We start from the raw sequence: 116,207 nt of genomic DNA on the forward strand, positions 1-116,207 counted from the left end.
TCGCCGGGGGGCAGCCGCAGGCCCCTCCCGGCCGCGCTGCCCGAGGGAGCGGGGAAGCCCCGCTCGCGGCGCGGGAAGGCAGACACCACGCCGCAGCGCGAGGCCATCACGACAGAGCCGTCGCTACGCAACCGAGGGACAGCTCGCAGCCCCCGCTGTCACGTGACCCCCCCATCACGCGGTCGTGCCCGCAGAGACACGCCCGGAGCGGGCACGGAGGCGCGCATGCGCGCTCTCTCCCCCCCGACAACGTCAGTTTCCTATCATAGAGTTGCGGGCCGGCTTGCAGAGTGCCGGCAGGGAGTCCCGGAAGTGCCCGCGTTCGCCGGTTCCCGGTGCGAGCGCGGTGGAGGGTTTCCGCAGGCGGCCGGCAAGATGGCGGGGTGAGTGTGGCGGCGGCGGCCGGGCCCGGGGAGGGGAACGCCGGCCCCTTCCTCCCCGGCAGGGGTTGCGCCCTCAGCCTCGATGCCGCGTGCCGGGGCGGCTGCCCGCTGCCCCGGGGCGGCCCGCTGGGGGCGGCGGGGCGGGCTGCGGCCGGTGAAGTCGCTGGTGGGGCGGGGGGATCTGCCGAGGGCTGGTCCGTCCTCTCGGGGTGTCCCGAGCTGCGGCGCCGGGCGTTTGGCGTTTGCAGTGGGCGAAGGGGCGCAGCAAGGACCGGCTCCGCGGGTCTGAGCTTCCAGCACTTGCCTCCGGTTAGAGCCCGCTTCTTAACAGCGGCCTGAACGTGCCTGCCGTTAGCACCGGTTCAGTCTGGTCTGCTGGGTACTGCTTTGCACGCTTAATGGCCTTCTGCAGGCTGATGCTGTGTTCTCTTGCTCCTATCCAATATAATGACATGTTGTGTTGTTCTGACAGGCCTGCAAATGTCACCCATGAAGCCATCAATGCCACCCTCCACACGACGCTTGCTGCTACTACCAAGCTGGTGGTTCCTACGCCTGCTAAGCCCATCCTTCCAGTTCAGACTGGAGTGCAAGCACAGCAAGAGGAGCAGTCTAGTGGCATGACTATTTTTTTTAGTCTTCTTGTATTAGGTGAATGATGAACTGAAAATGTCTTTTAACCACTGTTAAGTATACTCTGTAACTGAATATATAGGTTATTTTTTAAAAACACAGTATTTTATTTCTCATCTGTTTCTCTCTTTGTGGAACAGAGTGTTGTTATACAGGTACAGGGAAAAGAGTTGGGTATATAACTACCTGAATGCTCCAAAACATATGGAAAGTTGAGGACCATTGCAGACCTTTTTACCTCAGTCTTAAAGTGCAAACCACACATTTAATTGGCTTTACATTCCTTAACAAGTACATGATGTGTTCACTTATGAAAAAGACACTATCAGAAAACTTCATGGTACTTGCATCTGTCTTTGAGGATAATGTACCAGAGAGATTTAACTACTTCTAGCACTTCTGCACAGCATTCAGATGTTTTGTTAAGAGAAATAGGAGAAGACAGTCTGATTTACATGCACAGTACTAAAGTTCAGTATTTGTTCTCTCGCTTCTTAACTTTCCTATGCACATGAGTGCAATAATAACATATGCAGATTGCTGTAATTATTCTTAACGTACGTCTCGTACATAAATAGATGTTTTGAATGGCAGTTGCACACCCAACTTTTCTGTGAGTTAAGGCTGTCATCTTTTTTTTCTTTAATATAGTTATCTCTTACCATTTGCTTTGAACAATTCTGTAGTCAAAACTGTAACAATAACAAAAATTTCATGGAGGATTAAGGGTTTGTCTTTTTTTCTTTTGTGTGTGTGTGTGTGCGCATGTGCTTGGTTCCTCCAAAGCAAGCTGCACTGAGGGAGCATCTCCTTTGAGAAAGACAAATCACCTAATCTTCTAAATGGTTGCTTTTTCCAGTATCATCTAGAGAAGACAATAGGTGTGGAGTTGACAGCAGTGCAGAAACTTCTGTAAATCTGTTTGGGTAAAAAAAATTTGATTTGTCTCCTATAAGTAACTGATGTTAAATGCAACAAAGAGTGGAAAGCTTCCGCATAGTTCTGAAATATTCATTTGTCTTCGAAGAGCATTGATGTTTTCCCAGGGGCCAATGACTTATTAGAATTTGGACCAATACAAAAGAAAGATCAAAGCAAAATGCAGTAGATCAGAAGACTAAGATTAAAATAAAATTTCTGAATATGTGCGACTCATGGTTTTAAAAGGGCTATTCATGGTAAAGTTGTATTTCCAGGACTTAAGAACAGGGCTATGATTTCAGGCTGTGTTCCAGACTCTGGTTTTGACTGGAATATATGCCAGTCTGATAGCTTAATGCATCTTGAAAGGATCACTCTCAGAAAAGTGGAGGGTTTTTTTGAACAAAATAAAACCACTGTAAAAGCTTATTGTTAGAATTATTCCCATTCATAATCTATTTTAAGGGTGTAGGAGGGGTGAAAAGCAATCTGTCTATAATGCTTTTTAATTTGAATGTCGTGAGCTATAAAATGGCCTTTAAAAATGTTCTGCACCTGAATGAGCCCAGAAGCTGATCTGTCCTGAGCTGGGTGTGTCAAAGTCAAGCCTCTATTTTAAAATGCCTAAAATAGCATGTGTTCTGTGGCCTTTAATCTATTCAAGCACTGCTTGAGTTTCAACAGCCCATTGGGCCAAAAGGGCATGCCTTTATTCTGTTAAGTTCATGTGATCAGTGATTTCCCTACTGTTACGTTATATGTTTTTAATCTGCTCTTCCTTGAGGGCAGCCACATAAATGATATTTTAGTCTGTTTAAAGCATGTTTTTTTCCAGCCTTTTGACTGATTGGTGTGCTCCTGACCCATGCAAGTGTCTGAAATGGATGATATGTTGCCAGATACAAACTGACCACTCTTACACAGGGAATAAGTGACAAATTAGCTAGAGAGCATAGTGGGCTGTCATAATGTTTCCGGTGGTGGGAGTTACTTCTTAGGCTATGGTTGTCATCAAAAGCTAGTAGAAAGGAGCTGGTGTTCAGAACCGCTGGACGGAAAGCGTGTTGGTGCTTGCCTTTGGAGTTCGTTGGGTATCTGTAGAGTCCAGATGCCTTTATGGATCTATCCCAGAGCACACTAGCGAATGCTGTTAGCACAGTAATCTCGGATATCCTTATTGTATGAGTGTTATTTGGGCTTCACAGGCAGGAAATTGATACAAAACTTAATGGTACTGATTGACAAGTGAATAAAAACTTTGCTTGGGGTAACATGAGGAGGCTGTTGCTCCAATAGTCTGTCTGGGGCTGGCAGCCCAAAGTCTGAGTTGCTTGTTAGACAGCTTCTGAACTGCTGCAGTCTCTAATACAGCATTTTAAAGTAATCACCAGTTTAAGTGTGCATTAAAGTTTTGTGCTGCTAACTTTGGTGTTTTGAGAACTGATCGATCAACATCATAGAGACCAGTGGGGTGGAAATGGGATGAATGTGGGGGAAGGGAGCCCTGCCAGTCTTCAGTGAGCAGGGACAGCTCAGTTTAGGCTCAGAACGCACAGTTTTGACCCTGAACAAATGACATACACAGTAGTATCTGCTCAATTACTGGTATTTTATGAGTCCTTGCCCTGTTGATAAGTCTCTCATGCCATTCGTGTGCATATAAATGCTAAGCGTGCTGTGTGTGAGCTGGGTGTATGAGATAATAAGTGGGCAAATGTAGGCATCAGCGCAATACCCATTCCTTAGCACTGTATGGGAGAGCAGGGCAAAAAAGTGATATTTGTATTATGAGTATTTGTACTTTGTTTCTGAATTGTTAATGCAGATCATGTTGTAGAACCCTGTGGTTCACAGGTGTAGTGAACCAAAAAAACTTGTTAATGCTCAGAATTACTTGTGGACCATTTTGCACCCTTTAAACTGTAAACTGAAAGTGCTGCTCTAAACCAACTGCAAAGTACTTTGCTTTTTAGTAATTAGAAGGAACTGCTAGACCAAATCACTTAAGAGGAGTTCAGAGAAGCTTGTTCATTCCTGAGTTCAAAATGTGTGCTGTTGGAGTTTAGGTCTGGCAGTGTAATGCTCACAGTGTAAATTGGATGGAAGCTGCAGGCACTTACAAACATGGTGTAAAGAGAATGAAGATTCCTATTGCAATTATGACAAGGTTTGTCAAATACACAGTTTAAAACAGTCTCCTGAGATGAACAGGCCACAATTTGATTCCATTCTATAAAATGCTGTTGGTTCTGCTTGGACTTCAGTTGCTTTCTGACAAAATGTGAGCAGTAATACTGTTAATATTCCAGGCCACTGTCAGATGATTTCCTAGCACGTTGAGTCAAATCCATGTTTTACAGACATGCAGGCCAGTGTTGTGCCATCCTTCACTTTCCTTGTTCAACCCTTTGTTGAGCTAGATTAAAATGGGATGGTGGTGGTAGTTTCAACATTCAGATCCTATATCAGATTTGTTTGGAACATAGTAATCCAGGATTATTTGATTCTTCTAGCAAAGTTTCCAGTCTGCAGTAGTTCTAAAAGAATCAAATTATGTCTTCCAACCATATCTACAGGTGATATCCCGATCTATAAATCCTTTGTAATTTGCCCTTACCATTGGCAGAAGGGCTGCGAAGGGATTTTGAGATTATTCCAACCTTCCATTTTTATTGTGAAGCATAGACATTTTCTTACTGTTTAGGTGAAATACATTACCACAGTGTGTAAAAAAAAATTAAAAAAAAAAAAAAAAGAAAAGTAAATGTCTCATTAGATTTAAATTCTCATTATCTTAATTTCAGCTAAATCTGTTTTGCATTTTTCTAGAGCAGCACTGGTCCTTTGCCATTACTGGTTTAATTTTCAGTGATGCTCAGCAGTAAAGTTTCTGCTGATTTGGATAGCAATTTGGTTGATCTTTGTTCTGAAAATCAGAATATTTAAACCTTTACCCATCCTGCAACCTCCTAGCCCACTGAATAGGAGTTATAGAGAATATGGAGCAAAACTTTTCTCAGAGGTGCACAAAAGGAGCAAGAAGCAGCAGTGAAGTTGCAATAAAGGAAATGCAGATTGCACAGAAAGAGAAAATCTTCACCATGAGGGTGTTTAAGCACTGGAACTGGGGCCTAGATAGGTTATGATATCTTAATCTTTGGAGATTTTCAAAATTTGACTGGACACGGCTCTGAGCCACTTCTCTAACTTTGAAGTTAGCCCTGCTTTGAGTGGGAAGTTGGACTAGATTACCTCCACAGGTCCCTTCCAATGTAAACTTTTTCTATGATTCTGTGAGTGTCCAGTTGGATTAAGCCCATCTCCTCAGAGGAGATCAGATGTTAAAGTGTGTAGCTTTGAAATTTTAATTGCAGCAATGTGTATATGTGTGTGTATGTTTTCTATCAAAAATATGAAAATGCTTATGGAAAAAGATATTAAAACAGAATATTCTATATGACTGTCATTTTTCATAGGTACTGTTCAGAGAAAGTTTTATTTTAAGCAGAATCAAGCTCTAAAGGTAATAATACTGGTATTTTCACAACACAAATTTAAGTTCCAAAATTGATCTTAGTTGTTTTATGTCATCTGGAGATTCATTTAAGTACTTCAGTGAGGAACATAAAATTTGGTTTATTTTCTTTGTGGGTTCCTGGTAAATCATTAGGAAAAGCTTTACTATGTATATTTTAGAAATACTGCTTAGAAGCTTATTTTATACTCTTCTAACAGTTATCTTCTGCTGTTATTTTCCCTCACAGCTATCTGCATCATATTGGTGCATTTACTGATAAAGTACAGACTTCATTTTTTACCAGAGAGTGTGGCTGTTGTTTCTTTAGGTGAGTAACCATGACATTTTTAATACTGAATTTGTGTTAATTGAGAGGCTCTCGGTAGTCTATTTTTTGCTTGAAATAATGCTCTGTTGTGTGTTACACATCACTAGAAAGATGCTGCAAACTGAATACAGTTTGAAGAGAGGAAAATAACTAACTTACAGAATTAAATTAATTGAAAAAAATCAAGATATAAGTGTATGCGCAGGGAGCAGTCCAGTAAAATATCAAATACAGGCAATATAGCGATGTCACTGCCTTGGTACTTTGGCAACTACCTTCACTCATGCATCTGCACTGTAGGACAAGATACTGCAGTACTACCTGGCAGCCAGACTCTGGCCTTCACTTTCAAGTGACACCTGTGTTTGTTTCAGTTTCAGTAGAATATTATGTCTTGTATATGTGGTTTAATCTTGTTGGAGAATTGTTGGAGAATAATTGTATTCTGAGAACTTGCCTAGATACTTAACTATCCCTGTAGTACCGCAACAAGAGCTCTTTCTGTGACTTCAGATACAAGAATGCTACCTGTAACAAAGATCAAGTGCTTAACTAATTTGAAATGTGTGGAGTATTCTTAAGCCTGCAGTTTTATGTTAGGGTAACTTCACTTACCTGTATGCTGTTGCTCCTGTTTTATGTTAGGGTAACTTCACCTATCTGTATGCTGTTGCTCCTGATTTATAAATGTGTAAAGGAGGAGGAGGAAATCAGACCAAATACATTTTCTGGATGTATTGTCTACCATAATGTTTAAACAACCTGGTTTAACTAACACCAGGCAACAGCTTTTCAGCTGTCTCAGTAACTTGCTTACCAGAATCTATGTGATATCTTTGCTTCTGTCACTAGTGACAGTTTCACAGATGTTCAAAAAGTATAGCACAAAGAGAAAGATGCTTAACTATAATGCTAACCTAGAGTGGAGGAGTGTAAAGCTTGCTGAGGAGGTATTTTTTCACCTTTCTCCTGGGCTGTGCCTGCTGTACTTTCTGGCACCTTCTCTCATGTCTCCTAACTGTATTTTCACACAATTTCTCAATGATCTCCTACCGGATTTCTCAATGGAAGGAAGGAAACTTTCCAGTGCTTGCCAGTACCTTATGCTTTCTGAGAAATAGAAATCTTCATGCATCTTGGGTGCCAGGTTGAAAAGAGCTCAGAGCTGTTACTTAGCAGAAAGAAAATCAGCTTTTCACCCAGGCATAACCTCCTGAATTTTTAGATAACTCTATTTAACCCAGGCCACGTCATATTAATAGCACAGTAGAAGGTCTTGAAACTTAAAGAGGGATTCATTTGGAAGGTTGTATTTGAATTTTGATATTCATGTGCAGCTGAAACAAATAGACTTCTAAGAAATCCATCCTAGTGCTGCTATGGGTTCCCTTGGTGTTGCACACACACCTCATCTTTATAGTAGCAGCATCCATCAGGTTTCTTGTACACTTACACTTCTATCTGCTGTAGTATGACATAGGTAAGAGCTGCTGCAAGTCATCCTCAGTGACTTTTTCATTCTCATAGAAGCCATACGATGTTTGATTCACTATTGACACACTTCTCTTTCCTTCCTTTCTTACATATTGCTTTCTATGAGAAGTTTTATATGGTATCTCTTCCAGTGTCTTGAAAGGATACAAAAGGACTTCACTATCCCTCTCATGTCCTTTGTATGTGAAAGTCCAGGTGAGAGTGGTTAATTTGGTTTCTAATTAGGCTAGTTACTATTGTGATTAAATAGCTAATCTAAATTTAAGCGTAATCCCCAATTTAAAATGCAGCAGTATATTCCTTTAGTCCTGTTGGCATAATTTTGGATTTTTTTGTGCTATTATTCCCTTGATTCTGCCCTAAGCCACCTACTAGGTACTTCTGACCTGAGGGGTTAGGCCAGCTTGCGTCACTGCTCCTACTGAGGGTTGCAGAGAGCAGCACAGGCATAGATGTTCTTCTCTTTCTGTTTCTTGTTCTTGGCATCTCAGCAGCAAGGCAAGGATTTTAGCTGTGCCACTGAGTTCTGTGCTGCTGTCCCAACAAAAGCCTATTCATGGAATTGCTAAGTTTTCTTACTGGGGCTGTCACTCCTTCAAAAATTTGCAATAAGTAGCAGCAATGCATCTCTGGCATTTTTGCACAGAGGGCATGTAATAAACTGACACAGTTCAGTTTTCAGTGTGAACCGCAGCATAGCTGAAGTCTGTCTTCCAAACTGGACTGGATGATATCAGCAAGTGCAATTCTGATAAAGTCAAGAGAGTGTTATACCCACTAACAACAGGACTAACAGATGTCCTGTGTCACTTAAGCCTTATTTAGTTTATTGACTCAGTCGTATTTAAACTACTGTCAGCTCTGTTGACAGGATGTGGCATCTGTATAATCACTGGAATCGCCAGCTAATTGCTGGTCAGTGAACCTCTGTTACTGGTAATGATATACACAGCTGCAAGAGCACAGCTTGAGTTTCAAATGTCCAGTTTTGCCAGCAGTGCCAGAAGTGAGGTGTGTTCTATTTTGACTTGTAAATTAGGTGAATGTTCTCAGGAAGTTACTGAGGGCTAATAAATGTGACAGCAGTGCAGATAAGTATGGTTTTATGACTGTTTCTCCTTCCATTTTCTAAGCTACACATAAGCCTGCATTTTCCAATTTCTAGGGTTTGTTACTTTTCTGGTGGAAAGGGAGGGAGTGCATTCTGTAAGGCTGTGTTTTGATCTTAGTCCTTAAAAGTTACTGGAATTTGGCTGGTGTAAAATAGTTGCCGGAAAAATTTTCTCAGGAAAAATAAAGGTTGTTTATATTAAGAAACTTGCTATAAAGTTTTCAAAGGAATGATGCTTAGATTAACTGTTACTGACTTAACTTTCCAATTAGCCCCTTGATAAAAATGCTGAACAGATCTTCCTGATTTAACAGATGGAACCAGCTGAAAGGAAACTGCCTTCATGAATCTAGTAATAAAAGAAGAGTAGTTTGCAAAGGTGCACAGGAGAGGTTGTACAAATCAGCATCCAAGTTTCATCCTGCTCCTCTTAAACCCTCACAGTGATGCATTCTTCTGTGCAGCTCTCTTTCATGACTGCCCTTAGAGTAGTCACGGTTTAGTAATGCTGTTGTGTGTAGTATGCAGCTAGAAGGAACTTGTACTGTAGAAAGGTGCGAGTTGTATGATTCAGGCTCATCCCTTTCTTTTACCCTCTGCTGTTGCCTTACAAACATTTATACTGTTGTTCATTTGACTTTTAATATGGAAAGTAAATTCCATCTATCATGCAGAGCTAGGATCATGCAAAGATACAGTCCATCACATTATTCTTTCTTCCTTCACTGCACTGTTAGTGAGTCCCTATTCTGTCCCTGTGCAGGGGCTGAATTTCATATATGTTCTGGGAACCTAACAGTAGTGCAGGGATAAATTGGTTGTTCTAACTCACTCAATAACTCATGTTCTTCATTCCAGTGAATGATATCAAAAACCGTATGCTTGTTGCCATTCAGCTCTGTGTTGCAGACTTTAGTATCAGATTCAGAACAGCTTAGCAAGATTTTTATTAACTGAGAAAGTAAAATCAAAGTTGCATGTAGCTTCTGAAGCAGATCAGCCAGTTTAAGTTGTTTCCCCAACAGTTTTCTACTACCCTTTTAACTGAGATATAGTTGATTGTGTTACCACAATTTATTTCAGTGTGATATGAAACAGATTAGCCTAAACTGCAGTTGAAGGCAGAGTAGGTGATTCTGTTGCAGTTTGCTCTGAAATTAATGTATATCAAACAATGAGCTTCTTTTTTAAAGTGCTACAGTTGTTTGAATATGTAACCACATCTTACTTTACTATGATAAATTCCTAATGCTTTATTTCACTTGACAGAAATAAAGATTTTTTTTTCTCAGATCTGTAAATTTTCATAGCATTTTAACAAAACTGTCTTAGAGGTGCCAGGTTTTCATCAAAATAAAGATTTTGTTATCTCAGTGTACTATATGCTTATGTTGGTTTTATCATATTGTTGTAATTGTTGTACAATTAATTTGTAAAAGCAGTTTGTGTCATGGAATAAATAGTAAGCCTCCACAACATGAAAGATCATCATCTGCATATGTCAAAAAAAGTAATTTTAAATGCATGTGAAATTACAGATTTCTTACTGTGGAGGATAAGCCACCAAGGAGTCAACACAATCACCTTATTAGTATCTTACTCCCAAGTGTAGCTATTAGTATTTAAAAATAGTTGGGCTTTTGGATTAGAATATGCGAGATTGCACTCTTTGACAAATAATATGCAAAGGCATCAGCTTAAGAAGTGAGAAAGGAATGAAAACAGTAGTTAAAAATAGATGCAGGAGTTGTGTTGACTACCATGCTTCCAGGTAGTAAGCTTCATCATTTGAGTTTCCCAGTCAGACAAAACTAATAAACAGAATTCTCTGAACAAATTATAGGTACTGAGACAACTGATAACACTGTTTTTCTGGCCTAGATGAGATCAAAATGCTTGATCAGAACAAATAAGTATGTCGGTTGCAACCCTGGTTCTGCTGAAAGGACCTCCCATTTCCATGACACTGGTGCTTGAATCAGCTTGTGATTAGCTCTTTCTCCAAAAAAAAATGAGGTTCTTTGAGACAAGCCACTTACTTAAGTATCTTGAACTCATAGGATAGGGATGCCCAGCCTGTAGCCCCAGGCCATAGTTTGCCTACTCCAGGGTCCAATTTCAAAAAGTCCCTCTGAAGCAAGCCACAGAAAAGACAGTATTAGTTTGGTTGTGCCAGAAACCTGAGCAGGGAAGGAGCCAGAATTCCTGGGGCAGGCTGCCACATAGAAGCAATTCTTTCAGAATTCAGTTTTTTCCTTATCTTGGTATGAAAAGTCCTAAAGAAACAGCCTTTAAAAGGAGCGTGGCAGGAAGGGAGATCCTCAGACCCTGACACTATAAGCAACTGTATGGCCCAAACAACCAGAAATATTGCACACTGCTGACTTAGAGGTTTGTAGGGTTTTCAGAGATCCTCATTTTCCTAGTAAGCAATGCATACCAACTGTTAGATTTCCATAGGACTGTAAACTCTCACTGCTATCATCAGTGAAAATGCAAGCATCTTAAAGGATTAGGCACATTTGCTCTCTCTGTAGTTCTCCTACACTCCATTATTTGTTTTTACTCATTGCGCCCTGCAGAGAAGATTGATTTGACATAGATTGTCACCCACATCTGTCTCTGACAGATTCATGTTATCTCTGTGTATGGTCTAGCCCTCTTGCCTGCAGCTGCCTATATGTGCTGTTTGTTTGTATGTATGCCCAATTATTTAGCATCTTTCCTACCCAGGTTACAAGCCTTCCTGTGTTAATAATGTTAACAAAAAAATAATACAGTGTTTATGCAGAATTTACAGTATTTGTAGTTACAGAACAGCTGGGGAAAAAAGCGTCTGAGGCAGAATCCTTAGTGTGAAAATGTGTGGGTTTCTGTGCTCTTCCCACTTCGAATTCTCTCCCAATAATTGATCATAAACAACAAGATCCACAAGGTGACTCAGCTACCCAATTCCTAAAGTGCGTAATTCATGTATTTTAGTGTAATTTAGGTGCTTAAGCACTTCTGTGGAAGAGAGTTTAGGGATACTCTTTTCTTTCACATTCTCCCTAAACGCAGTTTTATGTGAGGGCCCTCAATGCTAATATGTCAACTACTGAAAGTTTGTTTGGAAAGGACACTATTTGAAATTTGTGCCTTCAAATGTGTAGGCTGTACTTTTTTTCACGTAAACTTCTTGTTAGTGATACAAGTAGTGTCTATACCAGTCAAAGGTGGTGTTGCTGCTCTGCAAAAATTAGGAATGTTCTAGTCCTTGGCTTCTGACACTGCTTCCATCCCAGAATGGAAAGCCTCTGTGTTAGTACTGAGATCTGTATTTATATGGCATGTGAGTGGCTGTGTCTGGATTCCATCCTACATCAAAGAACAGCAGACCTTTGATGTTCCTTCTTTAACGTTTTGTTCTTCTTTTCCATATAAACCATTTCACAGGGCAATTATTTCTATCCTCTGATACCAATGCCTTCACATAGTTCTGTATGAAAGAAGGCTTAAGCCTCGTGCAACGTTGTGTGTATGACACATCCATCAGGAGTAATCCATGTGATGCTTATTCGTAAGACTCTTTTGGTAGCTACAGTATGGCAGAATAAAAAACACATGAGTTGCAGGAAAGCATGCTTTAAGCTTCTCAGCCACTTTCTACCTTTCATTCAGTGTATTTTCACTTCTGCCTACCAGCATTTGACTAGTAAACCTTCATTCTGTGAATAATAAAGAACAGCCATACAGAAACACACATTTGGAATCTGACTAATGATTAATTCTTCATTACTCCTTGAAAACAGTTAATGACCAGCTATGAATTATATTTTTGACTTACAGAGGAAATCTTGTTAGTTTGGAGTTTTCTGTCTTATCTCTTTGAAGATGGATGGAAGGAAAGAGCACTATGACTTCTAGCCATTGAGTTTGCAACACCTTTGATAAAATTATACTCCAATTAGTATTTCTAAATGACTTAAAATATGTGTAATCCATTTGGGAAATAGTTCTGTCTTTGTCTCCGCCAGCTGGAATTTGTCCCCTAGTTCATTGCTGGTGTTATGATTTCATTGAGACAAAATTCACTGCTGTGCAAGAAGTCTTTAATTTCATTTAAGCTGTGTTAATGTCACAGATAGCATTGAAGTGATGCAACACTTTTGTGCTATCACAAGTGTGTCTAACTCACGATCCTTTAGAAGGAAAGGCAGAACTCCATCTGAATGCAGCGCCGGTGAAAAGCCTTTCTGAGCAGTGAGCACTGCACTCCCGATACATGTGTTCAGTATTCAGATAGGCCAAATGATAATTTTTTTTGTGTAGGGAAGCTTTTCAGTTTTGAAACATACTGGAAACTGTCTTAAACATAAAACCACTTCTGTATTATTGTGATTTAGGAAAAGAAGATTTACTGCTTCATGCTTTGCCTTGTTTTCACTTTTAAAACCCTGTTGACTGAGAGTCTGTAACAGTTAATGGAAATGGTGATGTGTTTTGTGGGTAATACTTTAAGAATATTATCTCATTCTCTCCTAGGTATCCTCATGGGAGCTTTTATAAAAATCATAGAGGCTCAAAAGCTGGCCAACTGGAAGGTATAACTGAAGCAATTCATTTTTAGTTGTAGAGCAATCCTTAGTTGTTTAAAATAAAACTGTTTGTAATATTTTTTTTTTGATGTAATTTCAAAAAACATAGGTACTATATGCCAAAGTTTGGAGTTTTTTAATAATAATACAACCAAGTATTTGGGATTCTGATCCTGCTGAATCTTTTCTACATAGTGTTTTCCCCCAGTTATCCAGTATGGTACCAGTATGGTACCAAATCTGTTCTGATTAGATTTATGGTAGAAGAAACTAATGGGCATTTTGCATTGTTATACTAAACCAGTTATACTAAAAAATATGGCATTTCAGTTCTTTGTCTTGTGTACTTCTTGACTATATTAATGTATTTTGTCCTGCTCCTCCTTTTAGAGTTAATTCTGTAGGTGTTTTCATAGAAAAGATGTGTTTTGATGCAGCTGTAAATTCACGTTTTACCTGGGGATGTTAACAGAGGTTTCCCAGAGGAAAAGAGGAACACTTCTTCAGAATGGCTGTGCTAAATATCAAAAGATATTTTTTTATTTTACTTACTGTTTTCAGCACGACTTTAAAACTGTAACAGATTATAGTGCTAAGAACGGATGGTGCACAAACCAATCCGTTCAGCCTGGCATGCTGCTTGGGTACTCCAGAGTTTTTTCCTCAAAGACTGCAGAAATGAGTGCGCTTGAAGCAGCCACTTTCTTCTACTCTGACTGAGACACTGACAACATGACACGAGCTTTATATCAGCAGAATATAGAGGCAAAGTAGCTGTGCAGAAGATTGTCCTTGTCCTGGTGCCCTGTAGACTTAGATATTTGGAAGAAAATGTTCACAGTGAGGGTAATCAAACACAGGAACAGGTGCCCAAAGAGGTTGTGGAATCTCCATCCATGAAGATACTCAAAAATTGGCTGGACAATGCCTTGGGCAACTTAAGTTGCTCGGAGTTGTCCCCACTTTGAACAGGGAATTGGATCAGGGACCTCCAGAGGTCCTTTCCAACCAGAATTACTCTGTGAAGCTGTGAGGTCTTATCTGTGCTTGTGTGGAGTTACAGAGGCTTCCCCGGGCAGGGAGAATCCTAGCAAAAATATCTCCAAGAGGTGAACCCTTTTATCCATATCACCAAGGCAATGAACTCTTTGTTACTTCTGCTTTAATTTAAAATCATGCAATATTTAAATTGTTCTTTTATTTCATAGGATCAAACAGTTTATTAGGATTAGATGAATGAACTGACCAAAATCACAGTGATTTGAATCACCCTTTTTAAGCCAGATTTATATTAGCAAGCTGAAAATCTTGATCCAAATAGTGAATTTTAATCCTAGCTTGCAGTTTACTTTTTCTTGGCAGTTATTTCCATAGAGGAAGGGTTTTTTTTTTTTTTCCATTAATTGCAATACATTGAAGTGCATAGATTTTCAACAAAATGTACCTTGTTTATTAAATTTCTTACTTCTTTTTTGTCAACTAATTTGGTGCGTATTCATTTAAGCAATTGCATAGTTCAGGAGAAAAAATGTGATATGTGATTTTTACTTACATACTATTACGGAAGAGAGGGTGGTGCCTGAGAAACTTTTAGATGATGTTTGTTCATTCCCGATTTTTGTGAGCTGGATTTGGCTTAAAATTGAAAGTCAGTTAAAAATCCGCAGAGTTAGCATTTTGAAATAGCTTCGTATTGGTTAAATAAAATAATCTGAAGTGCATCAGGTTTATAGGAAGGAAAATTTTATAATACGCTTTGTATTGAGCTGTGATTCTGTAAACACAGGAAATACTGATGTAGTGAATTGCCTAATTATTTCTGGTCGGCATTACTCAAACCTTGAAAGGCACTGGATATGCTGCCTAGAGTTGCTCATATTATCAGCTTAGATAAAGATTCCTAGATAAGATATTCTTATTTGATCACTTAAGTTCCTTTTACTGTATTAAAGCTTAGACTGTTACAATTTCAGGTGTGAAATGTTCTAATTAACAATGCCTATTATGTGCTTTTAAAAATGAATTTTAAATCCTTTTAAAATTTTTTAAATTTACCAGAGAGTTTGTATTTATCTGATATAGAAAAAAATAGAGTATTTAACTGCAGACTATATCTATGTGAAAAGCAAATCTTAGATCAGATCCCTGCACGAAGAACTTTGTAATGTAACTTCTTGTAGTTGTGCTTTATAAGTAATCACTGGACCTTGTACTTGCTGGTATTCTTGGTGGCTAACATGGCTGATAATTACAGTCTTCAGATTTTGCTTTCCTGCTCTTTGCCTCAATGTAGCATAAATTCACTCCTTCCTTTTCATTATTTCTCTTCTGCTTGTCCAAATCCCTGCTTTTTAGGGGCTTTTAAAACAGTGTAATCAGTGAGGAATGTGTTGTTTGTAGTCTAATGGAGTTACTGAATTGACAGAAACTGGGCAGCGCTAGCCATCCCCGCACCGAACTGTGCGTGCGGAATGATGGCCGGGAGTGTACGGCTGGGGAAAGCATCTCGGTGTAAAGGATGAGTTTTATTTTCTAAGTCCCCTAAATCCTTTAAGATGATTATCACTGTTGCAGATATGAACGAGACTTTAGAGAGATGAGCGTTCCTTTTTTTGAAAGCAGTGTTTTAACAGAACAGTCCATCAGCTGTTTAACCTCAGTTTCAACAAATTAATTGTTGCTTGTTAAGGTGACAAGTGCTGCTGTATTCAGCACTGTGTGGCCAGGAGGGAGCATGGTTGGTAAAGGGAGGCACACTGGGCCATGAAGAATTTGCCTTCTATGCTTAGTCTGCCAGCAGAAAAAAGAAGGGCGCCAGTTTGGTGGTATGGCTTTATAAAGCAGTGTTAGCCAAGGGATGAGATAAACAATGGAGAGTAAGATTACCAAGATTACCCCCCCCCCAAAAAAAATACAATCTTACTTTGCATTAGGCTTCATTTATCTCTCTCTGATGGTAAAAAGGAACCATCAGAAGAATTACATTAAATTACAGGCATAAATTACATTTGCCAGGAAGAATCAAATTCCTTGACCAGCCTTATAGGCTTTGGAAGTGTGCAATAAAATGGGAATACTTTTTGTAAGGAAAGAAACACTTTTCCTTTGCCAGAAAAAATCTGTTTTCTGTGCAGCTTATTTGGGAACAGTAATTTTAAATAAGTAACACTTGGTTTTCTATCACTAAATAAAAAAAGAATTTAAAAAATAGCCTTAAAGTGGTTTTACTATTCTGCAATCTTTTTTTTTTTGTGGTAAAAAGTGAGAAATATTAATGTAATTTTTATTTTACAACATGTTTTGTTTTTTAAAAAATAATTTCCCCTTGGGAAGGTTTGATGTTATTTCAGTTATCATGATAGCCTTGAAATTATACTTTATTTTTGTTTTGCAGGAAGAAGAAATGTTTCGTCCAAATATGTTTTTTCTGCTTTTGCTTCCACCTATTATATTTGAATCTGGATATTCATTGCACAAGGTCAGCCCTTGCAATACACTCATTTTGCGTGCTGAGGTTTTGTTTGAAACAGATTCTGCTTTCAGTTATTCTAATGAAATTTAGAATAATTGCACTGAATTCCACTGTATTTATAGTCATGGAATTGAAAATGAAATGTAGCCTCTTTAACCCAGAATACAAATACTGTAGCTTGTTACTGTTGACTAAGCGCTGGCAAGGTTGTAAGTACTGCAACAGAGGTTATTTTCCTTGGTCCGAGAGGTCTGTCACCTCAGCAGAGCTGCACGAGGGGTGATGATGTGAAGGAGGCAAAATGGGAAGGAGCAGGCATGCACGTGGGAAAGGCGGGTCACTGTGTCTAAAGAAGGGGCAAGGTGATAATGTTCACAAAGATTTTCACCTTTTGCCTGGGAGGCTGTGGTTCCGTGGACATTTCTTGCAGTGATAGTCCTGGCTGAAGCAGTTTTGGTCCTCTCTGTATGAGGCCTTTTCATTTGAGCTGTGCTGCAGGAGAGGGAATGAGCAATGGGAGGGAATCATACTGTAAATTGGTGTTGTCACTGAAGACTTTTTCCTTATGAAATCACAATCTAAGAAATGTTCTAGCTTCCAGGATGCTTACAAGCCTTTTTCACATACCCTGGTTGCAATAAATGGACTAATTTGCAGTTCTCTCAGGTGGGAGGTGTGTCCGAGTGCTTGTGAATATCCACCCAGTTTGAGGATTGGCTTGTTGTTAGGGTACCAAACTGTCATCCTGTCCTGGGTGCCAGAGGGCTTTGCTGCCACTTTTTGCTTCATAGCCACAATACCAGAAAGAATGGCCTGAGGTAAAAACTAAAATATTTTTTATTTTTCTTTATAAGCTGCTGCAGTGGCCATACTTCCACTTCATACTTTTACTTTACGCTTAGTTTAGCTTAGCTAAGGAAAATCAGTTGCATTTTATGGGCATACTAGGATAGACTCTAAACATTGCATTCAAACACACGTTTTTGGAATGAAAATAGAGTTGGATTTTCCAGTTGCAACATATAGGAGAGTACTTTGAAGTTCTCAGGCTTAGAATAGTACCTGAAATCTGAGTGAACTTTTGATTCCAAGATTGTCATCAGCCAGGGCTGGCACTGTAAGAGTATAGGAAATCTTAATAATCATACTAGGCTAAATGAGAATTAGACACTACATAAGCAGGTCAGGAAAGAGATTAGTTTAGTCTGTTTTTAATTACTAGTAAAAAAATAAGCTATTTATAATGAAGTAAAATCACAGATAGAAATTCTTGTAAAGTGCAGACTTAAAAGTGTGTTAGTTTAGAATGTATTGCACATAAAGCATTCCTAGATTTTTAAGCTTAAGAGGGCAGAATAAAATAGCAAAAGGATGAAGATTTTGACCTAAAGCTCATTTTTAGAGGATCAAACTGGTGAGAAGAACAAACTAGGCCTTCCAGCTTTGCTTTTATTCATGTACATGCATACTGTTGTCCTCAAAAGAGCAATCTCTTTAGACAGATGGTATGGATATACATACTAGGATACCTGGAACCAAACTAAGGTTTAATTTTCTCTGAAGCCCAGTTGTGGATCAGAATCTAATTTAGATAGAACTGTACAGATGCAGAACCAAAACGCGACTCCTCCCCTGGTTTGTTTTTACTAATTTACTTTATTATTGTATTCCAGGGTAATTTTTTTCAGAACATAGGTTCCATCACTCTATTTTCTGTATTTGGCACAGCAATATCGGCTTTCATTGTAGGTGGAGGAATTTATTTTCTGGGCCAGGTAAGAAAAACTGCTTTGAAGCACATATGTGTATCCAGCTTGTCCTTTGAAGTCCACTGTCCTTTGAAAGTCCAAGCAGACAGACATAGTCTAAATGAGCTCCTGGGTCACCAAGTCCAATTCTCTGCTATCACAGAGGCAATGTTCTGTAACCCCTCCACGGATATATCATGTTCCATGTTAAAAGCAATTAAGGCTTGAATTGAATTTGACGTTTGTAATTCCCTGATCTTTCAATCGGAAGGCTGCTCCAGAAATTGACTTATCTAGGGGTTAAAAGCCATATTCACATTCCCAGTATTAAACTTACTTGTTCTTATGCCAATAGTTTTCTGTAGCATGGAGGTTCTTCTTTGGTGTTTCCCCTTTGATTAGTTATAGACACAGATAATCGTATCTTCTCATAGACATCGCTTTGTTAGGCCGAACAATCCATGCTTTCCTATTTGCCTCTTCCAGATTTCCATTCCTTTGAATGCCTTAGTTACTCTGCTTATCTGAATCTGTTCCAGTTTCACCTGGTCCCTCCTTAATCTGGTGACCAGAATTGTAACAGATCACTGTTAGAGGGCAATGTTATATAGGGTATACTAAAGCTGTTGTTATGATTTTTTTCATCACAATGGACTTAGATTTGGTGAATATTTTTAAAAAATAGAAGAAACACATAGCTGATTGTAATTTCTGTTTTGCCTATTCTTTCAGGCCGATGTAATATATAAACTCAACATGACAGACAGGTAAGCTCTTGGTGAAACGGTGCGGTATTCATCAAATGAAGCACTCATCAAGATAGCACTGTAGATGGGATATGCACTGTAGTTGGCCAGCTGTTCTGGTTATTGTTTGAATTACTTAGATTCAATATAGTATATGAAACTATTAAATGGATCTGACACTTCTGAGCCCTATTTTGACAGCCTTACTACTAAATAGTATTCTGTACTAAATGATTTTTCCAGAACGTAAACATGCTTATTTTTTTAACTAGCCTTAAAGTTAAAATATATTAACTTTAATTAGTTGGAATTACTAAAATATATCATAAAGGGATGATTTGTGTATCCAGATCTTCTCTTAAAAGACAGAATTATTTTTTCAGTATCAATAGTGTAAATTTTTCAAGAACTTTGCAAAGTGTCTAATCAGCTTTCTAGAAGTACACCAAACTACAGTGAAATACACATTTGTTCCTGATTACAATAAAAATTTATTTGGGATTTTTGTTTGTTTGTTTACTGTATAGCCAAGTACAGTGTTTTTCTGTTAAAATTCATAAATAATTTGGGTGACAAGCAAGAAACATAATAATTAAAACATGCATGAACAACAAAAGTTTTCATTGCTTGGTTCCAGCATTTGACTTTATGCAGCAGAGAAGTCCCATTGCTTCTGTATTGTCTATCTTTGGATTCCAGAGTAATGAAATTTTAACAGTTTCATTTAGATGATACACTTTTGTACTCCTGAACAGGTGACACTATACATGTATGATACATGGTTTAGACTGTGTCCCTGAAGTTGTTTGTTTTTTCATATTTAGTTGTAGCAAGACATTGGTACTACTGTTGAGAGTTGGGAGATAAGTATTTCTCAAACTACTTTCATACTTGGACAACAACTTTTCTCTTTGATATATCAGTAAATTAAAAAAAAAACCCATTTGTCACCTGAAGTTCTTATGAGTGGGAAGAGAACAGAACTTTCCACTAATATGTATGAACTCTGTAACATATAACCTCTGTGTTACTAGTTGTTAATGTGTTAATGTATACAGTATTTGTGAATTTATTAGGTGCCTATTTTTCTGTCCTCTAGTTTTCGGTTTTGTTTTGTGTTCTCCCAGTTTTGCATTCGGCTCTTTAATATCTGCAGTTGACCCGGTGGCTACTATTGCCATTTTCAATGCCCTCAATGTGGATCCAGTACTTAACATGTTGGTTTTTGGAGAAAGCATTCTCAATGATGCAGTTTCTATCGTCTTGACTAAGTAAGTGCATTTGAACTACACGTGTTTATGAAGCATTGCAGCAACACTCTTTTTTGTTAATTACAGTTATTCAAATATACAATATTTCTTCCATCTCCAGTTGCAACAAATCATGTGCTTCTGGCTTAAAGCTGGATTTTGGTACTGATCCTTCTTTGTTAAAAGCAGTCCACTCTTTTCTAACATAAACTGCACAGGCAGAAGACAGTAAACAACTGTCTTTTTACAACTTTCTCAGTGCCTCATCCTACTGACCCCAGACTGGAACTGGTTGCTTTGTAAGTCCATAAGTTTATCAGCTCTCTTTCCATCTGAGTGTCCTGAAAACTGAAAACCAAGATGGTCCTTTCAAGCTTGCACAAAAATATTTTCCTAGCCAAATAAGCAGGTGGCAGGTGTTGTTTCGGCATCACTGGCTTTATACCTAGAATCACACTTCAGTTTTGGGGGATACATTGACATCTATGCAACAGGAACTTAGTTTAATATTTATATTGAGGCTACTACAAGGAAGAAAAGCATCCAGTATCCTCATCCTCTACCCATGATAATTCTTTGGGGCTGAGAGAGCAGAAAAAATGCAGCCATATCTTAATGTTCTTACTGCAATCAACAGATGTCACTATGAATGTTTACAAGGAGCAGAGCTACTGAGTAAGAAAATAGTGAAGTTACAGAGTCATTTTCCAAGGAACTGTTTGTTTCTTAAGTATTACAATTGTAGGTCCTTTTGTGGAAGACCATGAACAATTTCCCCTTTCCTCTTCAGATCATCTTTGGTTTTCTCCAGTGACCTTCTTCTCTCTTGTCCACACCTAAATATTTGAAGAGAGGTCTTCCTGTTTGTTCTGTAAAGATCACACGACCTGTGTCTTTACTTTTACTTGGGCTGACTTTTCACCACTGCAAAATGTGCTTACTTTTCCTTTTTGAAAGTTTGAAAATTGTTTTGTAATACTGGGCATTATCATAGCCTGTTTTCACCATTGTGAGGTTTCTTCAGAAGAGCAATGCTGGATTTCCAGATTTTGAGCAGAATTAGGTTTCCCTTTGGGGATTACATCAACACTTGATTAACATCATCTGACATTCCTCTTGTTATATACATATCACAGTAAAAGCCTTTTAGCAGTGGCAGCAACAAAGAAATAGAAGTCCTTCTTTTTCTCTCTCAGAAAGTATTTGGCTTGTATCCAGACTTAGAATTTATAACTGTTTCTTTTTATTTATTTTTTAATCATTTCCAGCACAGCAGAAGGTTTGACAAGAGAAAATATGTCAGATGTAAGTGGATGGCAAACCTTTCTACAGGCACTGGGATACTTTCTTAAGATGTTCTTTGGCTCTGCAGCACTTGGCACACTTACTGGCCTTATTTCTGCATTAATATCCTTTTTTAATTTTGGTAATGTGATAAACATATAAATTGGTGAACTCCAATGTTCTAATAGTATTTTTTGTTCCCACATTCTCCCATGTTTCTTAGGAGTTATTTCTTATCAGAGATGATTTTGTTGGCTGGGCATTTTCTCATGCTCATTTTGTTTTTATGTTAGTGCACATGGGTGTATGAACATAGTTATAAGTCTGAAATGCTGTACAGTAGCTCATATTCCATGTTACAGAATAGGGCAATTGTTTTCTAAATTCACAATATGTTAATTTCATGTCAATACTGATCCATTAGTACCAAGTGTATGGCTCTTCTTTCACATATATAAAACACACACACACACACACACACACACACACACACACACACAAAAGCTGTTTTTCCCATGGTCTTTTGAGTCAAGCCCACTCATTTGTTCCTATGTATCGTATTTGGCCAGCTAAATACAGATACCACTGATTTGGATTTACAGTGAGTTATGTCTTTTTGCCTTTCTGCTTGCATGAATTGGTTGCTAAACAACCCAAAAGCTTCTCTACTGAGATAAGGAAGGATGTTTGTTTAAGTCAGATACCTTTGTTACTTTTGAAAGCTTGCTTTAATGTTAACACAGAATTCGCTGCAGGTAATTTTCTATGCTAGGCTTATGCAACAGATATTCAAGTGATCTGGAACATACTGTTAAGCACTTCGTTTGTAAATAAGAACAACAGGGTATTCAGTTAAATGCAGAATGATTCCTGGAACTTTTAAATTGTTCCATATATCTCAGCAAGAGAGTGAGATAGTTTTTCAGCATTCTTTCACTGATATCTAAGTGATATAAAGCCAAACAGAAAAGCAGTTTATTTGCCCTGATATGTGATTGTTATTTGTGCCTCATAGTGTTAGATTTACCACAAGCATGCAAAATTTCAGTGAAGCAAAGGAAATCTGTACTAGTTGCCAGCAGACAGATATGATTGAAGCTTGCTGGTTCATGACCCAGGAGGCATGTGAACTTTCGTGCCACTGGCATCTAATCCCCTGAATTCTAACAGAGATGGTAGGTGGACTGTTTTAAGAGTTGAGACAAGGATGTGATTCAAGGAATATATGAATGTGTTTCTTCACTGTTAATATTACTGCAGATACGTCCTATCCATTTGAAAGTACCTAAAAGTGTAGTGACTGGAGAGAGGAGAATATTTGCATGTTTAGTGTGGCGAATATTTATGTCTGAGGCAAAATCGTCTTCTCGTATTTGGCAGCTGCGCTGCAGTGCCCTGCATGAGATGCAAAGCAGTAGAATTTGCAAACATTGTCAAGTGTCCCCACCTGTGAGTACAAACATAAACACAGTGAGTTTAGCTCAGCTCATTGTAACTATCAAAAGGAAGTTACTTCTGTTGAAACGGAGGTGAGAGTTATTTCACTTCTAAGTTGCTGTTTCATAGCTCTCTCCTATTTTTAAAAAATACTTTACTATTTAATGACTCTCTGTGGTTTCTCTGAAGTAGTTTTGGTGCAATCAGTACAGACAACAATCCTTATCTGGCCATCAGAGCAGAGATTTCAAAGACTGAAAGTGTAGGGAAATGGCCCTTCTGCATGCAGACAAAGTCTGGCAGGCTGTCATCAGTGTTGTATAGGTATGTCGGCTGCAGAACTCTTCTGTGTCTAGGTCTGTCCATTCTGGTGGACTTCTACCAGCAGTAGCTTTTACAAAAAGAAACACTCCTCACAAGAATTTATTAATCTTTCCATACTTAATTCATGGGTCAATTTGTAGACTTTTTCAACTACTCACTAGATAAGTACCTTAAACATAATGACTGTTTCGTAATAGAATTGTATAGATTTAAATTTTTCTTTGGATGTTTTTCACTTAAACTTTCCATAACGTTTTCATATGTACGTGCTAAAACACATTGATTTAAGGAAGACACCCTCCCTGGAGTTTGGGATGATGATTATCTTTGCTTACCTTCCTTATGGACTTGCAGAAGGTATCTCACTGTCAGGTGAGTAGCAAAATGAATAGAAGGCTCCTGGGTTTTTAAATGTTTTCTCATTTAACTTGTGCTTTTACTTCTGACTTTGCCTGACTTTAGGGAAACAGTTATTCTCTACTCAATGTTTGTGAAGATAAAAATATGCAAAAGTTAATTGCAGTTTTCATAAGCATTAGATAGCCAATGTAAATAGTATTCTCCCCAGTTACCTATGCCTCACATAGAAGAAAAATTGCAGTTGCACACTGTAGGGCTTGGCTACATGCTGGCTAGCTTAGATAAAATCCAGTTTACTCCACAGTAGCCATTTTTCTGGCCATCCTTCAGTGCCACTGGACAAGTTTCACTGACACCATGAGGTTTTGTAATTATCTCTGTATACTAGGTAGAAGGTTTGCTGCAAGGCCAGAAGAAGAGGCTTAGAGGTGAATTTTTTCTTTCATTTTGTAGAATCAGGTCCAAAGACAGGATCCAGTTCTGCTGGATGCTCATCTCTGACCTCTACTGATTTCATTGTTTTTTGAAGACAATCAGCTTCCTGTCTCATTTCACAGTTGTTCATAAAGGGAAATAGGAAAGGATGCAACCATTAGCATAATTTGTATAGCTCAGGCATCTGTTTGGATGGGGGGTGTTAGTGCATCAAAAGGTATATTTGCTCTACAAGTTTGTATAATAAGAATGTTACTGGTTTCTGAGAAATAGTAGCAGGTCTAGATTTCTTGTAAATGATCTGCAGGTATGAAATCAGACTTTCTAAAATGTACATGTGCAACTAACATGGATATTTTGGAATGGAATCTGTAGTAGTATATATCAGCATACCTCCAATGAAGTCAGTAGAGTTGTGGTTTTTTATATGTATAAAAGTGTGGCCTGTAGTCATGGTAGTTACACACGCAAGATGTATAATGCGAATGGAAACGTTCCATTCTGCCCACCTGCATCCAAAACTATTCTATTTGTGTGTATAGGCCAACACATATATAGGATAATGGAAGTTACCTGAAATCTGAGCAAGCAGCTTGATGTTTTAATATTTGTGTTATAAAAATGAGTTTTGCCTTTAAGGAGAATATACTAGAATTGTCAGCATATTACATGAATGCCTCAGAACATGGCCTTTTTCATTTCTAGTTTATATTGCTTATGAATCTAAAAATTATAATAAAATATTACAGAATTACAGTGTCATTACACTATACAACCAGCATGCTTGTGTTTTGATATATAACCAACAAGAATTTATGGTAAGATTCCTAATTAGTTACTCTTAGGATGTTAGGGGTCCTTTGTCTTTTTATTTGTAAAGACAAACTCTCTAATTTGCTCAAATGCCTTCAAGAATGAGCTCTCAAGAAAACTAAACTTTAAATGACCTTAGTCAAATCACCTCTCTGTTTCAGGCAAAGGATTCTTTTGGCTGTACCTCAGTTATTTATTCTAATCCTTCCAGGCGAGTTCGCCTTATTTATTCTAATCCTTCCAGGCGAGTTCATCTGGGCCACTCCTGGGCATGTAGTTCTAGCCAAACACTTTTAGTCTTTCAAACTTCCTTTGTTTTGGGCTAAGCAGGCATACTCCCAAATGTCCTCTTGTCCTCTCCATGATCTGCATTGCAATTGATTTCTTCTGGGTTATATTGTTGCTTTTGTTCGGTTATTTCCTAAATGCCTCACAAGGAGTAGTGTAGTGTTTCTCCAAGTGAACTGTTGAAGTCTTCCGCAATCCTAACCATCGTCTCACTTGTCAGCCTTCTCAGCTGTATGTCTATGCAGCAGCCCTGGAAATGTTTGAAATTTCCGTTAAGATATCTAGATCCTTTTGAACACTGAACAACTGACAGTGAGCTGCTGTGATATGTCTTGAAGGGTTAGAGAAAGAGGTTAAAATTCAGATTTGTCCCATAAATATACAAGAAGTGAGAAGCAAGGTAGTTGGAAAAATTCCTAACTCAAATCAAAGAGGCAAGAGTATAGTGAAATGTGAGACAGCTGTTCTGCTGTACCTCTCTCCAGGCTGAGCATGTCATTAGGGCACCAAACTCTATAATAGTAAATTTGGTGGTTTTTTCCATGGTTGACAGCTGAGACTAATCTCTGTAATAACCTATCCTAGCCGGTTTACTGACCCCCTTCTGCTGGATGTAAGGGGCACATCCTGCACAGCAGCTTTGCTTACAAGCCCTACGTATTGGGCTGTCCCTCCCTACCGAGGTAATTTTTACCTTGAAATCTCAAGTCTTGGTAGCTTTTTGGATTCTCTGATTGATAGCAAATTGGGGTACACCTGCATATGCTATTCTTTCTTTATTTTTTACAATGTTAGAGCTGGTGCACCATACTTGAGTGGATTTCCACCGATGCGCTGCTGGTTTCATTCCACTGCTGGTGGAGTGATTGGGCCCGGTTGATGAGCAGGTCCCACTGACGCTTTACTGGGAGAACTAAACGATATAGTTTTCTAGCCCCATTATTCTCAGGTTGGTTTTACTTCTCTTTTGATCTCACCTCTCTATCCTGTTAGGAGAATGAAAGGCAGAAAAAAACTCTCAAGATTTCAGATTATTTCCCTCACTTCTGTGGGAAAACCTGAGGTAACAGGGATTTATTCTAGCATGCACGTGATCCATATTGGATCTGAGAGTATTTACATGACCAGTGGAATGAGACCAGTATGAATAATAGTGGTAATAGAAACCTCACTCATCTCTTCATAAACTTTTGTGTTGGCAGGGATTATAAAAACAAATAATGTTAGCAGAGTACAAGGTATTCTTCTTCTGTTGATTGCCACGTTGTATCTACAGGTATCATGGCAATCCTCTTCTCTGGCATCGTGATGTCTCACTATACACATCATAACCTGTCCCCAGTTACACAGATTTTGATGCAGCAGACACTGAGAACTGTTGCTTTTATGTGTGGTAAGTGCTACGTTTAGTATATGTCTAATATTCATAGTTTAAAAATCAGTTTGCATGAAATGGTGATTCTGGTGGGAGCAGGAAAGGTGAATTTTCCTCTAGCAATTTGTTTATCAGTGGTACATGTCCTTACCAGAAGACTACCTAATCATGGAGGCTGGAAGGCAGTCAAAGGTCACCTTTCCTGCCATACTGGATAAAACATACAGTAAATCTTCTCCCTCTCCCATCCTGTAGGCTCCTGCTAAGATTTGCCACAAGATTGATAACCAAATAGATCTTTCTGACTCCGTTCTCCCTCTGGCCTATTTTTAGTTGTAGGAGATGGAATATAGCCATATTTTAAACTGATTTTGGATATTAAAAAGCTACTTGCAGAAACAATAGCTTCACAAGTTGAGAAGAAATTTTTGGAAGTAGTGATACAAACAGCCCAGAGCCACATAGCTTTTCCATTTCCTTTTATGAGCCAAACTGTTAAAGAAATGGCCTTGAGTCTGTACTACGAAATTATCCTCATTTTTTTAGGGGGTGGCATAGAAGTGTTCTATACTTTTTGCAAAAAGTTGCTTGCATTTGGAGTGTGGACAAGAAGTGGCACTGCTGCAAACTAAATTTAACCACTCGTCTGAGCACCAGCAGCTCATCAGGTTTTTACTCTTATGTGTTACAAATGCTAAAAAAGACATGTTCATTCAAGTCACTGTAAAGGAGTTATTGTGCAATTTTTTATATATTTGCAGCAGGCTTTGAGCCTGCAAATATAAGTAACCAGGACCCAAAGCATGAGCAACAAAGTGTTAAACTGGGGTAACTCAGTTACTCGGTTATTTGCTACTGTCTATCCAAAACCTTCCTGTCTGTAACTGTCTTTATAATAAGGAATCTAGCTTGCTAGGACAGCTACCAGTGCAATGGTCTTAGGAAACATCATCACTGTGAGATTCTCTAATGGTAATAGGTTGGTACTTAGGAAATGAAATGTTTGGATTACTGGAGCAATTGCTCATTGGAGGCACTATTACAGATTTGCAGATATTTCAGTTTTATATAGAATCTGATTCAAAACTACTGAAGTGATTAGTAGTCAGTCATTTAGCTCAAGTGTGTTCTGCAGCTTGTCCTATATTCTTCAAGCAAAAAAATTCCTCTGTCTCTAGAACAAGGTTTTGCTGGCTTTGCTCATACTCATTAGTAATTTAAAACTGAAAAAAAGCCTACATACAGACTAAGGTGCTGTCCGCTGACAGTGAGAGTGGGAGAATCTGGCCTTTTGCAAAATGTCACTTGTGCTTATTTTGTGCATCCCAAAATGAGGAAATACGTATTTTATGTAGCATAGGTCGTAATTTATTATAGGAGTAGAAATGGTTTTGTAGAATTGGTTATTTAAAATGTTTTCTCTTTTTCAGAAACGTGTGTTTTTGCTTTTCTTGGCCTGTCAATTTTTAGTTTTCCTCACAAGTTTGAAATGTCATTTGTCATCTGGTGCATAGTAAGTATTTACTTCCTTCCAAACTTGTTTAGATACCTTTTTGGTATTCATGGGGTAAAAAATCCTCATACTTAAAATATTTCAGAATATTTGTTGTGTTTTGTAGAGTTTTACGAAAATACTTTTATATTGCTATGAAAAATACTGAATCTTTTTTGTATATTACACATAGTTAATTCCCACTAATAGCATGAAATTTTTCTTTTCTTCTTATTCTCAGCACTTTGGTGTACATACACAGCAGCATTCTTTAAGGAATTCCAGTGTGCTATTATTTTGAAGCCTGTGTGTATAAGATTATTAAAAATGAGGAAAAGACTCTTGTTTATTTTGACCTTATTAGAGCTATTAGAATATGAGAAATCTCAAAGGATGTTAAGATTATTGTAAATATCACTTAATTCCAGAAGTTATTTTCTTGGAAAACAATTCTGAGTTTTTATGTATCTTTAGCTTCATATGAAGGATTTGCGTAAATGGGTGGTTTGTAGAAGCTACAGTGCAAACTCACGTCAAACTCTGCTTCACTTCTTCACTTCCAGCACTACAGCTTTGAGTCTTTCTCTCTCATGTATGTTTGCAGTTTGTTCATATAAATAATATAAATAAATTTAGTCCATACATGATTTCTTTGCTTTCAGCTCACCTTTTTCAGAGATAGGCCTCACTCTTGCCTCTTTTGTTCTGTATGGCATATATTTCAATGTACCTTTTTGTAATGACTTTGCATTGTTTCACATGGGAGTTATCTATTTCTATTGCAATTATATTAATTTAAAGAGAAAAGTATGTTCCTTTTTGTAGAGCGAAAAGAGTAAAATGTGAATCCACTTCCAGTCATGTACAAGAACATATACTTAGCATATTGTAGTCCATGGTTCAAGAGAAGAATTGTTCTCTACCATTCACAGATTAGTGGTATCAACATGGAGAACTGCTCTCATTGCATTACACATATGTACCCAACTTCCTTATCTAATATATAGCTAAGGTGCGACACTTCCTCCTATGTAGCATTGCTCTCATAGCCATAATGCAAATAGAATAATTTTGGGGTGATTCATAAAGGAAAATGACACAGCCCTACAAGGATCTTGCTGACTAGTTCTAGTGTATTTACCTTTTCAAGGTCTGTTTGTGGTGGAGTTTACAAAGCAATGTCGTTGTGAAGAATTTTGCCTTCCTGAGTTTTCACTGTGCTTGTTAACTGGCTTGAAATCAATAACACTCCCCCCACAGCCAGTGCTACTTGGATGTTTTGGTATGTTTTATAACCATACCCAGGGACATCTGAGGGACTGAATTACATGTTCTTTGTTTGGCTTCTTGCCTTCTCTGAGGGAGTGGTCCATAGGGAGACAGTACAGATACCTTCTTGCCTTCTGGCTGTTGTGTCGAGGGAATGACTAAAGGAGCTGAACTGACTGAACTGTGTAAATCTTGTACCCAAAGTAATTCTTTGTCTCCCTAGAATGCCTCTTGGGTGTTTTTTACTGGTTATAAGTAAAACAGTGTCTGGTCTTTGTCAGTGACAAGTCTGGTTTAATTTCAGTTAAGCAGATTAAACGTTTAAAACATTAAATTCTACATTGACCTATGCTCAGAGATATATTTCTGTTGATTTAGCAGCATGCCTGTGTATGAGGCTTGTGTGTGATAAGGGTGTGTTCACCTTAGCCTGCACAAGCCAGATGCAACTGGGGCCTGCATGAATGTAATGCATCAAATAGCCTTTTTCTTTGATTTTTGTTTTTCAGGTACTTGTTCTATTTGGTAGAGCAGTGAATATTTTCCCACTTTCCTACCTACTCAACTTCTTCCGTGATCATAAAATCACCCCCAAGATGATGTTTATTATGTGGTTTAGTGGTAAGTTAAAGGTCAAAGTATAGAGGGCTTGTTAAAATGTTTCATCTTTTTCATTGAGAGAGCTATGCTGAGAAGAAATCGTTTTCCATCTGTGGAGCAAAACTCAGCTGAACATTTGCACCATTCTCAAACCCAAATACAATAGATGGAATCTATGTGACATGGTCCTCTGGCACACGGAGGAAGGAGCATCTAACTACAGCTTTTCTGCAAAGAAGCTAATTTCTTTGTAGATGTAACAACATTACAATTTGAAAAGCATAATATCCAAAGAGCTCTGGTTCATTTTAGGGTGGTGACCAAACGATAGAGAAATGGGTGTGGTGTAGGACCGTAAATATCTGTAAAGTTAGAGGACTCCTGGTGAGTTAACAGGGTGCTGAGGACCAATGTTGGCGTTGATTGGCTCTTCATTGATTTATTATTCTCTCTGATAAGGTTTACGTGGCGCAATTCCCTATGCCCTCAGCCTCCATTTGGGCTTGGAACCAATAGAGAAGAGGCAGCTCATTGGGACTACAACAATCATCATTGTGTTGTTCACAATTTTGCTGCTGGGAGGAGGAACCATGCCCCTCATCAGACTGATTGACATTGAGGACTCCAAAGCACGCAAGAGGAACAAGAAGGACATTAATCTTAGCAAGACAGAGAAGATGGTTTGTTTCTCTTTTATTCAGTGGATTATTGATGTTACTTCTTTACCTTTTCAAAGAAAAGACCAGTACATAGTAAAAACTTAGGGTTGTTTTCTACTAAAAAGTAAAGAGAAAGTAGGAGAAGACCAAGTGATGTCATTTTAAAAAACTGTGAAGACAGAGCTCAGTTAGTATTTATACAAGTAACTCTGGGACAAAGAGAATGACGCTACATCAATTTATTTATAAATTGATCAGCAGAAATTAAAGCAACTCCTGCAAAAGCATGGAGCAGATGATACAGGATAGGTTGAGTCATATATAGAAGGAAAGTAGCTAGTACATTGTGAGTCATGCATTAATCGTAAAAGGCAGAGAGGAATTATTTTGAAAAAGTCACAGCAAAAGCCATGACAAGGTTGTAACAGCATCCCTCTGACTGGGATTTATTTTTAAGCAGTTCCTGGCTAAGCAGAAGTACTGCAGAAAACTAACAGCCAGTCTGAAACCTCATGTGCTAAAGGCAGGAGTATATAAAGAATCCTAGAGCCTTTGTCTCTTTTTCTCCAAACCATCAAACAACACATGCAGGGTATTGTTCTACAGGGTGTGAAGAACAGCTCCTTTTGGCATGAAGTTTGAGGAACTTTGCGCTCTTTGGAATTAATTTATGCCTGCTGTCCATGTAGGGAAGCGTGCATAGGAAGGACACAGTGATATGGCATGTTCTGATACAGGGCTTGTTTTCAGTGTGAGAGTCAGCAGTCACCTGGACAATGGCACTGAAGTGTTGTTGCTTGCTGCGTAAACTCATTGTTCAGCTCACAAGAGAAAACCTACGCACTAGAAATTTCTGCTCTCTGCGATGGTAACAATACAAAATAAGGAACATTTTTGAAGCCTTTTTACCTTTCAGAGTGAAAAGGGAAGTGGCTCTGGGAATCAACAACTGGAAAGATTCATACAGCCATAAGCCTTGGTTGGCTGAGGTGATAATTTCCATTTAGTTGCAGCATGGGAATTGTTTGTGAGAAGGGAGAGAGCAGAGTGGGCTGAAGCAAACTGAAGGGAACAGTTGCTGTATTTCTAATGGTTATTCCAGTATTTTTGTGTGTTTTCTAGGGGAATACCATAGAATCTGAACATTTATCAGAACTCACAGAGGAGGAGTATGAAGCCCAGTACATAAAACGCCAGGACCTCAAAGGGTTTATGTGGTTTGATGCCAAGTATTTGAATCCTTTCTTCACCAGACGACTCACACAAGAAGTAAGTATTGCGGCTTTTCTTGAAGAGAAGAAATGGTATAGTAGAGTTGGTTATCATTTCACTCCGTACCATTCAAGGTTTGTAATGCACCCATGCAACTTCTACATTAGGAACAGTGAGACATCTAAGGTATTACTTGTGCATACATAGAGCTTCTGTAATGAAAAGCTGCACTGTAGAATTGCAGATTGAACTAATTGAGCACCTTTCAGGGCTACCACAACTGAACTTTAAAGTGTGTATGGGTTTACTGAACTCAGCTTTAATCTTACAGGCTACTGTGACCACATCGAGAGTTTGGCAACTAAATCTAAAATTGTGCCTAATAGAGCTTCCAAAGCTAATCTTACTAGAAAAAGCTGCTGCCATGCAGTTCTTAAAGTGCTGCCATACAAACTGTTGCTGCCTTTTGCTGTACAAGATCCTGTGAATTCTTGAGCTGTGATTTTTCCTGCAGCGTGCACCTTTTATCTTGGAATTTTGTACTAGGATTGCAACCTTCACTTTCTAGACTTCCTCACTGGGAGAGAGACTTCAAAACTGTGAATACAAAGTGACACCTGGCTGAATATGGAGATAATTTAACGCTGAGGGATTCTGAGAGGTGTAAATGCTGTTCCGTTCTCAATCCAAGCCTTTAGAAATCTGAGATTCCTTGGCTGCAGAATTCAATGTTTTCCCAATTCAGCAAAAATTCAGCATTTCTGCTGTAGAATTGATCATTTTGTGTAAAGTGTGCTCATTCCATCTTCCTAGCCTGCTCAGACATACTTCTTTCCAAAATAATTACAGGACATGCTTTCAGCACTTTCACACAAAAGCCAAAAGGATTTTTTGCAAAACCAAAAAGAACCAAGAAACCAGAGCAAGCATCGGATTCATACTTGGTAGTCATAACACAAGCTGCCATATAGATTGCAGCCAAAGGCTAAAAAAATAAGTATGTGACTCACCAGAGCAGGCCACAGGCTTCCCACTGTCTCCAGGGACACGTAGAGGGAGTAAGATTCAAAGATAGGCCGTTCAGACAATATTGTGATTGTTGAAACTCACAGAGCATGGCTGTTGAGAAAAACACAAGTGAAAATCTGTCATCAAAAATATCACCTCAGGAAATAAGTACTAATGGATTGAGCATTTGATGCTTCCTGGTAAGAACCAGAATGCTTTGCACGCTCAGGACCAGAACCAGATTATTTCGTGAGATACATGCTAAACTAGTCTCTCTCTCTTGGCCTCTCTGACGCACAAATAGCTAAATAACAAGTGTTCTGGTTTTATTTTGCCTTAGGACTTGCATCACGGGCGCATACAGATGAAAACCCTCACAAACAAATGGTATGAGGAGGTACGACAAGGACCCTCAGGATCTGAAGATGATGAGCAAGAGCTGCTATAGCAAACTGGGGAAGGAATACAAGGAGTTTATCATTAGAGCATCGACGACGATTTAAGTAACAACAAGAGTTTGACTGCACAAAAGCTGGAGAACTCAGAATGAACCTTCTGATTTCAGACTTGTGCTGTGTTTAGATATCAGAAAAGATCTACTGTTCTTGATATTACTAGTGAGTGACTGAGAACCTCTTAACACTGTCAGAAGCTGGAGTGAAGCCAGACATTTTCAGATTTTACAGCATAGTAAATTTCTTGCAGCCTATTAAAAAGCAGAAACAACCACCTTGAACTAAAGACACTGTTTAATGTGGGGGTCTTCCTATTATGAAATATGCTGTAAATGTATGCTGAAGTACAGAGTCCATTGTATTGCTCTGCAAAACAGGATGAATTGCACTTTACCTTTTTTTTTTTTTAATACTCATTCACAGCATAGAGAGTCTTGATGGTTTATACTGTGAATTTGTTTCAGCACTAGTAAGAGAGTCTGTCAGGAATAAATCTGTAATTTATGGGTTTTGCACATTTTGAATCCAGAATAGATAATAAGTACCTTGACAAAAAACAGATGCTGCACATATAAGTAAGCACCTCTTAAAACTAGTGGTTTTGGATTTTAAAAACTTCTGGATTTCTGTTCTGTGGTTTTGGTGTTTTATACTGAAGTAGTGTAATCCACAGTACTGACTGTGGCATGATTTGGGCGGAGGGTATTATATGACAAAGTACAGAACTGCTTTTGAAATATTTTTTTTTTAAACACGATTTTTTCTTTGTTTAAAACAGTTGCATTTAGGTTTCTATAATTGGTGGTTGCTCCCTGTTAGCACTTTGGCTTCAAGTCTTAGGAAGCAGCTACTTTTGATATGGATAAATTCACAAAGTGTCCCTAACTCTCTCAAGAAATCATGAGCAGAATTTTGGCATTCTAGTGGAAGCAAAAGCAATGTTTTTCCACATCACTGTTTTGAGGAACAACATGTGTGCGTGCAGAAGGGGAGTCTACAAAATACAATCTAGGTATGGAGCAGTTTAACACTGCACATTGCTGAAGCATTCTCGGTTGGGAAGTGCCAAAGAATTTTCATTAAGTTGTCCTGCTAGTTTGATTTTTCTCTCCTGCTGTTTCAAAATCAGCAGCAACATTTCACTTTTTCTATGTGGCATGGTCAATTTGCTCAAAACTGCTTACACCTGAACAGACACATTTACTTGTTACACATTTGCCATGGTTACATGTGCAGGTGTTTTCTCACACTGCCAATCCTAATTGTCTCATTAGCATATTCATTATTGGAATTTGAAATTGCAGTTTTGGGTGTAAATCAAGCATGCAAGTGTACATGTTTGTTTCTGAAAGTAATATTTTTGGTTTGGTTTTGTTACTAGAGTTTTTAATTAACTGCTTACCTTTTGGGAGAAATAAAAGTTCAAGAATGTATTTGAAATCTGAAGTCTGTGTTGTCTAAGTAGTTTTTCAAAACAGTGCATCTCTTTGCAGGACTCTGCTCTCCCTCTTTTTCTTCCTGGTAGTTCAAAGAACTTCTCTCCGCTAATGAACCATGAAACATTTCCTTCCTTGTGTATGCAAATAGCACGGCATCTCAGAGCTGAAAAGGCGCTGGTGGGAGGCTGGGTGAGGCATGAACTCAGGTGGTTTCTGGTGTTGACCAGAAAAGAATCAGTGCTTGTTTTCTCCTTAGGAAAGAGAATACGTATAAAAAAAATCACATAGACTTTCTTCACCCTTCCTGGCAACTGTAGATTTTATTATATTTTTGTTACCGATCAGTCCTACTAGGCTTCTAGATTTGAACATTTAAGATACACAAATCCAAATCATGGTACTATAAGGGATGTGGATGTGTCTAAATTCTGCGCTAAAGTAACACTTCTTCAGTGCAAGCAAGGGTGTTTCTTTAATCGAATGATAAATTTCACCCAGTGAGAATCAGTCTATGCTGTCAAGGCCGACAGACTCTAAGGCTGCTAACGCTGGAGTTTTGCTTTCTCTAATGTTTATGCTATTTATCTGCAAAGACAAGCAGGCATTGTCCAGCTTTTTCCTTCTTTGTCTTATACCAAACAAAACTCACGTGTGCAGGCCAGAGTGGGGACACTGGTAGGCTGTGCTGCCCGCAGTGTCAGAGACTGACCTGTTTCGACTGATTTTCCTGTCCGGTTTGGGAGCTGGTTGTAGTGGGGAAGGTTTCCAGGAGCTTCTTTGTCACCGGAAGGTCTGCATACGGTGGTTGAGTGGTCTAGATGCTGTTACGGTGGCTCTAGTGTTGCACAATACACATGCTGAAAAACAAAATAGCTACTAATTTATGTCGTTATTCTGGTGGAACAGGTCATTTGTGAACTGGATGAGAAGTCTGCACTGATGATCGGCCCTAGGGTAACTTCCTTCAAGATAAACTGAGCGTTTCCTGCCCTCTGCTGGCAATTTGGCAAAATACATTGACAGCTAATTGAGACTCATTTGCCGAGGGATGTTTTGGTTTTTCTTGTTTTGTTTTTTTAAGTGAAGCAATTAACATTCAGCTAGAATTAATGAAATTGCTTCGAAGCAATTAAGTTGAAGAAGTCTGGATTGTTTTATTTAAAAAGCAACTATACTAAAACTCAAGAAAATGTGTAATGTATTATCAAAACTTGGAATTAAGACTTATTTGTTGTCTCTCAATAAAATATGCAGTTATTTGGATATTTTGGAATCCATAAAAGAAATTTATACCATAATGTAGGTGAGTGATTTTTGCATTCATTTATAAATACCTTGACTTTTTTTTGACAGTCACTTCCCATTTTGGGTTTGTTAATTTTTCTTTTCTAAGCATATTACTTCATCCTTCCCCTTCCTGAATTGCCTTCAAGTTACTTTAGATCATTTTCTACTTCATCAAAATAATTTTAAATTCTGATCGTTCCTGCACAAGCACTAGCAGCTCTGTTCTAGCTTGGTGTCATGTGCAAATTTGATTTTTCTGCTTTCTTAAATACAGACCCACCAGGAAGCAAAATGCAGATGTTATTAATTACGGAGGTCCTGAAGTTCTGCCAGACTGCAAATCCAGTGGCTTCCTCTCGACAACTAAGGAGCTGCACAAAGGGGAGGCAGGGGGAACCTGGAATATGGCTTCTAGCAACACGAAGCCTCCCAGAAGTTTTTTCCACCTCCTCCGGCCCGTCCCGCAGTCCTGTGTTAGCCCGTGACAAGGTGCCGTGGCTGCTGATGGAAAAGGCTGTCACCCCCAGGAGGGAGCAGCAGCTGCTCCGGGAAGCTCCCGCTCTGCCTGGCAGGGTGGACGCCAGCCCCATCTCGGTGCCGCTGATGTGGCCCCGGGTATGCTGTTAGCGCGGGGCTCCGAAGGTCACCAAAGCCCCGCAGTCGCTCCTGGGGAGCTGGCGCAGGGCAGGCAACCAGCCGCCGTCGCCCTGGCTCAGCAGCCCTGCCTCCGAAAGGTGCAGCGCTGCTCAAGGAAAGGGGAAGAAAGCGTTCTCAGCATTGGCACTCTTCCCATCACACGGGCAGCGCGTGGCTGGGGCAAAGTCCCCCAGGAACAGCTCCAAGACAGCCCCAGGCTCCGAGACCGGACACATTTTCCATCCACCCGGGCTGTGCTTGGAGGTGATCCCTGCGAGGGGAAGGAGGAGACCCAGCCAGCCAAGGCCCCCAGCTGCTCCCTGGCCCGTTTCACCTGGCGAGTGTCTGCTGACGCTGTTGCCTCGGTCAGGGAGGATGCGCCAAACCCTGCAGAGGGTTGTGCGGGCAGTGCAGCCCTTCAGCAGGTTCAGCTGTGGCTTCACTGCACTGCTAGGAAGGACAAGAAGCCAGGTCCACAGGGAAGCCACCCCACCAGCTCACAAGCCTACTCTGTGCCTCAGTTTCCCCACCTGCCAAAATCCACCTCACAAAGCTGGCAAGAGGCCCTCTGGGCTAATTGGGGCTGCTTAAATGATGATCAGTCTGGCTAGCCTGGCAGCAACCTCTATGCCAGGCAGGGAGGAAGGTAGGCAGAAAGAGAGTGCCCTTGTCTACCCTCTATCCCTACATCTCTTCCATCTGGATGGCAGCAACAAGCTGAGCTAGCTGGGCGCAGAGGAGCACCTTTGCCTGAGACCCAGCACTGTCTGAGGCACCTCGAGGCTCTCTGGCCTCTGCAAAAGAAGCTGGACCTGCTGCAAGGACGGCCCCTGCATCCAGGCCCCAACACACAGCATCGCAAGCGGCCGACTGCCTCCGAGGACTGCCGGTGCGGCTGAGCCCTGCTGCTCCCAGCCTGCCTGGTGCCGAGCTCTCCAGCAGGGCTCCAAGGCCCTCCACTGCCTGCTGCTCAGCCGGACAACCAGCTCCGCCACGCCGGGGCTGGCTGATCTGCACCTCCCATTTGCACAGTGTCCCTCTGTGCACACACAGCGTCCACAGACACCCTCCAGCACCAAGTGCCACCGGGGCTTGGGCAACACCCATACCACCACCTCCACGCAGAGCTGCGTTTCATGGATGCCTCAGATGCTATACGGCAACCAGCCAACGTTTAAGCCAGGGAAATCTCCCAGGTATCACCCATATGCTCGGTAGAGCATGTGGTGGGGCTCCATATGCTTCGCTGCCAGGTTGAAAACGCTGTCACGGGATAAGGCTTGGCATTGCTGCGGAAGGTGGGGAACACAATTTCTCTCCACCCTGAAGGAAGCAAAGATGGATGAAGATTGGACACAGACCATACTAATCACAGGCTGGAACAAGCATCGTCATTCTTGGTTTCCTGTGGAGCAATGTGTTAATGTGGATGTGGGCAGCTTACATCCTGAGATGCTGCATGACAGCGACGAAACTACTATTCCTGTAGCGTCTGGTTTACACATGAGAAACTGACAAAACTCTTCAGAAGTTGATCTGGATAAAACCCTCTACTTTTGAGTCAAATCACTGCTCCCACCTGCCCCAGACAGACTGTGGCCCCAAGTGCTGTCCTCAGCCCTGCTAGCGACTCACCAGCTGAAAGTGAACACCTCCAGTTTTCTGTGCTTTGGTTTAACCATAACGAAAATGTTTTTTTAAACTCACAACCATACCAAGAGACACTCATTCATTTTAAACTTTAAAGCACTTATATGTTGTTTCTACAGCCTGATCTAAATGGTGCCATAAAAGGGAAGAGAACAATGGTAATTATCTGCAGTTCAGGAGCTTAACCTTTAGAAGGAAAGAATACAGCTTCAAGCTATACTTGCTAAGTGCCCTTAACCTTTTCTTTTCTAACAATTTGTGAAATTACCCACCTGAGAGAGGAGCTTTCCACAAGTGGGCCAGGGTTTAAAAGTCACTGCCACTAAGGTCGCCAATTGCCCCAACCTTCCAGAAGAGCAGAACCACAGAGGACGACATGGCAGCGTGTTGCTGGAGATGAGTGCAGATGAACACCAGAGGAGAAGCGTGGACTCCCCTTCCCAGTTACTTTACCCAATGGTGAGGACTGTCCCTGAAGCCTGGCTGAAGGACAGCAACAGGCATCACATGGTGGGGCCTTTGCAGGCATCTACATGATTCCTTACATAAACTTATAAATACTGCAGTGCTTTTGTAGGAAAGAGCATAGCAACATTATTCCCACGTTAAGTGGTGGAGAACGCCAGGGAGGCAAGTACAAGAGTTAACTGTCGCCCAGTGCAAGAGGGGGAAGCGTGCAGCAGGCTCTGTGTGACGGCTGCCTCAAGAGGCAGAAAGCAACTGGATCCTAGGGATCACTAGCCATTTTTTGGAATAGCACTGTGGGCCGAGGGTGGCTTTGATTTGAATGGATACGCTCTTCATCAATTCCCGCTTGAAGTTTGACCAGTGGTTGGAAATGTTTACATGGGAACTGCTGAAATCTGGAGTTGTTAGGGATTAGTCAAGCCCAGCAGGCTGGTCCTGGGCACCTGAGGGCTGCGTTTGGAAATGTGCCGATGGGACTGCAGGTCAGCAGTTGCTGAGATGTTCAAAAGAAAAGTAACCCAAGATGGGAGAGCTAGTCCCTGCGCTGAGAGGGCTTTCTTTGTAGGCCAGCTGCAATCACCAGAAGTTGAAAAGAAAAAGGGAACTGGGAAAGAGCAGGAGTGTCAGTACTGTATGAATAAGGAAAAAAAATTTGGGGTCCTACCTGCTTGCTGTCCTCAGGGGTCCCCAGGCACCGTGTCCCGGCTCAGTGCCAGCAGGCCGAGGGCTGCGCTCCTGGTCCCCCTCTGCCGTCCCTTGGGTGCAGGTGTCCCCAGCATTGCTCCTCGCTTCGTGCCCCAAGTTACAGGGAGAATCATGTCAGCTCATTTCACCGAGAGGCAAAGTGCTTCTCACCTGCCATTCCTAAGGCACAGCAAAGTCCTTCTGGATGGAAATCTCAACAGCTACAGGAGACTGTCATCACTTGTCCTCACACATCCGAGGACACTTGGACCCTGTCTTGGTATTGATCCAAGTTCTTGTTTGCCCCCGCACAGAACTGTTATGACCCCACTTTGTATCACAACCCCTTGAACTGATGAATACTGGAAAAAGGTATCCTCTGATGGCTGCACCAGTTCTAGCTGCAACCCGTTTTGTGCCGGCTTTGGAAGTTACTGCAGCAGGTCAGGTAGTTGGCAGGAGCATTTGCAAGGGCAGCATGTTTTGAGTGCATGTTGCAAACCAGTCGTGCAATATAAATTTCAGATTCTTCTTTGCACACAAGCTCTAAGTTAGGTCCCCCCAGGGAGGGAACAGAAAAGCACTGCAGGGTCACGTATGTCCCTTTCACTGCTCTGCAAATCACATGTCAGGGAAAGAAACTTGGTTCACGACTCCGAAAGATTATTTCATAAAAGCTATAATTTGTCAAAAAAGAGGGAGAGGCAAACAATCTTAAACACCTGGAGATGCTGGACTAGCAGAATGCCCACACCACGGAAACGCTGCTGAAGTTCCTCCCCTTCATCCCACACATCAATCCACCAGCAGCAAGAATTAAACTTACAGAAAGTTTCAGCCAAACCCGAATTATCCCACTCACCAGCTAGGCCAGCTCGACGTTCACGAGTGACTATGCACCCGACACCAGCACCCAGTGCTGGGCTCCCCCACGCCCTGCGTGACCCACACCAGGGACCTTGCAGCAGGCGCATCCCCTCCTTGGGGGGAAAAAAAGCTTTTCACACAAATAAAGGCTTTTCAGAAGAAGGCTCCCGGCTGGGCACCCGTGCAACCCCATCACTGGCCGGCCACTGCCTGCCCGCTGCGAGAAGCACCTCGGGGTGGTACGAGGCTGCTGAGGGTGCAAAGGGGGGGAGAGGAGGCACCAGGGTGGGAAAGGGGCAACGCAGGCTCTGCGTGAGGGGTCTGCGCCGAGGCAGCAGCACCGCGGTGCCCCAGCAGCGCAGCCTGGGCCTCCCCAGCCCTCGGCCGGCAGCCCACGACGGTTGGGTCCAGTTGGAGGGTCACTTGCTGACAGTCGTTTTATACATTAAATCAGTGCAATTAATTGGTGCAGCTAGAATTAATGAAGTCACTTTGAGGCAGTTAAGCTGAAGGAAAGCTGGGGTTGTTTTATTGAAAAAGCAGCTATACTGAAGCTTAAGCAAATGTGTAATACATTTGTCAAAACTTGGAAATAAGACTTATTTAGTTATCTCTCAACAAGATACGCAGGAACTTGCATATTTTGTAATCCATAGAAATTGTTACCATTATGTCAGTGACCAATTGTTACATTCATTTATAAATGCATTGACTCTTCTGTGCTAGTCATCTTATTTCCTATTTTGGATTTCTTCACTTGATTTTTCTATTCTAAGAAAATAAGTATTTCTTTTCTATTTCATCCTTCTCACTGAATTGCCTTACAGTTACTTTAGACCATTTTCTGTTTTATTGGAATAATTTTTAACTCTGGTCCTTCCTCTGCAAGTACTTGCTCTCCCAGCCCACTTTGGCATCCTCTGCAGGTCTGTGCAAGAGGAAACTTGGCTCCACTTTTCCAAAAGTTAACAGGAACATGGTTGCACACTGACCCCGGTTGCCTGGAACTAGGGCCTGCCTGATACAGCCCCCGCTTACAGGAACTTTATCCTTTCGAAAAGAGCAGATTTAACCCCGGTCCGTGTCAGGGTGCCGGGAGCAGCCGCATGGGCCTGGGGGAGCCGCCAGGCGCTGGCACTGCTTTGGGGGAGATTGGCCCCTCCGCGGGGGCACCGGCAGCTCTGGACATGGCTTTGGTCTGAAGAGCGCACGAACGGGCTCGGGATCGGCTGCGGCTCTCCTGGAGAGCCGGGGGACAGGGCAGGAGCCCACCCTTCTCCCGCTTGCATTTCAAGGCAAGTCACCCTTGAGATGTTGCTGCATTAGACAGAGCTTTCATTTTTCATGGCAGTTTTGTAATACATGAGCCAGCTTGGTGTGAAATATGTAGAGTCAGATCATCCACCTGCTTGCTCAGCAAAACCCTGTGTATACTCATCTGTTTACCCACCGAAAATCTTTGGGACTGTTGGTTTGATGCAAGAGCCTCATACTTCCAAAGGTTTACACTTCACGTAGCATAGTATGTGTATTTAAGCACATTTAAATCTGCAGCGAGCTGCTTGCATCTCTTTGTGGGTTGTTAACTGAGTCACAGCAAACAAACCATAGAGCCATGAGCACGTTGGAGGGGCTCCTGCCAGCACGGCCTCCCCACGGGGACACCAGCGCCCAGAGGGGACCACCAGGTCCTGGCTGGCCACCAACTGGGGGCACCAGCAGGCTCCTTCCAAAGCACTTCATGGCATTGCTGCGCGTGGCATCATCAGAAACTGGGGCAATCCCAGAACTCCGGGACCACCTACCTTCACGAAGCACCTTGCCCTTGCCCGGCAGGGGCTCCCACCCGGCAGCAGAGCCAGACGTCGCTGCACCGAGAGCAAGGAGGGGGGTCAAACCCCAGCGCCAGCAGCACCCACCTTATGAATCTCATGAGCATAGACCACAGCCGAGCTCGGGCTGGGAGCACTGCAGGGCCGGGGACACCCCAAGCAACCCCACCCCAGGGACCCCACCCCCATGCACACAGCCACCAGCCCACACCCCACCAGGGCTCCTCCCAGGCACTGCCTAATCAAGGGAAGGGGCCTCACTTGGCTTTATAAGCTCTGTCGCACCCCTCCCAGCTGGGAACACTGATTCACTCAGCTCCAGCTTGTTCCCCTGAGCCTGGCTCTAGTGCATGGCTGCGGTGCTGCTGCCTGCGCGTTGGCAGCAGCCATGGTGTCTTGTAGCGATGCTGCTCAAAATGCACGCAGTATCTTGTGCTCTCACACCAAATTAAAAGTGAAAATGGTGATTTAGGGTTTTCCTGGTGTAACGATGAACCTAGGGGATTTACAGACTTTTTTTTCTCCTGCCTCCTTTAAGTTAGCTCTGGGCCACGGTATTTCTTTAGCTGCCTTCTTCAGGGGACAGCGCGGCAGCAGCTGGGGGCTGTTAAATCATGCAGGGATGTGGCGCGGCTGAGCCAGGGCGCCCCGAGCCCGCAGGCCGTCGCGAGGCCGCTGGCAGTGCTGGGGCCCAGGGCACGCAGTGGCCCCCGGCCTGTCACAGCTTGGTGGCTGGGCCCCGGAGGCACAGGGCCCCCAGGAGATGGCAGCAGCCCTTCGTCGTTATGTCCCTTCCGGGGGAAACCAGCCCATTCGTGGAGGTGGGGGCCGGCGGGGATGCTGCCCCCGGGAGCCCCATCCCGGGCGTTCCTGCCCGGACAGCATCGTCCAGTGCTGATTTCGGGGGAAAGAAATGGTCTTTGGGTTACGGGTGGGGCGATCTGGCAGAGGAGCTCCCCGCTCCGGGCCGAGCTGGGGCCTTCCTAATTTGTTCAAACTTTGTTTATTCAAAGCCCTGGAGCTAAAAGCAGCGTAGGGAGCAACGCCCAGCCTGCGTGGGGCCAATTCCTCCCCCGGGCCGGGGCAGAGGTGCTGCGCAGCGCCTTGCACTGGGTCTCCCGGGAAGGAGCTTCCCGTCCACCGCTGGCTGCTCCCCACCAGCTCCGGGAGATTTCCAGCCCGGCGCCTGGAAGCGGCTCGGAGGGCTCGGCACGCGTCGCCCGCGTGGGGCGGCCTCTGCCTGGCACCCGGCGGACAGCCCGCTCGGGGCAGGCGGTGACGGGGACGTCCCCACACCGTGTGCTTGTGGGGCAGAGCAAACGGGTGGTTCATCCCTGCCAGCGGCCCCGGCACTGGGCTCTGGCTGCCGGCCGGGCTCCCCGCGGGCTGCAGCAGGAGGCCCGGGCAGCGCATTCGGGGACAGCAAGGGTCTTTGTGGTGCTTCTGCACCGCTTGACACCAGACAGTGAAGACAAGGATAGCTCTGCCCAGGGACGGCGTCACTCTGCGAGGAGCCGCCTCTCCCGCCCGGTATCCGCCGGGATAGCCGCTGGCTACAGTGCCGGCCTGCCCCGGCCCCGCGCGGCGGGACACGCCTGACGCAGGGCTGAGCCCCGCTCAGGGGGCAGCTCACCCCCGGCCCCAGCGCCGCCCCTGCTCCCGGATCCTCCGGCTCTCGGGGTGCCACGAGAAGGGACACGGACACGGGGCCCCAGGGCACCGGCCCTCCCCGCACAGCCCCCGCCAGCAGCTTTGGTCCCTGTCGCGGGAGAGCAGAGCTGTTGCTATTTGCTGCATCTTTGCATCCTGCCTTAGCTGTCTCCGGCTGAAGTTAGAGCTAGGAGCAAATAGGCAGCAGCAAAGGAGACGGGTTAATCGTGCCCGTCCAGGCCGCGGGCTGCCTGCTGCCCCCAGCGGCTGCGGCGACCCGGGAGCGACGGCCCCGGCAGCTGGAGGGGAGCTTACGGAGCTGGGCTGATCCGCTGAGCAAGCTGCTCAATGGGAGACGGCCTAAAAAGGCAGCTCAGCCCACAGCAAGAAAGCAGCACGGGGAGACGGAAGGGCGCCCGGCACCCCCCCACACCCCCGCCCAGCACCCTGCCAGCAGCGCGGGGCAGGGTCTGGCCCTCCGGCGGGTCAGCGGCCAGGCCCGATGCCACGGGGAGCGTCTCAGCGTCAGCCACCGCGGAGGCATGCGAGCCCGCCCGTGCCCACAGGGAGCCTGGCACTGGCGTTCCCGAGGAAGGGAAATGGGTTGTGAAAGCTGAACGGGGAAGGATTTACAGCCAGGGCTTGGACTAGAGGCGCCCAGACGCATCAGGGCCCTGCCTGGAGCTCACGCTGTCCCGGCGTGGAGCGGTGCGTTGCTGCCGTGAGCCCCCGGCCCCACTCCACTGGCCGCGCGGGGGCTGCTCCGTGCCCGGGAGCGGCCGGCGGGAGAAGGGCTTAGTCTGTCGGGAGGAGAGCTTTGCTTGTCCCCGGTCCCCGTGCCCCAGCGGTGCTTCCCACCCTTGTGCTCCAACACTATCACCCCCCAGGACCAAAACCCTCCCACGTCCTCCCGCCCCGAGCCCCCCCAGCACCAGACACGTTAGCCATGTTCTCCTTCATCCCGGAGCGCAGCTGCCAGGCTAACACGTAACTGAATCAAGCTTAATGCAAGTTTTGCATGAGTGAATTTATTTTAAAAATGTACGATTTCTGAAAGACGATGAATATTCAACAGAGCTACAGAGCGCCGGCGATTTCCCCGTGCATCGGCACCAAGTGCAGCTGCCCTCGGGCATAGGGGCGCGGAGCAGCTCTGCCCGGGGCTGGGCGCAGGTTCGACTGGCCGTGGCGACTGGCCCTGATTTTCCTGTGTTGATTTGCAGCTTTTGGCAGCTCTTGCACCTCTTTCGGCTTGGGGCTATCCCGCGTAGCACGAGCAGGAAATGAAGCCCAGCTTCTCGGAGCGCTGCTCCCACCCTGGGCTGGCAGCTCTCGCTCGGCCCTCGTGCACCAGCCCTGCCCTGCCACGGCCATCCGCACCGCAGCTGCCGCCCGCGGGCCCAAATATCACAGTGCTGGGGAGGCGGCGAGCGCGCCCAGAGGTGTTGGAGACCGCCCTGGTCGCCCGCCCACCCCGAGCAGGGGAAATGGCTGGGTAGAAGTGGCTGAGCGGGAACAACCGGGGGACAGAAGCACCTGCCACCCGCACACGACTCGCTGCCGCCGCTGGGCTCCGAGCGGCCGGCGTGCTCCGAGCCCCAGTGATGTTGTGGGGGAGCACGGGGAGGGGACGACATCCAGGGAAACGGCCTGCGGATGGGGCTAGCTAAGAAAAGCACTAATCGGGATTTGGCCAAAGCGTCGGGACCAAGAAGCCTAACTCTTATTTCTAATGCCTGGATCCAGCGGTAGCAAACTGGAAGCACAAACGAGCAGCAGGAGTAAAGAGAAAGTAGGAGAAGACCAAGTGATGTCATTTTAAAAAACTGTGAAGACAGAGCTCAGTTAGTATTTATACAAGTAACTCTGGGACAAAGAGAATGACGCTACATCAATTTATTTATAAATTGATCAGCAGAAATTAAAGCAACTCCTGCAAAAGCATGGAGCAGATGATACAGGATAGGTTGAGTCATATATAGAAGGAAAGTAGCTAGTACATTGTGAGTCATGCATTAATCGTAAAAGGCAGAGAGGAATTATTTTGAAAAAGTCACAGCAAAAGCCATGACAAGGTTGTAACAGCATCCCTCTGACTGGGATTTATTTTTAAGCAGTTCCTGGCTAAGCAGAAGTACTGCAGAAAACTAACAGCCAGTCTGAAACCTCATGTGCTAAAGGCAGGAGTATATAAAGAATCCTAGAGCCTTTGTCTCTTTTTCTCCAAACCATCAAACAACACATGCAGGGTATTGTTCTACAGGGTGTGAAGAACAGCTCCTTTTGGCATGAAGTTTGAGGAACTTTGCGCTCTTTGGAATTAATTTATGCCTGCTGTCCATGTAGGGAAGCGTGCATAGGAAGGACACAGTGATATGGCATGTTCTGATACAGGGCTTGTTTTCAGTGTGAGAGTCAGCAGTCACCTGGACAATGGCACTGAAGTGTTGTTGCTTGCTGCGTAAACTCATTGTTCAGCTCACAAGAGAAAACCTACGCACTAGAAATTTCTGCTCTCTGCGATGGTAACAATACAAAATAAGGAACATTTTTGAAGCCTTTTTACCTTTCAGAGTGAAAAGGGAAGTGGCTCTGGGAATCAACAACTGGAAAGATTCATACAGCCATAAGCCTTGGTTGGCTGAGGTGATAATTTCCATTTAGTTGCAGCATGGGAATTGTTTGTGAGAAGGGAGAGAGCAGAGTGGGCTGAAGCAAACTGAAGGGAACAGTTGCTGTATTTCTAATGGTTATTCCAGTATTTTTGTGTGTTTTCTAGGGGAATACCATAGAATCTGAACATTTATCAGAACTCACAGAGGAGGAGTATGAAGCCCAGTACATAAAACGCCAGGACCTCAAAGGGTTTATGTGGTTTGATGCCAAGTATTTGAATCCTTTCTTCACCAGACGACTCACACAAGAAGTAAGTATTGCGGCTTTTCTTGAAGAGAAGAAATGGTATAGTAGAGTTGGTTATCATTTCACTCCGTACCATTCAAGGTTTGTAATGCACCCATGCAACTTCTACATTAGGAACAGTGAGACATCTAAGGTATTACTTGTGCATACATAGAGCTTCTGTAATGAAAAGCTGCACTGTAGAATTGCAGATTGAACTAATTGAGCACCTTTCAGGGCTACCACAACTGAACTTTAAAGTGTGTATGGGTTTACTGAACTCAGCTTTAATCTTACAGGCTACTGTGACCACATCGAGAGTTTGGCAACTAAATCTAAAATTGTGCCTAATAGAGCTTCCAAAGCTAATCTTACTAGAAAAAGCTGCTGCCATGCAGTTCTTAAAGTGCTGCCATACAAACTGTTGCTGCCTTTTGCTGTACAAGATCCTGTGAATTCTTGAGCTGTGATTTTTCCTGCAGCGTGCACCTTTTATCTTGGAATTTTGTACTAGGATTGCAACCTTCACTTTCTAGACTTCCTCACTGGGAGAGAGACTTCAAAACTGTGAATACAAAGTGACACCTGGCTGAATATGGAGATAATTTAACGCTGAGGGATTCTGAGAGGTGTAAATGCTGTTCCGTTCTCAATCCAAGCCTTTAGAAATCTGAGATTCCTTGGCTGCAGAATTCAATGTTTTCCCAATTCAGCAAAAATTCAGCATTTCTGCTGTAGAATTGATCATTTTGTGTAAAGTGTGCTCATTCCATCTTCCTAGCCTGCTCAGACATACTTCTTTCCAAAATAATTACAGGACATGCTTTCAGCACTTTCACACAAAAGCCAAAAGGATTTTTTGCAAAACCAAAAAGAACCAAGAAACCAGAGCAAGCATCGGATTCATACTTGGTAGTCATAACACAAGCTGCCATATAGATTGCAGCCAAAGGCTAAAAAAATAAGTATGTGACTCACCAGAGCAGGCCACAGGCTTCCCACTGTCTCCAGGGACACGTAGAGGGAGTAAGATTCAAAGATAGGCCGTTCAGACAATATTGTGATTGTTGAAACTCACAGAGCATGGCTGTTGAGAAAAACACAAGTGAAAATCTGTCATCAAAAATATCACCTCAGGAAATAAGTACTAATGGATTGAGCATTTGATGCTTCCTGGTAAGAACCAGAATGCTTTGCACGCTCAGGACCAGAACCAGATTATTTCGTGAGATACATGCTAAACTAGTCTCTCTCTCTTGGCCTCTCTGACGCACAAATAGCTAAATAACAAGTGTTCTGGTTTTATTTTGCCTTAGGACTTGCATCACGGGCGCATACAGATGAAAACCCTCACAAACAAATGGTATGAGGAGGTACGACAAGGACCCTCAGGATCTGAAGATGATGAGCAAGAGCTGCTATAGCAAACTGGGGAAGGAATACAAGGAGTTTATCATTAGAGCATCGACGACGATTTAAGTAACAACAAGAGTTTGACTGCACAAAAGCTGGAGAACTCAGAATGAACCTTCTGATTTCAGACTTGTGCTGTGTTTAGATATCAGAAAAGATCTACTGTTCTTGATATTACTAGTGAGTGACTGAGAACCTCTTAACACTGTCAGAAGCTGGAGTGAAGCCAGACATTTTCAGATTTTACAGCATAGTAAATTTCTTGCAGCCTATTAAAAAGCAGAAACAACCACCTTGAACTAAAGACACTGTTTAATGTGGGGGTCTTCCTATTATGAAATATGCTGTAAATGTATGCTGAAGTACAGAGTCCATTGTATTGCTCTGCAAAACAGGATGAATTGCACTTTACCTTTTTTTTTTTTTAATACTCATTCACAGCATAGAGAGTCTTGATGGTTTATACTGTGAATTTGTTTCAGCACTAGTAAGAGAGTCTGTCAGGAATAAATCTGTAATTTATGGGTTTTGCACATTTTGAATCCAGAATAGATAATAAGTACCTTGACAAAAAACAGATGCTGCACATATAAGTAAGCACCTCTTAAAACTAGTGGTTTTGGATTTTAAAAACTTCTGGATTTCTGTTCTGTGGTTTTGGTGTTTTATACTGAAGTAGTGTAATCCACAGTACTGACTGTGGCATGATTTGGGCGGAGGGTATTATATGACAAAGTACAGAACTGCTTTTGAAATACTTTTTTTTTTTAAACACGATTTTTTCTTTGTTTAAAACAGTTGCATTTAGGTTTCTATAATTGGTGGTTGCTCCCTGTTAGCACTTTGGCTTCAAGTCTTAGGAAGCAGCTACTTTTGATATGGATAAATTCACAAAGTGTCCCTAACTCTCTCAAGAAATCATGAGCAGAATTTTGGCATTCTAGTGGAAGCAAAAGCAATGTTTTTCCACATCACTGTTTTGAGGAACAACATGTGTGCGTGCAGAAGGGGAGTCTACAAAATACAATCTAGGTATGGAGCAGTTTAACACTGCACATTGCTGAAGCATTCTCGGTTGGGAAGTGCCAAAGAATTTTCATTAAGTTGTCCTGCTAGTTTGATTTTTCTCTCCTGCTGTTTCAAAATCAGCAGCAACATTTCACTTTTTCTATGTGGCATGGTCAATTTGCTCAAAACTGCTTACACCTGAACAGACACATTTACTTGTTACACATTTGCCATGGTTACATGTGCAGGTGTTTTCTCACACTGCCAATCCTAATTGTCTCATTAGCATATTCATTATTGGAATTTGAAATTGCAGTTTTGGGTGTAAATCAAGCATGCAAGTGTACATGTTTGTTTCTGAAAGTAATATTTTTGGTTTGGTTTTGTTACTAGAGTTTTTAATTAACTGCTTACCTTTTGGGAGAAATAAAAGTTCAAGAATGTATTTGAAATCTGAAGTCTGTGTTGTCTAAGTAGTTTTTCAAAACAGTGCATCTCTTTGCAGGACTCTGCTCTCCCTCTTTTTCTTCCTGGTAGTTCAAAGAACTTCTCTCCGCTAATGAACCATGAAACATTTCCTTCCTTGTGTATGCAAATAGCACGGCATCTCAGAGCTGAAAAGGCGCTGGTGGGAGGCTGGGTGAGGCATGAACTCAGGTGGTTTCTGGTGTTGACCAGAAAAGAATCAGTGCTTGTTTTCTCCTTAGGAAAGAGAATACGTATAAAAAAAATCACATAGACTTTCTTCACCCTTCCTGGCAACTGTAGATTTTATTATATTTTTGTTACCGATCAGTCCTACTAGGCTTCTAGATTTGAACATTTAAGATACACAAATCCAAATCATGGTACTATAAGGGATGTGGATGTGTCTAAATTCTGCGCTAAAGTAACACTTCTTCAGTGCAAGCAAGGGTGTTTCTTTAATCGAATGATAAATTTCACCCAGTGAGAATCAGTCTATGCTGTCAAGGCCGACAGACTCTAAGGCTGCTAACGCTGGAGTTTTGCTTTCTCTAATGTTTATGCTATTTATCTGCAAAGACAAGCAGGCATTGTCCAGCTTTTTCCTTCTTTGTCTTATACCAAACAAAACTCACGTGTGCAGGCCAGAGTGGGGACACTGGTAGGCTGTGCTGCCCGCAGTGTCAGAGACTGACCTGTTTCGACTGATTTTCCTGTCCGGTTTGGGAGCTGGTTGTAGTGGGGAAGGTTTCCAGGAGCTTCTTTGTCACCGGAAGGTCTGCATACGGTGGTTGAGTGGTCTAGATGCTGTTACGGTGGCTCTAGTGTTGCACAATACACATGCTGAAAAACAAAATAGCTACTAATTTATGTCGTTATTCTGGTGGAACAGGTCATTTGTGAACTGGATGAGAAGTCTGCACTGATGATCGGCCCTAGGGTAACTTCCTTCAAGATAAACTGAGCGTTTCCTGCCCTCTGCTGGCAATTTGGCAAAATACATTGACAGCTAATTGAGACTCATTTGCCGAGGGATGTTTTGGTTTTTCTTGTTTTGTTTTTTTAAGTGAAGCAATTAACATTCAGCTAGAATTAATGAAATTGCTTCGAAGCAATTAAGTTGAAGAAGTCTGGATTGTTTTATTTAAAAAGCAACTATACTAAAACTCAAGAAAATGTGTAATGTATTATCAAAACTTGGAATTAAGACTTATTTGTTGTCTCTCAATAAAATATGCAGTTATTTGGATATTTTGGAATCCATAAAAGAAATTTATACCATAATGTAGGTGAGTGATTTTTGCATTCATTTATAAATACCTTGACTTTTTTTTGACAGTCACTTCCCATTTTGGGTTTGTTAATTTTTCTTTTCTAAGCATATTACTTCATCCTTCCCCTTCCTGAATTGCCTTCAAGTTACTTTAGATCATTTTCTACTTCATCAAAATAATTTTAAATTCTGATCGTTCCTGCACAAGCACTAGCAGCTCTGTTCTAGCTTGGTGTCATGTGCAAATTTGATTTTTCTGCTTTCTTAAATACAGACCCACCAGGAAGCAAAATGCAGATGTTATTAATTACGGAGGTCCTGAAGTTCTGCCAGACTGCAAATCCAGTGGCTTCCTCTCGACAACTAAGGAGCTGCACAAAGGGGAGGCAGGGGGAACCTGGAATATGGCTTCTAGCAACACGAAGCCTCCCAGAAGTTTTTTCCACCTCCTCCGGCCCGTCCCGCAGTCCTGTGTTAGCCCGTGACAAGGTGCCGTGGCTGCTGATGGAAAAGGCTGTCACCCCCAGGAGGGAGCAGCAGCTGCTCCGGGAAGCTCCCGCTCTGCCTGGCAGGGTGGACGCCAGCCCCATCTCGGTGCCGCTGATGTGGCCCCGGGTATGCTGTTAGCGCGGGGCTCCGAAGGTCACCAAAGCCCCGCAGTCGCTCCTGGGGAGCTGGCGCAGGGCAGGCAACCAGCCGCCGTCGCCCTGGCTCAGCAGCCCTGCCTCCGAAAGGTGCAGCGCTGCTCAAGGAAAGGGGAAGAAAGCGTTCTCAGCATTGGCGCTCTTCCCATCAGACGGGCAGCGCGTGGCTGGGGCAAAGTCCCCCAGGAACAGCTCCAAGACAGCCCCAGGCTCCGAGACCGGACACATTTTCCATCCCCCCGGGCTGTGCTTGGAGGTGATCCCTGCGAGGGGAAGGAGGAGACCCAGCCAGCCAAGGCCCCCAGCTGCTCCCTGGCCCGTTTCACCTGGCGAGTGTCTGCTGACGCTGTTGCCTCGGTCAGGGAGGATGCGCCAAACCCTGCAGAGGGTTGTGCGGGCAGTGCAGCCCTTCAGCAGGTTCAGCTGTGGCTTCACTGCACTGCTAGGAAGGACAAGAAGCCAGGTCCACAGGGAAGCCACCCCACCAGCTCACAAGCCTACTCTGTGCCTCAGTTTCCCCACCTGCCAAAATCCACCTCACAAAGCTGGCAAGAGGCCCTCTGGGCTAATTGGGGCTGCTTAAATGATGATCAGTCTGGCTAGCCTGGCAGCAACCTCTATGCCAGGCAGGGAGGAAGGTAGGCAGAAAGAGAGTGCCCTTGTCTACCCTCTATCCCTACATCTCTTCCATCTGGATGGCAGCAACAAGCTGAGCTAGCTGGGCGCAGAGGAGCACCTTTGCCTGAGACCCAGCACTGTCTGAGGCACCTCGAGGCTCTCTGGCCTCTGCAAAAGAAGCTGGACCTGCTGCAAGGACGGCCCCTGCATCCAGGCCCCAACACACAGCATCGCAAGCGGCCGACTGCCTCCGAGGACTGCCGGTGCGGCTGAGCCCTGCTGCTCCCAGCCTGCCTGGTGCCGAGCTCTCCAGCAGGGCTCCAAGGCCCTCCACTGCCTGCTGCTCAGCCGGACAACCAGCTCCGCCACGCCGGGGCTGGCTGATCTGCACCTCCCATTTGCACAGTGTCCCTCTGCGCATGCACAGCGTCCACAGACACCCTCCAGCACCAAGTGCCACCGGGGCTTGGGCAACACCCATACCACCACCTCCACGCAGAGCTGCGTTTCATGGATGCCTCAGATGCTATACGGCAACCAGCCAACGTTTAAGCCAGGGAAATCTCCCAGGTATCACCCATATGCTCGGTAGAGCATGTGGTGGGGCTCCATATGCTTCGCTGCCAGGTTGAAAACGCTGTCACGGGATAAGGCTTGGCATTGCTGCGGAAGGTGGGGAACACAATTTCTCTCCACCCTGAAGGAAGCAAAGATGGATGAAGATTGGACACAGACCATACTAATCACAGGCTGGAACAAGCATCGTCATTCTTGGTTTCCTGTGGAGCAATGTGTTAATGTGGATGTGGGCAGCTTACATCCTGAGATGCTGCATGACAGCGACGAAACTACTATTCCTGTAGCGTCTGGTTTACACATGAGAAACTGACAAAACTCTTCAGAAGTTGATCTGGATAAAACCCTCTACTTTTGAGTCAAATCACTGCTCCCACCTGCCCCAGACAGACTGTGGCCCCAAGTGCTGTCCTCAGCCCTGCTAGCGACTCACCAGCTGAAAGTGAACACCTCCAGTTTTCTGTGCTTTGGTTTAACCATAACGAAAATGTTTTTTTAAACTCACAACCATACCAAGAGACACTCATTCATTTTAAACTTTAAAGCACTTATATGTTGTTTCTACAGCCTGATCTAAATGGTGCCATAAAAGGGAAGAGAACAATGGTAATTATCTGCAGTTCAGGAGCTTAACCTTTAGAAGGAAAGAATACAGCTTCAAGCTATACTTGCTAAGTGCCCTTAACCTTTTCTTTTCTAACAATTTGTGAAATTACCCACCTGAGAGAGGAGCTTTCCACAAGTGGGCCAGGGTTTAAAAGTCACTGCCACTAAGGTCGCCAATTGCCCCAACCTTCCAGAAGAGCAGAACCACAGAGGACGACATGGCAGCGTGTTGCTGGAGAGGAGTGCAGATGAACACCAGAGGAGAAGCGTGGACTCCCCTTCCCAGTTACTTTACCCAATGGTGAGGACTGTCCCTGAAGCCTGGCTGAAGGACAGCAACAGGCATCACATGGTGGGGCCTTTGCAGGCATCTACATGATTCCTTACATAAACTTATAAATACTGCAGTGCTTTTGTAGGAAAGAGCATAGCAACATTATTCCCACGTTAAGTGGTGGAGAACGCCAGGGAGGCAAGTACAAGAGTTAACTGTCGCCCAGTGCAAGAGGGGGAAGCGTGCAGCAGGCTCTGTGTGACGGCTGCCTCAAGAGGCAGAAAGCAACTGGATCCTAGGGATCACTAGCCATTTTTTGGAATAGCACTGTGGGCCGAGGGTGGCTTTGATTTGAATGGATACGCTCTTCATCAATTCCCGCTTGAAGTTTGACCAGTGGTTGGAAATGTTTACATGGGAACTGCTGAAATCTGGAGTTGTTAGGGATTAGTCAAGCCCAGCAGGCTGGTCCTGGGCACCTGAGGGCTGCGTTTGGAAATGTGCCGATGGGACTGCAGGTCAGCAGTTGCTGAGATGTTCAAAAGAAAAGTAACCCAAGATGGGAGAGCTAGTCCCTGCGCTGAGAGGGCTTTCTTTGTAGGCCAGCTGCAATCACCAGAAGTTGAAAAGAAAAAGGGAACTGGGAAAGAGCAGGAGTGTCAGTACTGTATGAATAAGGAAAAAAAATTTGGGGTCCTACCTGCTTGCTGTCCTCAGGGGTCCCCAGGCACCGTGTCCCGGCTCAGTGCCAGCAGGCCGAGGGCTGCGCTCCTGGTCCCCCTCTGCCGTCCCTTGGGTGCAGGTGTCCCCAGCATTGCTCCTCGCTTCGTGCCCCAAGTTACAGGGAGAATCATGTCAGCTCATTTCACCGAGAGGCAAAGTGCTTCTCACCTGCCATTCCTAAGGCACAGCAAAGTCCTTCTGGATGGAAATCTCAACAGCTACAGGAGACTGTCATCACTTGTCCTCACACATCCGAGGACACTTGGACCCTGTCTTGGTATTGATCCAAGTTCTTGTTTGCCCCCGCACAGAACTGTTATGACCCCACTTTGTATCACAACCCCTTGAACTGATGAATACTGGAAAAAGGTATCCTCTGATGGCTGCACCAGTTCTAGCTGCAACCCGTTTTGTGCCGGCTTTGGAAGTTACTGCAGCAGGTCAGGTAGTTGGCAGGAGCATTTGCAAGGGCAGCATGTTTTGAGTGCATGTTGCAAACCAGTCGTGCAATATAAATTTCAGATTCTTCTTTGCACACAAGCTCTAAGTTAGGTCCCCCCAGGGAGGGAACAGAAAAGCACTGCAGGGTCACGTATGTCCCTTTCACTGCTCTGCAAATCACATGTCAGGGAAAGAAACTTGGTTCACGACTCCGAAAGATTATTTCATAAAAGCTATAATTTGTCAAAAAAGAGGGAGAGGCAAACAATCTTAAACACCTGGAGATGCTGGACTAGCAGAATGCCCACACCACGGAAACGCTGCTGAAGTTCCTCCCCTTCATCCCACACATCAATCCACCAGCAGCAAGAATTAAACTTACAGAAAGTTTCAGCCAAACCCGAATTATCCCACTCACCAGCTAGGCCAGCTCGACGTTCACGAGTGACTATGCACCCGACACCAGCACCCAGTGCTGGGCTCCCCCACGCCCTGCGTGACCCACACCAGGGACCTTGCAGCAGGCACATCCCCTCCTTGGGGGGAAAAAAAGCTTTTCACACAAATAAAGGCTTTTCAGAAGAAGGCTCCCGGCTGGGCACCCGTGCAACCCCATCACTGGCCGGCCACTGCCTGCCCGCTGCGAGAAGCACCTCGGGGTGGTACGAGGCTGCTGAGGGTGCAAAGGGGGGGAGAGGAGGCACCAGGGTGGGAAAGGGGCAACGCAGGCTCTGCGTGAGGGGTCTGCGCCGAGGCAGCAGCACCGCGGTGCCCCAGCAGCGCAGCCTGGGCCTCCCCAGCCCTCGGCCGGCAGCCCACGACGGTTGGGTCCAGTTGGAGGGTCACTTGCTGACAGTCGTTTTATACATTAAATCAGTGCAATTAATTGGTGCAGCTAGAATTAATGAAGTCACTTTGAGGCAGTTAAGCTGAAGGAAAGCTGGGGTTGTTTTATTGAAAAAGCAGCTATACTGAAGCTTAAGCAAATGTGTAATACATTTGTCAAAACTTGGAAATAAGACTTATTTAGTTATCTCTCAACAAGATACGCAGGAACTTGCATATTTTGTAATCCATAGAAATTGTTACCATTATGTCAGTGACCAATTGTTACATTCATTTATAAATGCATTGACTCTTCTGTGCTAGTCATCTTATTTCCTATTTTGGATTTCTTCACTTGATTTTTCTATTCTAAGAAAATAAGTATTTCTTTTCTATTTCATCCTTCTCACTGAATTGCCTTACAGTTACTTTAGACCATTTTCTGTTTTATTGGAATAATTTTTAACTCTGGTCCTTCCTCTGCAAGTACTTGCTCTCCCAGCCCACTTTGGCATCCTCTGCAGGTCTGTGCAAGAGGAAACTTGGCTCCACTTTTCCAAAAGTTAACAGGAACATGGTTGCACACTGACCCCGGTTGCCTGGAACTAGGGCCTGCCTGATACAGCCCCCGCTTACAGGAACTTTATCCTTTCGAAAAGAGCAGATTTAACCCCGGTCCGTGTCAGGGTGCCGGGAGCAGCCGCATGGGCCTGGGGGAGCCGCCAGGCGCTGGCACTGCTTTGGGGGAGATTGGCCCCTCCGCGGGGGCACCGGCAGCTCTGGACATGGCTTTGGTCTGAAGAGCGCACGAACGGGCTCGGGATCGGCTGCGGCTCTCCTGGAGAGCCGGGGGACAGGGCAGGAGCCCACCCTTCTCCCGCTTGCATTTCAAGGCAAGTCACCCTTGAGATGTTGCTGCATTAGACAGAGCTTTCATTTTTCATGGCAGTTTTGTAATACATGAGCCAGCTTGGTGTGAAATATGTAGAGTCAGATCATCCACCTGCTTGCTCAGCAAAACCCTGTGTATACTCATCTGTTTACCCACCGAAAATCTTTGGGACTGTTGGTTTGATGCAAGAGCCTCATACTTCCAAAGGTTTACACTTCACGTAGCATAGTATGTGTATTTAAGCACATTTAAATCTGCAGCGAGCTGCTTGCATCTCTTTGTGGGTTGTTAACTGAGTCACAGCAAACAAACCATAGAGCCATGAGCACGTTGGAGGGGCTCCTGCCAGCACGGCCTCCCCACGGGGACACCAGCATCCAGAGGGGACCACCAGGTCCTGGCTGGCCACCAACTGGGGGCACCAGCAGGCTCCTTCCAAAGCACTTCATGGCATTGCTGCGCGTGGCATCATCAGAAACTGGGGCAATCCCAGAACTCCGGGACCACCTACCTTCACGAAGCACCTTGCCCTTGCCCGGAAGGGGCTCCCACCCGGCAGCAGAGCCAGACGTGGCTGCACCGAGAGCAAGGAGGGGGGTCAAACCCCAGCGCCAGCAGCACCCACCTTATGAATCTCATGAGCATAGACCACAGCCGAGCTCGGGCTGGGAGCACCGCAGGGCCAGGGACACCCCAAGCAGCCCCACCCCAGGGACCCCACCCCCATGCACACAGCCACCAGCCCACACCCCACCAGGGCTCCTCCCAGGCACTGCCTAATCAAGGGAAGGGGCCTCACTTGGCTTTATAAGCTCTGTCGCACCCCTCCCAGCTGGGAACACTGATTCACTTAGCTCCAGCTTGTTCCCCTGAGCCTGGCTCTAGTGCATGGCTGCGGTGCTGCCGCCTGCGCGTTGGCAGCAGCCACAGTGTCTTGTAGCGATGCTGCTCGAAATGCACGCAGTATCTTGTGCTCTCACACCAAATTAAAAGTGAAAATGGTGATTTAGGGTTTTCCTGGTGTAACGATGAACCTAGGGGATTTACAGACTTTTTTTTCTCCTGCCTCCTTTAAGTTAGCTCTGGGCCACGGTATTTCTTTAGCTGTCTTCTTCAGGGGACAGCGTGGCAGCAGCTGGGGGCTGTTAAATCATGCAGGGATGTGGCGCGGCTGAGCCAGGGCGCCCGGAGCCCACAGGCCATCGCAAGGCCGCTGGCAGTGCTGGGGCCCAGGGCACGCAGTGGCCCCCGGCCTGTCACGGCTTGGTGGCTGGGCCCCGGAGGCACAGGGCCCCCAGGAGATGGCAGCAGCCCTTCGTCGTTATGTCCCTTCCGGGGGAAACCAGCCCATTCGTGGAGGTGGGGGCCGGCGGGGATGCTGCCCCCGGGAGCCCCATCCCGGGCGTTCCTGCCTGGACAGCATCGTCCAGTGCTGATTTCGGGGGAAAGAAATGGTCTTTGGGTTACGGGTGGGGCGATCTGGCAGAGGAGCTCCCCGCTCCAGGCTGAGCTGGGGCCTTCCTAATTTGTTCAAACTTTGTTTATTCAAAGCCCTGGAGCTAAAAGCAGCGTAGGGAGCAACGCCCAGCCTGCGTGGGGCCAATTCCTCCCCCGGGCCGGGGCAGAGGTGCTGCGCAGCGCCTTGCACTGGGTCTCCTGGGAAGGAGCTTCCCGTCCACCGCTGGCTGCTCCCCACCAGCTCCGGGAGATTTCCAGCCCGGCGCCTGGAAGCGGCTCGGAGGGCTCGGCACGCGTCGCCCGCGTGGGGCGGCCTCTGCCCAGTGCCCGGCGGACAGCCCGCTCGGGGCAGGCGGTGACGGGGACGTCCCCACACCGTGTGCTTGTGGGGCAGAGCAAACGGGTGGTTCATCCCTGCCAGCGGCCCCGGCACTGGGCTCTGGCTGCCGGCCGGGCTCCCCGCGGGCTGCAGCAGGAGGTCCGGGCAGCGCATTCGGGGACAGCAAGGGTCTTTGGGGTGCTTCTGCACCTCTTGACACCAGACAGTGAAGACAAGGATAGCTCTGCCCAGGGACGGCGTCACTCTGCGAGGAGCCGCCTCTCCCGCCCGGTATCCGCCGGGATAGCCGCTGGCTACAGTGCCGGCCTGCCCCGGCCCCGCGCGGCGGGACACACTTGACGCAGGGCTGAGCCCCGCTCAGGGGGCAGCTCACCCCCGGCCTCAGCGCCGCCCCTGCTCCCGGATCCTCCGGCTCTCGGGGTGCCACGAGAAGGGACACGGACACGGGGCCCCAGGGCACCGGCCCTCCCCGCACAGCCCCCGCCAGCAGCTTTGGTCCCTGTCGCGGGAGAGCAGAGCTGTTGCTATTTGCTGCATCTTTGCATCCTGCCTTAGCTGTCTCCGGCTGAAGTTAGAGCTAGGAGCAAATAGGCAGCAGCAAAGGAGACGGGTTAATCGTGCCCGTCCAGGCCGCGGGCTGCCTGCTGCCCCCAGCGGCTGCGGCGACCCGGGAGCGACGGCCCCGGCAGCTGGAGGGGAGCTTACGGAGCTGGGCTGATCCGCTGAGCAAGCTGCTCAATGGGAGACGGCCTAAAAAGGCAGCTCAGCCCACAGCAAGAAAGCAGCACGGGGAGACGGAAGGGCGCCCGGCACCCCCCTCCCTGCCCAGCACCCTGCCAGCAGCGCGGGGCAGGGTCCGGCCCTCCGGCGGGTCAGCGGCCAGGCCCGATGCCACGGGGAGCGTCTCAGTGTCAGCAGCCGTGGAGGCATGCGAGCCCGCCCGTGCCCACAGGGAGCCTGGCACTGGCGTTCCCGAGGAAGGGAAATGGGTTGTGAAAGCTGAACGGGGAAGGATTTGCAGCCAGGGCTTGGACTAGAGGCGCCCAGACGCATCAGGGCCCTGCCTGGAGCTCACGCTGTCCCGGCGTGGAGCGGTGCGTTGCTGCCGTGAGCCCCCGGCCCCGCTCCACTGGCCGCGCGGGGGCTGCTCCGTGCCCGGGATCGGCCGGTGGGAGAAGGGCTTAGTCTGTCGGGAGGAGAGCTTTGCTTGTCCCCGGTCCCAGTGCCCCAGCGGTGCTTCCCACCCTTGTGCTCCAACACTATCACCCCCCAGGACCAAAACCCTCCCACGTCCTCCCGCCCCGAGCCCCCCCAGCACCAGACACGTTAGCCATGTTCTCCTTCATCCCGGAGCGCAGCTGCCAGGCTAACACGTAACTGAATCAAGCTTAATGCAAGTTTTGCATGAGTGAATTTATTTTAAAAATGTACGATTTCTGAAAGACGATGAATATTCAACAGAGCTACAGAGCGCCGGCGATTTCCCCGTGCATCGGCACCAAGTGCAGCTGCCCTCGGGCACGGGGGCGCAGAGCAGCTCTGCCCGGGGCTGGGCGCGGGTTCGACTGGCCGTGGCGACTGGCCCTGATTTTCCTGTGTTGATTTGCAGCTTTTGGCAGCTCTTGCACCTCTTTCGGCTTGGGGCTATCCCGCGTAGCACGAGCAGGAAATGAAGCCCAGCTTCTCGGAGCGCTGCTCCCACCCTGGGCTGGCAGCTCTCGCTCGGCCCTCGTGCACCAGCCCTGCCCTGCCACGGCCATCCGCACCGCAGCTGCCGCCCGCGGGCCCAAATATCACAGTGCTGGGGAGGCGGCGAGCGCGCCCAGAGGTGTTGGAGACCGCCCTGGTCGCCCGCCCACCCCGAGCAGGGGAAATGGCTGGGTAGAAGTGGCTGAGCGGGAACAACCGGGGGACAGAAGCACCTGCCACCCGCACACGACTCGCTGCCGCCGCTGGGCTCCGAGCGGCCGGCGTGCTCCGAGCCCCAGTGATGTTGCGGGGGAGCACGGGGAGGGGACGACATCCAGGGAAACGGCCTGCGGATGGGGCTAGCTAAGAAAAGCACTAATCGGGATTTGGCCAAAGCGTCGGGACCAAGAAGCCTAACTCTTATTTCTAATGCCTGGATCCAGCGGTAGCAAACTGGAAGCACAAACGAGCAGCAGGAGTAAAGAGAAAGTAGGAGAAGACCAAGTGATGTCATTTTAAAAAACTGTGAAGACAGAGCTCAGTTAGTATTTATACAAGTAACTCTGGGACAAAGAGAATGACGCTACATCAATTTATTTATAAATTGATCAGCAGAAATTAAAGCAACTCCTGCAAAAGCATGGAGCAGATGATACAGGATAGGTTGAGTCATATATAGAAGGAAAGTAGCTAGTACATTGTGAGTCATGCATTAATCGTAAAAGGCAGAGAGGAATTATTTTGAAAAAGTCACAGCAAAAGCCATGACAAGGTTGTAACAGCATCCCTCTGACTGGGATTTATTTTTAAGCAGTTCCTGGCTAAGCAGAAGTACTGCAGAAAACTAACAGCCAGTCTGAAACCTCATGTGCTAAAGGCAGGAGTATATAAAGAATCCTAGAGCCTTTGTCTCTTTTTCTCCAAACCATCAAACAACACATGCAGGGTATTGTTCTACAGGGTGTGAAGAACAGCTCCTTTTGGCATGAAGTTTGAGGAACTTTGCGCTCTTTGGAATTAATTTATGCCTGCTGTCCATGTAGGGAAGCGTGCATAGGAAGGACACAGTGATATGGCATGTTCTGATACAGGGCTTGTTTTCAGTGTGAGAGTCAGCAGTCACCTGGACAATGGCACTGAAGTGTTGTTGCTTGCTGCGTAAACTCATTGTTCAGCTCACAAGAGAAAACCTACGCACTAGAAATTTCTGCTCTCTGCGATGGTAACAATACAAAATAAGGAACATTTTTGAAGCCTTTTTACCTTTCAGAGTGAAAAGGGAAGTGGCTCTGGGAATCAACAACTGGAAAGATTCATACAGCCATAAGCCTTGGTTGGCTGAGGTGATAATTTCCATTTAGTTGCAGCATGGGAATTGTTTGTGAGAAGGGAGAGAGCAGAGCGGGCTGAAGCAAACTGAAGGGAACAGTTGCTGTATTTCTAATGGTTATTCCAGTATTTTTGTGTGTTTTCTAGGGGAATACCATAGAATCTGAACATTTATCAGAACTCACAGAGGAGGAGTATGAAGCCCAGTACATAAAACGCCAGGACCTCAAAGGGTTTATGTGGTTTGATGCCAAGTATTTGAATCCTTTCTTCACCAGACGACTCACACAAGAAGTAAGTATTGCGGCTTTTCTTGAAGAGAAGAAATGGTATAGTAGAGTTGGTTATCATTTCACTCCGTACCATTCAAGGTTTGTAATGCACCCATGCAACTTCTACATTAGGAACAGTGAGACATCTAAGGTATTACTTGTGCATACATAGAGCTTCTGTAATGAAAAGCTGCACTGTAGAATTGCAGATTGAACTAATTGAGCACCTTTCAGGGCTACCACAACTGAACTTTAAAGTGTGTATGGGTTTACTGAACTCAGCTTTAATCTTACAGGCTACTGTGACCACATCGAGAGTTTGGCAACTAAATCTAAAATTGTGCCTAATAGAGCTTCCAAAGCTAATCTTACTAGAAAAAGCTGCTGCCATGCAGTTCTTAAAGTGCTGCCATACAAACTGTTGCTGCCTTTTGCTGTACAAGATCCTGTGAATTCTTGAGCTGTGATTTTTCCTGCAGCGTGCACCTTTTATCTTGGAATTTTGTACTAGGATTGCAACCTTCACTTTCTAGACTTCCTCACTGGGAGAGAGACTTCAAAACTGTGAATACAAAGTGACACCTGGCTGAATATGGAGATAATTTAACGCTGAGGGATTCTGAGAGGTGTAAATGCTGTTCCGTTCTCAATCCAAGCCTTTAGAAATCTGAGATTCCTTGGCTGCAGAATTCAATGTTTTCCCAATTCAGCAAAAATTCAGCATTTCTGCTGTAGAATTGATCATTTTGTGTAAAGTGTGCTCATTCCATCTTCCTAGCCTGCTCAGACATACTTCTTTCCAAAATAATTACAGGACATGCTTTCAGCACTTTCACACAAAAGCCAAAAGGATTTTTTGCAAAACCAAAAAGAACCAAGAAACCAGAGCAAGCATCGGATTCATACTTGGTAGTCATAACACAAGCTGCCATATAGATTGCAGCCAAAGGCTAAAAAAATAAGTATGTGACTCACCAGAGCAGGCCACAGGCTTCCCACTGTCTCCAGGGACACGTAGAGGGAGTAAGATTCAAAGATAGGCCGTTCAGACAATATTGTGATTGTTGAAACTCACAGAGCATGGCTGTTGAGAAAAACACAAGTGAAAATCTGTCATCAAAAATATCACCTCAGGAAATAAGTACTAATGGATTGAGCATTTGATGCTTCCTGGTAAGAACCAGAATGCTTTGCACGCTCAGGACCAGAACCAGATTATTTCGTGAGATACATGCTAAACTAGTCTCTCTCTCTTGGCCTCTCTGACGCACAAATAGCTAAATAACAAGTGTTCTGGTTTTATTTTGCCTTAGGACTTGCATCACGGGCGCATACAGATGAAAACCCTCACAAACAAATGGTATGAGGAGGTACGACAAGGACCCTCAGGATCCGAAGATGATGAGCAAGAGCTGCTATAGCAAACTGGGGAAGGAATACAAGGAGTTTATCATTAGAGCATCGACGACGATTTAAGTAACAACAAGAGTTTGACTGCACAAAAGCTGGAGAACTCAGAATGAACCTTCTGATTTCAGACTTGTGCTGTGTTTAGATATCAGAAAAGATCTACTGTTCTTGATATTACTAGTGAGTGACTGAGAACCTCTTAACACTGTCAGAAGCTGGAGTGAAGCCAGACATTTTCAGATTTTACAGCATAGTAAATTTCTTGCAGCCTATTAAAAAGCAGAAACAACCACCTTGAACTAAAGACACTGTTTAATGTGGGGGTCTTCCTATTATGAAATATGCTGTAAATGTATGCTGAAGTACAGAGTCCATTGTATTGCTCTGCAAAACAGGATGAATTGCACTTTACCTTTTTTTTTTTTAATACTCATTCACAGCATAGAGAGTCTTGATGGTTTATACTGTGAATTTGTTTCAGCACTAGTAAGAGAGTCTGTCAGGAATAAATCTGTAATTTATGGGTTTTGCACATTTTGAATCCAGAATAGATAATAAGTACCTTGACAAAAAACAGATGCTGCACATATAAGTAAGCACCTCTTAAAACTAGTGGTTTTGGATTTTAAAAACTTCTGGATTTCTGTTCTGTGGTTTTGGTGTTTTATACTGAAGTAGTGTAATCCACAGTACTGACTGTGGCATGATTTGGGCGGAGGGTATTATATGACAAAGTACAGAACTGCTTTTGAAATACTTTTTTTTTTTAAACACGATTTTTTCTTTGTTTAAAACAGTTGCATTTAGGTTTCTATAATTGATGGTTGCTCCCTGTTAGCACTTTGGCTTCAAGTCTTAGGAAGCAGCTACTTTTGATATGGATAAATTCACAAAGTGTCCCTAACTCTCTCAAGAAATCATGAGCAGAATTTTGGCATTCTAGTGGAAGCAAAAGCAATGTTTTTCCACATCACTGTTTTGAGGAACAACATGTGTGCGTGCAGAAGGGGAGTCTACAAAATACAATCTAGGTATGGAGCAGTTTAACACTGCACATTGCTGAAGCATTCTCGGTTGGGAAGTGCCAAAGAATTTTCATTAAGTTGTCCTGCTAGTTTGATTTTTCTCTCCTGCTGTTTCAAAATCAGCAGCAACATTTCACTTTTTCTATGTGGCATGGTCAATTTGCTCAAAACTGCTTACACCTGAACAGACACATTTACTTGTTACACATTTGCCATGGTTACATGTGCAGGTGTTTTCTCACACTGCCAATCCTAATTGTCTCATTAGCATATTCATTATTGGAATTTGAAATTGCAGTTTTGGGTGTAAATCAAGCATGCAAGTGTACATGTTTGTTTCTGAAAGTAATATTTTTGGTTTGGTTTTGTTACTAGAGTTTTTAATTAACTGCTTACCTTTTGGGAGAAATAAAAGTTCAAGAATGTATTTGAAATCTGAAGTCTGTGTTGTCTAAGTAGTTTTTCAAAACAGTGCATCTCTTTGCAGGACTCTGCTCTCCCTCTTTTTCTTCCTGGTAGTTCAAAGAACTTCTCTCCGCTAATGAACCATGAAACATTTCCTTCCTTGTGTATGCAAATAGCACGGCATCTCAGAGCTGAAAAGGCGCTGGTGGGAGGCTGGGTGAGGCATGAACTCAGGTGGTTTCTGGTGTTGACCAGAAAAGAATCAGTGCTTGTTTTCTCCTTAGGAAAGAGAATACGTATAAAAAAAATCACATAGACTTTCTTCACCCTTCCTGGCAACTGTAGATTTTATTATATTTTTGTTACCGATCAGTCCTACTAGGCTTCTAGATTTGAACATTTAAGATACACAAATCCAAATCATGGTACTATAAGGGATGTGGATGTGTCTAAATTCTGCGCTAAAGTAACACTTCTTCAGTGCAAGCAAGGGTGTTTCTTTAATCGAATGATAAATTTCACCCAGTGAGAATCAGTCTATGCTGTCAAGGCCGACAGACTCTAAGGCTGCTAACGCTGGAGTTTTGCTTTCTCTAATGTTTATGCTATTTATCTGCAAAGACAAGCAGGCATTGTCCAGCTTTTTCCTTCTTTGTCTTATACCAAACAAAACTCACGTGTGCAGGCCAGAGTGGGGACACTGGTAGGCTGTGCTGCCCGCAGTGTCAGAGACTGACCTGTTTCGACTGATTTTCCTGTCCGGTTTGGGAGCTGGTTGTAGTGGGGAAGGTTTCCAGGAGCTTCTTTGTCACCGGAAGGTCTGCATACGGTGGTTGAGTGGTCTAGATGCTGTTACGGTGGCTCTAGTGTTGCACAATACACATGCTGAAAAACAAAATAGCTACTAATTTATGTCGTTATTCTGGTGGAACAGGTCATTTGTGAACTGGATGAGAAGTCTGCACTGATGATCGGCCCTAGGGTAACTTCCTTCAAGATAAACTGAGCGTTTCCTGCCCTCTGCTGGCAATTTGGCAAAATACATTGACAGCTAATTGAGACTCATTTGCCGAGGGATGTTTTGGTTTTTCTTGTTTTGTTTTTTTAAGTGAAGCAATTAACATTCAGCTAGAATTAATGAAATTGCTTCGAAGCAATTAAGTTGAAGAAGTCTGGATTGTTTTATTTAAAAAGCAACTATACTAAAACTCAAGAAAATGTGTAATGTATTATCAAAACTTGGAATTAAGACTTATTTGTTGTCTCTCAATAAAATATGCAGTTATTTGGATATTTTGGAATCCATAAAAGAAATTTATACCATAATGTAGGTGAGTGATTTTTGCATTCATTTATAAATACCTTGACTTTTTTTTGACAGTCACTTCCCATTTTGGGTTTGTTAATTTTTCTTTTCTAAGCATATTACTTCATCCTTCCCCTTCCTGAATTGCCTTCAAGTTACTTTAGATCATTTTCTACTTCATCAAAATAATTTTAAATTCTGATCGTTCCTGCACAAGCACTAGCAGCTCTGTTCTAGCTTGGTGTCATGTGCAAATTTGATTTTTCTGCTTTCTTAAATACAGACCCACCAGGAAGCAAAATGCAGATGTTATTAATTACGGAGGTCCTGAAGTTCTGCCAGACTGCAAATCCAGTGGCTTCCTCTCGACAACTAAGGAGCTGCACAAAGGGGAGGCAGGGGGGACCTGGAATATGGCTTCTAGCAACACGAAGCCTCCCAGAAGTTTTTTCCACCTCCTCCGGCCCGTCCCGCAGTCCTGTGTTAGCCCGTGACAAGGTGCCGTGGCTGCTGATGGAAAAGGCTGTCACCCCCAGGAGGGAGCAGCAGCTGCTCCGGGAAGCTCCCGCTCTGCCTGGCAGGGTGGACGCCAGCCCCATCTCGGTGCCGCTGATGTGGCCCCGGGTATGCTGTTAGCGCGGGGCTCCGAAGGTCACCAAAGCCCCGCAGTCGCTCCTGGGGAGCTGGCGCAGGGCAGGCAACGAGCCGCCGTCGCCCTGGCTCAGCAGCCTTGCCTCCGAAAGGTGCAGCGCTGCTCAAGGAAAGGGGAAGAAAGCGTTCTCAGCATTGGCGCTCTTCCCATCAGACGGGCAGCGCGTGGCTGGGGCAAAGTCCCCCAGGAACAGCTCCAAGACAGCCCCAGGCTCCGAGACCGGACACATTTTCCATCCCCCCGGGCTGTGCTTGGAGGTGATCCCTGCGAGGGGAAGGAGGAGACCCAGCCAGCCAAGGCCCCCAGCTGCTCCCTGGCCCGTTTCACCTGGCGAGTGTCTGCTGATGCTGTTGCCTCGGTCAGGGAGGATGCGCCAAACCCTGCAGAGGGTTGTGCGGGCAGTGCAGCCCTTCAGCAGGTTCAGCTGCGGCTTCACTGCACTGCTAGGAAGGACAAGAAGCCAGGTCCACAGGGAAGCCACCCCACCAGCTCACAAGCCTACTCTGTGCCTCAGTTTCCCCACCTGCCAAAATCCACCTCACAAAGCTGGCAAGAGGCCCTCTGGGCTAATTGGGGCTACTTAAATGATGACCAGTCTGGCTAGCCTGGCAGCAACCTCTATGCCAGGCAGGGAGGAAGGTAGGCAGAAAGAGAGTGCCCTTGTCTACCCTCTATCCCTACATCTCTTCCATCTGGATGGCAGCAACAAGCTGAGCTAGCTGGGCGCAGAGGAGCACCTTTGCCTGAGACCCAGCACTGTCTGAGGCACCTCGAGGCTCTCTGGCCTCTGCAAAAGAAGCTGGACCTGCTGCAAGGACGGCCCCTGCATCCAGGCCCCAACACACAGCATCGCAAGCGGCCGACTGCCTCCGAGGACTGCCGGTGCGGCTGAGCCCTGCTGCTCCCAGCCTGCCTGGTGCCGAGCTCTCCAGCAGGGCTCCAAGGCCCTCCACTGCCTGCTGCTCAGCGGGACAACCAGCTCCGCCACGCCGGGGCTGGCTGATCTGCACCTCCCATTTGCACAGTGTCCCTCTGCGCATGCACAGCGTCCACAGACACCCTCCAGCACCAAGTGCCACCGGGGCTTGGGCAACACCCATACCACCACCTCCACGCAGAGCTGCGTTTCATGGATGCCTCAGATGCTATACGGCAACCAGCCAACGTTTAAGCCAGGGAAATCTCCCAGGTATCACCCATATGCTCGGTAGAGCATGTAGTGGGGCTCCATATGCTTCGCTGCCAGGTTGAAAACGCTGTCACGGGATAAGGCTTGGCATTGCTGCGGAAGGTGGGGAACACAATTTCTCTCCACCCTGAAGGAAGCAAAGATGGATGAAGATCAGACACAGTCCATACTAATCACAGGCTGGAACAAGCATCGTCATTCTTGGTTTCCTGTGGAGCAATGTGTTAATGTGGATGTGGGCAGCTTACATCCTGAGATGCTGCATGACAGCGACGAAACTACTATTACTGTAGCGTCTGGTTTACACATGATAAACTGACAAAACTCTTCAGAAGTTGATCTGGATAAAACCCTCTACTTTTGAGTCAAATCTCTGCTCCCACCTGCCCCAGACAGACTGTGGCCCCAAGTGCTGTCCTCAGCCCTGCTAGCGACTCACCAGCTGAAAGTGAACACCTCCAGTTTTCTGTGCTTTGGTTTAACCATAACGAAAATGTTTTTTTAAACTCACAACCATACCAAGAGACACTCATTCATTTTAAACTTTAAAGCACCTATATGTTGTTTCTACAGCCTGATCTAAATGGTGCCATAAAAGGGAAGAGAACAGTGGTAATTATCTGCAGTTCAGGAGCTTAACCTTTAGAAGGAAAGAATAGAGCTTCAAGCTATACTTGCTAAGTGCCCTTAACCTTTTCTTTTCCAACAATTTGTGAAATTACCCACCTGAGAGAGGAGCTTTCCACAAGTGGGCCAGGGTTTAAAAGTCACTGCCACTAAGGTCGCCAGTTGCCCCAACCTTACAGAAGAGCAGAACCACAGAGGACGACATGGCAGCGCGTTGCTGGAGATGAGTGCAGATGAACACCAGAGGAGAAGCGTGGACTCCCCTTCCCAGTTACTTTACCCAATGGTGAGGACTGTCCCTGAAGCCTGGCTGAAGGACAGCAACAGGCATCACATGGTGGGGCCTTTGCAGGCATCTACATGATTCCTTACATAAACTTATAAATACTGCAGTGCTTTTGTAGGAAAGAGCATAGCAACATTATTCCCACGTTAAGTGGTGGAGAACGCCAGGGAGGCAAGTAGGAGAGTTAACTGTCGCCCAGTGCAAGAGGGGGAAGCGTGCAGCAGGCTCTGTGTGACGGCTGCCTCAAGAGGCAGAAAGCAACTGGATCCTAGGGATCACTAGCCATTTTTTGGAATAGCACTGTGGGCCGAGGGTGGCTTTGATTTGAATGGATACGCTCTTCATCAATTCCCGCTTGAAGTTTGACCAGTGGTTGGAAATGTTTACATGGGAACTGCTGAAATCTGGAGTTGTTAGGGATCAGTCAAGCCCAGCAGGCTGGTCCTGGGCACCTGAGGGCTGCGTTTGGAAATGTGCCGATGGGACTGCAGGTCAGCAGTTGCTGAGATGTTCAAAAGAAAAGTAACCCAAGATGGGAGAGCTAGTCCCTGCGCTGAGAGGGCTTTCTTTGTAGGCCAGCTGCAATCACCAGAAGTTGAAAAGAAAAAGGGAACTGGGAAAGAGCAGGAGTGTCAGTACTGTATGAATAAGGAAAAAAAATTTGGGGTCCTACCTGCTTGCTGTCCTCAGGGGTCCCCAGGCACCGTGTCCCGGCTCAGTGCCAGCAGGCCGAGGGCTGCGCTCCTGGTCCCCCTCTGCCGTCCCTTGGGTGCAGGTGTCCCCAGCATTGCTCCTCGCTTCGTGCCCCAAGTTACAGGGAGAATCATGTCAGCTCATTTCGCCGAGAGGCAAAGTGCTTCTCACCTGCCATTCCTAAGGCACAGCAAAGTCCTTCTGGATGGAAATCTCAACAGCAACACAAGACTGTCATCACTTGTCCTCACACATCCGAGGACACTTGGACCCTGTCTTGGTATTGATCCAAGTTCTTGTTTGCCCCCGCACAGAGCTGTTATGACCCCACTTTGTATCACAACCCCTTGAACTGATGAATACTGGAAAAAGGTATCCTCTGATGGCTGCACCAGTTCTAGCTGCAATCCGTTTTGTGCCGGCTTCGGAAGTTACTGCAGCAGGTCAGGTAGTTGGCAGGAGCATTTGCAAGGGCAGCATGTTTTGAGTGCATGTTGCAAACCAGTCGTGCAATATAAATTTCAGATTCTTCTTTGCACACAAGCTGTAAGTTAGGTCCCCCCAGGGAGGGAACAGAAAAGCACTGCAGGGTCACGTATGTCCCTTTCACTGCTCTGCAAATCATGTGTCAGGGAAAGAAACTTGGTTCACGACTCTGAAAGATTATTTCATAAAAGCTATAATTTGTCAAAAAAGAGGGAGAGGCAAACAATCTTAAGCATCTGGAGATGCTGGACTAGCAGAATGCCCACACCACGGAAACGCTGCTGAAGTTCCTCCCCTTCATCCCACACATCAATCCACCAGCAGCAAGAATTAAACTTACAGAAAGTTTCAGCCAAACCCGAATTATCCCACTCACCAGCTAGTCCAGCTCGACGTTCACGAGTGACTATGCACCCGACACCAGCACCTAGTGCTGGGCTCCCCCACGCCCTGCGTGACCCACACCAGGGACCTTGCAGCAGGCACATCCCCTCCTTGGGGGGGAAAAAAGCTTTTCACACAAATAAAGGCTTTTCAGAAGAAGGCTCCCGGCTGGGCACCCGTGCAACCCCATCACTGGCCGGCCACTGCCTGCCCGCCGGCGAGAAGCACCTCGGGGTGGTACGAGGCTGCTGAGGGTGCAAAGGGGAGGAGAGGAGGCACCAGGGTGGGAAAGGGGCAACGCAGGCTCTGCGTGAGGGGTCTGCGCCGAGGCAGCAGCACCGCGGTGCCCCAGCAGCGCAGCCTGGGCCTCCCCAGCCCTCGGCCGGCAGCCCACGACGGTTGGGTCCAGTTGGAGAGTCACTTGCTGACAGTCGTTTTATACATTAAATCAGTGCAATTAATTGGTGCAGCTAGAATTAATGAAGTCACTTTGAGGCAGTTAAGCTGAAGGAAAGCTGGGGTTGTTTTATTGAAAAAGCAGCTATACTGAAGCTTAAGCAAATGTGTAATACATTTGTCAAAACTTGGAAATAAGACTTATTTAGTTCTCTCTCAACAAGATACGCAGGAACTTGCATATTTTATAATCCACAGAAATTGTTACCATTATGTCAGTGACCAATTGTTACATTCATTTAGAAATACATTGACTCTTCTGTGCTAGTCATCTTATTTCCTATTTTGGATTTCTTCACTTGATTTTTCTATTCTAAGAAAATAAGAATTTCTTTTCTACTTCATCCTTCTCCTCACTGAATTGCCTTACAGTTACTTTAGACCATTTTCTGTTTTATTGGAATAATTTTTAACTCTAGTCCTTCCTCCGCAAGTACTTGCTCTCCCAGCCCACTTTGGCATCCTCTGCAGATCTGTGCAAGAGGAAATTTGGCTCCACTTTTCCAAAAGTTAACGGGAACATGGTTGCACACTGACCCCGGTTGCCTGGAACTAGGGCCTGCCTGATACAGCCCCCGCTTACAGGAACTTTATCCTTTCGAAAAGAGCAGATTTAACCCCGGTCCGTGTCAGGGTGCCGGGAGCAGCCGCATGGGCCTGGGGGAGCCGCCAGGCGCTGGCACTGCTTTGGGGGAGATCGGCCCCTCCGCGGGGGCACCGGCAGCTCTGGACATGGCTTTGGTCTGAAGAGCACACGAACGGGCTCGGGATCGGCTGCGGCTCTGCTGGAGAGCCGGGGGACAGGGCAGGAGCCCACCCTTCTCCCGCTTGCATTTCAAGGCAAGTCACCCTTGAGATGTTGCTGCATTAGACAGAGCTTTCATTTTTCATGGCAGTTTTGTAATACATGAGCCAGCTTGGTGTGAAATATGTAGAGTCTGATCATCCACCTGCTTGCTCAGCAAAACCCTGTGTATACTCATCTGTTTACCCACCGAAAATCTTTGGGACTGTTGGTTTGATGCAAGAGCCTCATACTTCCAAAGGTTTACACTTCACGTAGCATAGTATGTGTATTTAAGCACATTTAAATCTGCAGGGAGCTGCTTGCATCTCTTTGTGGGTTGTTAACTGAGTCACAGCAAACAAACCATAGAGCCATGAGCACGCTGGAGGGGCTCCTGCCAGCACGGCCTCCCCACGGGGACACCAGCATCCAGAGGGGACCACCAGGTCCTGGCTGGCCACCAACTGGGGGCACCAGCAGGCTCCTTCCAAAGCACTTCATGGCATTGCTGCGCGTGGCATCATCAGAAACTGGGGCAATCCCAGAACTCCGGGGCCACCTACCTTCACGAAGCACCTTGCCCTTGCCCGGAAGGGGCTCCCACCCGGCAGCAGAGCCAGACGTGGCTGCACCGAGAGCAAGGAGCGGGGTCAAACCCCAGCGCCAGCAGCACCCACCTTATGAATCTCATGAGCATAGACCACAGCCGAGCTCGGGCTGGGAGCACTGCAGGGCCAGGGACACCCCAAGCAGCCCCACCACAGAGAGACCACCCCCACACACACAGCCACCAACCCACACCCCACCAGGGCTCCTCCCAGGCACTGCCTAATCAAGGGAAGGGGCCTCACTTGGCTTTATAAGCTCTGTCGCACCCCTCCCAGCTGGGAACACTGATTCACTCAGCTCCAGCTTGTTCCCCTGAGCCTGGCTCTAGTGCATGGCTGCGGTGCTGCTGCCTGCGCGTTGGCAGCAGCCATGGTGTCTTGTAGCGATGCTGCTCGAAATGCACACAGTATCTTGTGCTCTCACACCAAATTAAAAGTGAAAATGGTGATTTAGGGTTTTCCTGGTGTAACGATGAACCTAGGGGATTTACAGATTTTTTTTTTTCTCCTGCCTCCTTTAAGTTAGCTCTGGGCCACGGTATTTCTTTAGCTGCCTTCTTCAGGGGACAGCGCGGCAGCAGCTGGGGGCTGTTAAATCATGCAGGGATGTGGCGCGGCTGAGCCAGGGCGCCCGGAGCCCACAGGCCGTCGCGAGGCCCCTGGCAGTGCTGGGGCCCAGGGCACGCAGTGGCCCCCGGCCTGTCACAGCTTGGTGGCTGGGCCCCGGAGGCACAGGGCCCCCAGGAGATGGCAGCAGCCCTTCGTCGTTATGTCCCTTCCGGGGGAAACCAGCCCATTCGTGGAGGTGGGGGCTGGCGGGGATGCTGCCCCCGGGAGCCCCATCCCGGGCGTTCCTGCCCGGACAGCATCGTCCAGTGCTGATTTCGGGGGAAAGAAATGGTCTTTGGGTTACGGGTGGGGCGATCTGGCAGAGGAGCTCCCCGCTCCAGGCTGAGCTGGGGCCTTCCTAATTTGTTCAAACTTTGTTTATTCAAAGCCCTGGAGCTAAAAGCAGCGTAGGGAGCAACGCCCAGCCTGCGTGGGGCCAATTCCTCCCCCGGGCCGGGGCAGGGGTGCTGCGCAGCGCCTTGCACTGGGTCTCCCGGGAAGGAGCTTCCCGTCCACCGCTGGCTGCTCCCCACCAGCTCCGGGAGATTTCCAGCCCGGCGCCTGGAAGCGGCTCGGAGGGCTCGGCACGCGTCGCCCGCGTGGGGCGGCCTCTGCCTGGCACCCGGTGGACAGCCCGCTCGGGGCAGGCGGTGACGGGGACGTCCCCACACCGTGTGCTTGTGGGGCAGAGCAAACGGGTGGTTCATCCCTGCCAGCGGCCCCGGCACTGGGCTCTGGCTGCCGGCCGGGCTCCCCGCGGGCTGCAGCAGGAGGCCCGGGCAGCGCATTCGGGGACAGCAAGGGTCTTTGTGGTGCTTCTGCACCTCTTGACACCAGACAGTGAAGACAAGGATAGCTCTGCCCAGGGACGGCGTCACTCTGCGAGGAGCCGCCTCTCCCGCCCGGTATCCGCCGGGATAGCCGCTGGCTACAGTGCCGGCCTGCCCCGGCCCCGCGCGGCGGGACACACTTGACGCAGGGCTGAGCCCCGCTCAGGGGGCAGCTCAGCCCCGGCCCCAGTGCCGCCCCTGCTCCCGGATCCTCCGGCTCTCGGGGTGCCACGAGAAGGGACACGGACACGGGGCCCCAGGGCACCGGCCCTCCCCGCACAGCCCCCGCCAGCAGCTTTGGTCCCTGTCGCGGGAGAGCAGAGCTGTTGCTATTTGCTGCATCTTTGCATCCTGCCTTAGCTGTCTCCGGCTGAAGTTAGAGCTAGGAGCAAATAGGCAGCAGCAAAGGAGACGGGTTAATCGTGCCCGTCCAGGCCGCGGGCTGCCTGCTGCCCCCAGCGGCTGCGGCGACCCGGGAGCGACGGCCCCGGCAGCTGGAGGGGAGCTTACGGAGCTGGGCTGATCCGCTGAGCAAGCTGCTCAATGGGAGACGGCCTAAAAAGGCAGCTCAGCCCACAGCAAGAAAGCAGCACGGGGAGACGGAAGGGCGCCCGGCACCCCCCCCACCCCCGCCCAGCACCCTGCCAGCAGCGCGGGGCAGGGTCCGGCCCTCCGGCGGGTCAGCGGCCAGGCCCGATGCCACGGGGAGCGTCTCAGTGTCAGCAGCCGTGGAGGCATGCGAGCCCGCCCGTGCCCACAGGGAGCCTGGCACTGGCGTTCCCGAGGAAGGGAAATGGGTTGTGAAAGCTGAACGGGGAAGGATTTGCAGCCAGGGCTTGGACTAGAGGCGCCCAGACGCATCAGGGCCCTGCCTGGAGCTCACGCTGTCCCGGCGTGGAGCGGTGCGTTGCTGCCGTGAGCCCCCGGCCCCGCTCCACTGGCCGCGCGGGGGCTGCTCCGTGCCCGGGATCGGCCGGTGGGAGAAGGGCTTAGTCTGTCGGGAGGAGAGCTTTGCTTGTCCCCGGTCCCAGTGCCCCAGCGGTGCTTCCCACCCTTGTGCTCCAACACTATCACCCCCCAGGACCAAAACCCTCCCACGTCCTCCCGCCCCGAGCCCCCCCAGCACCAGACACGTTAGCCATGTTCTCCTTCATCCCGGAGCGCAGCTGCCAGGCTAACACGTAACTGAATCAAGCTTAATGCAAGTTTTGCATGAGTGAATTTATTTTAAAAATGTACGATTTCTGAAAGACGATGAATATTCAACAGAGCTACAGAGCGCCGGCGATTTCCCCGTGCATCGGCACCAAGTGCAGCTGCCCTCGGGCACGGGGGCGCAGAGCAGCTCTGCCCGGGGCTGGGCGCGGGTTCGACTGGCCGTGGCGACTGGCCCTGATTTTCCTGTGTTGATTTGCAGCTTTTGGCAGCTCTTGCACCTCTTTCGGCTTGGGGCTATCCCGCGTAGCACGAGCAGGAAATGAAGCCCAGCTTCTCGGAGCGCTGCTCCCACCCTGGGCTGGCAGCTCTCGCTCGGCCCTCGTGCACCAGCCCTGCCCTGCCACGGCCATCCGCACCGCAGCTGCCGCCCGCGGGCCCAAATATCACAGTGCTGGGGAGGCGGCGAGCGCGCCCAGAGGTGTTGGAGACCGCCCTGGTCGCCCGCCCACCCCGAGCAGGGGAAATGGCTGGGTAGAAGTGGCTGAGCGGGAACAACCGGGGGACAGAAGCACCTGCCACCCGCACACGACTCGCTGCCGCCGCTGGGCTCCGAGCGGCCGGCGTGCTCCGAGCCCCAGTGATGTTGCGGGGGAGCACGGGGAGGGGACGACATCCAGGGAAACGGCCTGCGGATGGGGCTAGCTAAGAAAAGCACTAATCGGGATTTGGCCAAAGCGTCGGGACCAAGAAGCCTAACTCTTATTTCTAATGCCTGGATCCAGCGGTAGCAAACTGGAAGCACAAACGAGCAGCAGGAGTAAAGAGAAAGTAGGAGAAGACCAAGTGATGTCATTTTAAAAAACTGTGAAGACAGAGCTCAGTTAGTATTTATACAAGTAACTCTGGGACAAAGAGAATGACGCTACATCAATTTATTTATAAATTGATCAGCAGAAATTAAAGCAACTCCTGCAAAAGCATGGAGCAGATGATACAGGATAGGTTGAGTCATATATAGAAGGAAAGTAGCTAGTACATTGTGAGTCATGCATTAATCGTAAAAGGCAGAGAGGAATTATTTTGAAAAAGTCACAGCAAAAGCCATGACAAGGTTGTAACAGCATCCCTCTGACTGGGATTTATTTTTAAGCAGTTCCTGGCTAAGCAGAAGTACTGCAGAAAACTAACAGCCAGTCTGAAACCTCATGTGCTAAAGGCAGGAGTATATAAAGAATCCTAGAGCCTTTGTCTCTTTTTCTCCAAACCATCAAACAACACATGCAGGGTATTGTTCTACAGGGTGTGAAGAACAGCTCCTTTTGGCATGAAGTTTGAGGAACTTTGCGCTCTTTGGAATTAATTTATGCCTGCTGTCCATGTAGGGAAGCGTGCATAGGAAGGACACAGTGATATGGCATGTTCTGATACAGGGCTTGTTTTCAGTGTGAGAGTCAGCAGTCACCTGGACAATGGCACTGAAGTGTTGTTGCTTGCTGCGTAAACTCATTGTTCAGCTCACAAGAGAAAACCTACGCACTAGAAATTTCTGCTCTCTGCGATGGTAACAATACAAAATAAGGAACATTTTTGAAGCCTTTTTACCTTTCAGAGTGAAAAGGGAAGTGGCTCTGGGAATCAACAACTGGAAAGATTCATACAGCCATAAGCCTTGGTTGGCTGAGGTGATAATTTCCATTTAGTTGCAGCATGGGAATTGTTTGTGAGAAGGGAGAGAGCAGAGCGGGCTGAAGCAAACTGAAGGGAACAGTTGCTGTATTTCTAATGGTTATTCCAGTATTTTTGTGTGTTTTCTAGGGGAATACCATAGAATCTGAACATTTATCAGAACTCACAGAGGAGGAGTATGAAGCCCAGTACATAAAACGCCAGGACCTCAAAGGGTTTATGTGGTTTGATGCCAAGTATTTGAATCCTTTCTTCACCAGACGACTCACACAAGAAGTAAGTATTGCGGCTTTTCTTGAAGAGAAGAAATGGTATAGTAGAGTTGGTTATCATTTCACTCCGTACCATTCAAGGTTTGTAATGCACCCATGCAACTTCTACATTAGGAACAGTGAGACATCTAAGGTATTACTTGTGCATACATAGAGCTTCTGTAATGAAAAGCTGCACTGTAGAATTGCAGATTGAACTAATTGAGCACCTTTCAGGGCTACCACAACTGAACTTTAAAGTGTGTATGGGTTTACTGAACTCAGCTTTAATCTTACAGGCTACTGTGACCACATCGAGAGTTTGGCAACTAAATCTAAAATTGTGCCTAATAGAGCTTCCAAAGCTAATCTTACTAGAAAAAGCTGCTGCCATGCAGTTCTTAAAGTGCTGCCATACAAACTGTTGCTGCCTTTTGCTGTACAAGATCCTGTGAATTCTTGAGCTGTGATTTTTCCTGCAGCGTGCACCTTTTATCTTGGAATTTTGTACTAGGATTGCAACCTTCACTTTCTAGACTTCCTCACTGGGAGAGAGACTTCAAAACTGTGAATACAAAGTGACACCTGGCTGAATATGGAGATAATTTAACGCTGAGGGATTCTGAGAGGTGTAAATGCTGTTCCGTTCTCAATCCAAGCCTTTAGAAATCTGAGATTCCTTGGCTGCAGAATTCAATGTTTTCCCAATTCAGCAAAAATTCAGCATTTCTGCTGTAGAATTGATCATTTTGTGTAAAGTGTGCTCATTCCATCTTCCTAGCCTGCTCAGACATACTTCTTTCCAAAATAATTACAGGACATGCTTTCAGCACTTTCACACAAAAGCCAAAAGGATTTTTTGCAAAACCAAAAAGAACCAAGAAACCAGAGCAAGCATCGGATTCATACTTGGTAGTCATAACACAAGCTGCCATATAGATTGCAGCCAAAGGCTAAAAAAATAAGTATGTGACTCACCAGAGCAGGCCACAGGCTTCCCACTGTCTCCAGGGACACGTAGAGGGAGTAAGATTCAAAGATAGGCCGTTCAGACAATATTGTGATTGTTGAAACTCACAGAGCATGGCTGTTGAGAAAAACACAAGTGAAAATCTGTCATCAAAAATATCACCTCAGGAAATAAGTACTAATGGATTGAGCATTTGATGCTTCCTGGTAAGAACCAGAATGCTTTGCACGCTCAGGACCAGAACCAGATTATTTCGTGAGATACATGCTAAACTAGTCTCTCTCTCTTGGCCTCTCTGACGCACAAATAGCTAAATAACAAGTGTTCTGGTTTTATTTTGCCTTAGGACTTGCATCACGGGCGCATACAGATGAAAACCCTCACAAACAAATGGTATGAGGAGGTACGACAAGGACCCTCAGGATCCGAAGATGATGAGCAAGAGCTGCTATAGCAAACTGGGGAAGGAATACAAGGAGTTTATCATTAGAGCATCGACGACGATTTAAGTAACAACAAGAGTTTGACTGCACAAAAGCTGGAGAACTCAGAATGAACCTTCTGATTTCAGACTTGTGCTGTGTTTAGATATCAGAAAAGATCTACTGTTCTTGATATTACTAGTGAGTGACTGAGAACCTCTTAACACTGTCAGAAGCTGGAGTGAAGCCAGACATTTTCAGATTTTACAGCATAGTAAATTTCTTGCAGCCTATTAAAAAGCAGAAACAACCACCTTGAACTAAAGACACTGTTTAATGTGGGGGTCTTCCTATTATGAAATATGCTGTAAATGTATGCTGAAGTACAGAGTCCATTGTATTGCTCTGCAAAACAGGATGAATTGCACTTTACCTTTTTTTTTTTTAATACTCATTCACAGCATAGAGAGTCTTGATGGTTTATACTGTGAATTTGTTTCAGCACTAGTAAGAGAGTCTGTCAGGAATAAATCTGTAATTTATGGGTTTTGCACATTTTGAATCCAGAATAGATAATAAGTACCTTGACAAAAAACAGATGCTGCACATATAAGTAAGCACCTCTTAAAACTAGTGGTTTTGGATTTTAAAAACTTCTGGATTTCTGTTCTGTGGTTTTGGTGTTTTATACTGAAGTAGTGTAATCCACAGTACTGACTGTGGCATGATTTGGGCGGAGGGTATTATATGACAAAGTACAGAACTGCTTTTGAAATACTTTTTTTTTTTAAACACGATTTTTTCTTTGTTTAAAACAGTTGCATTTAGGTTTCTATAATTGATGGTTGCTCCCTGTTAGCACTTTGGCTTCAAGTCTTAGGAAGCAGCTACTTTTGATATGGATAAATTCACAAAGTGTCCCTAACTCTCTCAAGAAATCATGAGCAGAATTTTGGCATTCTAGTGGAAGCAAAAGCAATGTTTTTCCACATCACTGTTTTGAGGAACAACATGTGTGCGTGCAGAAGGGGAGTCTACAAAATACAATCTAGGTATGGAGCAGTTTAACACTGCACATTGCTGAAGCATTCTCGGTTGGGAAGTGCCAAAGAATTTTCATTAAGTTGTCCTGCTAGTTTGATTTTTCTCTCCTGCTGTTTCAAAATCAGCAGCAACATTTCACTTTTTCTATGTGGCATGGTCAATTTGCTCAAAACTGCTTACACCTGAACAGACACATTTACTTGTTACACATTTGCCATGGTTACATGTGCAGGTGTTTTCTCACACTGCCAATCCTAATTGTCTCATTAGCATATTCATTATTGGAATTTGAAATTGCAGTTTTGGGTGTAAATCAAGCATGCAAGTGTACATGTTTGTTTCTGAAAGTAATATTTTTGGTTTGGTTTTGTTACTAGAGTTTTTAATTAACTGCTTACCTTTTGGGAGAAATAAAAGTTCAAGAATGTATTTGAAATCTGAAGTCTGTGTTGTCTAAGTAGTTTTTCAAAACAGTGCATCTCTTTGCAGGACTCTGCTCTCCCTCTTTTTCTTCCTGGTAGTTCAAAGAACTTCTCTCCGCTAATGAACCATGAAACATTTCCTTCCTTGTGTATGCAAATAGCACGGCATCTCAGAGCTGAAAAGGCGCTGGTGGGAGGCTGGGTGAGGCATGAACTCAGGTGGTTTCTGGTGTTGACCAGAAAAGAATCAGTGCTTGTTTTCTCCTTAGGAAAGAGAATACGTATAAAAAAAATCACATAGACTTTCTTCACCCTTCCTGGCAACTGTAGATTTTATTATATTTTTGTTACCGATCAGTCCTACTAGGCTTCTAGATTTGAACATTTAAGATACACAAATCCAAATCATGGTACTATAAGGGATGTGGATGTGTCTAAATTCTGCGCTAAAGTAACACTTCTTCAGTGCAAGCAAGGGTGTTTCTTTAATCGAATGATAAATTTCACCCAGTGAGAATCAGTCTATGCTGTCAAGGCCGACAGACTCTAAGGCTGCTAACGCTGGAGTTTTGCTTTCTCTAATGTTTATGCTATTTATCTGCAAAGACAAGCAGGCATTGTCCAGCTTTTTCCTTCTTTGTCTTATACCAAACAAAACTCACGTGTGCAGGCCAGAGTGGGGACACTGGTAGGCTGTGCTGCCCGCAGTGTCAGAGACTGACCTGTTTCGACTGATTTTCCTGTCCGGTTTGGGAGCTGGTTGTAGTGGGGAAGGTTTCCAGGAGCTTCTTTGTCACCGGAAGGTCTGCATACGGTGGTTGAGTGGTCTAGATGCTGTTACGGTGGCTCTAGTGTTGCACAATACACATGCTGAAAAACAAAATAGCTACTAATTTATGTCGTTATTCTGGTGGAACAGGTCATTTGTGAACTGGATGAGAAGTCTGCACTGATGATCGGCCCTAGGGTAACTTCCTTCAAGATAAACTGAGCGTTTCCTGCCCTCTGCTGGCAATTTGGCAAAATACATTGACAGCTAATTGAGACTCATTTGCCGAGGGATGTTTTGGTTTTTCTTGTTTTGTTTTTTTAAGTGAAGCAATTAACATTCAGCTAGAATTAATGAAATTGCTTCGAAGCAATTAAGTTGAAGAAGTCTGGATTGTTTTATTTAAAAAGCAACTATACTAAAACTCAAGAAAATGTGTAATGTATTATCAAAACTTGGAATTAAGACTTATTTGTTGTCTCTCAATAAAATATGCAGTTATTTGGATATTTTGGAATCCATAAAAGAAATTTATACCATAATGTAGGTGAGTGATTTTTGCATTCATTTATAAATACCTTGACTTTTTTTTGACAGTCACTTCCCATTTTGGGTTTGTTAATTTTTCTTTTCTAAGCATATTACTTCATCCTTCCCCTTCCTGAATTGCCTTCAAGTTACTTTAGATCATTTTCTACTTCATCAAAATAATTTTAAATTCTGATCGTTCCTGCACAAGCACTAGCAGCTCTGTTCTAGCTTGGTGTCATGTGCAAATTTGATTTTTCTGCTTTCTTAAATACAGACCCACCAGGAAGCAAAATGCAGATGTTATTAATTACGGAGGTCCTGAAGTTCTGCCAGACTGCAAATCCAGTGGCTTCCTCTCGACAACTAAGGAGCTGCACAAAGGGGAGGCAGGGGGGACCTGGAATATGGCTTCTAGCAACACGAAGCCTCCCAGAAGTTTTTTCCACCTCCGGCCCGTCCCGCAGTCCTGTGTTAGCCCGTGACAAGGTGCCGTGGCTGCTGATGGAAAAGGCTGTCACCCCCAGGAGGGAGCAGCAGCTGCTCCGGGAAGCTCCCGCTCTGCCTGGCAGGGTGGACGCCAGCCCCATCTCGGTGCCGCTGATGTGGCCCCGGGTATGCTGTTAGCGCGGGGCTCCGAAGGTCACCAAAGCCCCGCAGTCGCTCCTGGGGAGCTGGCGCAGGGCAGGCAACCAGCTGCCGTCGCCCTGGCTCAGCAGCCCTGCCTCCGAAAGGTGCAGCGCTGCTCAAGGAAAGGGGAAGAAAGCGTTCTCAGCATTGGCGCTCTTCCCATCAGACGGGCAGCGCGTGGCTGGGGCAAAGTCCCCCAGGAACAGCTCCAAGACAGCCCCAGGCTCCGAGACCGGACACATTTTCCATCCCCCCGGGCTGTGCTTGGAGGTGATCCCTGCGAGGGGAAGGAGGAGACCCAGCCAGCCAAGGCCCCCAGCTGCTCCCTGGCCCGTTTCACCTGGCGAGTGTCTGCTGATGCTGTTGCCTCGGTCAGGGAGGATGCGCCAAACCCTGCAGAGGGTTGTGCGGGCAGTGCAGCCCTTCAGCAGGTTCAGCTGCGGCTTCACTGCACTGCTAGGAAGGACAAGAAGCCAGGTCCACAGGGAAGCCACCCCACCAGCTCACAAGCCTACTCTGTGCCTCAGTTTCCCCACCTGCCAAAATCCACCTCACAAAGCTGGCAAGAGGCCCTCTGGGCTAATTGGGGCTACTTAAATGATGACCAGTCTGGCTAGCCTGGCAGCAACCTCTATGCCAGGCAGGGAGGAAGGTAGGCAGAAAGAGAGTGCCCTTGTCTACCCTCTATCCCTACATCTCTTCCATCTGGATGGCAGCAACAAGCTGAGCTAGCTGGGCACAGAGGAGCACCTTTGCCTGAGACCCAGCACTGTCTGAGGCACCTCGAGGCTCTCTGGCCTCTGCAAAAGAAGCTGGACCTGCTGCAAGGACGGCCCCTGCATCCAGGCCCCAACACACAGCATCGCAAGCGGCCGACTGCCTCCGAGGACTGCCGGTGCGGCTGAGCCCTGCTGCTCCCAGCCTGCCTGGTGCCGAGCTCTCCAGCAGGGCTCCAAGGCCCTCCACTGCCTGCTGCTCAGCCGGACAACCAGCTCCGCCACGCCGGGGCTGGCTGATCTGCACCTCCCATTTGCACAGTGTCCCTCTGCGCATGCACAGCGTCCACAGACACCCTCCAGCACCAAGTGCCACCGGGGCTTGGGCAACACCCATACCACCACCTCCACGCAGAGCTGCGTTTCATGGATGCCTCAGATGCTATACGGCAACCAGCCAACGTTTAAGCCAGGGAAATCTCCCAGGTATCACCCATATGCTCAGTAGAGCATGTAGTGGGGCTCCATATGCTTCGCTGCCAGGTTGAAAACGCTGTCACGGGATAAGGCTTGGCATTGCTGCGGAAGGTGGGGAACAATTTCTCTCCACCCTGAAGGAAGCAAAGATGGATGAAGATCAGACACAGTCCATACTAATCACAGGCTGGAACAAGCATCGTCATTCTTGGTTTCCTGTGGAGCAATGTGTTAATGTGGATGTGGGCAGCTTACATCCTGAGATGCTGCATGACAGCGACGAAACTACTATTCCTGTAGCGTCTGGTTTACACATGAGAAACTGACAAAACTCTTCAGAAGTTGATCTGGATAAAACCCTCTACTTTTGAGTCAAATCACTGCTCCCACCTGCCCCAGACAGACTGTGGCCCCAAGTGCTGTCCTCAGCCCTGCTAGCGACTCACCAGCTGAAAGTGAACACCTCCAGTTTTCTGTGCTTTGGTTTAACCATAACGAAAATGTTTTTTTAAACTCACAACCATACCAAGAGACACTCATTCATTTTAAACTTTAAAGCACTTATATGTTGTTTCTACAGCCTGATCTAAATGGTGCCATAAAAGGGAAGAGAACAATGGTAATTATCTGCAGTTCAGGAGCTTAACCTTTAGAAGGAAAGAATACAGCTTCAAGCTATACTTGCTAAGTGCCCTTAACCTTTTCTTTTCCAACAATTTGTGAAATTACCCACCTGAGAGAGGAGCTTTCCACAAGTGGGCCAGGGTTTAAAAGTCACTGCCACTAAGGTCGCCAATTGCCCCAACCTTCCAGAAGAGCAGAACCACAGAGGACGACATGGCAGCGCGTTGCTGGAGATGAGTGCAGATGAACACCAGAGGAGAAGCGTGGACTCCCCTTCCCAGTTACTTTACCCAATGGTGAGGACTGTCCCTGAAGCCTGGCTGAAGGACAGCAACAGGCATCACATGGTGGGGCCTTTGCAGGCATCTACATGATTCCTTACATAAACTTATAAATACTGCAGTGCTTTTGTAGGAAAGAGCATAGCAACATTATTCCCACGTTAAGTGGTGGAGAACGCCAGGGAGGCAAGTAGGAGAGTTAACTGTCGCCCAGTGCAAGAGGGGGAAGCGTGCAGCAGGCTCTGTGTGACGGCTGCCTCAAGAGGCAGAAAGCAACTGGATCCTAGGGATCACTAGCCATTTTTTGGAATAGCACTGTGGGCCGAGGGTGGCTTTGATTTGAATGGATACGCTCTTCATTAATTCCCGCTTGAAGTTTGACCAGTGGTTGGAAATGTTTACATGGGAACTGCTGAAATCTGGAGTTGTTAGGGATCAGTCAAGCCCAGCAGGCTGGTCCTGGGCACCTGAGGGCTGCGTTTGGAAATGTGCCGATGGGACTGCAGGTCAGCAGTTGCTGAGATGTTCAAAAGAAAAGTAACCCAAGATGGGAGAGCTAGTCCCTGCGCTGAGAGGGCTTTCTTTGTAGGCCAGCTGCAATCACCAGAAGTTGAAAAGAAAAAGGGAACTGGGAAAGAGCAGGAGTGTCAGTACTGTATGAATAAGGAAAAAAAATTGGGGTCCTACCTGCTTGCTGTCCTCAGGGGTCCCCAGGCACCGTGTCCCGGCTCAGTGCCAGCAGGCCGAGGGCTGCGCTCCTGGTCCCCCTCTGCCGTCCCTTGGGTGCAGGTGTCCCCAGCATTGCTCCTCGCTTCGTGCCCCAAGTTACAGGGAGAATCATGTCAGCTCATTTCGCCGAGAGGCAAAGTGCTTCTCACCTGCCATTCCTAAGGCACAGCAAAGTCCTTCTGGATGGAAATCTCAACAGCAACACAAGACTGTCATCACTTGTCCTCACACATCCGAGGACACTTGGACCCTGTCTTGGTATTGATCCAAGTTCTTGTTTGCCCCCGCACAGAACTGTTATGACTCCACTTTGTATCACAACCCCTTGAACTGGTGAATACTGGAAAAAGGTATCCTCTGATGGCTGCACCAGTTCTAGCTGCAACCCGTTTTGTGCCGGCTTTGGAAGTTACTGCAGCAGGTCAGGTAGTTGGCAGGAGCATTTGCAAGGGCAGCATGTTTTGAGTGCATGTTGCAAACCAGTCGTGCAATATAAATTTCAGATTCTTCTTTGCACACAAGCTGTAAGTTAGGTCCCCCCAGGGAGGGAACAGAAAAGCACTGCAGGGTCACGTATGTCCCTTTCACTGCTCCGCAAATCACACGTCAGGGAAAGAAACTTGGTTCACGACTCTGAAAGATTATTTCATAAAAGCTATAATTTGTCAAAAAAGAGGGAGAGGCAAACAATCTTAAACACCTGGAGATGCTGGACTAGCAGAATGCCCACACCACGGAAACGCTGCTGAAGTTCCTCCCCTTCATCCCGCACATCAATCCACCAGCAGCAAGAATTAAACTTACAGAAAGTTTCAGCCAAACCCGAATTATCCCACTCACCAGCTAGGCCAGCTCGACATTCACGAGTGACTATGCACCCGACACCAGCACCCAGTGCTGGGCTCCCCCACGCCCTGCGTGACCCACACCAGGGACCTTGCAGCAGGCGCATCCCCTCCTTGGGGGGAAAAAAAGCTTTTCACACAAATAAAGGCTTTTCAGAAGAAGGCTCCCGGCTGGGCACCCGTGCAACCCCATCACTGGCCGGCCACTGCCTGCCCGCCGGCGAGAAGCACCTCGGGGTGGTACGAGGCTGCTGAGGGTGCAAAGCGGGGGAGAGGAGGCACCAGGGTGGAAAAGGGGCAACGCAGGCTCTGCGTGAGGGGTCTGCGCCGAGGCAACAGCACCGCGGTGCCCCAGCAGCGCAGCCTGGGCCTCCCCAGCCCTCGGCCGGCAGCCCACGACGGTTGGGTCCAGTTGGAGGGTCACTTGCTGACAGTCGTTTTATACATTAAATCAGTGCAATTAATTGGTGCAGCTAGAATTAATGAAGTCACTTTGAGGCAGTTAAGCTGAAGGAAAGCTGGGGTTGTTTTATTGAAAAAGCAGCTATACTGAAGCTTAAGCAAATGTGTAATACATTTGTCAAAACTTGGAAATAAGACTTATTTAGTTCTCTCTCAACAAGATACGCAGGAACTTGCATATTTTGTAATCCATAGAAATTGTTACCATTATGTCAGTGACCAATTGTTACATTCATTTATAAATGCATTGACTCTTCTGTGCTAGTCATCTTATTTCCTATTTTGGATTTCTTCACTTGATTTTTCTATTCTAAGAAAATAAGTATTTCTTTTCTATTTCATCCTTCTCACTGAATTGCCTTACAGTTACTTTAGACCATTTTCTGTTTTATTGGAATAATTTTTAACTCTGGTCCTTCCTCCGCAAGTACTTGCTCTCCCAGCCCACTTTGGCATCCTCTGCAGATCTGTGCAAGAGGATACTTGGCTCCACTTTTCCAAAAGTTAACAGGAACATGGTTGCACACTGACCCCGGTTGCCTGGAACTAGGGCCTGCCTGATACAGCCCCCGCTTACAGGAACTTTATCCTTTCAAAAAGAGCAGATTTAACCCCGGTCCATGTCAGGGTGCCGGGAGCAGCCGCATGGGCTTGGGGGAGCCGCCAGGCGCTGGCACTGCTTTGGGGGAGATCGGCCCCTCCGCGGGGGCACCGGCAGCTCTGGACACGGCTTTGGTCTGAAGAGCGCACGAACGGGCTCGGGATCGGCTGCGGCTCTGCTGGAGAGCCGGGGGACAGGGCAGGAGCCCACCCTTCTCCCGTTTGCATTTCAAGGCAAGTCACCCTTGAAATGTTGCTGCATTAGACAGAGCTTTCATTTTTCATGGCAGTTTTGTAATACATGAGCCAGCTTGGTGTGAAATATGCAGAGTCAGATCATCCACCTGCTTGCTCAGCAAAACCCTGTGTATACTCATCTGTTTACCCACCGAAAATCTTTGGGACTGTTGGTTTGATGCAAGAGCCTCATACTTCCAAAGGTTTACACTTCACGTAGCATAGTATGTGTATTTAAGCACATTTAAATCTGCAGGGAGCTGCTTGCATCTCTTTGTGGGTTGTTAACTGAGTCACAGCAAACAAACCATAGAGCCATGAGCACGTTGGAGGGGCTCCTGCCAGCACGGCCTCCCCACGGGGACACCAGCATCCAGAGGGGACCACCAGGTCCTGGCTGGCCACCAACTGGGGGCACCAGCAGGCTCCTTCCAAAGCACTTCATGGCATTGCTGCGCGTGGCATCATCAGAAACTGGGGCAATCCCAGAACTCCGGGATCACCTACCTTCACGAAGCACCTTGCCCTTGCCCGGAAGGGGCTCCCACCCGGCAGCAGAGCCAGACGTGGCTGCACCGAGAGCAAGGAGCGGGGTCAAACCCCAGCGCCAGCAGCACCCACCTTATGAATCTCATGAGCATAGACCACAGCCGAGCTCGGGCTGGGAGCACTGCAGGGCCAGGGACACCCCCAAGCAACCCCACCCCAGAGAGACCACCCCCATGCACACAGCCACCAGCCCACACCCCACCAGGGCTCCTCCCAGGCACTGCCTAATCAAGGGAAGGGGCCTCACTTGGCTTTATAAGCTCTGTCGCACCCCTCCCAGCTGGGAACACTGATTCACTTAGCTCCAGCTTGTTCCCCTGAGCCTGGCTCTAGTGCATGGCTGCGGTGCTGCCGCCTGCGCGTTGGCAGCAGCCACGGTGTCTTGTAGCGATGCTGCTCGAAATGCACGCAGTATCTTGTGCTCTCACACCAAATTAAAAGTGAAAATGGTGATTTAGGGTTTTCCTGGTGTAACGATGAACCTAGGGGATTTACAGACTTTTTTTTCTCCTGCCTCCTTAAAGTTAGCTCTGGGCCACGGTATTTCTTTAGCTGCCTTCTTCAGGGGACAGCGCGGCAGCAGCTGGGGGCTGTTAAATCATGCAGGGATGTGGCGCGGCTGAGCCAGGGCGCCCCGAGCCCGCAGGCCGTCATGAGGCCGCTGGCAGTGCTGGGGCCCAGGGCACGCAGTGGCCCCCGGCCTGTCACAGCTTGGTGGCTGGGCCCCGGAGGCACAGGGCCCCCAGGAGATGGCAGCAGCCCTTCGTCGTTATGTCCCTTCCGGGGGAAACCAGCCCATTCGTGGAGGTGGGGGCCGGCGGGGATGCTGCCCCCGGGAGCCCCATCCCGGGCGTTCCTGCCTGGACAGCATCGTCCAGTGCTGATTTCGGGGGAAAGAAATGGTCTTTGGGTTACGGGTGGGGCGATCTGGCAGAGGAGCTCCCCGCTCCGGGCCGAGCTGGGGCCTTCCTAATTTGTTCAAACTTTGTTTATTCAAAGCCCTGGAGCTAAAAGCAGCGTAGGGAGCAACGCCCAGCCTGCGTGGGGCCAATTCCTCCCCCGGGCCGGGGCAGGGGTGCTGCGCAGCGCCTTGCACTGGGTCTCCCGGGAAGGAGCTTCCCGTCCACCGCTGGCTGCTCCCCACCAGCTCCGGGAGATTTCCAGCCCGGCGCCTGGAAGCGGCTCGGAGGGCTCGGCACGCGTCGCCCGCGTGGGGCGGCCTCTGCCTGGCACCCGGTGGACAGCCCGCTCGGGGCAGGCGGTGACGGGGACGTCCCCACACCGTGTGCTTGTGGGGCAGAGCAAACGGGTGGTTCATCCCTGCCAGCGGCCCCGGCACTGGGCTCTGGCTGCCGGCCGGGCTCCCCGCGGGCTGCAGCAGGAGGCCCGGGCAGCGCATTCGGGGACAGCAAGGGTCTTTGTGGTGCTTCTGCACCTCTTGACACCAGACAGTGAAGACAAGGATAGCTCTGCCCAGGGACGGCGTCACTCTGCGAGGAGCCGCCTCTCCCGCCCGGTATCCGCCGGGATAGCCGCTGGCTACAGTGCCGGCCTGCCCCGGCCCCGCGCGGCGGGACACGCCTGACGCAGGGCTGAGCCCCGCTCAGGGGGCAGCTCACCCCCGGCCTCAGCGCCGCCCCTGCTCCCGGATCCTCCGGCTCTCGGGGTGCCACGAGAAGGGACACGGACACGGGGCCCCAGGGCACCGGCCCTCCCCGCACAGCCCCCGCCAGCAGCTTTGGTCCCTGTCGCGGGAGAGCAGAGCTGTTGCTATTTGCTGCATCTTTGCATCCTGCCTTAGCTGTCTCCGGCTGAAGTTAGAGCTAGGAGCAAATAGGCAGCAGCAAAGGAGACGGGTTAATCGTGCCCGTCCAGGCCGCGGGCTGCCTGCTCCCCCCGGCGGCTGCGGCAACGCGGGAGCGACGGCCCCGGCAGCTGGAGGGGAGCTTACGGAGCTGGGCTGATCCGCTGAGCAAGCTGCTCAATGGGAGACGGCCTAAAAAGGCAGATCAGCCCACAGCAAGAAAGCAGCACGGGGAGACAGAAGGGCGCCCGGCACCCCCCTCCCTGCCCAGCACCCTGCCAGCAGCGCGGGGCAGGGTCCGGCCCTCGGGCGGGTCAGCGGCCAGGCCCGATGCCACGGGGAGCGTCTCAGCGTCAGCCACCGCGGAGGCGTGCGAGCCCGCCCGTGCCCACAGGGAGCCTGGCACTGGCGTTCCCGAGGAAGGGAAATGGGTTGTGAAAGCTGAACGGGGAAGGATTTGCAGCCAGGGCTTGGACTAGAGGAGCCCAGACGCATCAGGGCCCTGCCTGGAGCTCACGCTGTCCCGGCGTGGAGTGGTGCGTTGCTGCCGTGAGCCCCCGGCCCCGCTCCACTGGCCGCGCGGGGGCTGCTCCGTGCCCGGGAGCGGCCGGCGGGAGAAGGGCTTAGTCTGTCGGGAGGAGAGCTTTGCTTGTCCCCGGTCCCAGTGCCCCAGCGGTGCTTCCCACCCTTGTGCTCCAACACTATCACCCCCCAGGACCAAAACCCTCCCACGTCCTCCCGCCCCGAGCCCCCCCAGCACCAGACACGTTAGCCATGTTCTCCTTCATCCCGGAGCGCAGCTGCCAGGCTAACACGTAACTGAATCAAGCTTAATGCAAGTTTTGCATGAGTGAATTTATTTTAAAAATGTACGATTTCTGAAAGACGATGAATATTCAACAGAGCTACAGAGCGCCGGCGATTTCCCCGTGCATCGGCACCAAGTGCAGCTGCCCTCGGGCACGGGGGCGCAGAGCAGCTCTGCCCGGGGCTGGGCGCAGGTTCGACTGGCCGTGGTGACTGGCCCTGATTTTTCTGTGTTGATTTGCAGCTTTTGGCAGCTCTTGCACCTCTTTCGGCTTGGGGCTATCCCGCGTAGCACGAGCAGGAAATGAAGCCCAGCTTCTCGGAGCGCTGCTCCCACCCTGGGCTGGCAGCTCTCGCTCGGCCCTCGTGCACCAGCCCTGCCCTGCCACGGCCATCCGCACCGCAGCTGCCGCCCGCGGGCCCAAATATCACAGTGCTGGGGAGGCGGCAAGCGCGCCCAGAGGTGTTGGAGACCGCTCTGGTCGCCCGCCCACCCCGAGCAGGGGAAATGGCTGGGTAGAAGTGGCTGAGCGGGAAAACCCGGGGGACAGAAGCACCTGCCACCCGCACACGACTCGCTGCCACCGCTGGGCTCCGAGCGGCCGGCGTGCTCCGAGCCCCAGTGATGTTGTGGGGGAGCACGGGGAGGGGACGACGTCCAGGGAAACGGCCTGCGGATGGGGCTAGCTAAGAAAAGCACTAATCGGGATTTGGCCAAAGCGTCGGGACCAAGAAGCCTAACTCTTATTTCTAATGCCTGGATCCAGCGGTACCGAACTGGAAGCACAAACGAGCAGCAGGAGGTAGCTGCCACGTGCCCCCCGCGGTGCCACTCCATCGGGTTTCCCTGCCCCTGCCCGAGAGCAGCCCTGGTCCCGGGTGCGGATCCGGCTGCTGCCTCGGCAAACGCATGGCTGCGGGTGCCCGCGGACGCTGCAGGCGCCCTGCAGCTGGTCCTGCTCTGCATGGCCCGGCACGGAGGCATTTCAGCAGGGCCCGGGCTGCAACACCGAGCAGAGCTCGTAGGAGCCAGCCCAAATGCCCGGGCTCCCGCGGCCAGCTTTGGAAGAGCAGATAACAAAACTGTGCGTGGGGGGATCAGACTGCCTTCACCTCTCCATCTCAGGGTATTTGCTCCACCCTTCCTTCTCTCCGGCTCTGCAGCTCTTCCAAGGCATCTTCCGGAGCAGCCGGGCAGGTTAGCGGGCCTGGCCAGCAGGCAGGCTCGCTTCTGGAAACAACTTTCATTTGATCACATTAATTTTCTGTCCTTTCGTCTCACTTCAGCTGGAGCTTTCCTCTGGGCGTTATCACACTGGTGGAGGGAAGCCGTATTGGAGGTGGATGAGTTCACTCCGTGGGAACACACACAGGTCCATCTCGCAGACAGCCGAAATCCAGCGGAAAATCAGCAGAAAACCTCTGCTGGTGCACAGATGCGATAGCTCTGCTGCCTGTGCAGAGCACAGCTCCCCTTGCACGACTGTGCGACGAGCTTTCCTCCCTTATCCCATGGCCGTTCTTAGCCTTAGACATTTTGGGCGCTGCTGGATAAACTCTGCGGATGGGGGCACAGCGTGGAGGAGCGAGCGTCGGAGCGAAAGCCCAGGGCTGGGAGGTGAGAGGGAAGAGCCTGGCCCGCGTCCTCGGCCCTGCACTGCCTCGCCGTGTCGTCTTCGGCAAGTGACTTACTCCTGGTGCCGCCACTTCCCTGTCCCTGTAATGCAGAGAGGGCGCCAGGGCAGCTGCTGCTTTCCAGGGATTGGTATGGACAACGGTCCCCCTTCCCGGTCAGCACGTTGGTGGGTTAGTGCTGCTCCCCGCGGCACGGCTTACAGCAGCGCTGGTCCCTGCCTGGTGCCTCTCCGGCTGCAGGGAGGAAGGCAGCGTGCACGAGATTGCGTTTTCCCCACCTCTGCTACCAACCCTTCCCGCAACCTTGAGTATGCCCGTCCATTTTTCTGGGTAAGATCAACCTTTCTCACCGCTCTGCGACAAAGCAGAGGCCTCCTGTGAAGCAAAACCAGCTCCTTTCGTGATGGGATGTGCTGCCCCACCAGGGGCATGTGCAAAAGCTCGGTGCTCCAGACACTGCTCGGGGCGGGAGGACGAAAGCACCGGGGTTGGGCAATGCAGTCGCCTTCTTGGACCGGCTGCCGAGCACCTGCGCGAGCCCTGAGCCCGCGGCCCTCGCGTGGGGTCTCTGGGTGGGGACAAGAAGTGCTTCTTTCTGCATCGGCTCATGCCACAAACCGATCTGCACGGCAGCAGACTGAAGCGGGATAGCTGGAGAGAAATTTGGAAACATGCCGCATGTCCACCTTGGAGAACGGTGTGGAGGGCAGGTGAGGAGCATCTCCACAGCCTCTGAGCAAGGGTGCCGGCGGCGCTGCCGGTGGGTGCTGCGGCCAGGCGCTGCCTCCATCAGCCTCAGCAGCCCCTCTCCAGGCCCGGCCCGGGGCGTCAGTCCAGCTCTGCAGCCTGACACTGCTCATAAATGGAGGAGAAAATACTTGGGCGCTTTGGGGCATCACAGTCATCGCAGAGGTGCCTCCCGTTGCTAGTAGCCCCTCACCCAGGCGAGGTAAGACATTATCAGAAATATTCATTTGTTTGTTTTTGTGAAAGTGCTCAGAGCAGGGAAGTGAGGCGAAGAAGAGGACGTGCAACCTCCTCGCGGCTGCACCCGCCGCAGCTGACCCTGGCCGAGGAGGCCTGCTGGGGCAGGTGACTCGCAGCCCTGGGCTTGCATGAAAGTAACAGGAGTCAAGACAAGGGGGAATTCTTGTTTCTTAAATTTAGTTTCAACTGCGCTTGCTGAATTTAACATTTCTAGAAGCAGTTCCGGTACTTCTTTTATTTTTGCTGTAGGTATCAGCCGGTCTCCTGATCCTCAGCAGTCCCACCAGCACCAGAGGCCCTGCCTGACCCCCACAGCAGGCTGCAAGGCCCGCGCGCCCGCCCTCGCTCACCGGCCGCGAGGTTGCCCTGTGCAGAGCCTCTCTCGAATGAGGGAACGGTTTGCTTTAGCAAGGTGGCCTTCAACACTGGGTGTCAAAATCTAAGAACTGTGAAGAAACTGGTCTTAGCTGTTCTCCTCCAGCTACTTTTATGGTTTTTCTGTCTCAGTCTGAGCATTACATCCATCTTTCTTCTCATAGGCTGGGGCAGGATTTTGTTCCAAAATGCACTTTTTCTGTGCATCCAGATGGCATACCACGTTCCCTGCATATCGTTTTCTCTTGCTCCTTGTCTGCTCAGCTGCTCTGAGAACCAAGTCCTACAAGGTCTCGACAATGTTTTTCACTGCCCGCAGCATCGCAGCTGCTTTGCAGCACTGCTTCGGTCCACCCCGGGATGCTCTGCTCAGCTCGTCCTCCCAGTTTGCTTTATGCTCTGTGCCATGGTACCGCAACGGCCAGCTAGGCACCAGTTTGTGTCTTCCAAGTCTCGCAGCTGGATTTTCTTGGAGATGGTCTCAAAATGACACCTACAAGCTAACTGGCTGCTGTTTTCCAGGCACCTGGTCCCCTGCGTGATAGTGCAGATGCTGCAAGATGCCCTGGCTCCCCAGAAGCCAGGAGACACCCTAGGACCTCAGACCTGTCTCCAGGATGTTGCTCAGCCACAGTTTTGCCATTCCCTGCCTGAAGAGCAGTACCTGGGCCTGGTATTACTTGCACTGGGATTATTTTAACCCCAAATCCTTACTCTAAAGACAAGCTCCCATTTAGATGAAAAGGATCGTGAGGGGGCTGCACTCAAATCAAGGGAGTGGGGTAATCCAGCCCACACAGAGAGTGGTCTCTTGTGAGGTATATAAAAATACTTCATAATCCCAAGTGAGGTAGCTGAATGGCATTATCCCATTCCCAGGTGGGAAAGGATGTGATTAGCTGAGGCTGTAGGAGTTGGTGTTGGAGCTAGGATTGCCTGTCAGGGCTCCCAGGCCCCTACCCTCTGTGCTAGACACAGTTTCTTAAGATGACCAAGCTCATACTTGGCCATCAGAGCACCAGGATGGAAAAACAAAGGCCAAGGGCCCTGAGAGCAAACAGCAGTAGAAACTGCAGCCTGGAATTGCACCCTAGCCAGATTTCAGGCACTCGGGGTCTATTTTTTTTTTTTGCAAGTGCAAATGATCGGCTCCAAATTGCAAGAGTGAAACTAAAAGGAGAGGCAGGGCTGGTCCTAAATTTTCATGTCACTTAATATGCAGAATGTGCTTGGGACCTATCAGATACATAGATGAGAGAAATGTTGCATTTGGAATATTTTTTTCAATATGCTGCCAAGACAGAGCCAGGTGCCAAAGGCCCTGGAGCCTGGGCACTGCGGGGCTCTGAGCGCTCAGAGCAGGTCTTTCATGATCTCTGAAGGCAGGACTTCACCTGCTACATTGGCAGCACCCAGGCCTGACCTTTTCCTTGTAACCAGCACCATGACCTGCACGGTCCTCTTCAGGCCAGGCTGGCAAGCAGACCCATCGCTCAGGATAGCCAGGGGAGCGGGCCTGGATGAAGTGTCAGGGGTCTGGGAGAGTTTGTAGCACTTGGGGTAGTTACTGAAACATTCAAAAGTGTCGTGGCAATTTCTGCAGGCCCCGCGGTGGTCGCCGAAGCCGGGGGAGAAGCACGTCCTGCCGTCTCTGGGCTGCAGGGAGACGCTCGGGCACCCGCAGCAAAGGATGGTGCGGATGGCCTGGAGGAGCAGGATGTCTTTGGAAAGGAACTTCTGGAAGTTGGGCTTGAAGAGCAGATACACCAGGGGGTTGTAGAGCGTTGAGGACTTGGCAAAGACAGCCGACAGCACGAAGGCCAGCGCCGGCACCTGGCTGGCATCTCCGAAGGCTGCCCACAGGGCAACGATGGCATAAGGGGTCCAGGCAGCCAGAAACCCCAGGCACACGGCAATGCTCAGCTGGAAAAGAAGGAGATGGTGGTGCCGTGAGCTTCCTGCAGCACACATGGGATGCTGACCCATCCCAAAAACCCACCCCAAGAAAGACAACAGCGATGTCCAGGCCTTCTGAATGCAAAGCCAAATGGTATGTCCTGCCCACATGGTGCTCAGGGCTTGGGATCAAACAGAAGCCGATATTAACAGGGGAATGCAAACTGGACTGCGTGTCCGGGTCCCCCGAACCAGACCCCATGTGTGCCTGTCTCAGTGTCCTTTCTCCTCCCCCAGCAAACCATGCAGTCCCAAGAGAGTTTCTGAGGAGGACCCATGCTGCCAGTCAGTGCTGGGATGTGCATGTCCATGCTGTTCCCTTTCCACCTTGTACCTTCTGTGGGATCCCTCCAGCGCTGCCACCCCGGCTGTGAGCTCAGGCAGAGGCTGCCCCTCCCCAGCTCCTCCCGCACCAGTGCTAGTTTTGGGGGACGGGGGGGTGCGGGAAGCGGCAACGTTAAACCAGCTGCACTGGAGCATCGGTCACATCGGATGTCAGAGCAGCGAGGCAGCACGGCACAGCGTGGGCGGATCAGCCTGCGGTTGGATCATGTCCTGTCTCGCCTGGGAAACGCGGGAGAGGGGCACGAGACACCCAGACGCCTGACTACAAAAGGCCTTTGGGAACAGCCCCCCTGTCAGACTCCAGCAGCTTTTAGGCATCACCCAAAATCCCTCCTGTAATCTGTGTACCAGGGTGCAGGCTGACCAAAAGGCACAGGACGTGGACCGTGCTCAGACCCCCATCTTCTAACCACACACACGTTTCCTTCGAGGCTAGGCTTGCAAGCTGTTTTCTTTCTTTTCTTTCTTTTTTTTTTTTTTTTAAAAGGGTATCAACCTTTTTGACACATCCTTGGTAAATTATAGTATTAGCTCATAGTCTGGAGAACAATGAGTCATGAAAGCTCTTTTTATGATCTCTTCCAATGTAATTTAAAATGAGAACTCCACTTGATGGCTTTAGACGAGGAGAAACGTGTTATTATGAAGACTGATATAAACACCTGGAGAACTCATCCAGGACAGTGAGCGCCACGTGTTTGCAGGAGTCCTGTCGTGGTAGCAAAGCCTCTGCACGTGGGGGCTCGTCACCCCCAGCTAGCGCTGGATACAGCGAGCAAGACCCCAGCATCGTCATGCATCGCCTCCAGGAACCACAGGCGAAGGTGTCCCGGCCACCCTGGCTGCATAATAAGCAGCAAACGCATTTCCCGGCTGGCCCGGGCAGGTCCGGGAACAGGCCGTTACGCTGCTGCCACGGGCTGTGCAGGAAAAGCTAAGCTTTGGATTCATAAAACAAATCACACCTTCAGATGAGCTCTCTCTTCTCCTTCCTCTCCTGCCTGTGCCTAGCGAAGGGCAGAAGGGGTGACACAGCCGCAGGCAGGAGCGTTTGTTACCCATCCAACGAGAAAACTTCCACGCTATGCGGTTTGGCCCCCTTTTAGGAAGGGGAAACTGATGCCAGGGCTCGACTCGCCTTGCGTCCTGCAGGGACGCTCGGGGCCCGGCGGGGAAAACCCGCGTCCCTCGGGGGCGGCACCCTCCCCCCGCGGCTTCGCCCCCGAGCGTGGCCCCGCCGCGGCACCGGCCCCACGCGACGGGCGCTGCCCCGTGCCCGCCCGCCCGGCCCCTACCTTCACGATGAGGCTGTGCACACCGCCGGCCTTGCTCTGCGGGGACACGTGCTGCTGCACGGCTCGGCGGGAGCCCTTCACCGTCCACAGGATCAGCGAGTAGGAGACGAGGATGAGGAGGCAGGGGAGGAGGTAGCAGAAGATGAAGAGGGCCAGGATGTAGAGCACGGCCTCTCTGTTGGAGGCTTTCCACGTGATGCAGCAGGCGGTCCCGTAGGGCTCGGGCCCGTAGCTGCCCCACTCGGCCAGCGGGGCGGTGGCGAACAGCAGCGCGTAGGCCCAGACGCACAGCAGCAGGACGCCGGCGTGCGAGGGAGAGAACTTGTTGCCTGCAAGAGAGTGACGGGGTGAGGAGGGTTCCCGGCGGGGGGGCTCCCTGGGGCGCCCTGCCCCGGCACGGAGGCGAGGGCTGGCGGGGATGCAGCCTGCGGGGGCCCGGGCAAGGAGCCGGGGACACGGAGCAACGCGCAGAGTCGCCTCAGGTTGCACAGCACGGGCCAGCATCAACGCTGAAGCCTTTCTCAGCTTCTGGAGTAACTGCCAGAAGTAGCTGTCGCTGCTGCAAGAGCAGGGCCTGGGAGGCGAGCGCAGAGGGGACCCGCAGCCCCGCGAGCTGCCTGCGTGCCGTGGAGGGGCGGCAGGCTGGCAACAAGGGGGAGAGCCGGCTCGGGGGCTGCCGAGCCCCTCCCCGGCACGGCTGGCTGACGGGCTCTTCTCCCTCCGACAGGCCGAAACACCGAAGGAGGTGGGGGCTGCTGCGGCGGGGAGAGCAGGGCGGCGGAGCCTTCCCCTCCTGTCACTGCCCTCATCGCGGCTTCTCCCCTGAAAGCCACGCTGCAAAGAGTCTTTTTCTTTTTTTCCTTTTTGTCCCAGGCGCCATCAAATGCAAAACCCTCCACCCTCCTAAGGGCTCGCTATGAAGTGCTAAATCTTCTGACATCTGGAGGAATAAGGTTTTTCTTTGAAATGAAGCAATTAGAAATATGTTGAGGTTAGCCATTTCCGCACAGAACATACACAAGGGCGTTGCAGGGAGATAAGCCCAAAATGCCACACTGCCAAGTGCCAGACTGAGCTAGAGAGCAAAAACTTCACAGGGAAAAGCCACTAGCACCTGGGCTGCTTTTGAAAAGCCAGATTTAATTTTTATCTTTCCTTCCAGCTTTTTAGTGATCTCCTGAGATGTGCGTGCTGGTGGGTAACTGAGGTGACTCCGTTCCAGCGTTGTCCTTGCGGACAAACCACATTCGCGGCAGGTAGCAGCCAGGGCTCCACAAGCCGTACGGGGCCAGATGGGGAGGGAGTTTGGGGCTGGCAGCTTGACGGGGCGCTGGGTCACAGAAAGGGGTTCTCAGCGATGCGCACACTCCGCCTGATGGACTCGGCCTCGGCGGTTCTGCTACCAGCATCTGTGAGCAACGGGCTCGTCTGTGGTCTCCCACTGAGAGACACGCGAGAAGGCAGTTACAGGAGCATATGTCCTGGAGCCTTTGTCTGCAAAGCAGATTAACATCTATGGTTTCCAATTTTATTTCTGTTTGTGGTCTCTAAGCCCTAGCCTGTTCTGAAGGCACCTGGTGGATGGAAGTTTAGCAGTTGAACTGAGGAAATTAGGAAGCTCTGGCTAGGAGGAGTTATAAAAGTGTAAGGGACACTTCTGGGCTCTCCCACTTCTCAAACGCTCTCCGCCTTGCATGCCCCATACAAACGGCAGGTGCCCATCTAGGGGCCTCATCTGTACCCAAGCTTAGAGCCACAAACACTGGCATAAGCTCTGCAAACAAAGTTCAGGTGAAAATAGGTCTACAAAAGTGAGCTACAGCAAACTCAGACTTCCTGTATTAGTGATTTCAGGGAATTAAATACACTTGGCCTATGGTTCTTCTCCTGAAGGGCAGCACTGCTGCTGCATTACCGTTTCCACAGCAAGATGTGGGACAAGGGCAAGCTGCACTTCCATACACTTCCAGAGCATGGGAAGTGGAAGGCTCTCATGCAGCTTCCCAAATGCAGAGTCTGCTGTGGTCCGAGCTCACAACTGTGGACAGACTTTCAAAGCCCTGTGATCTGCCTTGCACTGCTCGAATCATCCTCTGTAATACAGCAGCTGGGACTTCTCTACAGAGGGAAACAACCCCTTTGACGCTATTCTGCATCATGCTTCTGACCGCCGGAGTGAGGCAAGCCCGGGAAGCAGTGACCGCTGTAGAGCCCTGCCCTCACATGCACATCCCTGGCACGGGCACAGGAGCCCCGAGCGCTCCTTTAATTGAGCTGGGTCTCCATCACCTCAAGCAGGTGGAGGGGGAAGATCATACAAGTGATAAAAGGCTCCCGGGTGTGCTGTACCAGTGTGTTAACTGGGAATAGGTTGCTCTGGGGCAAAGCTCTCCCCAGAGAGGCTGATCTGGCCTGTAAGAGGAGGAAGGAGAGTTATATTAACAGAGAGGGGTGTAAGTGTAGATCAGATAACACAGCCCAGCACCTACCATATGCTGGGTAACAGACCTTCAGGCAGCAAACCGTGCTGAGCACTGTCAGGCTGGTGAGGCTGCAGAGGCCAAACAACACCCCGCAGAAGGCATAGATGGTGCACATCACGTGGTTAAACAGCCACCTGCAAGGGAAAAAACACCAAGTAAATCAAGCTGTTCCCCTCTGCCCAGAGCAGCTAGCTGACATCTCCCACCACTCAGCTGTACATGAATTTTATCTGCAGTCCTCGCTTCGGAAAAATGCTGGGGTATTTCCCAGCCCGCTTTCACACCCACTGCCTGGCTGCAGCGAGCGCAGGGCTCCAGCTGCCACCACACATAGGAAGCAAAGCTGGCTGCACATGGGGAGGCTGCTCTGCCGCTGCAACAGGCTGCAACCATGCACAGGACTGTGGCCCTTATTTATTCCCCGGACATCGCAGGAACAGGCACAGATGGAGCCACTGAGGGTGGGAGCAGCCCTGATTCATGCAGGTGTGCACCCGTGCAGCGCCGGCGCTGTGTGGTGCTGCTGGGAAACCCAGCGTCCTGCCCGCCAGGGCCAAGCCACCCAAAGCAGCTGCACAGTACTTGCATGCTGCTTTTGCCAGCTGCAAGGAATCCACAGCTGCAGTTGGCACTTCTGGCCTGCTACTCACTGCAAAGCTCTTCAGCAGGGATGGTAACCACCACTAAACCCCTTTTAAAGATGGAGCACAGAGAAAGGAAATGACTTTCCCAAGGTTTGAAGGGGAGATGGGACTTTTAGGTTTCCGCTTTCATACCGCCTCCCTCGATGCAATGTGCCAAGGCAGACACTGCACACGATGGAAAGGGCTTGCATTAGCAGGGCAACAAGCCCTAGCCCCAGCCCAGGCCCTGCATAGACCCGGTGCTAGAGCATCGTGCTGCAAGTTTAGGTTGAGAATGGATCAGCTGTGTGGTTCTTCCACTTGTCTCCACTGAGTCTAGCCCAGAGCACCAGCTTCACTGCTGACAGTGGCAGGAGGGCTAAGCCTGGCTAGGGAGAGGATGTGCTGTCTGCAGCAAGTCTGAACGACAAGACAGAGGGACAGGGAGCAGCAAATCATCCCCAGACCATGCCCCAGCAGCCTGGCCCTGTGCCCTCTTGGGAAGGGAAGAGATAAGATGGCTCTTCTTGGGGGCAGCAACACACCTCAGAGTGTGATGCTCTCATGTCCTTAGTGAGGCTGGTGTGAGATGAACGTCTGTGCAGTTACCCAGTGTCCCCTCTCTCTGCCATCCACACCAGACTGATTCCTTGGGTCCCTCCAGCCCTATCCCGGATTTAGCCCTGTCAGTTTAGCCCATTTCTAGACAAGGTTTGCAAACCACATCCAGGGCCATCATCTAGCACAGAGCCTCTTCCACAAGGTACCTGTGTGCAAAGAAGGATGACGTGGCCAAAGGGAACAGGGTCACCGTCATGCTCAGGTCGCTGATGGCCAGGTTCACGATGAAGAATTCAGCAGGCTTCAGCATGGACCTCTTCCGATAAGCCACCAGCAGGAGCAGCGAGTTCCCAGAGAGTGACACAATGCCTGCAAAAAGGGCAAGGAGGAACAGTGCCTGTATGTAATAGCTCAACTCCTTGGGCAGCAGGCAGGCTACCCACGGCCCTGCCAGGCCTGGCTGTGTCCTGACCCCACGCTGGAGGAGGAAGAGTAGAGGGAGGGCATCCTCTCCCCAATTCCCATGGGAATAAGTGCTCCATCCCCCAGCTGATCAGGGACTAGGATATGCTGCAGAGCTGAGACACAGTCGCAGAGGACAGCTGAGGGATACTGGACCCACAAGCACAGCTAGGACTCAAGTCAGGCACCCTCAAGCAGGAGCGGGTTTTGCTCCAGGGGCAGCTGTAAACACAGGGATCAGGCACGATCAGTAAAGCTCCTCTCCACTCTAACACGACACCTTCTTCAATGGGATGGGGCACACACGGCAAGAAAGCAAGCAGGAAGATAGACCTGGGACTTTGCTGGCTGTCCAATTAGGTGGCTCTGTCTGCCAGCCCAGACTTCGCAGTGACACACCTGGCGATGGGCATATGCAGATAACCAGGCATTTTCTTCGTGGTGCCCTAATTCCTTTCCACAGTCACAGCTTGCCTTGAAACACATGGGGTGCCAAATAAGCAGAGCCAGGGCAGGAGCCAGGGTCTCCCTGAGCTGTCCTGGGAGCAAACACCAGAGCTGTTTGCAGAGGGTGGAAAGGGCTCCAGGTTCCCCCTCTGTGGTGTGGGATAAGGGCACCCATGGGACCTACGCAGATGTGTGAGCACATCTGGAGCTGCTTCCTCTCCCTGAGGAGATCCTACAGAGGCATTTGGAAGGAGGGTTGCAATAGGATGAAGCTGCAAAGGGCTCCGGGTGCAGGATCCGGTCAGACTCACTTCTTCCAGCTGGAAGGGGCAAGGGGGCCACTTCCTTCCAGCTAGATAAATAATGGGAGCTTTGTGTCATCGTTCCTCTGATGTGAGGCCAAGGAGCTTGGCCTGTTCATGTTTTTAATTTCTTCCTGGCAATGTCACTACTGTGAGTCTGCGTTGTCCAATATCACAGTAAAAAAATAAACAAGAAGAAAGGCATTATGAAGATCAAGGAAAATCCAGACTAAACATAGGAAGGCTTTTTGTTTGCTATTAATGTGTTTCAAACACTGGTGATTAAAATTTTATAACAAGGACTTGCTCTCTTTTTTAACGTAATTGTGCTTTCATTGAAAAGAGGTTTCTGTGTCCTCAGAGGGGGAATCTTTGATGCTGATGGGACAGGTTAGGTAGAACTAGAGTTTCTTCTTAAGGTATTCGGCTACAAATTAAATATTGTGGTAACAACTAGCTTCCAAAGCTGCTGAATGGGCAACACAAAAGTTCCTTTCATAAACAGGATGCCCACACAGGACCTGGCCAAATGCATGGCTTTGGAGGCTTTGGAGTAGCTGGAGGGTAGAGTATTGAGATGTTGTCCTTGTTCCCAGCCTCATGAGAAATTCTCCCACAGAGCTAGTCTGGCTCCTTCTTCACATGTGTGTCACAAATGTTTGAATAGCTTGATTATCTCCTAGGAGCTTTAGGTACCTATAGGATTACTGGCAGTCCCAGCAGGTGTGAGTCTTCTCTTGGGTAAGTGCATGCCTTGAGCTCCTCGTGTACATAGGCGAATGGTTGTCTGCCTTGGTGTGCTCATACGCATGGTCATCTGTGTACCAGCACGCAGTTCTGCTGCCTCTTGTCTGCCTGTCCTTGCATCCTCAAGGGTACGTGGGCTTGTTTGCAGGACTGCAACTGCATGGGGTGATTATTTGCCCTGGTTTTACTCATTGCATAACGAGTAAAGCAAAGAACCCATCCAACTACAATAGCTGGAGACCCTTCCTGGCACTGGTACCAAAAGACAAGGAGTCCTTTTGGTCCTTTCTGTTCCTTGCTAGTCTGAGCTGAAAAACTCTTCTGATGTTTGGGAGACAAATGCTTGGGGCTCAAAAGGTTTCTCCCTGCCCATCGTTTACTTCTGGCCCACATGAACCAGGGTTAGGCCTTCTCAGACCATGTCCTAACCCCTCCGTTTTGCCTGCTGGCTTTCAGATGCCAATAACTTCAAATCACAGGACAGTCACCAGCATCTTCTGCTGCATGTAAGGGCCAGCAGGACATTGAAATCATCTTTAATAGCCACAAAACTGGTAATGCTAATAGAGAGTCCCAATCTGTCTCACATGAGGTGGCTGCAGTAGGAGTTACAGCAGGTTCACCAAACATTGTTCTTCGACTTTCCAAATATTTAAAAATACAAATGGTACTGCAGGCCCTGTGAGAGGGGAATGTAGTCACCAAGCTTTGGCAAGATCACCCTTTCTGGTAATACGGGGAGGGCTAACGTGGGAATGGCCGGTGTGATTAATCTAGTAACAGCTGAATACTTCTGCGAAAGCATCAGTGACTGCAACAGGCCTGACATCTCTGACAAGTAGGCACTGGTGGTGCCCGCAGCACAGGAACAGGTATAACAGGCTGTCTTTCCTTACCAAAGACTAAATAGAGCGTGCCAAAAATCAGGTCTTCTCTCTCTGATAAGGTGGAGATGAACACTGAGGCGTTGGACGCATTTCCCATCTGCAAAGCAAGATACAAATACAAGCAAGCGTGACTTTTGGCTAATTAAGGAGCACTCTGCTCCCTCGTTCCCAGGAAGGACTGCTCTCAGACACCCTCCTGGCACCATGCTAGAACGAAGCCAGCAGTGCGCAACCACCCAGGCCCTGCGACTACAGGATGTTATTTAATTAATTCTGAGTGTAGCACTGAAATAACTGGCAGTGCAGGGGGCTGGTAATAGGATCAGGCTGGTAATCTCACTTGATTACTGCTTCTTTAATTACAGATTATACTGATTAGCATTAGCCTTTGGATCTAAATTTCCTTTGCAAGTCTTGGCCATGTGCTGACTGCAGCAAGCGCTGCATATTCGGACGTGGGGACTGGCTGCTCAGTGCTGAAAGCTTCGTTTCCAGCAAAGTCCCACAGCTCCTCCAGGCTTGCCCCTCACTTCCCTCGCGTGCCTCAGCCCCCTCCCTGCATTGGCATGTGCTGAGTGACACCAAGACATCCTGGATGGGTTTAATCAGTCACACAGACAGTAAAGAGATTCTGAAAACCTGAGCTTGGTGAGCTAACTGTGACTTAACCCGTAGGGACATGGGGAGTGTGGTGACAGTCACATCAGCAGAGAGACTTGGCCCAAACAGTCCTTGTGATGTGGCTGAGGCCTGTTCGGGTACCATCGAGACCACGGAGTAATTGCCTCTACTGTGAGACATGACATGCACGTGCAGAGAAAAGCCATGCAGACAACGGGGCTTAAATCAAACTATGACCCAGGAGACCCCACAGCTGGGGAAAGGAATTGTCACTGCTTCTGGCTGGTGCCCTTTTTCTTTCACTGTAACTAATCACTGTATCCATGCTGCTGGCAGGGCAGGCAGTGAAGAACTTGAGAGTGATCATGTGTATAACAAAAAAAAAGAAGATATAAAAAGTCATTCCCTTTCTTGGGGTGCCTGCCTAAATCATAGAGTTTTATCAGCCTAATTAGTTTCCCTGTTATTTCATGCAGCTGAGCCAAAGGTTCCCAAGTGCTTAGGAAGTTAATAGGGGGTAGTAGAGCAGAACGGCAGATGCATTTCAGCATATTCACTCCCTGCACTGATAACAAATAAATGGAAAAATATTTTGTTCAGGTGAAGAAAAAAGGAGAGGGGGTGAGAGAAAATAATGGTGTAATTATATGTTTCAGTAGCTGTTAGGTTGCTTCCCAAGATGTTTAATGCATGCATTACTCCTGCTTCTTTCGCTGAGGTCCTACCTGCACGCTGTGCGAGAACCGAGAACACCACCCTGCCGCAGAGCAATAAAACCACAGCTGTGGCGGGAGGGACGCAGCTGGGGCCAGCCTGGGCATGGTCAATGCTGAGAAGGGGCAGCACCAGCCTAGGGGCTGCTTATTCCTGCCCCATATTGCCTAGCCTTCATAGCGCCACGCCGGGAACTGGAAGAGGGAATTGATTTGGCCTTATGGGGAGGGGGTGAATAAAGATAATATTCCCAGCATGGTTCCCCCAGTGATCATCCCAGCACAACAGAGGGAGCATGACGGCACAGCTCAGAAACTCATCCCTTCATTTGGGATAGCTGCCCAGTGCTCGTGTGGGGAAAACCTGGTTGGAGGAGAAGGGCAGGGAATGAAAAGTGTCACTGGTTCAAACTCCGACAGGATCACAGTGGCGGTAAATGAGGAAGAAAGGGGCAACATGCCATGTGCATCTTGCTGCACCTGGCAGGAAAAAACAGCTGAGAAGACCTAGACATACACTAACCCTATGGAGGCTTCAAGCTTGAATTCCCAGAGCTCCTGGCTGCTGCCCTGCGGCTTGCTCAGACTGCACCTCTAGAGCAGAGCACAACTGGATCATTAGCTGACTTCTAACTGCTGCCTTTCCATCCAGCCATGAGACTGCCTAGGAGTTATCTAATGTGCTAACAGCCCTGGGAGATGGAGCATTTCTTTCCATGAGCACAACTGACACTGGATTTCACAAACAGAGCAACAACAAATTGTTATCTGTACCTAGGCAAAAATGCCCGCCTCACATCCAAAGCTGCATTCAGACAGATGGAGCTAATTACTTCAAGTAACAAGTAAATTATCTTTGAGTGTAAATGGATTTTAAGGCACTAATTGGTGTTAAATTGCCAAGAGATCCTGCCAACAGTTCTTCATTCTCTGTGTTATTGGCCCATGCAGCCAAACACCGATGGGCAGGGGTTTCTCCAGCCTGCTCCATGGCTTTCTTGGGTTAGCTTGGCACACAGCCTATGGGTGTTTACAGCTCACATAGGTTCACTGAGGACTAGCAAGTGGGACTATCTTTAGGATCTGATTTTAAGCAATCAAATGCTTTTATGATCAGATTATTCCCATTGGCCTGGTGCCTGACTACCATGAGTATGACAGAGTTGCCTCTGCGGGCCAGGTAGGATGCAAGTTAATTTAGTTAATGAGAGCTGCAATGGTCATTCATGGGTCTCATTTCACTGTGTTGAACTTCTGGCCTCCCTTCACAGTTCCTACTCCCCTAACGAAGAGCGGAGGTGGAGGACATCAGAGCTGGTCCATGCAGCCTGTCCAGGCAACACGTGCCGCACAGACGGAGGTGTTACACACCCTAGACAGAAGGAGCAACAGCAAGCTAGATTTTGGCGCGCTCTCTATAGCAGACACAGCCAAAGCCTTTGTGCTGCTGGCAAACTCCCACATCCTTGAGATGCATTTTGCCCAGGTTACTAGTTGGGCAGCTTGATGCAAATGTGATTTTAAATTAAGCTCCATTTACATCATCCTACTAAATTCAAAGAGGCTCTAAGGAACCTGTTCATTTTCCTCCTTCCACCACTGATTTATTGGCTTTTCTTGATGTGAAAGAGGCACTGCACTATCTTGAAATGGCCCGTCCTCCTGCCCGGGTCTGGAGTCTGTCTGTAGGACCACACAGACATTGTGAAGACTAATAGGCATAGCCAGATGATCTAACCACTTCTGTCGGGGCTTTCCAGCACAGAAGAGCTTCCTGGCCACAATCTTTCACTTAACTGAAATGACCACCACCGCTGATTATCTCAGGGATTTTTCCAGTCTTCTGTTATGCAAAACAAGGCACTCATTTAACAGCAGTGTGTGCTTCATGGAGAAACGAAACTCCGGCTATTAACAGCCAATGCAGAAGACGCTGCTAGCCCTCGGGGTTTGATGTGCGAGCACATATGAGAAAAGGTACCAATCAATGTAATTGTCCAGGCAGACTGTCAGCCACACAGATTAGCTGTCTCTCCTGCTCATAGTATTAGATTAGTAGTATTTCCTACTTGAACTTATCAAGTATCTCCCCTGTCTCGTTACCAGTATGTACAAATGCAATATAGCAACCTCACATACATCATTACTTGTATTTATGTATATGTGGTTTTGATATTTAGCCTTAAAAATTCAATCCCTGTTAAAGATTGCCTGCTAAAATATGTAAGAAAATATTAATATTTTCTACTGAGAGGCTTCCTACTTCAAACAGTATAGTACTGGTGTCAGTGCAGCAACCCAACTCGGAGGAGGAATTTTCCTTGCCAGCACACACGTTGCAGTTGCACACATGCCTGAGCTGCTTTTTTTGTGTGCTGCCCTGGCTAATGGACACTGCTTTCTCAGTTCTGTTTTGGCCCTGGGGTAGTCTTGGACCATTCAGACACATTTGAACATCCTCATTTGCATGATACAGTTCAGCTGCATCGATTTTCTTTTTAGAGCAAATATAATTAACAAGGTGCTTGCTCCACCCCCCTCTTACCCTCTCCCTATTCATCCTGGGCCTTTCCTGCCCGTATGCGAAGCAGAGGAATGAGCCCATCAGTGAGGCTCCACAACAGCAGAATCCATTCATGAGAAGGTTATTAGAAGTCACTGTGACCTCCATCCACTCACTTGGGCTTTGTAGCTGTTCTGGGCAGAGTGGAAACCCCCTGGCCATTCCTGGGTAATTGTCTACACAACATAATTACCAGGGCATGCAAGGTTGCAGCCTGAGCAGCAATGTGCAAGCTCTACTCTGAGCTCTGCCTAGTGGAAAAAAGATGTTTAGGAAATTATCCCAGCTCATATTAACTTGGGCAGCTGCATGCTAGTCCTCAGCCTGAGACAGGTAACCAGGAAATCCATTCGCTACCTGATCTTTTTGCACTTGGACCACACTAAAAGCATCTCAGAGTAACCAGGCAATGCCAGGCACCTTGAGGCTGTCCGTCTTCACCCTGGTCTGTGCTGGGCCTGTCTCTTAGCGGATGTTAAAAATCCCCTGTTGCTACCGGGGAGGCGGGTTGCCCAAGGGCCTCGGGCCTTCAGTGTACTCTCTCTGCCCGGAGAGGCTGCGGCAAGGAGCAGAGCTGCTGCTCTCCTGCAAGGTCACATCTCAGCACAAGTGAGGCTCTGGGCATTGAGGACACACTGCTCGATTTCGGAGAAATAGCAAATCATTTAGGAGGGGAGCATGGGGGCTCCAGGGATAGGAGAGGATTGTTTTATCTCTTTATAAATTGACCATTTCAAAAAATAGATGTTCCTAGATACCTGGTATTGACATGATGTGAGCCCCTTGCAAACACTCCAAGTGCTTTCACATCCAGGATTCAAGCTGAATTTCTCTCTTTATTGAGAGTTCAGTAGACACCTTAGTGCTGCCTTGGGATTTTCACTGACAATCTGGACTCATGGGAAATGAGTCCTGGAAATCCCTAACAGGAAAGAGGGAAACATTTCCCCATCTTTCTCCACCTGTTCCATGCAAATCTTGCCCCGGCCTCAAATCCTCACCGTATTAAGCAGTGGCTCACAAAGAATAGCAAAATAAATGGGGCTTGTGTTCAGGTTTTGTTTAAAACCTTGTGGGTCATTTTACCTTAGCCAAAAGCATAAATGGCTAACCTGGGCTTCAGTGCAAGACAATTAACCAGCTGCAAGAAAGACAACTAGACGATCTAAGGCTTTGACTGAAGGAGGCAAGTGGACTTGAACTGACAGAAAACTGCTGAAATTGTTAAAAATGCATAAAAACCAAGTGCTCTTCGCAATCTGCCCCAAAAAAGTCCCTCCTCAATGGTTCATCTTTCATCTTTTCTTATTCTTGCAATGCCAGTTTGTTAGTTTCTGATCTTTCAGTCTTCACAACCAAAGCTTTTTTACACCTAGATCATCAGAAAAGTTTTCTGATTAGGTTTCTCCATCACAAGAAAGTAAAAAAGGGTTGAGCCTAAGTTCTTCTTTTTTCAGGCCACTCTCTAAAAGGTTTCTGAAGAAATGGGCTTTCCTCCTTACCAGCACATGCAGGACCAGGCAGGGCAGGGTGACAACACTACCCTGATTCATATTCATAATTGTCAGGGTGAAAAAGCTGCTTCAGAGTATTTAATTTCACAGCTAACAAAAATCCAATCTCAGTGTGCTTTCTATGATGCATGTCCTCAGGAGCTCACCTCTCCTTTCCTTTTGTACCAAAGCATTTTAATTGATGCTAAGGTTCAACTTATTAGAAAAACACCAAGGTATCAGACTCACAGTACGGCAGTGTGGATGCAGAAAGGAGAGAGGAGATTTTGCTATATATTCATCAGCTTCTAAGTTTCTCCTCAGAATTTCTTCAGAAACTGACTCTGTCTTTCCCCTTAACCATGAACAGCTGAAGAATGGGCAGAGCACCCAAAGGCACACTTTGGATGAGTGCACGAAGATATGAACCTATGCATTTGAGATAAATGCATATAGCGCCAGGCAGTCAGCAGCTCTCTCTGTGGCACTGAGTTACAGCACTTGTTCACACAAGTGCCTTTGGGCTGGCTTGCCTTTCTGACCTTCTCCATATCCCCGTATGCAACGGGCAGTAAGGAAGGAACAGGCTGTTCCTGGTGATGAGAGCCACGTGACAGTGAAATCTCCACCAGTGAAGATGCCAGAGTGTCTCCCAGGAGCCACATCCAGGCATCTGGCAATGGCACCGGGAGCCAGATTCACCCTGGGAGCAATGCTGAGGCCCAGGAGAGTGAATCCAGCAGGGGAGGAGGTTGCTCAGGTGTGGGGCCCCGGCAGTCCCCCTTCCCCTACAGGTGGGGATGAGGAGGTAACACTCACGGTGAAGGGGCCCCTTGGGTTCGTCTCCTCCAGAGAGCACCATGGATGCTAAAAACTTCACAGCCCAGTGAAAATATCTCCCTTAGTCTCCCATGCTCTTTGGAGAGCAAAGAGTGTCCATGGTACAGGGACAGGTGATTTATACCTCCCTCTACCAGCTTGAGTGACTTCGGCCCCAAGAATGACAGCCTTCATTAACCTAATTGGAAATAACCTTTCTTTAGGGCTCAGCAAATCATTCCTGAAATTCTAATAATGCGCAGTTCTTCTCCAGGCCGTATTTCACTCTTCCTCAAGAGCCCTTGGAAGGACACTTGCTGAATATGGTACAGCACACTGCACGTCTGAGACGCTTCAGCAAAACGTAGATGTACTAAGAATATAGAGCCTACCAAGAAAGGAAGAGAAATAGGAGGGTCATACAACTGCACTGGAGACAAGCAGACAAGACAAGGCCCAGCGTAAACAGTCTGGAATTAGCTGTTCTTGTTCCTCTGTGTGCATGCATACACGGCAAAGGAAGCAGAGAACTGGCACTCCCTGCAGGACTTTATTTCCCTCAGATCCCTGGCAGGTCTCCATCCTGCAATATATCAGGGCAGCTACAGGTGTCCTGTGAAATCGAGCTGGCAAAAAGTAATGGCAATCTGGAGGAGATGAACTTGTATTTCTGATATATCACTTGGTATAGGCCTTATTTTTATGGTTGTGCCTGAGGTATTTGTAAAACACACATCTCTCATTGCAATGGAGAAAATGATAAGGATGCATCTCTTGCACTGATAGATATGCTGATGTCATTGACACATGGACTATAAATCAGTTTTACAGAAATATGGAGAGCTACCATTTTTATGTCTGAAAGCAAACCATAAAGTACATCTTGTAAACTTACCTTAGCTGGACGCAGCATGCACAAGCAAGTGAAACTAGAATCAGTCTAAAAACTATTGCAAAAATATCAAAGACTTTCCCATGTTGTTTTTGTCGTGAGCTCATAAAGCCTTTCCTCTCCAGAAAAATTAGAAGATGGTGCACTTGTCTGAGCTCAGCTATGTGGAGGATGCTGGGACCTTTTCACACATGGTCCCAGGATGTGTTTATGTGGGTCTTGACCCTTTGATGTGTGGTCTCTGTTGAAACAAGGCAGTATATCACCTATGTCTTTGTAGAAGCATTACCAAGGTTACAGACCTATTCTTGTTCACCTTGTCTGCTGGAAACCAGTGCAAAGGACTCCCTCTCTCTGTGAGATGCTCCCTTGGGTGAGTATGTTGTTGAGGGAGAAGTTTGCACATCCCTTCATCTGCATTGTAATATGTAGTGGAGAGACTTACAAGCTTACATCATACAGGTACTAAATACATTCACAGGCATTTCTGACAGAAATGGCTACTAAGGTTTTGTTCCATCTCAAAAACATTCAGAAAACTTGACTATATTCAGTCAAGACTAAATGCTCTTTACCTCCTCTAGGCGGGACTTCAGATGAGAATGTCTCATCAGAAGAAGGCAGCCCTTTGAAATCAAACTGCTTGGACACGTAGTCTTTGGGCATACAAAGCTGCTGTTGAATTTGATTTAAGCTCCATTGCTCAGACTCTGTTCTGAGAAGAGACAGACTGTGAAAGCTCCTTTCCCCTCAATTTAATCAGACTTCAAAATGAGATGAAGTTTTCCAAGCAGCTGCTGCCACAGGAACACTACCAGGAAGCCCTCATATTCTACGCCTCAGAGCCTTTCCTCGTGTCCACAAGAAGAATCAAACCTAGACCTACATTCAGAATAGAGAGAGACAACATCCTCTGCCTGTATCTGGCATCTGTGCATGTGGGAGGAGGCTGACACAGCTGGACCGGCCTGATCAGATGCACTCCTATTGTCTACCTGAAAAAGCTTACATTTTATTGCATATCATTGTTGTTTTTTGCCCTTTTCCTCTAAAGACTTTGACAGTCGCTTTTCTCCAGCCAATGTGCTACAAGCCCAGAGCCTGTCTTGGAGAGGAGGAGGAAATCTGATGAGCCTAGAAACTCAAATGACCTCCAGTCTCTTTCAATAGCAAATACCAGGAATTGATTTCTGTGACTCCTAGCACAGGAGAAGCTTAGACACTGACAAGCTAGGAAGCCTGTTCACCTGCCTAACAAATAAAGCAAACCATGAAAAGTCATAGAAGAGCAGAACAGCATAGCTGAGTGACTGCTCAGTATCTGAAGGACAGATTGCAGAGTGTAAGGAAAGGCAGCTCTCAGTCCCCCACCCCTAAATCACTTTGCAGAGTGCAGAGTTTTCAAAACTGTGTTGGGGCTGCCCATCCCCATATGTTCTACACAAAACAAGTCTTCTATCTCTCTATTAGCTACCTAGGACTCTTGCAAGCCCCTTTCAGAGGGGTACAAAGCCACTTCTCCCATCACAAGTGCACCCCGCCCCCCCCCCCCCCCCGAAGCGCTCAGTGAGATGCATCACTTAAACATTTGCACCAGTACCCACTGTTGCCCAGACGGGGAGCAGGGACACACACCCAGGGCTGGGACTGCTGGTCCCCCACGCCCGCCCCAAGGTGCACACTGCCCCAGTGTTGTGCTCTAACACTCCTCCGGGGAAGAGTGTGTCTCACACAGCTGCGCGCACACAGCTAGTGCGGCTGGGCTCCCTGCCCTAGCATACGTCCCACACCCGGAGCTGGGGACGCTCATGGGGACTGTGCCCTCCCCATCCCCTGCGCTGGGGCTGCTCAGGGGGACTGTGCCCCCACGCCCGGGGCTGGGGACACCTGGGGCTACACTTTGCCCCCAGGGCTGGGGAGGCTGGGGGGCCACACATCCCTCCCAGGGCTGGAGGTGCTCGGGGCAGTGTCTCCCCCCGGGGCCGAGGATGCTGGGGACAGCGCGCCCCGGGGGCAGGGGTGCTCGGGGCCGCGTCTCCCCCCTCCCCGGGGCCGGGGACGCGCGGGGCAGCACGTCCCCCCGGCCGGGCGCCCCTTACCTTTCCCGGAGGGAGCCCGCCGCAGCCCCTCAGCCCGGCCGCTCCGCTCTCCGCCGCCAGAAACTTCCCGGGGCTCCCGCGGCGCCCATGGCTGCGCTGCGGGGCTGCGGCGGCGGCGCGCAGGGTCCGCGCCCGCGGGAGCGCGGCGGCTGCGGCCGCGGCTCAGCACCGGCGGCCGCGGACAGCTCCGCTCCCGCCGCGCCGCGCCGCCGGGGCCGGGAGCGCCGGGGCTGTGCCCTGCCCGCGGCGCTGGGCTCGGGGCGCCCTCCCGCCGCCCCGGCAGCGGCTCCCTGCTCTCGTCCTGCGCGGCTGGGGCGTCCGGCACCCTCCCCCCGGGCAGCCTGCTCCTGGGCACCCTCCCCCCGGGCACCCTCCTCTCCGTGCACCCTCCCCCCGGGCACTCCCTCCCCCGGGCACCCTCCTCTCCGTGCACCCTCCCCCCGGGCACCCTCCCCCCGGGCACCCTCCTCTCCGTGCACCCTCCCCCCGGGCACCCTCCCCCCGGGCACTCCCTCCCCGCGGGCACTCCCTCCCCCCGGGCACCCTCCTCTCCGTGCACCCTCCCCACGGGCACTCCCTCCCCCGGGCACCCTCAGCCCAGACACCCTCCCTCCCACGCACTTTTCTCTCCGTGCATCCCTCCCGCCCGCGCACTCTCCTCCCCGCGCAGCTCCTGCCTGGGCACCTTTCTGCCCCTGCACCCTCAGCTCAGGCTCGCTCAGCCCATGCACCCTCCTCCCAGGCCCCCGGTGCTGGACATCCGCCTGCCCAGCCGCACGCTCAGCCCGTCCGCCGCCTCCCCAGTCACTCATCCCCACCGGCTGGCTTTGAAGCTGCTATTTTTGCTGCAAGGGAAATTGAGGCAGGGAGAGGCTAGTTCAGGTAGCACCCCGCGGCCCCGGCACCCCCAGGCTCCCTCTTCCCTCCCAACGGTCACCTCCTCTCACCCCTGCCAAGGGATGCAGGCTGGCAGTTCACTCACCTCTCCCTGAAGAATGGACTGGCCACCCAACACGGCCCCATTCTGCGCTGTGAGGTGCTCCAAGGACATCCTTGGAGTGGCAGTGGAGACGAGGAGGTGGGGATCGCTGTGGCAAGTCTGTTGCCAATCGGAGCTGGGTTTTGCTTTCCAGCTAAATCATTTGACCTGTCTCTGCTTGGCAAAGCACAAGTCACGACCATCACTTAACCATACATTTCGTTCGTTCTCTCTACATGAAGAGCTTTCCTTTGGTTGCCAGTTAGAAATGGGAACAATTTCAAAAAACCTAATGCTCATTTTTTGAGCTCCAAATACTGTCAGGACTGCTGGTTAGCTTGGATTTGGGAGCTTAAATTTGCTTCAGAAAGGAACCCCAAAGCTGGAGAAACACATAGCGATTGCCTTATGTACACGACATACTTTGGAAGGAGCCTTCATGAGAAATGTTTATGGACTAAACAGCTATGTAAATAGATACACACTGAGATTATTACAAACTTCAAGTTATTGGTTGTTTGTGTTCCAGAAACACACAGGCCTCAGCCAAGTCAGGGGCCCTGTTGCACAGTCCTCTCCACGTCTCTGTAGTTAACCCACAGTGCCTGACAGCCAAGAGAGGAGACGCTCACTTTCTCCACTTTACCAGGGATGGACCTGAGGCAAAAAAATTCAGTGACACGTCAAAGGGAACAGAGAGCTGTCAGCAGAGTCAAAAGCTCAAATATAAGCACCAGCACCTTTTACTCCACACCATGCTGTACACAGGGACTACGAAAGAGTTACAAAACGTTGTGCGTATGTTTGCCCAAGTGCATTTTTTCAGCTTAGTTTCCTAGGGAAACAGACCTATATTTCAGTCTGTCTGGACCATCTTTTTCCCACCCCCACCCCCCAATAACACTTTGATCCATCAGCCATTCTCACCCACATTTGGAAAAGGGATTGAGGTCTTAGAAAATTTAGTTCCTACAAGTTTGGGGCAGAGAGGCAGCAGGGAGACCCAAAGGAACTTGCTCTGGATGGAGGTGAGAAAACTGAGCTGAGACACAACCCAGCAGGCAGCTGGCTGACCGGCACCCATGTATGCCCCTGCCTGCCACCTTCCTTCTCGTCTGGAAGGGATTTCTTGAGAGAGCTGGAGGGAGCTAGGGGTTATAGGGGTGATGAGACAGAAAACCAGATCTCTAGGAAGCAGACTTCATAAAGTCTGCTGTTCATGGAACAATCTTTTTCCTAAAACCTAAGTATGCAGTGAGCTGTGCTTAAACTGAGTCCTAGTGCATTGCTTCAGCACTGCTTTTGCATGGCAATGGTTGAGGCACAGAACAAATCTTTAAAGAAGTGCTTTTGATTAGGGATTTAACCAACAGGTTGATTGCTAGAAATCAAAATTGACTTGAAACATATTCTTTGTTGTGAGTCCTAGAGATCTAGGTATAGCTATTGTTACCCTAAGAATCAAATTTTGCCTTTTTTTAATTTCTCTCTTCCTCTTCCTCACTCCTTTCCCCTCCAAAAAACAAAAAGAAATAATGACTATTTGAGCAATCAGTCCTCCAAAGGAACAATAGCCCAGCTGACAGAAAAATACCACAGCATGCTGGCACTATTACAAAGTCAACATGAGAAGGGGTATGTCAAACCTACACAATGCAACTCGTCCCAAAATTAATATTTTTGGTTGCCAGCCAGGAGAGTTTAAAGTGGAAAACACTTGCCAAACAGGTTACAGCCTGTGATTAGACACGCAATTCAGAGAACTCTGTTCCCCTTTCAACACCAACGTTAATCACAGCATTGGGACTGTAATCCTGTTTCTTTTTTGTCTTTTCTTTTCTGCCTCACGTGCTGCAGATGAAGGCTAAGCAGAAGTTTTTTTATTCCTCTTTCTCACATCCTGAAGAGACCTATTCTGTTTCTGTTAAATCCTGGGATTATAAATATTCAGTTTTGCTCCTAACCCATTTGAGTCCATTTGCACCAAGTAAAAAGGCCTTGCACAGCAGATCCTGTTGATCTAGGATCTCAGTTCTAGCTGTCTCAGAAAGAGACCAAAGTTTAACTCCCTATATCCCTGTTTAATCCTATTCTTCCATCAAGAACAAACAGCTCCTCCGCTAGAAGATAATCTCTCTATACATTTCTGTCAGTTTCTATTAATCAAGACAAACAAGCCTCTCCACGTAATTAGACAGTCGCGGGTTTGAGCACACGAATGCAGAATTTGCAGCAGTTTCGCAAAACTGAGGGGAATGACAGTCAACACGGGGACAAAGGCTCTCCTGTGTCCAAAGGTACTGATGAGCCAGATGGACATCGCAGGCACTTGTATGACTTCCCTCTAACACAGCAAGCCTCTGGGCCTAGGAGCAAGAGCTCCAGATCTTGCCTTTGAAACAAATAAAGCTTATGGGCCCCTTTTCTTGTAACAAACTTGAAAATGGAAACCAACAAATGAAAACTAAATTACTGCAGCTCTTTGAAATGAGCACGTGGGTTCTCCGCCAACCAGGGGAAGTTGGTGGTATGCCACCAGGAAAGTGGTACACCCATGTGAGGGCACATGTACACGCACCTATACACATGCCACATTTTCCTGTCTAGCGGAACCCAAAACATTGTGTTATAGCTAAACAACAACATGGTTCACCCCCTAAAGCTTTCGACCAGCTCTGTATATGGTGACCAAAGCTACAAATGTTTCCTTGTTTTGCAGATGCACCAATGAAACACTATATTCACTGCTGCTCGATCAGACTTTCAGCCCTCTCTGGGCAGGCTGCTGCTTCCTCAGCGCGCTGCTGCTCATGCAGCAGGGACAGCGCTCCTGCTCCCCGGCTGGCGCTGCGAGGATGCAGGTATCACTTTCACACCACGTGAAGAAGGGACAGTGCGGTCCAGCTGTTACTCATTGGAGGTGCTTTGCAGCCCTGTGTCCTTGCCCAGCCTCGGCTTAACATTTCTAGAGTCCAGATGGTGGGAAGCAACCTGAAACTCACATCCTTCTTTCTTTTAAAAACTATCAGCTCACCACGAGGTGTGGGATGCTTCTCTGGGAGCACCCATTAGCATGCTAGCAGCACAGCACTCACAGTGTTGGAGATAGGAAGGTGAGGGGACTTCAGGAACCACTAGTTTGTCTGCTCTTGGACTTCCTTCCTTGTGGTTCTGTGTCTGAATTGGAAGACTGCAAGAACTGATAAATGTACCAGTGAATACTTTAAATGGCCATATGCACCTAATTTGTATGTGCAAATACTTTCCACGCAAACTGGACAGTTTGACACATGAACATTCGTTGTAGAGATGTGTGTTTACAGTTAACTTACCTGTATAATAACCGTACTTGGAAAACAGACACAGAGCATGTCTCTCTCTTGCATATCAACTCTGGTTCTCAATAGTTCTTCAGTGGCAATCTCTGGTTGGGAACTTTTGTCCTTACCGTATTAGGCGCTTTGAAATGTCAAGCAGAGGAAGTTGTTTTCAAGAGACCTAGGACGAGAGGACTCGCAGCCATGGCCAGTATTCCCAGGTGCTCAATTCTCTGTACTTCTCTTCCTCTCTGGCCATTACTCGCATTGATGGCATTTGCATTTATTGAAAAAATCATTCCTCAGGGTATCAAAGGGACATGGCAGAGTGTCTGGTTTTTGAGTCAAAGGAGGAGGGATTCTGCTGTCCAGCAAAAGATAGCACGTTTGC

General features: G+C 47.8%; 2 protein-coding genes and 7 long non-coding RNA genes across 9 annotated transcripts; 4 read left to right on the plus strand and 5 right to left on the minus strand.

The window, feature by feature from the left end:
* Window positions 1-219: 219 nt before the first annotated feature.
* Window positions 220-34,637, plus strand: SLC9A8 (solute carrier family 9 member A8). Its single transcript, XM_026113155.2, has 16 exons — window positions 220-383; window positions 856-1,034; window positions 5,702-5,782; window positions 12,912-12,970; window positions 16,359-16,442; window positions 18,110-18,211; window positions 18,917-18,951; window positions 20,058-20,201; window positions 21,449-21,587; window positions 23,492-23,597; window positions 26,398-26,514; window positions 27,927-28,009; window positions 29,767-29,878; window positions 30,317-30,537; window positions 31,639-31,785; window positions 33,077-34,637. The coding sequence occupies exons 1-16, from the start codon at window positions 226-228 to the stop codon at window positions 33,182-33,184; spliced, it is 1,875 nt and encodes a 624-aa protein (XP_025968940.2). The 5' UTR covers window positions 220-225; the 3' UTR covers window positions 33,185-34,637.
* On the minus strand, window positions 31,748-34,653 carry LOC135330110 (uncharacterized). Its single transcript, XR_010391892.1, has 3 exons — window positions 34,594-34,653; window positions 32,739-32,847; window positions 31,748-31,803 (listed from the first exon to the last, which is right to left on the minus strand). It is a non-coding gene; the product is annotated as an uncharacterized LOC135330110 (long non-coding RNA).
* Window positions 34,654-46,491: 11,838 nt separating this feature from the next.
* On the plus strand, window positions 46,492-49,484 carry LOC135330111 (uncharacterized). Its single transcript, XR_010391893.1, has 2 exons — window positions 46,492-46,630; window positions 47,922-49,484. It is a non-coding gene; the product is annotated as an uncharacterized LOC135330111 (long non-coding RNA).
* LOC135330112 (uncharacterized) lies at window positions 46,593-49,500 on the minus strand. Its single transcript, XR_010391894.1, has 3 exons — window positions 49,441-49,500; window positions 47,584-47,692; window positions 46,593-46,648 (listed from the first exon to the last, which is right to left on the minus strand). It is a non-coding gene; the product is annotated as an uncharacterized LOC135330112 (long non-coding RNA).
* Window positions 49,501-61,334: 11,834 nt separating this feature from the next.
* LOC135330113 (uncharacterized) lies at window positions 61,335-64,326 on the plus strand. The gene is made up of 2 exons (XR_010391895.1): window positions 61,335-61,473; window positions 62,765-64,326. It is a non-coding gene; the product is annotated as an uncharacterized LOC135330113 (long non-coding RNA).
* LOC135330114 (uncharacterized) lies at window positions 61,436-64,342 on the minus strand. Its single transcript, XR_010391896.1, has 3 exons — window positions 64,283-64,342; window positions 62,427-62,535; window positions 61,436-61,491 (listed from the first exon to the last, which is right to left on the minus strand). It is a non-coding gene; the product is annotated as an uncharacterized LOC135330114 (long non-coding RNA).
* Window positions 64,343-76,185: 11,843 nt separating this feature from the next.
* LOC135330115 (uncharacterized) lies at window positions 76,186-79,177 on the plus strand. The gene is made up of 2 exons (XR_010391897.1): window positions 76,186-76,324; window positions 77,616-79,177. It is a non-coding gene; the product is annotated as an uncharacterized LOC135330115 (long non-coding RNA).
* Window positions 76,287-79,193, minus strand: LOC135330116 (uncharacterized). Its single transcript, XR_010391898.1, has 3 exons — window positions 79,134-79,193; window positions 77,278-77,386; window positions 76,287-76,342 (listed from the first exon to the last, which is right to left on the minus strand). It is a non-coding gene; the product is annotated as an uncharacterized LOC135330116 (long non-coding RNA).
* An 11,122-nt stretch (window positions 79,194-90,315) lies between these two features.
* Window positions 90,316-102,417, minus strand: LOC112982900 (opsin-5-like). Its single transcript, XM_026099632.2, has 5 exons — window positions 102,330-102,417; window positions 99,682-99,844; window positions 98,298-98,425; window positions 95,809-96,137; window positions 90,316-94,135 (listed from the first exon to the last, which is right to left on the minus strand). The coding sequence occupies exons 1-5, from the start codon at window positions 102,415-102,417 to the stop codon at window positions 93,566-93,568; spliced, it is 1,278 nt and encodes a 425-aa protein (XP_025955417.2). The 3' UTR covers window positions 90,316-93,565.
* Window positions 102,418-116,207: the final 13,790 nt, after the last annotated feature.

Source organism: Dromaius novaehollandiae, chromosome 16 (assembly GCF_036370855.1).
Source record: "Dromaius novaehollandiae isolate bDroNov1 chromosome 16, bDroNov1.hap1, whole genome shotgun sequence".
Classification (NCBI taxonomy): domain Eukaryota; kingdom Metazoa; phylum Chordata; class Aves; order Casuariiformes; family Dromaiidae; genus Dromaius; species Dromaius novaehollandiae.

What these genes read in the sequence shown, in the direction of transcription:
- SLC9A8 (XM_026113155.2), top strand. Translation starts at nt 226, where the DNA reads ATGCGCGCTCTCTCCCCCCCGACAACGTCAGTTTCCTATCATAGAGTT. An exon ending in TGTGGCTGTTGTTTCTTTAG is followed by an intron (nt 5,783 to 12,911) that starts GTGAGTAACCAT and finishes ATTCTCTCCTAG; the next exon opens with GTATCCTCATGGGAGCTTTT. An exon ending in GTTTATTATGTGGTTTAGTG is followed by an intron (nt 29,879 to 30,316) that starts GTAAGTTAAAGG and finishes CTCTCTGATAAG; the next exon opens with GTTTACGTGGCGCAATTCCC.
- LOC112982900 (XM_026099632.2), bottom strand. Translation starts at nt 102,417, where the DNA reads ATGGGAAATGCGTCCAACGCCTCAGTGTTCATCTCCACCTTATCAGAG. An exon ending in TCATCCTTCTTTGCACACAG is followed by an intron (nt 98,426 to 99,681) that starts GTACCTTGTGGA and finishes TTTCCCTTGCAG; the next exon opens with GTGGCTGTTTAACCACGTGA. An exon ending in GGTCTGTTACCCAGCATATG is followed by an intron (nt 96,138 to 98,297) that starts GTAGGTGCTGGG and finishes ACTCTCTTGCAG; the next exon opens with GCAACAAGTTCTCTCCCTCG.